Raw genomic sequence first — 144179 nt, 5'->3', positions numbered from 1 at the left:
GACAGAGAGAAAGAGAAAGGTCTTCCATCCGCCGGCTCACTCCCCACTTGGCTGCAATGACCAGAGCTGTGCTGATCCAAAGCCAGGATCCAGGGGCTTCCTCCTGGTCTTTCCATGTAAGTACAGGGTCCCAAGTACTTGAGCCATCTTCTACTGCTTTCTCAGGCCTTAGCACACAGCCAGATCATAAGTGAAGCAGCCAGGTCGCCAACCAGTGCCCATAAGAGATGCTGGCGCTTCAGGTAGCAGTTTTACCCACTATATCACAGTGCCTGCCCCACTCAGAGAATTCTGATAAATATGTTCTCTGTAGCTGTCCCAAGAATTCCCTTATTCCCTGTCTTCTGACCTATATTTGTGTTGCTCTGAATATGGCCTTATAAACCTTAATGTTTTTTCAATAGACATTTTCTTTAAATAATATGTGTAAGTTCATTAAAAAGATGAATGCATATTCAGTACACACAAAATTTGAAGAGAAATGGTTTTAGAAAAAAATGATAAATTTCCAAAGAGCCCAGAAAAAGTGGATCTAAAAGTAGGTAAAATGTCCTTAAGTATAGACAGTTCTCGGGGCTGGCACTATGGCACATCAGCTAAAGTCATCTTCTGAAATGCCAGCATCCCATATTGCTGCTCGTTCATGTCCATTTGCTCAAATTCCAACCCAATGCCTTGCTATTGGCCTTGGAAAAGCAGCAGAGGATGACCCAAGTGTTTTTGCTCCTGCCACCCATATGGGACACCCAGAAAAACCTGGCTGCTAGCTTTGGCCTGGCTCAGCCCTGGCCATTGTGGCCTTCTGAGGAGCGAATCAGCAAATGGAACTACTCTTTCTTTCTCTCTCTCTCTCTCTCTCTCTCTCTCTCTCTCTCTCTCTCTCTTTCTCTGTTGCTCCAGTTTTATATGTAACTCTGACTTTCAAATAAATAAATACATCTTTTTATAAAAAAATAAAGGAAGCTCTAAATCTTCTGAGTTCTAAATTTAGAAGATCTCTGAATTTAGAAGGCTCATCTAAATAGAGTCCTTGTCTTAGAAGTTGTCAAAAAGTAAATTTTACGCTCATTTCAAATACAATGTAGCTGTTCAACTTAGCACACACACATCTTGGCTTTTATAAAACAAAATTGACTTTCCTTAACCTTATTAAAATAAACTCTGCATCTAGAAATCATCAACAATTCCCCTGTTGTACTTTAATTTACAGTGCTATACTTATAGAATAATAATTTTCACTTATTTAAAGATGTGATGACAAAAGTAATGAGTTTAGCCTATCTTCTATTCAAAACTTTTCTTTCCCTTTGTATAAACACAATTATGAGAAATAATGCATTTTACCCTCAATCTTGTAGTACAAAGTTCAGATGCTAATCATTTCCCTTTTCTTTTCTTTTCTTTTTCTTTATTTTTTTTTTCCAAGAGTAGTGCTGTTTCATCATCTGAGGAGGTAAGATACCTTCCTTGACTGGGAAACGTAATAATCAGACATGTTGACATTTTAGTCAGTACTGTTTTTACGGAACCAAGATGAGTTTGGAAATATACACAGTGTAAATATTATCCTGATAATTTTAGCAGTCCAAATATATTTTTCTACAAGCTTCTATAGTATAACAGGAATAATCAGTGCTTATCTATAAGAAGTATCTGTGCCAGGTATGACTACAGTCCACATGATTTTAAGTTTTTTTTGGTAAAAGGCATACATTTCTAGAAGCTTGATTATTTAATTTATTTTTTTATTCCAAAAAAGTCATGTTTTATTATTGAATATAAATAAACATCTCACATGATTTATGAGTTTCATAAACAACAGTAAATAATTTGTGAGATAAATTTGGAGCAAATTTGGGAGAAAATTTGTTGTTGTTGTTGTTGTTGTTTTATTAAACTTTTATTTAATGAATATAAATTTCCAAAGTACAGCTTATGGGTTACAATGGCTCCCCCCTCCCGAAACTTCCCTCCCACCCACAACCCTCCCCTTTCCCGCTCCCTCTCCCCTTCCAATCACATCGTGATTCATTTTCAATTCTCTTTATATATAGAAGATCAGTTTAGTATATATTAGGTAACGATTTTACCAGTTTGCCCCCATATAGCAACACAAAGTGAAAAAAAATACTGTTGGAGTACTAGTTATAGCATTAAATAAGAGTGTACAGCACATTAAAGACAGAGATCCTACATAATATTTTTTTAAAAAATTTATTAATTTTCTATTCCATTTCCAATTTAACACCAGGGTTTGTTTTTCTTTTTTTTTTTTCATTTCCAATTATCTTTATATACAGAAGATCGATTCAGTATATAATTAGTAAAGATCTCATCAGTTTGTACCCATGCAGAAACACAAAGTGTAAAAATACTGTTTCAGTACTAGTTATAGCATCACTGCACATTAGACAACACATTAAGGACAGATCCCACATGTCTACGGCCATACCACCCTGAACGCGTCCGATCTCATCTGATTATTTAATTTATTTTAAAATATTTATGTATTTGAGAGGCAGGGTAACAGACATAAAAAGAGGAAGAGACAAAGAGAGATGTCTTCTGTCCACTGGATGTTAGCACTTCAGGTGAAGGCTTAATCTACTATGCCAGAGCATTGGTCAATAGAGGATTAATTCAGATAGAAATTCATACATCCACTCAGAAGATGCTAATTTTTATTTCAGAACTTAAATATATTTAGGTCATAAATAACTGGAATAACCTAAGGAATAGTTGAAATGTATTTTTTTGCAAAATAAGAACATTTTATTGCTTTTTATTGTTTTTCCATTTTCTTATATTTTATTTGTAATATGATTTCTGTATAAAATAATTTCTTTGTAATTTCTTTCAGGTTCCTGTATTCTCATTGTTTATTTTTTTCATTATTTATTTTATTTTAACCTAGAAAACTCTCTCACTTAAGGTATAAAAGCTTCATGATTTCATTTATATAAATTTGGAAGCATAGTTATGTCATGGTAAGCCAAGAGTGAAATAGGGTGATTCCACCCCTGTTGAAACTAGGAATGTTCCCCTCTCTGTAATATTTCAGAATTAGAAAAATGGTGGCTTGCAGGTAATAGAATGTAAATCCCATTTAAAGTGATTGCTTATAATCAGAGGGCCACATGTATTTTAAAATCAGAAAAATCTTCAGGAAAAAGTTTTATCATTTTTATCTTCTATAAAGGATTTTCTTATAAAAGAGTGAAAGCCTAGTGAAAGGTAAAATACACAATCTTAGAGACGATATATAAAGCCTTAACAACTTAAACATTCTAAGTTTTTAACGAAATTACTCTAAAACACATACACTGCCATTTAATACTTTGGAATTTCCTTCGTGTATTTTAGACACAGCATCCCTGCTTGGGAAGACATATACAATATTCATCATATCCAATTTCTTGCAAATGACTTTCCAAATACACCAGATGTAATTGCCTTTTATTTTTCGCCTTATGCTGCTACTCTCAATCCATAAGGCATGATCTCAGAGGTAAGCTGATTGGTGAAATTGTTTACTTTCTGGAAATGCCAAAGCTCACCATAAAAAAGAAGAAAACAAAAACAAGCCGTCAAACCAAATGCAGCCCAGGTTTGAGAAATGTGGCCTGCTGTGGCTCTCGTGATTTGTATTTATCTGATTAATCATTCCCAAGAGCAAGCTGTGTCCTGCCATGGTTAAGAGCCTGGGCTCTGTTTATATCCTGCCCCTAACTACTTCTAGTTTCATGATATTTTGAATTTTCCATAAATCCTCTAAACCTCATTTTTATTATTAATAAAATAGGCATTTTTATAATATGTAATCACTACAAAGATTTGATGCAACTGTTAAAAGACTGATTATTGTGGGCAGGTGTTTTGGCACAGTAGGTTAATCTTCCACCTGTGGCACTGGCATCCCATACGGCATCAGTTCAAGTACTGGCTGCTCCTCTTCCAATCCACCACTCTGTTATGGCCTGGGAAAGCAGTAGAAGATGGCCCAAGTGTGTGGGCCACTGCACCCACATGGAGCACCTGGAGGAAGCTCCTGGCTTCGGATCAGCTCAGCTCCGGCCATTACATCCATCTGTGGAGTGAACCAGTAGATGGAAGACCTTTCTTTCTGTCTCTCCTTCTCTCTATCTGTAACTCTACCTCTCAAATAAATAAATAAAATCTTTAAAAAAAAAAAAATAGGCCGGCGCCGTGACTTAACAGGCTAATCCTCCGCCTTGCGGCGAGAGCACACCAGGTTCTAGTCTCGGTTGGGGCGCCGGGTTCTATCCTGGTTGCCCCTCTTCCAGGACAGCTCTCTGCTATGGCCCGGGAAGGCAGTGGAGGATGGCCCAAGTGCTTGGGCCCTGCACCCCATGGGAGACCAGGAGAAGCACCCGGCTCCTGGCTTTGGATCAGCGCGATGCGCCGTCCGCAGTGGACATTGGAGGGTGAACCAACGGCAAAAACGAAGACCTTTCTCTCTGTCTCTCTCTCTCTCACTATCCACTCTGCCTGTCAAAAAAAAAAAAAAAAATAGGGCCAGTGCCATGGATCACTTGACTAATCCTCCACCTGTGGCGCCGGCATCCCATATGGGCACTGGGTTCTAGTCCCGGCTGCTCCTCTTCCAGTCCAGCTCTCTGCTGTGACCCAGGAGGGCAGCGGAGGATGGCCCAAGTGCTGGGGCCCTGCCCCCGCATGGGAGACCAGGAGCAAGCACCTGGCTCCTGGCTTTGGATCGGCACAGCGCGCCAGCCGTAGCAGCCATTTTGGGGGTGAACTAACGGAAAAAAGGAAGACCTTTCTCTCTGTCTCTCTCTCTCACTGTCTAGTTCTGTCAAATAAAAATAAATAAATAATTAATTAAATAAATAAATAAATAAATAAATAAGAGATTATTCAACACACGGACCATAATTCTATGTATTTCCAACTGTAGACTATACTATCACTACATTTATCCCTCAGGTTATTTAAAAGTTTTCCTCCTGAAATGTATCATTTTGCAAAACTTTCAGTTTGCTTTTTTTTATTTTTTACAACACTTTAAAACATTTTGATTAAAATGACTACATTTATGAAGTATAGTAAGGCATTTCAGTAACTGTATACAATATGTGCCTATCAAATCAGAGTAAATTGCATAGAAATTCTATACAATTTTTGATAACATTTTACATTAGTTTTGATTGTTAAATATTTTAAGTTATTTTTTTCTTTTTAAGATTTAATAAATTAACACTTTGCCATATTCATATATAGATCATATACACACATATAGTTTCTTGAAAACAAGGAGATCAATATCACAAAAATTGGAATTCATTTCCCTTTCTTTATCATTATTTTATGACTTACACTTTAGAGATTCTTTCTATTGTCACCGCACTCTACTGTGTGACATTAAGAACTTATTCCTTCTATTTCGGTCTGATTTGAAGTCTCCTATCCAGCCTTCTGCTATCAACTCTCTCATCTCTCCCAGTCTGCATTAACCACTATTCTACATTAAGATTGAGTTTTTGAGCTTCCACATAAGAAAGAATAAGTAGTATTTTGAGAATAAGTAGTATTTTTCTTCCTATGTCCAGCTTATTTCACTAAATACAATACTCTCTAGTTTCGTATATTTTGCTACACATAGCCTGATATTAGTTGCTGATAGATTAATATAAATATAAAGCCAGATATCACATAGTATTTCTTTGCCAATACAATTTTTTTTAGCTATACCCAGCAGTAGTTCATTTTATTTATTTATTTATTTTGATTTTTTTATTTAGTAAAAATAAATTTCAAAAGTACAGTTTATGCATTACAATGGCTTTCCGCCCCCCATAATTTCCCTCAATCTCGCACCCCTCCCATCTCCCTGTCCCTCTCCCATTCCATTCACATCAAGGTTCATTTTCAATTCTCTTTATATACAGAAGATCAATTTAGTATATATTAAGTAAAGATTGCATCAGTTTGCAACCACACAGAAACACAAAGTGTAAAATACTGTTTCAGTACTAGTTATAGCATTAATTCACATTGGACAACACATTAAGGACAGATCCCACATGAGAAATAAGTACACAGTGACTCCTGTTGTTGACTTAACAATTGGACACTCTTGTTTATGGTGTCAGAAATCTCCCTAGGCTCTAGTCATGAGTTGCCAAGACTATGGAAGCCTGTAGGGTTCGTTGACTTCGATCTTATTCCGACAGGGTCATAGTCAAAGTGGAAGTTCTCTCCTCCCTTCAGAGAAAGGTACCTCCTTCTTTGATGGCCCCGTTCTTACCACTGGGATCTCACTCACAGAGATCTTTCACTTAGGTCTTCTTCTTCTTTTTTTTTTTTCCAGAGTGTCTTGGCTTTCCATGCCTAAAATACTCCCATGGGCTCTTCAGCCAGATCCAAATGCCTTAAGGGCTGATTCTGAGGCCACAGTGCTATTTAGGACATCAGCCATTCCATGAGTCTACTGTGTATCCCACTTCCCATGATGGATCGTTCTCTCTCTTTTTGATTCTATCAGTTAGTATTAGCAGACACTCGTCTTGTTTGTGTGATCTCTTTGACTCTTAGACTTATCAGTGTGATCAATTGTGAACTGAAATTGATCACTTGGACTAGTGAGATGGCAGTGGGACATGCCACCTTGATAGGATTGTATTGGAATCCCCTGGCACGTTTCTAACTCCACCATTTGGGGCAAATCCAATTGAGCATGTCCCAAATTGTACATCTCCTCCCTCTCTTATTCCCACTCTTATATTTAACAGGGATCACTTTTCAGTTAAAATTTAAACACCTAAGAATAGTTGTGTGTTATCCAAAACCAATCCCTGGAGTAAGGACAGTCTATTCAACAAATGGTGCTGGGAAAATTGGATTTCCAAATGCAGAAGCATGAAGCAATACCCCTACCTTTCACCTTACACAAAAATTCACTCAACATGGATTAAAGACTTAAATCTATGAGCCGACACCACCAAATTATTTGAGAGCATTGGAGAAACTCTGCAAGATATAGGTACAGGCAAAGACTTCTTGGAAAACACCCCAGAAACACAGGCAGTCAAAACCAAAATTAACATTTGGGATTGCATCAAATTCAAAAGTTTCTGTACTGCAAAAGAAACAGTCAGGAAAGTAAAGAGGCAACAGACAGAATGGGAAAATATATGTGCAAACTATGCAACAGATAAAGGGTTGATAACCAGAATCTACAAAGAAATCAAGAAACTCCACAACATCAAAACAAACAACTCACTTAAGAGATGGGCCAAGGACCTCAATAGACATTTTTCAAAAGAGGAAATCCAAACAGCCCACAGACACATGAAAAAATGTTCCAGATCACTAGCAATCAGGGAAATGCAAATCAAAACCACAATGAGGTTCCATCTCACCCTGGTTAGAATGGCTCACATGCAGAAATCAACCAACAATAGATGCTGGAGAGGATGTGGGGAAAAAAGGACACTAACCCACTGTTGATGGGAATGCAAACTGGTTAAGCCACTATGGAAGTCAGTCTGGAGATTCCTCAGAAACCTGAATATAACCCTACCATTCAACCCAGTCATACCACTTCTTGGAATTTACCCAAAGGAAATTAAATTGGCAAACAAAAAAGCTGTCTGCACATTAATGTTTATTGCAGCTCAATTCACAATAGCTAAGACCTGGAACCAACCCAAATGCCCATCAACAGTAGACTGGATAAAGAAATTATGGGACATGTACTCTATGGAATACTATACAGCAGTCAAAAACAATGAAACCCGGTCATTTGCAACAAGATGGAGGAATCTGGAAAACATTATGCTGAGTGAATTAAGCCAGTCCCAAAGGGACAAATATCATATGTACTCCCTGATCAGCAACAACTAACTGAGCACCAAAGGAAAAACCCGTTGAAGTGAAATGGACACTATGAGAAACAGGGACATGATCAGCCCTTGTCCTGACTGTAGATGTACAATGTAAGACTTTATCCATTTTAGTATTTTTTTGTGCCAGTACTAGTTTTTAAATCATTTTATTAATGTAAAAAGAACAGCTTTTACGAGTACAGTTCTAAGAAGATAACCATACTTCCCTCCTTTCCTCTCTCCCTCCTTCAATCACCCTGATCCCTTCCTTTCTTTTTTTTTTCCATTAATTTTTCAAAAACACAATTTCAGTGCACTCTATATTGACAGGCTTAATGCACCACTAACCATAATATTCAACAAGTAAAAAAAAAATTGATTACAGTTCCATAGGAGTATAAACAAGGGATAAAAACAGCAATCAAATAAAAATATGTCAGTTTAATTCCTATACATTTTTGTATTCTGTATTAACTTCCACATATCATAAAAATAGATGTTATTTGTTTTTTGGAGACTGGCTTATCACAGTAAGTCCAATGGTTTCCAGTTTTATCCATTTTGTTGAGAAAAACAGGATTTTATACTTTGTCATAGCTGAGTAGTATTCCACATTGTGTATGAACATACACCACATTTTCTTTATCCAGGCATCAGTTGATGGACATCTGGGTTGATACCATAACTTAGCTGTTGTGAATTAAGATGCTATCAACATGGGAGTTCAAATAACTCTTTCATATGATGATATCATTTCTTTCAGGTAAATTTCCAGTCGAGGGATGGCTGGTCATATCGTACATGTATTTGGAGATTTCTGAGGATCTCCATACTGTCTTCCATAATGATTGCACTAGTTTACATCCCCATCAAGAGTGAATGAGAGTACATTTTTCCCCATATCCTCGCCAGCATTTTATTTGTTGATTTCTTTATGACAGCTATTCTAACCAGGGTGAGGTAAAACTTTATGGGGTTTTGATTTGCATTTGCTTGATGGTTAGTGATCCCGAGCATTTTTTCATGTGTCAGTTGGCCATTTGATTTCCATCCTTTGAAAAATGCTGGTTCATGCTGATGTAGGCAGACAGGGTAAAACTGATTAGAGCTGTAAGACCATGCCCCCTTTATGATCTCATGCCCCTCCGTGAACCCACCTGTATGTCCATCTGCCAATCAGACTATGTAACCACTCCCCTTGGCTGTGGATTAAAGGCCTGGACCACAGTGGGTCTGTGGCTTGTTGCCCTTGTTTTCCCATGGGCGCTTGGGTGTGTGGCCTTCAGTTCACCCACTCCCTGCTTTCCTGTTTGCATGCTTGCTCCACGTGGCTTGCTCCTGGCCTGCTCTCTGCTTGATATGGACCCAACTTATCTTCTAGACCACTCCTTCTCCCCTAAATAAAGCTCTCACTCTCCTGCACATTTATCTCACTGAATAAAAAGCTTAAAAACTTATGATGCCTGCTCTGTGTGAGCCAGTATTCAGAATTCTTCTCTGAATTAGTGCCATGCATGCACAGGGTTATTAATATTGAAAATTATTAATAAGCTGTCCGATATCATAAACTGCACCTAGGATGGGACCCTTAATAATGAGAGGATACCCCAAGGTCTTGCATTCCACTCCCTCAGCCATCTGTGCTCTGTACTCACTCTGCAAGCCCTGCCTGGGCTGCAGCTAGGGGAAGAGGCGGGTTTTGACTCCTGCAGGGGGCACAGGGTCTGGTTCTGAGAGTGCATGCTCCTCCAACCTTGGCTAGTTGTGCTTTCTCCCTGCTGGTCTTGCTCCAGCCCCAAGTGACCTAGGTGCCATGGTTTGTGCATCCCTTGGGGAGGGGCACGAGCTGAGGCAGCCGAGATGGGGTCTGAAGCCTGAGTTCCCTCCTGCCATTTTCCTGGGTGCTGGGCCACTCCTATATCGGCGGCCAGCAGAGTCACTACTGTGCTAATGTGCTGGTGCTACCGGCCCTGGCCACCAACACAGCCCAGCGGCTATCAGGAATGCCTGACACTGCCGGAGAAACTGCTGCTGCTCTGGCTCTGGCTGGTGTTTCCACTCAAAAGGACACTCGGTTTAACCCCTTTTAGTAAACAACAGTGTACAAGCAGTTTCTTTGAGGCTTAGCACTGGTAGTTTTCCATAAACCCTTGGACTGGTTTCTTTTTTCGCTGTTTCCTACTTTGAAAATGCGCTGTTAGTGCGAATGGAATTCGGGCAGAGACAGGAGCAGGATTTCGCAGACGACTAGTTTTTGGGAGTTTGGGAGAGCATGATGTGTACAAAAGTTTCCAAATTGTTTATAATGTGTTTTAAAGACAATTTATGTATTTTTCAGGTTTGAAACTTCAGAAAGTTTTAAATGAGACTGAGAATTCTGCGTTGCCTCAGGGTTTTTGATTTTCATCGTCTTGTTCACTCCCTGAATGTCTGTACCAGTCACTGCCTACTCAAAGTATGGAGATGGGGACACAATCTGGTCTCCCACATGGGTGCTATCACCACTGACTCCCAGGATGCACCTCAGCAGGAAGTCAGAGTCAGGAGCTTCCGGCATAAGGAGACCTTGAGGAAGTTCCTGGCGCTTGGTTTCCTATTGGTTCAGCTCCGATCCTTGGGGCCATTTGGGGAGTGAGCCAGCAGATGGAAGACCTTTCTCCCTGTCCCTCTCTTTCACTGCCTGTAATTCTACCTCTCAAATAAATAAATAAATAAATATTTTTAAAAAAAGGAAAATGAAAACTATTTAATAATGGGAATAAGATATTTTTAAAAAGTTACTTAATTTTTTGAAAAATACATATCTTTCCCAAAAGATAACTCATACCACTCTCCTATAAAACTTAAAATATAAATGTAAAAGTTTAATAATAAAGTAGGCATCAGAAATTTCTTCATGAAAATAAGAAAGATATTAGAAGTCCCACCAGCCAGTGTGTATTAAATAGCATCCCTCTGCCTTGTACATCATTATTCTGTTACAATGACGAATGAGGTCAACTCAGAGGAATTGATCTCACTTCCAATCATGATGTGAACAAAGCCTTAAACTGTTTATTAATAGTTATCAGTAGATAACATACATTTCATAAATTATTTTCAACTGATTTTAGTGAGAAAGACATTATTTAGCGAGTCCAGTGCTGTGGCATAAAGGGTAAAGACGCTGCCTGCAGTGCTGGCATGCCATATGGGCACCAGTTCTAGTCCCAGCAGCTCCATTTCTGATCCAGCTCTCTGCTATGGACTGGAAAAGCAGTAGAAGACAGCCAAAGTCCTTGGGCCCCTGCACCTGCGTAAGAGACCTGGAAGAAGCTTAAGGCTCCTGGCTTCAGATTGGCACACTTCTGGCCTTTGCAGCCATCTGGGGAGTGAAACAGGTGGTGAACCAGCAGATGGAAGACTCTCTCTCTCTCTCTCTCTCTCTCTCTCTGCCTTTGTCTTCTGTAACTCTGCCTTTCAATCAAATAAATAAATCTTTAAAAAAACATTAATTAGAGGCTTCACACTAGACTACACATGGTTATATTATCTTTTAAACTTATTATATATTTGTATTATACACATTTTTGGAATGCCATATATTGTGTTCAGTAAATATTACAAAAGCTGTGAGTTTTAAAAACAAACTATGATTTAGTTATTTTGGAAATGTCAAATTTCTCTCTCTCTCTCTCTCTGTCTCTCTCTTTCCCCTTCATTCTTCTTTCTACCCTTTCTGCTTCTTCTCTCTTGTATTGCTTAAATGTTTCATTTAAACAACCCTATTAGACAGTGCTCTGCTAGATCTATGTTCTCATTTCCTGTTGGACAACAGCAAACTAAGATTCCAGTAGCTGAGAGGTGCCCTCTTCCCCTGCAGAACATGGTTGGGGGTGCTGTGTGGGTTCTGTCTCGGTCACCCTTCCACCAACCCTCCTCATTTCAGGCAATCTTCTGGCCCACTGCCCACTCCTGCGGAGTATTTCTCTGTGAGATAATCCCTGCATATGTGTGTACATGTGTTCATTCTCTAGCCTTTCGATACATTTTTTAATTAGTACTTTCTGTACCTTCTATGTGTGTGCACTTAGAATGCTTGTCTCTTAGCAAAGAAAGAGCCTGGAATGTAAGTTAATACACCCTACATCTACATCATAACACTGAAGGATATTGATTCAAAAATCCTTCACTTTTCTGACAAATTAGTACAACACTACTCATTATGTCATTTTACTAAAAGGCAATATTGGCACTGCTATAATTCTCCAGTCAGCTTGAAGGGCACGTAGCTAGGATAGCTTTCTGGATGGTCCTAATGAGCCTGGGACACACCAGGGTAATTACCTGCGTGGCAATTACAAGGCCCTTTAAAAGGACTATGGGCTGGGGAAAAAGGCCTGGGGATCCTGCCGCCTGCCAGCAGTCAGGTTGTAGGTTCCTTCCCAGGAGGCATTTTGTGCCATGCCCTTATAAAATCCTGCATGGATAGAGCAGGCAGACTCCCCACCAGGTACAGCATCACCCATACATTAGCTCTAGTGGACATTTTAGAATGCCCTCCAGGTGTTTACTGTTCAAGTTTGACTACAATGTGTCATGATGAAGATGTTTCTGGTCGTTTCTATTAGGAGTTTCATGTGCTTAATGTATTGAGCCATCCCTTTCTTTCTCGAACTTGGGAAACCTCTCTGCAATTATTTCACTAAATAGCCTTCTAAACCATTATATATTTTGCCATCTTCAAAAACTCAAGAGACCTATATGATGGGTCATTGAATGATATCTTATTGGTCCTTAGCACTGTTTTAATTTTTCTAATTTATTTCCTTTTTTTTATATGACGGAAAATTTTCTAAAAGTTTGTCTTCTAGCTTGGATATCCTTGCTTGTGCCTAACCAAGTTTATTGTTAAAACTTTCCACACCCGGTTCAATAGGCTAATCCTCCGCCTGCGGCGCCGGCACACCGGGTTCTAGTCCTGGTTGGGGCACCAGATTCTGTCCCAGTTGCTCCTCTTCCAGTCAAGTTCTCTGCTGTGGCCTGGGAGTTCGGTGGAGGATGTCCCAAGTCCTTGGGCCTGCACCCGCATGGGAGACCAAGAGGAAGCACCTGGCTCCTGACTTCAGATTGGCACGGTGCACCGGCCGCAGCATGCCGGCCATAGTGGCCATTTTGGGGGTGAACCAACGGAAAAGGAAGACCTTTCTCTCTGTCTCTCTCTCTCACTGTGCACTCTGCCTGTCAAAACAAACAACAACAACAAAAAAACTTTCCACAACAGTTTTTTTTTTATTTTGTTTATTTGAGTAGAGTTTTTTTATTTTATTTATTGAGTAGAGTTACATACAGTGAGAGAGAGAGACAGAGAGAAAGGTCTTCCATCTGATGGTTCACCCCCCAAATGGCCATTACGGCAGGAGCTATGCCAATCCGAAGCCAGGATCCAGGTGCCTCTTCCTGGTCTCCCATGAGCGTGCAGGGGCCCAAGCACTTGGGCCATCCTCCACTTCCTTCCCGAGCCATATCAGAGAGCTGGACTAGAAGAGGAGCAACAGGGACTAGAACCTGGTGCCCATATGGGATGTGGGCACCACAGGCAGAGGATTAACCTAGTGCACCACAGCGCCAGCCCCCCACAACAGTTTTTATTTGATCAATTGATTTGTTCATTAGTAGCATTTTATTTGATTTCTCTTAAAATCTCAATTTCAGGGGAAATTTTTTCATGCATATCATTTATGGATTTCTTTAACTGTGAATTTTCTTCTGATTGCTTTTGAGTAATCCTATGATTAATAATTTGAATTCCATTTTAGGCATTTCATCAATCTCATGCACATTCTAAAAATGAAGTGTTGTTTGTTCCTTGGAGGGGATCGAGTTGACTTCTTTAATCTTTCTTTTTGAATTTCATTGTTTATTTTAGGCATTTGCAGAGTTACTTGTTGGTTTTTTATATCTGATGGCTTTTATCTTTGAGCTATGACTATGTGGATAGAGGAATGTGTGCTCTTTCGGTGAATACCCAGAGATGTGTGCTGGGTTGACCACGGAACTATGGTCAGTGCTCTGATGTGAGTAACTGACCAGGGAGACAATATGGATATCTTAGAAGACCTCTTATTACAAGAAGGGAGGATATGATCACCTCTGTTGGCGTAATCACTCCCTCACCTCCTCACTTCAAAGGTGATAAGTGCCCAGGTATTAGTTGTCAGTGGATGCAATACTCATCTGTGCTTCTACATATACTGCACAAAGGAACTGTGCAGTTCTCAGTGTGACCATGGATCCCACTGCAGTGACTCTCCCCAGGCAATCAGGGAGCTCTGAGCATGTGGAACCCCACACAGTGATTGCCCAGAGACCCAGCTACACCCTGTGCCCTCTCTCACTGTCACATGCTTCCACAGTCTCTGCACTCACGGTTGGCACAGTAACAGGATGCAGAGGATCAAACTGCCTACTAGCCTGTCCCATCCACAGTGAGGGTAAGATGCTCCCAGAGTCTGCTGTTTGTTGGTGCTCTGCCTATATGACTTGAGCCTCAGAGCTTGTGGTATGCTGAGAGGAAAGGGGCATCATGCAGTCATATGTGGGTGCCCAACCCTCTGTCAATCCTCCTCACTTGTTGCCAGGTGTGTGCAACTGCTGTGCTATGCTAGTCTCTGCTGACAAGATGGAGGCTCCTGGTGGGGAAGATCTAACCTCAATGTGGGCAGGTACTACTCAAGTGGGTCAGAAGCCTTGGGAAAAAAACAGCAAAGAAAAGGCAAATATGTTTGTTGCAGGACAGGGATAAACTCTTCCTTTGTAGTCCTTGGGTCCAAGAACTTCTGGATTCCATGTTTTTGAACTTGTGGACTTGAACATCAAGCCTAGGGATTCCCAAGACTTTGGTTTTGTTATTATGACATAGAGTCAATGTTTTCCTTGTTCTGAGAGGCCAAGGGCTGTGTCACCCTATTGAAACCCCAGGAACCCAGCTTGCAGAAGATGGCCTGTATTGGGAGTTGGGTTCCACAACTGCATGTACCATTCCCTTTGATTTCCCCGCTCCTGTGACTATATAGGTACTCTGTATCTTTGAAGAACCTTAAGGCAATTGTTTTGAGGGAATAGTTTAAGAAGTACTCCATATGATATTGACATACTCCCATTGAAAATTATATTTATTATAATTATAATTATTCCATTAGTAATAGTGGAAAAAAATATAAATATCAGACTAATGTCAATAATTCTAGTGACATTATATTTAAATTATGCCTAGTTTCTTCTTCCATTTAGCTTAAAATTATCCTGGATCAAAGTTTGATCCAATTTGCACACCAAACCTAATCTCTAGTGCAACATGTGTGGAGTACAGAGCTATTTCTGTATGTATGGCATTTAAAACAAAATCTTGAGGCGAGTGTTATGGCAATGCACATAAAGCTGCTGCCACACTATCAGCATCCCATATGATTACTGGTTTGAATTTATGATGCGCCACTTTTGCTCCAGCTCCTTGTAATGAACCTGGGAAAGCAGCAGAAAATGGTCCAAGGTCCTGGGCCCTGCCATTGCTCAGGGAGACACAGATGATTCTCCAGGCTCCCGGTTTCTGTCTGGCTCAGCCCTGGATTTTATAGCCATTTGAGAAATGAACTGGCAGGTGGAAGGTCTCTCTCTCTCTCTCTCTCTCTCTTACTCTGTCAAATAAATAATAATAAATCTTAGAAAACTAAACTAAACCTTGTTTTCATTATTTTGGAAATGCCACATCACTTCCTTAGCTTCCTGTTTCTTCTCATTTTCCCTCCTTTATAGCTTCACAAGTTCATTTTAGCCACATTATTGGGCATTGTTCTAAGATCTTCATGAGATTCATGTTCTAATGATCCAACAGCAAAGCAATATTCAAGACAAAGTACACAAGAATGAAGCTATTGATGCATCACTGTTGGAGATCATTAGAGGGCTTATGTTCCCAGTGCCTCTAACTGTGTGGAGTAGCCTTGGGGGTGATTTATTGACTGCAGAGACTGAGATAAGATGAGAGAGCCTTAGATATTTAGGACATGCACTGTGGCAACTGAAAGAAGATGTAATTGAAATGTTACTGTAGAGAGGTAAAATGATCTATCTGTTTGAGGACCATGTATTTTAAGATATGAAATAGGACAGATTAAAGTGAATCGATTGTTTAAAAGACTCTGAGATTATGTTGCTTCATTGTCACTCTAACTGGGAAGCTTGGTTAAAGGAATGGTGATGTCAATATAGCCATTAAACATGAGAATAGAAATAAATACTGGACACTAATACATGAACTTGAAATTTATTATTTTCAGCAAAATTATTTCTACTATTCAGAAAGAGAAGCAAAATCAGATGGACAGTTTTAAATTGCAAATATCTAATCAGTTCATTAGGAAAGCAAATCTCAGCACAGATAAACAGTTTGCCAAATGTAGTTTTTCTTCTGTTCTACATTTTCCCTCATTTTTAGGTACTTCTGCCCAAACACGGTGATAGTTATGATGTGCCAGGAAAGGATAAAGACGTGCAGAAATCAGATGTTCCAATAAACCTGTGCAAAAGAAGAGAATATCGTATTATCTCTAGAAGTTATAATCTTGCAAATATATTTGCACACGGACATGGTACACAAAGTCACTTAAAGATAATAATAATTAGAAAAACCCAGTGTGCTACATAGTATCTGACTTGGTGTAGACAAATTATTGCTAAGTAACTACCTGAGGAAATATAACTAAACTGATCATTCAGCTTCCTCAGTTGAATTTACTTTCATTTTATTTTGCTGTCACCAACTGACTCAGTCTGCCCTTACCATAGAAGCCTATTGCATTCATGTTTCTTTCCAAGAAATAGTACTACAATGTACACTTCCTTTATCAAATATCTCCAGCTATCCTATATTGTCTATAGGATCCAGTTCAGCCTCTTCCCTGTCATCAGGAGAGAAGGAAATGCAATTGGCATTTAACCTTTATGAATACTTGGAAATAATTGAAATCTAATGATCAGTTTTGGAGTATGAGACAGTCTTCTCTTAAGTTTCAGAAGCATTGACTATTTTGAACTGAAATATTCAATCTTTCATAGAGTCAGGAATATTTTTTAAGTCAGAGAAGAGTTATTTAATTGTATTTTTTGAATCTATGAATGGATTAATTCTGTGTGCTTCTAAATGCCTTCTTATGTAGGATGTTTCTGAGATTCCTCTGTATTTATGATGTTCAATTTATCCATTTTCATTGTGGTGGGTATTTCAGGGTATAAATATGCAAAGTTTTATATGTTTCGCGATGCTGAATATTTATTACAATCTTCTGGTATTTCAAATCCTACTGGTGTGAATTATTTTTAATTTTTTTTGATGTAGAGAAGAGAGTTCATGTATTTCATAGGTACAATTCTAAGAAGATATGTATGTCCCTCCCTCCCTCAATCCCCTTTATTTTTTTGTCATAGTTACATGGATAGTTTTTTATATCTTCTAGTTGATGTAATGTTATTCTTTCTATCCTTACAAATCACTAGAATTTTTGTGGTCAAGGCTTCTTAGCCTTATAGTGGGGAAATTATGAAAATGCAGATCCAGATTCTGTAGGTCTGAAGGTAGCTTCACAATCTCAAATTTCTCCCATGGTTTTAGGTATTCCTTGTGCAACTACTCCAAAGATTAACTTTTGGGAGCAGGTTTTAAATAGGTTTCAGAGACAAATGTACTGGTAAGATACTATGAAATCACATCTTACCAATTCTAATAAAAGTCTTACGTATTCTACAAACAGGGCAGAATTTATTGAAATGTCAATCTTGTGGACGATACAGCTGAGGTGGAGAGAAGATTGGGAAACTTTCAGAAAGTCGTAAAACCAGTCAAGGCAGGGGCAGGACCATTCTCAGGTATTCTCTCTGAGCCAGATCTGAACCACAACAGTGCAGAAGCATTCACGCAAGAGGATTCACAATAATAAATACACTTCAGTAGAGCACCACCAGGCTACACTGTGGTAAACCATGACTCCCCACTGTTGAAGACGTCTTTGTATTTTCTTCTTTTAACTATTAGTACTGAGATCTGGGAAGCAAACCTTATCATTAATAAACTTACTGCCAACATCAGTCATCTTCACGAGAATCAGGGTACACAGCGAATGCGGGATTATATCCAATATTATAACCTCTTGGTTGTAAAACTCTTGGATTTTGATCTAGGGTTTCAACTCCCTGCAAATAAAAAAAATTATAAAGAATTCAGAAACATGGTGTGATTAGTTTATAGTACATTTCCATTAGAAGTATAGATTGCAAATTTTGTTAGCACATTCTGTATTATACAGAAAGCTTTGTTTTCAAAGTTTTTTTTTTATATTTTCACTCTATTATAAGCAGAATTGAAATAGTACAAATTCTAAAGCACTTAGCATTTATATTTTTGATGTTTCTTAAAAATTGTGTGGTTTTAAAAATACATATTGGCCTACTAGTTTCAGTCAACCATTTCAAATGCATTCAACTCTTCTTTAAAATATTATCTCAAGACTACTAATGTATTCCTCATTACATATCACAAAAGAGAAATGTTTACTGTAACCAAATTAAGTGAATTTGCCCCATGTCAGTATGTCTTAAAATGAATTTCTTTTCTCTTCAAGCACTAGCACATTACTAAGTGGAAAAGTTGGCTGCTTGGATGCTCACCGAACTAGCCTGAGTTTTCTTTATGACTGAGGCTTCTGACCCCAGCCACCTCCTAATGAACATCCTGGGAATGGTGGTAATGGCTCGGCTAATGGGGGCCCTGCCACCCGTGTGAGAAAGCTGGCTGAGTGCAGATCTCCATAGAGTGACTGGGCAGTGACTGGTGCAGACATTCAAAGAGTGAACAACACGATGAAGTCTCTCTGTCTCTCTCAGAAAAAAAATAAATTAAATACTTGTGCTGTTCTTTGAACCTAAATATCTTTTGTTTCTCTCTCTGATGTTTATATTTGGGGCCATTTTTTCTGATCCTATAACATAGCTATTTTGCAACAACATGAGTGGAAGGGTATACATATCATTAAAAATACTAAATAACAAATTTTGTATCTGATTTACCATCAGTGTTAATCAGAGGACATCTTCTGGCTGGTTTCAAGAATATCATCTAAATTGCTACACAAAACACTTAGGCCTTTTATCAGGATATTATGATTAAATGAAATCAAAGTGTTCTTTGTCACTCATGACATACATACATGTCAAAGATGGTCATTGACACTTCTTATAGAATAGTTGCTCAGAGATAATCCATTTGGACTGTTCAACATTATCAGATAAATATTAAAACTCTATTTGTTACTGTACCTAATGCCATTTCGGCACATATAAAGAAAAGATTAAGAATTCAGCACATATATGGTTACCATGTTTCATTGTAAATGAAGGTGTCATATCTGTCCCAGTGGTTCATAAGCATCCTTGGAGAAAAAAAAGAAAACAGGAAGATGATTAACGTTGACATTTTATAATTCTCAATTCAATTTAAAGTTACACTATTTGCCACAACTCTCAACAAAGTCTTGGGAAGATTACATACTAAATATGTTACTTTTGCTTCATTACAACTTTAAAATGAATGAAGAGTAGATTATTCCGTGTAAGTGATTTCTGTATACAAGTATAAAATCACTCTGACCCACTTGATATTTTATAGAAGTTCAAACACAAGTTTTCACTCTGAAAAGTTTCTTGTGATGATTTTACTTTTAAATATTTAAATTGCTAACTGAAAGTAGTATTGTAATTTCCTCTGTTTTTGAATTTTAATTATAAAGATTTTTTTTACATATTTTAAAAGCAAGATGAGAGAAATGGAGAGATTTTTCATCTGCTGATACCCTCCCCAAATTGTTTCAACAGCCAGGTCTGGGTCAGGCTGAAGCCAAAGCCAGGAACTCCATTATCATCTCCAAGATGAATGTCAGAGACCCAGGTACCCAGGTCATCCTCTGCTGTCACCCAGGCCTGGTAGCCGGAAGCAGGTTCAGAGATCAAGCATCCCAACTCCAAATTGCAGTCAGGAACAGGATATCTCTGTCCCCACTCTCAGTTTAATCCACTGTACCTCAATAGTGTCCCCAATCCTTACATCTTTAATGTTTTCCACTGCTGTTCTTTTATAATAACTATGATATAGTAAGCTGTGCTCTCAAAACCAGTATGTGTTTGAATCACTAGTAGAACTTAGGGGATCAATGAAGTGTTATTATTATTTTCCTGCAAATTTCCCAGTAACAAGATGCAAAGTAGAAGGGAAGATTAGGAGAAGGAAAAAAAAAAAAAAAACAGCATGGCAAGAGGGTGTGCATTTTACTTATTGATGCTCCATAGTGGTTGATAATACAAGCTAGTTCCTATTGGCAGCTAGTGGATCTAGATCTGTTTTTGGTAAGCTTAAACAGAAGACAGCTTAATTTAAGAAGAAATCATTGTTCATATACTATTTTGAAGAACTGGGTTGTGCATAAAGTGACATGAGAAGTCTAGTTTTGACATCACCCAAGACTGGGGTTCCATTTTTACTGTACCTAGTTCTATGATTAGATACCTAAAAACCAATACCTTGGAATTTTTTTATTTCAGAATTGTTTTAAATTTACAAAACAATTGTTGAGAGCTAATAATAAAAAGAGTACTCATTCACACTTCAACCACTGTCCCATACTAATATATAATATTACTATCTTTGTCATAAGTAATAAACCACATCCAGCTTCCTGTGCCTTTTTAGAGTCAAAAATCTGAGCCACTGTGGGTTGTTACTGATGATTAGCCCTAAGTCCTTTAATGAGATTATATGTTTAATTAAAGGAAAATGCCTATGTAAAAAATTGTAAGTGACAAAGCCAGATTCAGGAAAATATAAAAATAAGCCAAAGTACACGGGAACTTAGGGCAGCTACATAGAATATGCTCAAAATTACTCACGGTGGAAACAGTATTGTGGCATTGTGGGTAAGGTCAGTACCTGCAACACCAGCATCCCAAATGGGTACCTGTACAAGTCTTTGATAGCCCACTTCCTAGCCAGCTCCCTGCTAATGTTCCAGGCAAAGCAGTGGAAAATGGTCCAAATGTTTGGCCCCCTGCACCCATGTGGGAGACCCTGGTGAAGCTCCTGATTTTGTTCTGACCAGCCCTGGCTGTGGCATCCATATGGGGAAGGAACCTGTGGACAGAAGATTTCTCTCTGTTTCTTTTCTCTATTTCTCTGTAAATCTGACTTTCAAATAAATAAATAAAGCTTTAAAAAAATTCCCTGAAGTACTTACAGTCTTGGAAGCCAAGAGAGCCACAATAAAGGCAAAGGCCAGGAGCTTCATGTTGGGCTGAGTCCTGTGAAAGCTCCTCCCAGAACCCAGTGACACAGTTATTCCTGCATTCACACAGCAAACATTAATTGATGAAACTATGTGACAACGTATTGTAAAACATCCCAGAGATTAAACAGACAAAGCACACACGGACTGATTTCACAGAATTTCAAGAACAGGGGCAGATAGATGTGATGATAAGTAAAGATGAGTGTTCTAAAGTGCTGTGAAGTCACAGGAAGATACAACATAACACAGCAAGAGAACACAAGAAGTGAGAGGCTTGCGTGGGATAACAGAGGATGAGTAAGGAGAGGTGTCAGGTGATGGAACAATGAGAGAAAGGAGAAATAACAACGAGAGAGAGGATACCACATTGATGGTGCCAAGGTTTCAGCATGCAATGAAGTTGAAAATGGACTCAGATTTGTCACTGATATTTTTGTGAGATCCTAAGAAACTTATATATTTGTTGTATTTATTTGAAGTACAGAGAGAAAGAAACAGCAGAGAAGTATCTCCCAGGCAGTGATTCTCCAAATGTTCCCAACAGCTCTGCCACCAATCAGCAATCAATCTGAATCTCCCATGTTGGTGACAGAACACAGGTACTTGATCAGTAACCTGTCGGGTTACAGGGTAGGCATTAGTGTGGACTTGGAATCAAGGGCACAGGCTGGACTGGAACCCTGGCATTCCAACATGAGATTGAGCATTTCAACCCCTATGCCAAAATACCTGCTCCCTGATTAAATGAGATTTAGACAATAACATTAGGGATGGTAATGAAGATATAGTCTGTCAAGATACTTAAGATGGAAAAACCAACTACAGGGATTTGAGGTATAATAAAGTTAGTAAAGGGCTGGTATTGTCAGTCAGTTAAGCTGCTGCCTGTGATGCACACATCTCTCTGTGGGAATTGTTTCAAGTCCCAACTGCTGTTCCATGATCCCACCTCAAGCTCATGCAGCAGGGAAAGCAGTAGATGATGGCTCAAGTGCTTTGACACTTGTCAACCAGGTGAGTGACCTGGATAGAGTTCCTGGGACCTCGATTCAACCTTGTCTGGCCCAGATTTTGTGACAATCTGAAGAATGAACCAACAGATGGAAGATCTCTGTCCCTCTTTATATAGAACTCTGCTTTTCAAATATAAATCTTTGGGAAAAAAAGTTAGTGGAAAAAAGCCAGTTTTATGTCAACAACAATCATATTGTCAGTAGAAAAAATCAGTTCAAAGGAGACACAAGGAAAATAATTGTGCCTATGATCACATACTGAATTGCATTTATTTGTAGAAAAATGAATGTCTCAAGAGGCTTGTAAGAAAGCAATACACTAGGTGGCCTGTGCTGTGGTATAGCAAGTGAGGCCACCACCTGCAGTTCTAGCATCACATATGGGCACCAGTTTGAGGCTTGCCTCTCCACTCTCAATCCAGCTCTCTGCTAATGCATAGAAAAGCAGTAGAACACGGCCCAAGTCCTTGGGTCCCTGCAACCATGTGGGAGACCCAGAAGAAACTCCTTTCTCCTGGCTTCAAATTGGCTCAGCTCCTGCAGTTGTGGTCATTTGTTGAGTGAACCACCAGCTGAAAGATTCTCTCTCTCTCTCTCTCTCTCTCTCTCTCTCTCTCCCTCTATCAATCTATCTATCTCTGCCTTTCACATAAATAAAGCTTTAAAATAAAAAGAAATCAATCTATTACTAGATAGATACATAGAGTAGCCTTAAAATAAGAATGATGCAAAATGGGAAGCGGGATACACAGCAGACTCATAGAGCAGCTGATGTCCTAAACAGCACTCTGGCCTCAGAATCAGCCCTTAAGGCATTTGTATCCACCTAAAAAGCCTATGAGAGTTTCTCAGCCATGGAAAGGGAAGACACTGTGGAAAAAAAAAATGACCTGAATGAAAGATCTCTGTGAGTGAGTTCCCAGCAGAAAGAACGGGCTATCCAAGAAGGAGGTACCTTTCTCTGAAGGGAGGAGAAAACTTGCACTTTGACCGTGGCCTTGTGTAAATAAGGTCAGAATTTGTGAACTCAAGAGGCTTCCATAACCTTGACAGCTCATGACAAGAACTTCGGGTGACTACTGACATCATAAATAAGAGTGTCAATTGTTAAATCAACAACGGGAGTCACTGTGCATCTACTCCCTATGTAGGATCTCTGTCCTTAATTTGTTGTACAATGTGAATTAACAGTATATCCATTACTCAAACAGTACTTTATACTTTGTGTATCTGTGTGGGGGCAAACTGTTGAAATCTTTACTTAGTATATACTAAGTTGATCTTCTGCATATAAAGATAATTGCAAATGAATCTTGATGAAGAAATGTATGGGAGGAGTGGGAGCTGGGATGGTTGCAAGTGGGAGGGAGGTTATTTGGGGAAAAGCCGCTATAATCCAAAAGTTGTACTTTGGAAATATATATTTATTAAATAAAAATTGAAAAAGAAGAGGATAGATAGTAGCTGAATGTAGATATGCATGTGTTTATTAGGGAACTTCATAAAAGTTGTGGATAGGGAGGGTTGTGGGTGGGAGGGAAGTTGGGGGGGGGGAAGCCACTGTAATCCAAAAGTGGTACTTTGAAAATTTATATTTATTAAATAAAAGTTAAAAAATAAAAGTTGCAGATAGTATGGTTAAATGATAAGTTTTTTGAAGTGAAAATATTTCAACTCCATGCATTGATGGGTCTTCAATGAGTTCATGCAAAAGTTTTATTATAAAAAATAAGCCATGGAATCCAAAATTACATGACACAATGAACTTCCTTTAATTATTTTTCCAAAGAACTAAATGAAATAGTCTCAAATATAAGGCATTTAAGAAAATATTTCCCAAGGAACACAATGGTCAAATACAAAATTGGTAAACATTTTCTTTCCTGGAAAACCTCAATTGGAATGAAGACCAATGAAATAAAATGAACTTTAATGTTTTAAGAGATAGAAATCTGTTGTACAGTATTGATTTTTCTACATAACAATAATGGATTAATGATAAACATGATTATGAAAGGTAATGGGAATTATTTACTGTTGGGAATAAGATAAATTTTTAAAAGTTATTTAAACTTTTGAAAAATACATATCTTTGCCAAAAGATAGTTTATGCTAATGTTCTATAAAACGTAAAATTTTAACCTAAAAGTTCAATAGTAAAGTAAGTATCTGATATGTCTTAATGAAAATAAGAAGGTTCTTGGAAGTCCCACCAGCCAGTGTGCATCGAAAATAATCTCTCTACTTTGGACATCATTTACTCTGTACAGCGATGACTGGGGTCAGTTCAGGAACTGAACGCACCTTTCAATCATGATGTGAACCATGCCTTAAACTTTTATGAAAAGTTATCAGTAGATAAAATACATTTTCATAAATTATTTTCAACTGATTTTATTGAAAAAAGATTATTTACAGGGGCCAGTGCTTTGGGGTAAAGGGTAAAGACGCTGCCTGCAGTGCTGGCATGCCATATGGGCGCCAGTTCTAATCCCAGCTGCTCCACTTCTGATCCAGCTCTCTGCTATGGACTGGGAAAGCAGTAGAAGACAGCCAAAGTCCTTGGGCCTCTGCACCTGCCTAAGAGACCTGGAAGAAGCTTAAGGCCCCTGGCTTCAGATTGGCACATTTCTGGCCTTTACAGCCACTTGGGCAGTGAAACCAGTGGTGAACCAGCAGATGGAAGACTCTCTCTCTCTCTCTCTCTCTCTCTCTCTCTCTGCCTCTGCCTTTCTGTAACTCTGCCTTTCAAACAAATAAATAAATATCTAAAAAAAAAAAAAAAAACATTAGTTAGAGGCATCACACTAGACTACACATGGTTATATTACCTTTTACACATGATGAGACTCAGGAATCAGAGGAGGTGCAGCTATGATGAGTTTCTCTAGAGATGATGAGTTTCTCTAGAGTTCTGGTGTATTTAAACACACTGATATTCCCATTGTTATCCTAGATAATGTCAAGTATGAGGTCATCTCCTGGAAACTGAAAATATGCCCCAAATGTATCAAAAAGTCCTTGGGATAAAATGAACCAAGGGATTTTACAATAGAAGAATGTGAAGAAAAAGCAAGCAGGAAACAAAGATCTCATCAAATATTGATCCCACTGTTAGTCTAGGCATCCTTCACAGTGACAAAAGGAAGTTCATGCTGGAGTATAGGAAACCTAGTAATGAACGATAAATATGTTTCCATCAACCCTCATCAGCTCTATTTCAACAAAGTGCATGGCCAAGCAGGAACAGCTCTATGCCAAAATAAAATTTACTCTTTTTATCAATATTCAATCTGTGCTCTGATAAACAGTGATAACTGGCATAACCAAATTGGGTTCATTATTCCTTTAAACTGTTTTTCCTGCAAACTATTATCTAAACTATACTATTACCTTCTTCCATGAACTAGAATATTTTCTGCTGTTAGTCACTTACAAATGTTTAGTAATGTTCATTAATCTTTTGGGCATCTCATCATAAAAGAATTCTTTTATTTGAAGTCAAATTACACTAGAGGCTTGATATTTCTATATCACACCAGTAAATGAGTTCTCTTCTTTTATAATTTAGTTTACCTTCTTTCAGTCTTTTTTTTTTTTTTATTTTTGACAGGCAGAGTGGACAGTGAGAGAGAGACAGAGAGAAAGGTCTTCCTTTTTTGCCGTTGGTTCACCCTCCAATGGCCGCCACGGTAGCGCGCTGCAGCCGGCTCACCGCGCTGTTCCGATGGCAGGAGCCAGGTGCTTCTCCTGGTCTCCCATGGGGTGCAGGGCCCAAGCACTTGGGCCATCCTCCACTGCACTCCCTGGCCACGGCAGAGAGCTGGCCTGGAAGAGGGGCAACCGGGACAGGATCGGTGCCCCAACCGGGACTAGTACCTGGTGTGCCTGCGCCGCAAGGCGGAGGATTAGCCTGTTGAGCCACGGTGCCGGCTTCTTTCAGTCTTTAGTGGGGCTTGTTTCTCAATGAAAGCTACAAGTTAACATTATCATAATTGATAGGGGAAAATAGTTTTCAATGAATTTTTATGTAAATAAGTATAAGCATCTGCTTCCTATTGTTTAGAGAGTACAATGTCATCAGAACATAATATCGACAAGTCCTGTGTACAATATATTTCATTTACACAGCTTATTAAATTGTTACTCAGAGTGAGGCACTGGAGCCATCAGAACAAGCATTTCTGCCTTAAGAAATGCAAATTGAGTCCCTTTTCTTACATCCTTTGAATCAGAATTTCGAGGGTGCATCAGCAGTTATTCCAGGATAGATTTGTGCACTGTTCAATTAGAAAAATCAAATAATGGCTTAAAATGCATTATTTGTCTTTAGACTAAATGTCATCTAAAGAATTTACCTTCTAATTTTGTTTCAGTTGCTTTAAGGAAATAAGTGCTTGGTGAAGCTTCTCTGCCATATCTGATGAGCCTTATTAGAAACTTATGATAATTCTCTGGACAATATACATAGCAATGTCAATTTTTCATCTGTGCAAAGAGTTCAACTCTAATTTGCTCTCTATTGTCACATGATATCTAAGCATCTCTGACACACAGGCTCACAAACAAAATAAACTTATTTGATATTTGTTTTATCCACATTTTTGAAAAGCCATGTAATATGTTCAGGAAATATTGCCAATGATGTGAGTTTTAAAAACAAGCCATGATTTAGTTACTTTTGGAAATGTCAATTTTCTCTCCCTCCCTTTCTCTTGGTTTCTTTCTCACTCTCTCTCTCACCCACTTTCTTCTTCCCTCTCTGCTTTTTCTTCTCTCATTAATTACTTAAATGTTTCATTTAAACAACCTTATTAGACAATGCTCTGCTAGATCTATGGTTCTCATAGCCTACTGAACAATGGCCTCTCACAGTCTAAAGATACTACAAAAAGCAGCAAACTACCTGACAAGAAAAATCGACAAAACAATCAAACTTTACACACACACACACACACACATATATATATATGAACACTAAAATGTAAATATTATTCAGATTATAATGTTCTTTTGTGAAAAGGAAGTGTGAGGATTATGTATGGCAGGTGTAAACAGGATGAGTGAACCACAGAGATGGGAATTAACTTTTTGTTTTAAATGTGATCTCATCATCTAGGAACAGTGGACCGTTTTAGAATACTGAAGTCCCAGAATGGGGCTTGATATTATATAAGCAGATAAAATAAATATTTTGCTTTATAAAACCAAACACCAAGGACAGTAAAAGGTTGTGGTCTTTCATTTACAAGGAAAACATCAATAAAAACCTGCTGCTACCTCAGAATTACGACATTAAATAGTAGATTAATGATATGACCAAAAAATGTATGTCTGTATGATTTTTTAATTTAAGAGGTAGATGAACACACACACACACACACACAGGGAGAGAGAGAGAGAGAGAGAGAGTCTCCATTGCTAGTCTACTCCTCAGATCCTTATAATGACAAAGATTAGCACAGGACTCAGCCAAACATGAAGCACCTGTCTAGGTGCCGTAGAACTCCCAGGAGGCTTCACACCTGTAGAGGCACCGACCCAACTGTAAAGGAGGCCAGCAGCTGGGAGGTGCTCTCTTCCACTGCAGAACATAGTTGGAGGTATTAAGTGGGTTCTATCTCTGTCTTATTGTTTGAAAGAGAGTGTTGCAGACAGAAGAGAGAGACAGAAAGAAATGTCTTCATCATGAAAGGATGCTGTATATTAATCATGTCTTTCTGCATCTATTGAGATAATCATGTTTTGTTGTTCATTAGTTTGTTAGTGTGATGTATCTCATTGATTGATTTGTGAATGTAGAAGCATTCCTGGAAACCAGGAATAAATGCCACTTAGTCCAGGTGAATGGTCTTTCTGAGGTGTTGCTGGATTCCATTAGTGCGGACCGTGCACTGCTGCGATGGTGGTGTGACAGTGTACTTCCACAGGGAGCACCAGAGACAAGTTTCGGGGAGCACATTTGCTTTATTAACGACCATGCACACTTTTTAAAAGACAGGCAGAGGGGGCAAAGGACAGGCAGAAGGGGCATAACTAATTCAGGACAACACTAATTCTATAGGGTAGAATCGATAATAGCGCTGCTATGCTTCTCCAATCAGCTTGAAGGTCAGGTAGCTAGGGTAACTTTCCTGATGGTCCTAATGGGCCTGAGCCACGTCCAGGAGTTTTTTACCTGACTGGCAATTACAGGGCCCTTTTGTAGGGAGCTGGAAAATGTGCCTGGTGCTCCCGCTGCTGTCTGCCAGCACTCAGGCTGTGGGGTGCACCCGGAGGCATGGTGGGCTGTGCCCTCTCAACCTCCTGCATGGACAGGGCAGGCAGACTCCCCACCAGGTACAGGATCACCCAGGGTGCTTTAGGATGTTTAGGGTCAAAATCTCAGCCAGCGAGGTAGCCGTTTGCTTGGTGGATTTGACCCTGTTTACTCTGCACAGAAAAAAACACATCAATAAACTGCAACCCACAATAACCACCACTGCAATAATCAACGCATAAGGATAGAGCCAAAATTTCACAAATCCCCACCAGTAATTGACCAGTCCCAGTCCACCAGTCCCACACTAGTCCCTGTGTAAAGGCGATAAGTGCCAGAATAGAAATAGGAGTGGCATTAAGCTTTGGGTAATTGAATAGTGGGTGAGAAAACTCCTCATCCCAAGGGCGCCTGATACGGGCTGATAAGTTATGATATCAAGTTTCCCAGTCCAACACAGGCACATTGGTGACACAAACAGCTGTGAAGGGAACATCACACTGGGGGTGCACAGTAGGCCAAGGGAAACTGGTGATGGCCACAACAGCTACCATAGTGACTAGTCCAAGGGCCCTCTTAGTCTGCTCTACCAGCTGCCTGGCCACATCCTTGAGGGGCTGGTTCCAGGGTGTAGTCCAGTCACTGCACATTTGGATGGGAAGTCAAATCTGCTGGTTCATCCTGGGACCTAGCCTGGTCACAGATACCCTGGAAGTTTGACATCAGCACTGCACAGATCAGCACCACCAGCAGCGGGCCCATTGGATTGAGAGTTGGGGACAGGCATTGGGCTTGGTTCACCAGACCCTTGAGGTACCCCCATGTCATTTGATGTTGGGAGTGGGCAGATCGCCTCCTCTTCCAGTGTCTCTTTGCAAGCAAGCATTTTGATGCCCCAGTGCCCATTGAAACGTTTGCCCTCTTTGTTATTCTGAGACCTCCAATCCTTTGCCTAGTTGTGGTCCTTGCTATAGCAGGGGCACACTGAACAAGGAGTGAAAGAGGAAGAAGAAGCAGTCTAAGAAACAGGCTGTGGGGTGTGGCTCAGAAAAACTGCCACAGGGCAATGTCATCACAAATGGCCCTGTGTTTCAGAGCCCCAGCATGTCAGGGGTCCAATTGCTCCCACAGGGTCCTGAACCCATACCACAGCAGTCAGAGCCTGTGAAAGCATCTCTGTGCATTAATTGCCTGGGTGAGCTTCTTGGTTTGGAAGAGTTGGAAGAGTGATCCCAATATCCTGACATGCTAGAATCCACTTGTCTAATGACTTCATATGCACCGGGCCAATCGCAGCACAGCACACTTCATTTAAGCCTTCCCATACCAGGTCACAATCAGGGCCCTCTTGGCATCTCCATGAGCGACCTAGCCCTGTGCAGCTTGCTCCACTGTACACTGTACTGGTAAAGAATTCAGTAAGATCCTCAGAGGCCTCTGACGTAGTCCTTGGAGACTGACTCCTACTGGCAGTTTATGCCAAGCACAGAGGGCGCAAGGCTTTACCTGTTCAAAGAATTGTTAGGGGGGCTGCCCAGGGGCCCTCCCTCTGAAGACAGAGCTGCCTGGCAGGGGGGTCCCAGTTCGCAAGTTGGGGCTGCCTGCTGTTCTCATTCATCCTAATAAAATGCTCTTCATTTGAGAAAATGCTTGGGCTCCAGATAGGCCTGCCCTACGTCCTTCCAATCCTGGGGCCAGTTAAGGAGAACATCTATAGTCGCCAGCAATTTCTGAGTGTAGGGGGAACGAGGACCATGCTTATGTACTGCCTCATGCAGATCCTTAAGAGTGGAATGACCATGGGGATGCCACTCCCAGGGGCACTGAGGGGTTGGCAGCATATTGACCAGGAAGGCCTCAGGTGAACTGAACTGAGAGGGAAGTTCAGATTTTGGAGGGGTGGGGCTGGTGCCTGAGAAGTGGGGAGGAGTCAGAGTCCTGCAGGGAGACAACAGCAGAAGCAACCCCAGGCAGAAAGCAGCCCCAATGAACCTGAGTGGCATGGGGTGGGTGCATAGAAGGTGCATGGCCAGGAAGAGGAGGAGGCGCCACTGGCCAGGGCAGGGCTCGTGGTTTGGGCTGGTCCAGTGGGATCTGAGCCTGTCTATCTGTGGGCCACAGAGCCTGGGAGGTGAGCCTGAGATGATATGGGAGGGGCACACACATCAAAACAAAGGGCCCTCCCTGTTTCCCAGGAGGAGGAGCTGATGGCCAAGTTAACAGAAGCCAAGGATGTGGGGGAGAGAGGAGGGAGCAGAAGCCACAGTTACTTCTCCCCATTAGGTCCCCTGTCAGGCCCAGGACCTCTGAGTTTTTATCTTTGGTTTGATAGGGAGGCTCCAAGTCACAACCATTATCTGAGTCAGGGGATGGGGAGTCTGCCATTCAAACTGCTAGATGCTTGTAGCATCTGAGGTCCAACAGGGAGATCTAGCTGGTGGCATGGAAGTTGGGAAAATGACAGTAGGGGGCACTAAGCATTGCAAGATGGCAGGAACTATAAGGCAGAATTTTTTTTTTAATTTTTATTTATTTTTTGACAGGCAGAGTGGACAGTGAGAGAGAGAGACAGAGAGAAAGGTCTTCCTTTTCTGTTGGTTCACCCTCCAATGGCTGCTGCGGCTGATGCACTGCACTGATCTGAAGGCAGGAGCCAGGTGCTTCTCCTGGTCTCCCATGGGGTGCAGGGCCCAAGGACTTGGGCCACCCTCCACTGCCCTCCCGGGCCACAGCAGAGAGCTGTAGTGGAAGAGGAGCAACCAGGACAGAATCCGGCGCCCCGACCGGGACTAGAACCCTGAGGTGCCAGTGCCGCAGGCAGAGGATTAGCCTAGTGAGCCGCGGCGCCGGCCTATAAGGCAGAAATTTAGGGGAACAGGTATGTTGGTGTCCACCTTCTGCCATCATCAGGTGGCTTGTAAAGCCTCCTGTCAGATGAGTGGACCGAAAATGCACGCTGCTTCAAGCCACAAACACCTGCACACAGTGGTTTCCCAAAATATTTCAGCTTCTCCCCATGTTAGCTTAAGGTCATGAGTTTCTAGCAACACCTTTAAGCCATTAGGCCTGGGTTCCTTACGCAGGGTATGGCCTCTAGTGAGGGGCGAAAGGAAGCAACTAACCAGGAAAGCGAAGGAACGGCTAGGGGGGTAGAATCACAGACACACCAATTCAACGGGGGCCACGGAGGGCAAAAGAAAATCCATATGAGGAGCCGATGATTCTGGCAGGGTCCAGAATGGGGTGAAACATACCCTCCTCACCCAGGAGAGAGGGGTAGGGGAGCCAACGCATGGCAGGGGTCACTGGGATGGGAGGGATGGATGTAACCTCTTCACCTAGCAGAGAGGAAATGCAGGTTCAGCTAACAGGTGATGCCTCCTCATCTATCAGGAGGGCCCCACCCGTAACTACCTTATGCATTCAGGTCCCTGTTCAGGCGCCAGTTGTGGGCTCAAATTGTGAGGCCCATGCACTGCCAGGATGGTAGGGCAATGGCTTTTTCTTCAAGATGCACCGGAGCCAAGTTTTGGTGAATACGCATACTTTATTAATGAGCAAGCATACCTTTTAAAGGGCAGGCAGAGGGGACAAAGGGCAGGCAGAAGGGGCGTAACTAATTCAGGTCAACACTAATTCTATAGGATAGAAGCGAAATTGGTGCTGCTATGCTTCTCCAATCAGCTTGAAGGTCACATAGTTAGGATAGCTCTCCAGGTGGTCCTAATGAGCCTGGGCCATACTAGGGAGCTGTTTACCTGATTGGTAATCACAGGGCCCTTTAACAGGGAAGGGGGGTGGGGTAGGTGCCTGGGGCTCCCACTGCCTGACAGAGGTATGGTTGTGGGGTCCTTCCTGGGAGGCATGGTGTGCCCTGCCCTCTCAACCTCCAGACTGGACAGGGCAGGCAGACTCCCACCAGGTACAGGACCACCCACCCATTAGCTCTAGTGGCATTTTAGAATCTCTTCTTTATGCTTGACTGTTGAAAGTTTGACTATAATGTGTCATGGTGAAGATGGTTCAGGTCGTTTCTGTTAGGAGAGCAAAGGAAAGTATACAGTCAAACCAAAGAAAAGAACAGGAAATTAGAAATCTAAAAATATTGTTGGGAATCTACAGGATACTATTAAAAACACTTCATTCGGGTTCTAGGAGTTTCTGAAGGCATGGAGAGAGAGAAAGGATAAGAAGGCCTTTTTAGTGAGATACTAGTAGAAAGCATCCCGGGTTTGGAGAAGGACAGAGACATCCAAGTACAGGAAGCACATAGAATCCTCAATAAACATGACCAAAAGAGATCCTCACCATGACACATTCTAATCAAACTCACTACAGTGAAACATAACAAAAAGATTCTAAAATGTGCAAGAGAGAAACTTCAGATTATTCTTAGATGATCTCCCATTAGAATCACAGCAGATTTCTCATCAGAAACTCTATAGGCTAGGAGGGAATGGTGATAGATAGCTGAAGTACTAAGAGAAAAAAACTACCAGCCCATAATATTATATCCTGCAAAGCTCTCATTTGGGAATGAAGGTGAAATAAAGACCTTTCATAGCAAACAGAAATTAAAAGAATTTGTCACCACTCGTCCAGCCCTGCAAAAGATGCTTAAAGACGTGTTACACAAAGAAACACAGAAACACAGCCATCAATATGAAAGAAGGTAAAGGAAGAAAATCTCTCAGTAAATGATCACAGGAAGTTCAAAGCATATATTAAAAAACATCTTTGGGAAAATGGCAGGGCAAAGTCACTGCTTATCAATAGTCATATTGAATGTAATTGGCCTCAACGCTCCAATTAAAAGAAACAGACTGGCTGAATGGATTAAAAACAAAACCAATCTATTTGCTGCTTACAAGAAACACATCTTTCCAGCAAGGATGCATGCAGACTGAAAGTGAAAGGACGGAAAAAGTTATTCCATGCCAACAGAAACCAAAAAAGAGCAGGCGTAGCCATCTTAATATCAGACAAAATAAATGAAAATGAACCTTGATGAAGAATGGGTTGGGAGAGGGAGTGGGAGATAGGATGGTTGCAAGTGGGAGGGAATTTATGGGGGTAAAAAGCTTCTATAATCCAAAAGGTGTACTTTGTAAATTTGTATTTATTAAATACAAGTTTAAAATATATATTCAATATAAAATACTATAGTTAAAGATAAAGTAGTAAACAAGAATTGTGGGAAATATTTAGAATTTTAAAAATGTAAGCATTATTCATATTATAATGTTCTGGGTTTTTTTTTAACTTTTATTTAATGAATATAAATTTCTAAAGTACAGCTTATGGATTACAATGGCTTCCCCCCCCCCAATAACTTCCCTCCCACCAGCAACCCTCCCCTTTCCCACTCCCTCTCCCCTTCCATCCACATCAAGATTCATTTTCAATTCTCTTTATATACAGAAGATCAGTTTAGTACATATTAAGTAAAGATTTCAACAGTTTGCACCCACATAGCAACACAAAGTGAAAAATACTGTTGGAGTACTAGTTATAGCATTAAATCACAATGTACAGCACATTAAGGACAGAGATCCTACATGATATTTTTTAAAAATTGATTAATTTTCTATGCAATGTCCAATTTAAAACCAAGTTTTTTTTTTTCATTTTCAATTATCTTTATATACAGAAGATCGATTCAGTATATACTAAGTAAAGATTTCAATAGTTTGCACCCACACAGAAACACAAAGTGTAAAAATACTGTTTTAGTACTAGTTATAGCATTACTTCACATTGGACAACACATTAAGGACAGATCCCACAGGAGACATAAGTACACAGTGACTCCTGTTGTTGATTTAAAAATTTGACACTCTTGTTTATGGCGTCAAAAATCTCCCTAGGCTCTAGTCATGAGTTGCCAAAGCTATGGAAGCCTTTAGAGTTCGTTGACTTCGATCTTATTCTGACAGGGTCATAGTCAAAGTGGAAGTTCTCTCCTCCCTTCAGAAAAAGGTACCTCCTTCTTTGATGGCCCCGTTCTTTCCACTGGGATCTCACTCACAGAGATCTTTCACTTAGGTCTTCTTCTTCTTTTTTTTTTTTTTTTTTTTTTCCAGAGTGTCTTAGCTTTCCATGCCTAAAATACTCTCATGGGCTCTTCAGCCAGATTGGAATGCCTTAAGGGCTGATTCTGAGGCCAGAGTGCTGTTTAGGACATCTGCCATTCTATGAGTCAGCTGTGTATCCTGCTTCCCATGTTGGATCGTTCTCTCCCTTTTTGATTCTATCAGTTAGTATTAGCAGACACTAGTCTTGTTTGTGTGACCCCTTTGACTCTTAGACCTATCAGTGTGATCAATTGTGAACTGAAGATGATCACTTGGACTAGTGAGATGGCATTGGTACATGCCACCTTGATGGGACTGTATTGGAATCCCCTGGCACTCTTCTAACTCCACCATTTGGGGCAAGTCCGATTGAGTATGTCCCAAATTGTACATATCCTCCCTCTCTTATTCCCACTCTTATATTTAACAGGGATCACTTTTCAGTTAAAATTTAAACACCTAAGAATAAATATGTGTTAATTACAGAGTTAAAACAATAGTACTAAAACAAAAAAAAATATTATAATGGATATAGTATTGCATTGTACATCAACAGTCAGGACAAGAGCTGATCAAGTCCCTGTTTCTCATAGTGTCCATTTCACTTCAACAGGTTTCCCCTTTGGTGCTCAGTAAGTTGTTGCTGATCAGGGAGAACATATGATATTTGTCACTTTGGGACTGGCTTATTTCACTCAGCAAAATGTTTTCCAGATTCCTCCATCTTGTTGCAAATGACCAGATTTCATTGTTTTTGACTGCTGTATAGTATTCTATAGAGTACATGTCCCATAATTTCTTTATCCAGTCTACTGTTGATGGGCATTTGGGTTGGTTCCAGGTCTTAGCTATTGTGAATTGAGCTGCAATAAACATTAATGTGCAGACTGCTTTTTTGTTTGCCAATTTAATTTCCTTTGGGCAAATTCCAAGGAGTGGGATGGCTGGGTTTTATGGTAGGGTTATATTCAGGTTTTCTGGAGTAATTTTGGAAGGGCAAAGCAAGGAATCATTTCTTCTAGTAGGAGTTTGGACACATCTCTTGCCTTCTCTGTTTGGTTTGGGATAATTCTATCCATCCTGTGAAGTTATAAATAAAGACTAATAGATATATGTAAATATTTTCTGAGGGCACATTAGTAAAGTCTATTTGCCAGTCTTCACCTGGACATTTTCTTTCTCTTTGTACAGGAATGAGTAAATGGAAGGGGGTGCGGGGGGAGTTGACTTAATATGACCACCAGGCCTATTTTGTCAACAGAGGAGACAGGTGCCAGTGCTGCAGCTCACTAGGCTAATCCTCTGCCTGCGGCGCCGGCACCCTGGGTTCTAGTCCCTGTTGGGGAGCCGGATTCTGTCCTGGTTGCTCCTCTTCCAGTCCAGCTCTCTGCTGTGGCCCAAGAAGGCAGTGGAGGATGTCCCAAGTACTTGGGCCCTGCACCTGCATGCTTCCAGGAGGAAGCACCTGGCTCCTGGCTTTGAATCGGTGCAGCACGCTGGCCATAGTGGCCATTTGGGGGGTGAGCCAATGGAAGGAAGACCTTTCTCTCTGTCTCTCTCTCTCTCTCTCTCTCACTGTCTAACTCTGCATGTCCAAAAAAAAAAAAAAAGGAAAGAAAAGATAACACAAAGGAGACAGGACTGAACTACTTCCTTTAGGACACTAGGCAGGACTTTTCCTCCAAATACCTGATAAAATACTTGTATTAAGAACTTCTGTTCCCAAGTGGGTAGAGTCACATATTTTCTTAAATATTTTTCTTTGAGGGACCACTGGAAGAATGACCTTATGATTTAAAGTCCACCATGAATTGGCACCTTTAGTATAACTTCTTGTTTTTTCCCTTCTATCCCGGGCTCAGTATGGTAAGAATTTCTAGTTATCTCCACAGGCTGAGATAGTAAAGCCATTTCTAGAACTTCCTGTGCATCAAGCCTTATTGCTATCTTTTTTGCTGGTGTATTTCCTTTACTTGCATGACTGTCTTTTTCTGGTGTCCAGACAGTTACTTCCAGAGGTTCCAGTAATGTGTGAAGGAGAGTTTGCATCTTGTTTCCATAATAATGACAGAATTCTTTGCAGTCAGTAGCCTTCTTTCTCTACAAACTGCATATGCATATAACTCTGGGAAAGCATATTTGGAGTCTGCATAAACACTAGCTCCTTGACCTTTGCTTGGTTGTAAGATTCTGGTCAAAGCAATACCATCCTTTGAGCCAAAGTGTTAAATGGAAATTCTTGAACTTCTATCACCTGAGGAAGATCCACTATGGCATAACCTGCCTCTCTAGTACCTTCTTTTGTAAAGCTACTGCTATCTGTACATGACTTAAAATCTGGATTTTCCAGAAATTCATCTCACAGTCAGGTCTACATGAATACACCAGCTCTATGATCCCTATAAAAGAGTAAGTTAATTCTTTTTTACTCTCAGATGGCAATAGAGTATCTGGATTGAGGACTGGGCATACCAAGAGAGTTACCTGGGGTGAGACTAACAAAGGAGTCTGATATTTTGTAAAGAATCATCCTGTTAGCCATTAATGCCAATAATTTCAAAAACTCTCTTCACCTGCGATGTACTTTGAACTTCAAGTAACTGACTTCATCAACTCTGTGGTTTCCTTCACCAAAAATGCTGCAACAAGTTCCAGAGTTGTGGTGTAGTGATTAAAGCAGCAGTCTACAATGCTGGCATCCCTATGTGGCAGCAGTTTATGTTGCAGCTGCTGCACCTCAATCAAGCTCCCTGCTAATGGCCTGGGGAAAGCAGCAGCAGATGACTCAAGTGTTTAGGCCCCTACCACCCATATGAGAAACCCAGAATATGCTCCAGACTGCTGGCTTTAGCCTGGCCCAATGCTGGCCATTTCAGCTGTCCGGCAGTGAACCAGCAGAAGGAAGGTCTCTCTCTCTCTCTCTCTCTCTCTCTCTCTCTCTCTCTCTGTGTGTGTGTGTGTGTGTGTACCTCTCTCTGTAACACTTTCAAATAAATAAATAAAGCATTTTTAAAATCTGCTGAGGCAGCAACTGCCAAAAAGCATGCATGCCATCATCCAGCCACTGAATTTAGTTGTTTCAAAAAGTAGGCTGTGGAAGTGGACTCTATTTCTTTGTCAGTGCATCTAGAGCTATCCCCTGTTTATCCACTAGAATCAGAGTGAGTGGCTTGTCCAAATTTGTGATTCCCAGTGCTGAGGCTTCTGTTAACAGCACTTTAATTTTCTGGAAGTCTCTGTTGCTCTTCTATGCAGCAAAATGGCTCTATGTGAAGACTCTGAAACCTCATGTAAAGGTTTGGCTATCTACCCAAATCCTGAATTCCATATTCTACAAATTCCTGCTATTCCCAGGAACATCCTTAATTATTTCTTTGTCTCTGGTGGCCTCATGCATAATACAGCCTCTTTTCTCTTAAGTAAGAGCATTCTTCCCTGGATTTAGAATATATACTAGGTAGTTTGCCTCTTGTTTAGAAACCTGAGCTTTAGTTGGGGAACCTCTGTTTCCATATTTCCCTGAAACTTTAAGACATGAATGATATTTTTAAATATTTATTATTTATTTAAAAGGCAGAGTTACAGAGAGGCAGAGGTAGAGGCAGTGGGAGAGAGAGAGAGAGAAAAGCGAGAGAGAAAGAGATTGTCTATCCACTGGTTCACTGTAGAAATGGCCGATAGCTGGAGCTTGGTTGATCCAAAGCCAGGAGGAAGGACCTTCTTCTGAGTCTCCCATGTGCCTGCAAGGGCCCAAGTTCTTGGTCATTTCTACTGATTCCCCAGGCTACACATTGCAGCCAGCAGGCATTGTGCACATATGTGATCCAGAAATTTACCATAGGGAAATATGCACATTCCTCACTGACTTTGAGTCTGGCTTGGAAGGTTGACATGGGGCTTGGCACCCACATACGATTGTGAGATGTCCCTTTCCTCTCAATATATCACAGGCTCCGAGGCACAAACCACCTAGCTGGAGCACCTACAAACATCGGGTTCCAGGAGTGTTTCAGCCTCTCTGTGGACATGGCAGGCTGGTAGGTGGATTGGATCCTATGCACCCCATGACCATGTGAGCTCTTACTGCTGAGACTGTGGAACTATGTGACTGCATTACTGGGTGCAGGGTATAGCTGGGTCTCTGGACATTCGCTGTGTGTGGCTCCACATGCTCAGAGCTCCCTAATTGCTTGGTGTGGATCTTTGCAGTGGGATCCATGATCACACTGAGGACTGCACAGATCCTTTGTGCAGTTCATGCAAAAACACATATGAGTATTGCATCCACTGAGAACTAACACCTGGACACTGATTGCCTTGGAAGAGAGGATGCAAAGGAGTGATTATCCTAACAGAGCTGACCATATCCTCCCTCTGTTAACAAGAGATCTAACACTCCCTAATTGGATGTTACCCTGGTTACTGTCCCCACTCTGGAGCACTGACCAGCGTTCCCTGACCACACCCAGCACACACCTCTGGAAGTTCATTGAAAGTAGAAATTCCACTAAACCACAGATACATAGTTCAAAGACAAAAGCCATCAGAGGAAAAAAACAAGTATCTCCATAAATGCCTGAAAATAAACACTGAAATTTAAGAAACAGGATTAAAGAAGTCGACATGACCTCTCCCCAAAAGGAACACAACAACACTTCAATATTAGAATTTGAAGATAAGATTAATGAAATCCATGAAATGGAATTCAAAATACTTATCATAGGATTATTCAAAGCAATGAGAAGAAAATCCATGAATTAAAGAAATCCAGACATAATATGAATGAAAAATGTTCCCCTGAAACTGAGATAGCAAGAGAAACAAATTGAAATATTAGAAATGAATAATTAAGTAGATCTAATAAAAATTGTAGTGGAAGCCAGCGCCGCGGCTCTGTAGGCTAATCCTCCGTCTTGCGGCACCGGCACACCAGGTTCTAGTCCTGGTCAGGGCACCGATCCTGTCCCAGTTGCCCCTCTTCCAGGCCAGCTCTCTGCTGCGGCCAGGGAGTGCAGTGGAGGATGGCCCAAGTTCTTGGGCCCTGCACCCCATGGGAGACCAGGAGAAGCACCTGGCTCCTGCCATCGGAACAGCGCGGTGCGCCTACCGCGGCGGCCATTGGAGGGTGAACCAATGGCAAAAAGGAAGACCTTTCTCTGTCTCCCTCTACTGTCCACTCTGCCTGTCAAAAAAAAAAAAAAATTGTAGTGGAAAGCCTTAACATCAAACTTGGTGAGGCAAAAGAAAGAATATCCGAGCTAGAAGACAAACCTTTGGAAATTTTTCAATCAGATCAAAAATAAATAAATAAAAGAAGGAGGAGAAGGAGAAGAAGGGGAAGAAATAATCAGAAAAATTCAAAACAGTGTTGGAGACCAATGTGATACTATCAAATGACCCAATTTATAGGTCCTAGGAGTTTCTAAGGTCTCAAAATAGAAGATGGATTAGAGGGCCTATTTGGTGAAATAATTACAGAAAATGTTCCCAATTTGGAGAAAGAAAGGGATGTTCCAGTACAGGAAGCACATAGAACTCCTAATAGACATGACCAGAAAACATCTTCATCATGATGCATTGCAGTCAAACGTTCAACAGCAAAGCATAAAGAAAAGATTCTAAAATGTACACAGGAGCTTATCAAATCCAATAACACATCAGAAAAATCATTCATCCAGACCAAGAGGAATTTATCCTTGATATTACAAGGATGGTTCAGCATTTGCAAATCTATAAATGTGATATATCACATTAACAACTGAAGAAAAATTATGATTTTCTCAATATATGTAGAGAAAGCATTTGATAAAATATTAAAACTTTTCATGATTAAAAAGAAAATTACATATAGGAGGAACATTCCTCAAAACAATCAAGGCAATCTGTGACAAACCCACAGTCAGCAACTTATTGAATGGGGAAAAGCTGGAAGCATTCCCCCAAAGATCCAGAACCACACAAAGATGTCCACTCTCACCATTGCTATTCAAAATAGTCCTGGAAGTTTTAGCCAGAACCATTTGGAAAGAAAAAGAAATCAAAAGGATGCAAATTGAAAAGGAGGAAGACAGACTACCCCTATATGCAGATGACATGATACTACACATAGAGGAACCAAAAGACTCCACTAAGAGATTATTGGAACTCATAAAAGACTTTGGTACAGTGTCAGGATATTAAATTAATAGAAAAAAATCAATCACATTTATATAATAGAATATAATGGCTGAGAAAGAACTTCTAAGATCAGTTCTATTCAGAATAGCTACAAAAAGTTAAATATGTCATTATAAATTCCACCAAGGAAGTCAAATATCTCTATTATGAAAATTATAAAACATTGAAGAAAGAGAAGACACCAAAAAATGGAAAAACCTTCCATGTTCATGGACTGGAAGAATAAATATCATCAAAATGTCCATACTACCAAAAGTAATATACAGATTTAATGCCATCCCAATAAAAATACCAAGGACTTTTTTCTGAGATATAGAAAAGCCATTGGCTAAATTCACAATGTCAACATAAGAGACTCTGAATAGCTAAGCAAGCTTATACAATAAAAGCAAAGCCAGAGGCATACCAATAATTTTAAGACACGTATTACAGGGCAGTTATAATCTATAAAAGCCTTGTACAGGCAAAATAAAATAGATTGTAGACAGACCAATGGAACAGAATAGAAACTCCAGAAATGAATCCATGCATCTAAAGCAAACTTATCTTTGACAAAGGAGATTAAATCCAAACTTTGAGCAAGTTCAGTCTCTTCAATGTGTGGCACTGGGAAAACTGTATCTCCACCTGAAGAAATATGAAACAAACCCCTACCTTACAACTTACACAAGAATCTACTCAAAATGGATCAAAGACTACCCAATACCATCAAATTAGTGGATAGCATTGGAGAAACTCTTCAAGACATTGAAATAGGCAAAGACTTCCTGGAAAAGTCCCTAAAAGCACAGGCATTCAAATGCAAAAATGACAAATGAGATTGCATCAATTTGCAAAGCTTTGGCACTGTAAAAAAAAAAAATTCAGCAAAGTGAAGAGGTAACCAACAGAATGGAAGAAAATATTCGCAAATTGATAAAGGATTGCTTGCTTTATAGAGTCTACCCTATGAGTCAGCTATCCTTCTCAGGAATTTACCCAAATGAAAAGAAATCAGATTATGAAAGAGTGACCTGTACTTTCATGTTTATTACAGTTCAATTCACAACAGTTAAGACATGGAATCACCCAAATGTCCATCAACTGATGACTACATATAGAAATATGGTGTATATACACTATGGAATACTACACAGTGGTAAAATAAAAAATGAAATAGTGTTGCTTGCAACAAAATAGATGCAACTAATAACCATTATAATTAGTGAAATAAGCCAGTCCCAAAAAGACAAATACCATATGTTCCCCCTAATCCATGGTAACTAATAGAGCACCTAAAAAAGTAATTTATAGGAGTGAAATTGACATCTGAGGTTCAATGATTTTTAACAGCCCTTGTCTGAACTGTTGAAGAAAAGTGTTTTTTTCTTCATACTATTTGTCCCATCTGGACCTTTAGGGCTCAACCAGGCCAAAGCCAGGAGCCAGGAACTTCATCTTGGTCTCCCATGTGGGTGGCAGGGACCCATCTGAATTACTTCTTTTAACAGTTCTTGGAAGACCAATCTCCTGGTCATTGATTCTTTCAGCTTTTGTGGGTCTGAAAAAGGTTATATTGCTCTCATTTTAGAAATATATTTTCAATGATTATGAAATTTGTTAAACAAATTGTTTTCTTTTCAGTATTTAAAATATTTTGTCTTACATTTTTATGGTATCAAGTCAGCTATTATTTAAAATTTTGCTACTCTTGGGGCCAGCACTGTGGCGTAGTGGTAAAGCTGCCATCTATAGTGCCGGCATCCCATTATGGGCTCCAGTGCGAGTCCCAGCTGCTCCACTTCCAATCCAACTCTCTGTTATGCACTAGGAAAGCAGTGGAAGATGGCCCAAGTGCTTGGGCCCCTGCACCCACGTGGGAGACCCAGAAGAAGCTCCTGGCTCCTGGCTTCGGATCAGCACAGCTCCAGCCGTTGCAGCCATCTGGGAAGTGAGTCCAGCAGATGAAACTCTCTCTCTCTCTCTCTCTCTCTCTCTCTCACTCTCTCTCTCTACCTCTCTGTAACTCTGCCTTTCCAATAAATAAATAAATCTTAAAAATAAATTTTTAATTAAATAAAAATAAAATAAATAAATCAAAGAAAAATGGGAATAGGAGAGAGAGGAGGAAGAAGGGTGGGAGTGTGGGTGGAAGGGTGGGTAAGGTAGAAAGAATAACTATGTTCCTAAAGTTGTATTTATGAAATGCATGAGGCTTGTATACCTTAAGTAAAAGGTTACTGGAAAAAAATAAAACTAATCACTAAGAAAAATTACGTCCAATCCAGCTCTCTGCTATAGCCTGGGAAAGCAGTAGAAGATGGCCCAACTCTTTGGGCCCCTGCACCCCCGTGGGAGACCCGGAAGAAGCTCAGCTCCAGCCATTGTGTCCAATTGGGCAGTGAACCAAAGGAGGGAAGACCTCTCTCTCTTTCTCTCTCTCTCTCTTTCTTTCTCTCTCTTACTCTGACTTTATTTATTTGAATAAATAAATAAATAAATCTTTAAAAAATAAAATAAAGTTTCGCTACTCTGTACATCACATATTTTTCTCTCTCTAACTCTGACTTTATTTATTTGAATAAATAAATAAATAAATCTTTAAAAATAAAATAAAGTTTTGCTACTCTGTACATCACATATTTTTTTTTAGCTATTGTGAATTCTTCTTTTAAGCACTATTCCTAAGCAATTTGATTGTGATACATTTGATGTAGTTACTTAACGGTTTTGCACTAGTGTTTTTTAAGTATCTTGATCTGCAGTAGTTTTCCTAATATTTGATGTTTTCAAATATTCTCAACCTATTTCTTATCTTCACCAAAGCTATGTTTTTAACACACTTGGATTTGTGTCGCTTTGGTATCTACTTATATCAATTAATTTTGTCTCCATTTTGAATTATATATCAAATATAGAATATATTATATAAGCTAGTATTGGTAATAATAATATTATATATATATACACACATATGTGTGTGTGTTTTATGCCTACTATTTTTGTTGGCATGGCAGACATCATATTTTTACCTTTGTTTAGGTGCTGAATTTTATTTCTTACCCCAAATACCATTGAGTTATATTGTAGGTCAAAATGAGCTAATTTTAAAAGTTTGCATTTTGAAGCTTTGTTTTCAAGTTTTATTAGACAATTCAGAGCACAGTATTCTTTCATTTAAAGCTAAATTTCATCTGCTACGGAAGTACTTTTCTAAGTATTCTAACAATGCCTCTTGTATTACAAGATATTTCCACTCTGATGTGTTAACATGGTCTGTTCCAAGCCCTGTTTGAGTTCCAGGAACTATTCATCCTGCTCCTTTCTGAGATTCTTTCCCAATTCTCATGAAATTTTTCACATTCATTTTATTTTTCTTCAAAATGTACCAGTCAGACTAGAACAAAGTTTTGGAGACCTCCAGAATTCTATGTGCTATTCTCTCTTGATATTGGAATTTTCTTGTCTTTAGTATTCTGAGTTAATCTTATTTAAGGGTTTATTTATTGGAAATGCAGAAAGAGAGAGAGAGAGAGCACTTCCATCCACTGGTTCAAATCCTCAAATGGCTACTATAGCCATGGCTGGGCCATGCTGAAGCCATGAGTCAGGTACTCCATCCAGGTATACCATGTGGGTGGCAATAACTCGAGTTCTTTAGTATCAACTGCCACAGGAGCAGGGACCTGGATCAGAAACAGAGTACCTGGGACTCGAACCAGCACTGTAATATGGGATGTGGGCATCCTCAGCAATAACTTAACCCACTGTGTCACAACATCTACCTACTCTGTGTTAATTCTATCCCCTTGCCTCTGCTAATATCAACTATACCTCCTCAACTCAAGGGAATTTCCTACTTGTTTTGAGACTTCAAACTTCTTTCCTGATATTTTAAAAATGCATTCCTGATAATAAACGCAAACAATTATACAGCTCCTTTCCATTCTGCAATATCTGAAAAATGTTGCATCATGTATTTGGTCATTCTTTTAGTTGTTAAAAGCAGGAGGATAAATCCATTCTCTGATATGTGATCAGGACCACAAGCAAAGTTTGAAAATAAAAGTCTTTAAAAGTCTTTACCTTAGCCTAAAAATATTGTGTCATCTGACATTATTTGCTTTTATGATCTCAGGTCTACCAAATTTATTCAGTAATTATTCAGTAATTCAATAATTATTTGTTAAATCAAGTAGAGTTACATATTAGCATCTATCTACAAGTCATTTTCATATGAAGATACTTTTAAAAGTTTGTTGAAACAGAATTAAAAGATAAATTTGTTTTGGCACAAAAATGTTTTGAAATCATGCATATGAACGTCTTCCAAAAGTTCGTGGAAAATTCTTATTTAGAAAAATATATGCACGGATTTCACAAAAAAATTTGCACTGATGAAAACTTATCTTTTAATTCCACTTAACAAAATCTTCTTGAAGCACTTTCTATATTCTTTTTATGAGATATAAAAAATTGTCACACAATATAAGAGATTGTGTTTGTATGAGATTTGTGGCACATTGTCACAGCTGTCTTCAGATTTCAACATGATCTTAAAGAATTTATTATGCATTCCCTATGAGCATGTTAGGAAACATCATTCTTAGTCAAGTAGAAAGTAAAGAAACACAAAAACATGGAAATGCATAGTATATCCAGGAAAGAGTAAAATTGAAACAAAAAGAATAGAAAGTAATGGTGCCAAAATATCTGTGTGAAATTTTTAATAACAGCAGAGAGGGAAACAAAATTTATCTTGGATCAAATATTAGTTCATGGCACAGGTGAGCCTACACACAAAATACAGATAACCATTATGTATCATAACCTCCCATTTCCTGTTATCATGTTCTAAATCAAACTATGTTAAAGTACTCCTTGGAATTTGTATTAAAGAAATTCAGAAACAAAATTTCTAATCATCACGACTTCTTAGAATTCAGGTGACTTTTCAGGTATCTTAAACCACAGAATTACCATATCACGGAGGAGCAAGGTTTAAATAGCCTTAGAATAATTCCCTGCAGATCATCTGCTGTCTTGTCCTCTGGTCTTCCATTTGGAAAACAAGGTAATACTTCATATGCTCTTTCTCTTATATCATGTGCGTGTGAAAAAAATATTTCGAAACCTGTTAGTACTCTTTTGCACAAAAAAATCAAAAAATATTAAAGGTGCCAAACTGAAATATAAATTTCTTGAGAGACTTTTATTAATTATTGTAAAATTGTGATTCATCTGCTTTCAATTTTTAAGCATAACTGATATTTAATCATTGAATATTTTAGTATCATACTGTCTCATGAACTGCTGAAGTTTTATCTTGAAACCAGGCCCAAGAAAATCAGGTTTCTAGAAATGTAGCAACTGCTTTTTTTGTGTGTGGGTGCTGGACTTCTTTCTTCATCTGGAAATTGGAGATAAAAATGCTTGCAAAATTACATTATGTAGCATTTATGAAGATTACAGAAAATATTATGTCTCCCAAATCGTTTGTCACATAGCAGGTGCTTAATAACTACAATTATTTTTAGCTACCTCCACCATCATATTAAACATACATCTTATTAAAAACTATCATTTGCCCACTGTTTTAGCTTCTTTTATCTAAATGCATTTCTAATTCTAAGCAGAAGTTACTGGAAAACAGTTACATAGAATATATTTAATTCAGATAATTAATTAACATCTTACAATTTAAACAAAACATCTTCTATGTGAAATATATTCTGTACATATTATATGTAACAAATATTATTTTCATCTCAAGATTGTAAATTAATATATTATCAACTACCATTATTTGTTTCATGAGTGAGATATTTTATATGCTAGAATTCAGAAAATATTATTAAAATCTATACAAAACAAATATTAAGATAGGTAATGCATGTGTATATTCACCTTAATTACAAAGTGGGGATCACAAATGCATTTTACTATTGTTTGGGTAAAAACTTAAAAATATCCTTTAGAAACAAATTTTAAAAACAAACTTTGAATATGTTGAAGAAAAGAAGTGCAATATATCAACAATGTGTGAGTAGAATTCATTTCTATTTTTATTGTTATTTAGCCATGCCGATGGGGAAGGAAGAGTTGATTTACAAGCGGTCAGAAAATATTGTGGATTTGTTTATAGCTATAGACTTAAAGGTATATCTCCCTGGAAGGGATTTTAGAGATATGTAAAGTCACATTTGTTAGATATGTTAATTGAGAGGAAGTTTTCAGTGGTTTTGCTTAAGCTTCATCTACCAAATCAGCATGAAGCTAGGCAGGGCAGGACCCCTGATTTTAACCTGGTGTTATTTCAAATGATTATTTATTTATTTATTTGATAGGTAGAGTTATAGACAGTGTGAGAGAGAGAGAGAGAGAAAGAGAGAGAGAGAGAGAGAAAGGTCTTCCATCCAATGGTTCACCCCCCAAATGGCCACAAGGGAGCCAGATGCTTCTTCCTGGTCTCCCATGCGGGTGCAGGGCCCGAGACTTGGGCCATCCTCCACTGCCTACCCGGGCCACAGCAGAGAGCTAAACTGGAAGAGGAGCAACCGGGACAGAATCCGGCTCCCATATTTGATGCCGGTGCCGCAGGCGGAGGATTAATCTAGTGCACCACCGTGCCAGTCCCCTACCTGGTGTTATTTCTATGTTCCAATTCTCTCTTAGGGAGCAAGACTGCAAGTCCCCCTCCCCAATTCTATATATATATTAAATTGCTACAATGTCATAATTTGATACATGTATTCAATGAGTGATGATCAAATCAGGTTACATGTTTTCATTTACCTGAATTCTAATTTCTGATTTTAAAAGGAGTTCCTGTTATATTTTGCTTTTTCTATATCATTCTCCACAAGATACTTGTCAGTGGAGATTAAGCAAATGAACTAACTAAATCTGAATGAACCTTCCACATTTTAGCAACCAAAGCTGTAAATTATGTCCTGTTCCAGGGAAAAAAAAAACATGTCTCTTTCAGAATAAACCATACTTTCATGTTCATGTTCATGAACTTGCCAAAAGTATCTGCTTCCATTAATTTCCTTTGCCATTTCCTCATCATCTGGAAAAATATAATAATAGATAAGCACATGGAAAAATGTATAATTTTTGGAACATTAAATCTAATCTTGACTTTCTATATATGTGTTTATTACAGGACTAAATAGCCATGAGGTTCTTCGTCTTCACCTGCCTTTTGGCTGTTGCTCTGGCCAAACATGTAAGCATAACGGGACACACCATGGTATCAATCCCTGTTTAAATCTATAAGAAGAGTAGCCTTTTACTCTGTGCAGGAGGTTGCAGGCACTGGCAGCAGTAAAGAGACTACATTCTGGCTTTTTCATCTGTGATCAATGTCAGCTGTGACTACTTACATAGCATTTGGAATTGAACAACGTTTCTGAAGGGTCTTCACTGAACTGTTGGAGAAGCCATAGATACAGGAGAAAGGACATGGATTTTCCTTCCAGATGGATTGGCGTAAACTTTGGAATTTGCTGAAAAAGCTATTTCCACTTCCAAGCATGTCCTGAAAGTATAAGAAAGCTCTGCTCCTATAACTGGGATTCCAAAGCCAGGGTCAATGAAATAGCAGAATTTTAATATTCTTGAGAAAAAGCAGCTCAGAAAGACAACAGCAACAACAAAAAACAGAAAATAAGGAGAGATGACTTTGTAAATTATTAACCAAATAACCTAGTGAGGATTTAGTAATAATATTTATGTCGCAAAATTTTGAGTATGTAATAATAATAGGCAAAGTGCCTCAGAAACCATGTATGTATTTACACAGACACACAAAAACAGCATCTATAATTTTAATATTTCAGTAGTATTACCTCCCTCAATCCCAGGAGGAATTCACACACCACCACCCTCCCACCCCAACATCTCACTCTACCCATAAAGTCACCTTTCACTTAGAGTGCTCAGAAGTCTATGCTATAACACACATCCTTGTATGTAAGTAGGGACAGGCATTGGTGACTTCTTGGATTTGTATCCAATTTAAGAAAATGCCATTTCTAACACAAGCAAGTTAGTTTGAACAGAAAATCAAAGCACCGTGCTTTAGTAACATCACACAGGCTCAATGATTTCTTCCTCTTTCACTCTTCTACTGGGTATCCCTATCTTTTTGTTGAGTAGTTGACCTCAACAGTTTCTTTGAAGATAACTGATTATACAGCTGAAAATAGAGAGGTATCATTAGCAAATGTTAGACTAAGATACCCAAAAGTACTTGTGCCACAGTTTTCCAGTGAGAGCAATGCCATTCATTGATTGTATTTGAAACTGAGGTAATTGTTAAAGGAGACCCTATTCCACTAAATTTTCCCAAGAAACTGTTTTTGGTTTTTTTTGTTTTGTTTGTTTGTTTGTTTGTTTTTTAATTTTGAGTGTTGTCATTAAGCAGTAGAGACAGAGATTCACGCTGGGATTTTAAGTAACTCATAAAAGTTAAATTTGTGGATTTGTTGTTGTTGTTGTTGTTGATACAGGGGATAAAGCAGCGCTCTGCCAGTGAGGTAAGGCACTCTATTCTGTAAACAGTTCCTCGCACCTAATAGTATATATGTACTATGTTAGTCTATTTGTATGATCAGTACCACCAGCACTGCAGAATCATGGAAAATTTGAAATGCAATATTTGCTTAAAATATTTTTGGAGAATAAACTAGGATATGTGTCACAACATTAGATTTGTGCTTTTTTCCACTTGCTTCTCCAATAGTCATGCAATAATTATGATATTGGTACCCTGCATCTTGTGATGTAAAGTGAGGAACCAGTTACATCTAGTTTGTCAGGGACTCATGCCCATCAGCATCTATATTGCGCGCCAATTTATAAGTGTCTTCTTGCTCAAAGTTCCTCAAACGTCACCAACAGAATTGTTCTCCTGCTATATACTTGATGTAAAAATCAAATAGAGTAAAAAAAAAAAGGAAACTGCTGAGGACAAATAAAATTGCTCCTTCCCCCTTTCATATTAATGTGCAAAGATGTAACTAGGTTGTCAAATAAGTAAATTGAGAGTCCAGAATAAATTATTTGATTAGAATATAATGAATTACTTACCTATAAAAAGTAGAAATTTTGGTCTAATTTACTTTTCAATTGAACCAAAGGTTAATTTTATCTTGAAATATTGTATAATAAATATTGATTGATACTTCTCTGGATAGTGAGATAGTCATGAATATATAATAAAAACATGTATTAATTTTTTCCTAAGGAGATTGTCAGCATCTATCAAGAAGTAAGTCATAATTTATTATATTACCTACATTTTAAAATCATTTGTCAGTTTTCATGGCCATAATACACTTCTTATTTTTTTCAGAAATATAAGCAGGATAGTAATGCGGCCATCCGAACAAATCAGGTAAAATGCACTTATTGATGTCTTTGAGTCTGATTAATGATGTGTCTTATCCACCAATTATGTTATTTTCACATTTGAAAACATGAGTATTTTTTTCTATTTCCAAATGCAAAATGTTTTCATAGTCTTCACTGCTTTGAAATTATGTTGAAAAGATTCCATGAAAACATGTGTGCTCCACTTAGAAATCACATTTTCAAAAGTCGTTTCTTCGAAAGTTCTCTCTTCATGTTCTCAACTGTGGACTTTTTAGATCACTGTTCTTTCATTTCTAAGGTTTATTTTATGCCTAAAAACCTTGAGTAGGAATTATGGAGTGTTACAAGGCACTCTTAAATCAAGACTTTAATTTACTCTGATTTTGTTCTGAAGTTGAAATTAGCCTAGATGAAAAGTTTGTTAATTGTCCAAAACATTTCATAAACAGAATAAAAGCAGGCACTTTTCCCAATTCAATGAATAATCCAATTGAAGGTATTAATTTGTATATGAAAAAATTAACCTGCTAAATACTTCTCCAGTTAGTTCCTACAAGTAAAGACCTAGTCATTTTATGAATGTAATTACTCTGGCTAATATTTAATATTTCTGCCAAAATTCCCTCTTTTGAATTGAAATGTTTTTATAGAAACTTTATGTAATCTTAATGACAGGCTTGATGGTCTATTATAAATGCTTCAATATACATTAAAATACCTGCATAGTTATAATTTATATTTTAAGAGAGAATGAGAGAGAGAGAAAGAGAGAGAGGCAGAATCTTCCTTCTGTCCACTGGTTCATTCCCCAGATGGCCATAATGACCAGGGCTGGGCTAGGCTGAAGCCAGGCCAGGAGTTTTTTCCAGGTCTCCCACGTGGGTGGCAGGGGCTGAAGCTCTGGAGCCAGCCTCTCCTGCTTTTCCCAGGTGTATTAACAGGGAGCTGGATTGGAAGTTGAGCAGCCAAGACTTGAACTGCAGCCCATATGGGATGCAGGCTCTTCAGATGGCAGCTTAACCTTATTTGCCACAGCACCAGCCCCTAGTTATTCTATTATATTTTTAAAGAATAATTATCCAGGTACAGACTTAATTACCTATTGTCTGGTCCATCATTCATTTAAGACACACTCAATAACAAAGAACAATGCGTCAGACAATACTCTATGCTCTGGAATACAACAGTGAATACACTTGACAATATGCGTCATTAAGGAGCCTCACATGTCAGTTTATCACTGGGAAATTTTAACATACTTCTTACAAACACACACAATGAAAATGAATTCATTCTCAGTAAAGAAGTTTTTTCTACATTCAACACAGCATACAAATAATGCTATAGGGATAATATATCCAATTCCTTTTATCGGGAAACCCCAAATAAAATATAAGATGGTGAGATCTTTTTAGTCATCTGAACTAAACTTAATTGACACTATTTATAAATAATATTTATTGTTAGTAGGTTCCTATGGGACATCTACTATCTCTTAATTAATCAGAAAATGTTTTTGTAATATTATAATTCAAATGTTAATTCCATACTTCTTGTATTATTTTACCCCCCTAAGTTCCTCTTATTGTCATAATAGAGATACCAACATTTAAATAAAATAATGTTTATCCCTTTTATTTGACTGACAAAGTGGTTAATAATAAGTACCTATGGGTACTTTTTTCACTTTGTGTTGCTATATGGGGGCAAACTGTTGAAATCGTTACCTAATATATACTAAACTGATCTTCTGTATATAAAGAGAATTGAAAATGAATCTTGATGTGATTGGAAGGGGAGAGGGAGCGGGAAAGGGGAGGGTTGTGGGTGGGAGGGAAGTTATGGGAGGGGGGAAGCCATTGTAACCCATAAGCTGTACTTTGGAAATTTATATTCATTAAATAAAAGTTTAATAAAAAAAATAAGTACCTATGCAACCTGATTTTACTGCATTTATTTAAATATTTCTTTTGATGTTTTATACAAATGATAAAGTAAGTAATACTGAAATAATTCCCTAAAGCAACTGGTGATATTTAAAGAATAATGCTGCATATTTGATTTCTTCTTGTCAATAAATTATGATTTTATTTTTATTTTTATTTCTCAAGGAAACTCCTACCGTTTCATCTAGTGAGGTAAGATTATTTCCTTTCAAGTCAAAGAACTATTGTATTCAAAAAAATATCAGCCTCGTTATAATGTTATACCATAGCTAGACAGTTCCTAACAAACACATTTCTAAACTTTCAAGAAGAAAAAGAGGAAAACCATAACCATGTTTTAAAATAATTTTGGTATGACTGAAATTGAGTATAATCATAAGAGGGCATTATTTAAGGTCCCTTGTTCTCCATGAAAATACAGCTGTGACTCTACAGAAACTGAATTTGACATTGAAAGTTGTGCCAAATCCAGAGGTTACCAATTGCCTTCACTGTTTTAGAAACCCCTTTAACACTGCTTAGAGGAGTAGTTCTCAAATGGCTGTCTCCTTGATAAGTAGTATCAGCAGCATCTGTAAGATTACTAGAAATGGTAGATCAACTTCATGTGAAACTCTGGGCTGGAGCTAAGCAAACTGTATTTTAGCAAGGTCTCTCAATGACATTGATGCACATCAAACTTTGAGAAACACTTTTAAGAAGGACAAACAAAGAATTGGTTTAGGAAACACATAGGTAACAAATACCTGGAAGAGCCAGGATGCGAGGCTGTCTTAATAGAGTGGGCAGTAGCAACATGGATCATGGCCCAAAATCCTGTGGCCAGGGCTATCACGTAAGCTCTTCATAGGCCCTGCATTAGGTGTTTGCTTTTGCCTGTCTCTGCCTCTTTGCCTGTCAATCTCAGTCTTAAACTGAGAGCCTTGGGACATGTCCAAGAACAGCCAAAATGTGAGGGCATCATGATGGAGCAGCAACACTGGCCAGGATCCTGTGGCCAGTGGTGCCACCTAACCTCTTCACTGTCCTTGCCTTAGGGGTTTGCTTCTCTTTCTCTGAGAGTAAGTCTGTCTCAAACTGAGAGCCTTGGAACACTTTGTCATTTCAACAAGGAACATGCAAGTTTAGCTCATCACATATTTAGTGGATCCATATTGATTATTTTTGGTCATTTGCCTATATCCTACAAATATATAAAATTGTCTAAGTAATGTAGAATTGACAAAACATTCAAGAAAAAGCATGTTTAGCCATTCTAATGCTGGAAGAGAAAGAAGGAGCGATATTACAAATATCTTAAGATTTAATCCTTAATAAATGACAGTACTAGTGGGTTGAACTCTGGATATTTCATTAATTTCCCCTAACCATACACTAAAATTATTTAGACACTAAACCATTCAACTAAAACTATTTCTCATCTTGTTTCTTTAGGAATCTGTCGAAGTACAAACTGAAGTAAGTAATTATCACTCAATAAAATTATACCATTAGTTTCATTTTTATTTGATATTTCTCTAACATGTGCTTTGGTTTTTGACAGAAAGATGAGCATATTGAGGAAGAAAATGTCTATCTAAAACAGTTGGTAAGTTTTAATACAACTTATTTGTAATAATAGAATAAAATTTTAGAATTCTCCCTTCTTCCAAATAATCACTTTTCATATCTTCTCAGGACAGTCTTCATATTTAACATCAAATTGGTGATTAGATTTAATTTTCCTAGTGTTGTTAGTGGGATACATAAAAATTACCTTAACAAGTAGTTCTAGAGTTAACTCTTAAGAAAAATGAGCAATACAAGTAAATTTGGAAGACTTACAGACTTCAGAAACATATATTGGTATTTAAGTGGTATACTTGAGATATCACTGTATTGTTACATAATAACATAGTTGATCAATCTGCTTCTATTTGATGTGATAACAAGGATGGATAAATTAAGGCCAAAAACTGTTAATTCTTGTCATTCTAAAGCACAGATTGTCATGTAACACTTCTTCGGTGGGCTAGAGCAAAATGCAGAGCAAGGAAAGGAGGTGGGCTTTGAAGTCAGTGGCCTTTGCTTTCAACATCAGCTCCCAAAGTATTACTCAACTTCTGCAAGCTGTATTTTCCTCAACTGAAAATGAGGTTGACAATATTTACTGCTGTGGATTTTATGAGTATAATGTTTGAGGATATAAGTATATTATATAACAACATTTTAAAAATACCTAAAAATATAGTAATTATTATCACATTTATACACCTAGAAGAAATCCATTTTCTTTTGTAACAAAAATAGATCTTCTTCTTAAGGATTTCAAATCAGATCTCTATAATAAGACTATTTTATGTTGAAAACACTCAATTGTCTAAAAGAAATCCTTTCTTACATGTTGTCCAAATACTTTTAATAGCAATGTGCTTTCAAACCACGCTTGTTATACTCAAGTGTCCATCCAACACTTATTCCAGGAAATTCTAAAGACAATTCTAAAGATAATCCACATACTTACTACTTATCACCTATTAATTGGAAACACTACAAAAGTAGAGACATTTTTAAGTGATTCCAACTTTAATTTCAACAATAATTGATAGTCCAGTACACATAGTCAAATCAAAAGAGGAACATACTAGAGTATTTATTCAGCTGGAAATATGTCCATTCATTTCTCAATTCACTTAAAAATTCAAGGTTAGTACCCTCTGAGAGGTGAAGTAACCAGGTGGGCAAGGGAATGCTTGCATGAACTGAATTGTCTCTGACTCCAGTATCAGCTGCTTTAACTAGATATGGGGAAAAATAACAAAATGAGACAATTTTCGTTAGTTTTCCACTTCCTTTCTTTTTCTTTTAAAGATTTTATTTATTAGAGAGTCAGAGTTACAGACAGAGAGAGGGAGAGACAGAAAGGCCTTTCATCTGCTGGTTTACTCCCCAAATGGCCACAATGGCCGGAGCGGAGTCCATCCCAAGCCACGAGCCAGGAGTTTCTTCCAGGTTTCCCATGCATGTACAGAGGCTCAAGCACCTGGGACTGCCTTCCCAGGCCACAAGCAGAGAGCTGGGTCAGAAGAGGAGCAGCCAGACATGCTGATGCTCATATGGCATGCCAGTGCTGAAGGCAGTGGCCTAGCCTACTATGCCACTGTGTAGGACCCTCCGCTTCCTTTCTTACACATTCTTGCCTATTATACTAAATAGAAAGGTTTGCTTCATTGGGAATTCTAAATTCACCAACCAGTTTCTTTTGGAGGTAGGCACTGAGCTCTTAAGAAATACTTGGTATGCCCCCCATGCAGGTATCAGAGTTCCTTGTTTCAAGTCCCAGCTCTGAGTTCAGCTTTCTCCTAATGTACAACCTGGGAAGCGCAGGTGATGGCTCAAATACTTGGGTTCTTGCCGTCCATGTGAGAGACCCGTATCGAGTTCTGCCTTCTGGCTTCTTGTCCAGCTACAGTTACCATTTGGGGAATGAACAATCAGCTGACAGTGCTCTCTCTCTCCTGTATCTTTCTCTCTCTCTCCCTCTCATCCTCTCTTTCAAATAAACAAGATCTTTTGAAAAATAAACAATAACATTTAATTCTGAAATTTACCTTAGAAATGCACACACTGCTCCAGTCTTTTGAACAATTTGACATAATTTTAACCATTTGATTTTATCCAGTTATGCTTTGATCCTGGAGAAAATTTAATACTTATGTAAATAATGATACGTTTTTTTCCTCCCAGAACAAAATCAAGCAAATTTTTCAGAAATTTTACATTCCACAATATCCTGAAGTTTATCAACAGCAGGTTGTTATGAACCCATGGAAACACGTTAAAACAACTACTTACCCTGTTCCCATCCCGGTAAGTTCTTCATTTCTGTTGTTTTTGTTTTTGGAAATAAAAAAGTTAATAAAATCAACCAGACGGAAACTATTCTGGTCATTTTGAATGTATAAAGTAAAACAGGTTTAAATAAAATTAGAACAGACATCAAACCATATAGCCAAAAAGCTATTGGAAAAACTTAGTAATTATAAATAAAATTAAGTTGAATTTAAATCCCAGTTTCTCACTTGTATTTCTCTTCATTCTGACAGAAAGTCTTAAAGGTAGGTAAGATGGAAAAAACCTACATTTTTCAAAAGGAATTGAAATTTCAACAAATTAAATCGCTTACCAATGTTTTCCTTCATATCATATTTCCTCTTTTAAGACATTTTGCTAAGGGAACATTTTTGAACACAGACTAAGTGGCAGAGCAGCAAATTGAACATGAGAAACAATTACTTCATTATAAACACAGTGAGCTTTGGAGTCAGAATTCTGGGGCTTGATGCCAGATCTAACAAAAGCAGACTACATAACTACGTAACCTTGGACAAGTAACCTCCCTTTTCTATAATTTTCGCTTCTCAAAAGTGGATGGTTCTCCCAGGTGACTCTTAGAAATTAAAGATACCATCAGCATTGTTAGAGAAAATAAGATTTAATGCTGTTGGTTTGAATACTAAATGCATAAGGAACATCTTGAAAATCAAAATCTATTTTATGTGAAATTGAAATCTAAAGTTTTATTATGTTCAGAAATAGCAGAGTTGGAAAGTAAGTCTGTAGATGAACTAGTGGCTCTCAGCTATTCACAAACAATCAAGTAAACCAGTACCTTGTCATAAACAGAATGAGAAAGGCAGCTAATTCTCTTTTTATGAATTTTTTTTACTGCAGTATAAGAGATTATAGAAGGGAAGTATACATTTTATTCCATTTCAGTTTGAATTTGCTGTAAATAACATTTCAGTTAAGAGCAACTTCTGCAGCAGTCTGAGAAAAGTCTGCAGCTCCAATTATAGATTCCAAAGTCAGTCTTCAAACCAGTCTAAAATTTAGCATTCTTGACAATAGTAATCTGGAATATCTTATAATTAAATATGAATCCAGAACGCATGACAGAGGTGAAACTGGTAAGCAAAAGTCTGAATTGTGTGGTAACTAAACAAGCTACTTGCAAAAGCAATCCCTTAACATCTGAGTGACAGTTTCTGCTAAATGAGCATCTAAATATAATATCATCTCAAAATAATTACAACTTAAGTAGATAAGATGTGTGAATGTGCAGGAGTGTCTTTTGGGGAAGGGGAGCAAAACAAAGAAGCTATATAAAGTGTTACGTCAATATCACAAGGAAAAGAGAAGAAAAACATTCCAGTGATCAGTTTTACAGATGGAGCAATAGTTTCTTCTCCTTTAGATTCTACCAGACATAATCACCTTCTTCTTTGTTTTGCTTTATAGATGGCATCAATCATTTTTTTTATTTTATTTATTTATTTTATTTATTTTTTTAATTTTTGACAGGCAGAGTGGACAGTGAGAGAGAGACAGAGAGAAAGGTCTTCCTTTTGCCGTTGGTTCACCCTCCAATGGCCGCCGCAGTAGCGCGCTGCTGCCAGCGCACTGCGCTGATCCGATGGCAGGAGCCAGGTGCTTCTCCTGGTCTCCCATGGGGTGCAGGACCCAAGAACTTGGGCCATCCTCCACTGCACTCCCTGGCCACAGCAGAGAGCTGGCCTGGAAGAGGGGCAACCGGGACAGGATCGGTGCCCCGACCGGGACTAGAACCCGGTGTGCCGGCGCCGCAAGGCGGAGGATTAGCCTGTTGAGCTGTGGCGCCGGCCCAATCATTTCATTTAATAAAATATTTTTGCTCAATTAAAAGTCAATTTCAGTGACTAGCAGGTGGCTTATATACTAGTAGTTTGTCAAATTTGAAATTTAAGTCATTATTATTAAAGAAATTGCTTTAATGGTTCAAAACTTCTCTTTGCTAAAAAACACCTGCTCAGTATTATTCTTATAAAAATTTTCTAAACTAAGAACATTTCCTTGCCTTTAGAAGCATATAATTATATGTGTTTAAATTTTAGTAATCTTCAGCACATTTTTATAACTTTCAGCACATTTTCACATTTAGAATTCTGCATTTTAAAATGTGGCAACTTTAATATCTACAATCCAACACCTGAGCAAACTCTTGAGTATAATAAATATATTCAGTTAGTTAGAATAATCATTTCTTTTATGCACACAATCATACATATATGTATTAAAATTGCAGGAAACCACAAGATTTTTCTCAGAAAGTCCAATTCAATCAAATTCTCTTCAGGAAAGGACAAATATTGAGCTTTTTACTGGGACACAAAATTGAAACTTTAATTGAGTTTCTATTTAGGAAAATAGTACCATTTGTCCAGTGATGTAATGCATGTTCCCACAGAGAAAATCTTGGTACTTAATACCAGTTATTAAATTCTATACAACACTGTTTTTATTCTAAATTTTAAATTTTAATACATAAAGTTAGGGTTGCAGAATTAGAGAAAGCTAAAATAGAAAGTGCAGAAATTATTCGAATCATTTGTGGGAAAAATCACAATTATAACATTTGAAGTTAGCAATATTAGAAATCTGTACAAGCAAATCCTAGCAAAAACATTTAATATTAGTTACTCCAGAGTTTATAGATGCACTGTTAACTGCCAAATATTGTATTACCAATGTTACAAAATATAAGCCTTAAGATACCCTGAATATTACCTAACCATTGCCTATTTTTGATCCTTCCTACTTTACTTATAAAAAAACAAAAATATCATAGTAGAAAGTAACATTTGAATAAATATGTAATTTAAATGGATTATTTGTCTCTTTTTCTAAGGAAACTACCAGGATCCCCCAAGAGGTAAGTAATAATTATGAAATGCAAATAAAATTATGAAAACTTTTTGTTTCATCTAAGTTATAAAATCATTGTTATTCCATTAGCATGAAATATATTCATGACTCAAATGATGAGTTAAATTTATTATTTTTATGAGGAATGGAGATCTTATAATTTAGTGATTTCCATTTTTATAAATTCCCACAATTTTTAATTTATTGTTATTACAGTTGAATATGTAAACAAGTATTTACCAAAATTTTTATCTGAACTTTTCCAATATAAATTTTATATAAAGCTTATAAAAACACAGACATGAATAAATATATTCATACAGACCCTTCTATTTAAACTAAATGTAGTAAATGCTGCATTGTTTTAAATGTTTCTTAGTATGCTAACTAAATCAAACTTGAGAGTTTATTATGATTCTATGTCTGAATAAAAACAAGTGAATAAAATAAGTGAAATCAAACTCCATCTGGAGATTACATTCTACTGAAATAACGATTTTGTGTTTCCACTATTTGGGGAAACTGAGGTACAATATAAACATTGGAAGTAATCTTAGTCTTCTTCTCTTGATGGAAGACAAATTTCTCTTGCTACCAAGAGTGAATTCTGGGGAGCCAATAAATTGAGAACAATGTGTTAAATTCTTGTTATTTTCTTTCTTCAAGGAAATTTTCAAGAAAATTGTTGAGATGGTAAGGATGTTATTTATAAACAGCTCTATTTCATTTAAACTATTAACAGGAAGAAGAGGCATGATGGGAAATGTCTATTTTTAGTAAACTAGAAAAAGATCACTTTAGTTTCATAAAAGTACAATTTTGGCCCTTCAATTGTATTTCCCTTAATTCTTCACTCTACCAATTAATACACTTCCATTTTTACCTAATTATAACAACTTATATATTACATTGCTCTCTAAGAGGAGATTTATTTTTTAATTTTTGAAGAAAATAATTCTCTTTGCTGGCTTTACTTTTGCCATCCATAGTGATACTCATGTTTGTAACATGAAAGATCCATCATCCTACTGCTGGCTTTTTAATTCTGAAAATTTCTATTTGCATTTTTATTATTTTTATTGGTTTTGATCTCTAAGAAATGCATCTAGTGAAGTAAAGCACACCTCCAAAGAATGAAACAACCAATCCATCCAGAGAGAGCATGATTTTCTGCTTTTTTGCTTTTTTTAGCAAACAAATAACTGCCAATTATTAATGAAGTCACATTAAAATATACAATAGAATAACAGAAAAAATTATTTAATAATAAGCATTAATAAGCTTACTATACAAGCATTCTATCATTGTATCAATGGCATATCACAGCCATGAATGCGCTCAACAATCATTCCCTGGCAGTTGAAAAAATAACTTTCCATCAAAGGATCTGAAAATTATGCTGTAAGGAGTTTCCCACTTTAATCCCATCTTTATGTCTTACAAAGAGCTTTATTTAGCAGACTTTCAATTGTCTAAATAAAGTTTTAACTAATTTATTTCTATATAGTTATCTTTTGAACACTGGAAGAGACTAAATGTGGAATGATTATTAATAATTTTATGTCTTTTCAGATCAAATTCAACCAGCTTCACCAGTTTGTCACCCCCCAGTATGTCCAGGCTCTTCAGCATCGGGTAGCTATGACCCCTTGGCATCACGTAACCCCCTTCCACTCTTTTCCTGTTTTGGTATGTTTGCTCTGTTTTAAATAATATCATTATAATTATTTTGTGTGAAAAATGGGATATAAAGAAAGTAATCTCAAATTTTGGATTAGAGATTAAATCAAACTTAAATGAAAATGTCGAGACCAGTAATAAAAAACAAATCCACGTTTCCAACACAACAGTATGCAATCATATCAAAAGTGATAAAGAATTGCATTCATATAGAATTTTAATTTTCTAAACATTTATGTGTATATTTACCTATACAGATAGATATGTATTTCTTCTGATTGCTTTAGTAAGTCAATTAATTGGATAGATTGTGATGATTTTATTTAATAACAGAATCTGAAAGGTAAAGTAGAATAAGTTTCTCAAAATATACTTCATAGTGCATCTGTTTAATAAAAGTTTTTTGACCTACGATGCTTTTTTCCTGGTATGAGGAATAAATGGCAGAGCAGAGAACTGAACACAAAAAACTGTCAGTTTGGTTTAAATATTAGTGATTTGGCATCAGCAATGCCAGAATTGGATACCAGACCTGACAGTTCTCTGGAAGATACTTTCTACTTTAATTTTTAAAAAGATTTATTTGTTTCTTGAGATGCAGAGTTACAAACAGAGAGAGGGAAGGACTGAGAAAGAGAGATTTTTCATTTACTGGGTCACTCTTCAAATGGCCACAACAGCCAGAGCTTAGCCCACATGCTCCCACGCAGGTGCAGGGGCCCAAGCACTTGGGCCATCATCCACTGATTTCTTAGGCCATAAGCAGAGAGCTGGATCAGAAGAGGAGCAGCTGGGACACAAACCGGTGTTCAAATGGAATGCTGGCACCACAGGCTGAGGCTTAACCTAATACACTGCAACACCAGCCCATCTACTTTAATTTTTAAAATGCAGTTGCATTTCCTAATATAGGAGGTAGCATTTAAGGAAGTTTATCATCACAGAAAACAAAACTAATAATTCAGCTTTGAAAGCTAGATGCCTGACAAATCTAAATATTTCAATACAGATGTAAATACTTAGTTATTAAAATGCATCATAATTTGTTTTTCTTTTAAGAATTTCTAAGATTCTTGAAGTAACCACTGCTTCTTGAGCTTAGGTAAGTCCCCTCAGGTTTGGAGATTAAGCAAAAATTTAAATAGGGTCCTCAACTAAGAATACAGTATGAACGAATTTTAACACTTAAGCAATTTAGTTATATTTTATTTAAATCGTAGTTTGACTTTGCTATGAACTCTTTGATTAACAAATTAAAGTTATGTTGTAATTTGCAGGTATATTCTTTTTGTAAGTATTTTAAAGAAAATTTCTTTGTGCTAAGAATGCATTCAGCCAGAAATGAGAACTGAGTAAAACGCATCAGAAGTACAAGTGGTCACATTGTTTCACACTAAAGTGTCCTCTCATCTTCCCCCAATGCTTCTGCTTGTGGGAAATATATATATGTATATATATATATTTAAATTTCAGTCAAGATTACATTTGCCTCCACAACAGATAGAGTCTGGTGGAGGATTAACTGGGAGCCACAGTATAGATACGCCTGACATGGTCCCTTCCTTTTTTCTCTTGTACTTGCATTGTACTTGTGGCATGAAAGTTTTCTCCCTTCTGAAATTTCATCTCCCTCAACCTATCCCACTTAGTTCTATCCACATCTTTTGTATTTAAATTAAAGATCAGGGGCAGGCACTTGGCACAGTGGTTAAGACTGCACTTGGGACAGCCCACCCACATCCCATATCCCAGTGCCTGGTGAGTCCCAGCTCCTCTGCTCTGATCCAGCTTCCTCAAATACATATCCTGGAAGATGATGGCTCAATTACTTGAATTTCTGCCACCCTTGTGGGAGACCCAGATGGAGCTTTGGCTCCTGGCTTAATCCTGGCTCGCTACATTCATCCTCACATAAACCTGCGGAGTTGTTAGCATTATCACCCAATATATTGATGGGACAATCAATTAAGTATGTAAATTACCTACACTCACAGTGGATGTGGTCAGTGGAAGAGCCAGGGTTACAACCCAGATGTCCAGCCTTAGGTCCCTTCCCCAGAAATATCTCCACGGCAGATACAATCTGACACCGCTGACCAGTTAAAGATGAGTGTGAGAGGGCAATACTCACCATCTGAAGGGCCTTGTTTCCAGAACTTGACTATTTTTGTTTGGTTCTCTTGGTATGTAAAGGCATCAGGCAACTTTTCAAATAGCAAAAAGAATTTTCTGAATGATAATGTTCACTTTAATATAAAAAATTATTTGATGTTTTACAGTTGTTTATCATTAGTCCCACAATATGAGAGACTTGGTAGGATAGAAATGAGATATTGACTCAACCTTCCTTCACTTCACTTCTACAAAGAGAAACATACTTACAGAATGTTTACTAGTGCAGAGTTAAAATTGTGGGCATGATACAGAGGTAGAAGGAAAGTCACTTGATAGATCAGATTATGGTCTTAACTTTAGGGAAACCAGAAATACTCATAACAAGGCAATATCAGAAGAACAATCTAAGGAAAAGTAACTGAAATGGATAGAATGATTATAAAGTAAAACTATAACTAGAAAGATTTCTTATAAATTAGTTATGAAGGATTTACTTTTAAAGAAAGAAAATTTTCCAGTAATGATTTTGCTAGGCATAATTATTTGACAAATCCATAATCCAATTAAGTTTCAAAGTATAATGAGGAATAAGAGCATATTTTATGCCTATTAATATTTTATGCCTATTAAAATGCTTCTTCAATACCTTGCTGAAATATATAAATGTTTCTCATTTAATGGAAACATTAGAGTGTAGAAATTGGCTTTTGTCTGCTAATCACTCAGTCATTTATTAAAAAACATTCATCAACTATATTGGCCCTAGAAAATATTAATAAGAAATAAATATAAATAATAACATTCTATTCAGAGCCTTGTGTTTGTTGTTTACGTATATATTATATACAAATATGTCTACCTAGTAAATGTATATATGTATTCTGGAATGTATATTGTTTAGATAATCTAATATTTTTTCTTTATTCACAGGCTTAACTGGAAAAATCATTCCTATATAGTTTTCTCATCTATCACATTACCTCCTACTATCAACATCTTTTGGCGTGTTTGTGAAAAGACACCAATGTTGCGGCAAAAAGGAAGAGTGTGAGGAATATTTTCTGTGGTGTTGCTGTATTTTTGGTTTATGTTGGATATGCCAGGTCTTGATTGTGGTATCATATTAACTGTATTGATGACTTGATGTCTTTTCTATTTCTGAGATAAATAACTATGTATCTCTTAACAAAACATTAAAATTTGAAGTGCATTTTTATTTGTGTGGTCTTTTCTTCCCCCGTTCCTCATGCTAAAAGACCAGGCCACTGTTGCTAGAATGACCAGTAAGATGATAACTAATTTTAACTACACTTAGACAGCCCTGAAATAAGTTACATGTTTGGATTCCTTAATGCCAAATGTGTCTCTCATTCCTGTTATCTTCAAATACTGCACATTTATCTGTATGTTTATTTATTTATTATGGGCTTCAACTATGATTGCATTTTCAACACCATTTTGCCCTCATGCAAACAACTCTCCAATTTGTTCCACTCCCATTAGTCTATCTCAAACAACTTCCACTAGAGTTCATAGGTCTGCAGTCACAGTTACTTACCTGGCTGGATGGTAGCTCACCATGTCACTCCGTAAGAAGTGAGTCCCTGTGAACTGAAACCTTTGAAGTTCTGGTGCCATAGGTTTACGCTTCTTTCAACAAGCACTCTGTGTGATACAACCAGGCACTTTTCTAAACATTGCTTTATAGCAGAAGAAGAATAAAGACCTCGGGTTCATCATACTTACATTTTAACCTTTTGGAGGAAGATAACAAACAAGAAAAGATTCAATACATATGTCGCATTATGACAGCTTCACTAAAAAAGAAAAAGGCATGGGGCAAGCAGTGAGCCAAGCAGTTAAGATACCAGTTTAAACACCTACAACTATATCAGAGTACCTGGGTTCAACAACCTTCTCTGGCTCCTGACTCCACTTTACAGCTCGTGCAGTTCCTGGGAGGCAGTGGTGACGGCTCCAGAAACTGGGATTCCTGCTGGCTTGAGTTTCTGGCTCCCAGTTTCAGCTCAGTTCAATCCTAGCCACAGTGGGCATTTGAAGAGTGAACCAGTGGAGTCTCTGTCTCTGTGCCTCTGAACTAAATAAATTAAAAATATTTTAAATAGAACTTCAAAGCCCCCCCCCTTTTTAATTTTATTTATTTATTTGAGAGGTAGAGTTACAGATAGTGAGAAGGAAATACAGAGAGAGAGGTCTTCCTTCCATTGGTTCACTCCCCAAATGGCCGCAACAGCCGGAGCTATGCCGATCCGAAGCCAGGAGCCAAGTGCTTCTTCCTGGTCTCCCCTGCGGTGCAGGGGCCCAATCACTTGGGCCATCTTCTACTGCTTTCCCAGGCCTCAGCAAGAGCTGGATTGGAAGAGCAGCCGCCAGAACTAGAGCCGGCACCCATATGGGATGCTGGCACAGCAGGCGGAGGATTACCCTAGTGCGCCGCGCGGCTCTGGCCCCTCAAAGCCCTTTTTAAAAAGAAGAAAGCAGAGCAATGAAAAGATGTTTTGGAATGCACAGTCATGGAAGACAATACAGGCAAGTTGAAGTTTGAGCAATGAATTGAAAATAGTGCTCAAGGGAGATGGAGGAATAATCACAATTCCAATAGAAGAAACAGTACAAGCAAATTCATGGAGGCAGATGCATGCTTACAGTATGGAGAAACTGACAAAGAGCTGGGCATGTGTGAGAAGACTTTGGGATGGAAAGAACTGAACAAAAGTACATCAGGCAGGAAGATGGGAGATGTGGAGATTATCATGGTTTACAATACGTGTTATCTAAATCTGGAAATCTCTAAAACCTACTTTTACTCTTATTTTAGCCAGGCCACTCAATTCTAAAAGATAAAATCTTCCAAACATGCATCTGTCCCCTCTATAAGTTTAGGTTTCCCAACATGTTCCACATACTCAAAACTGCTTATAAAATATGTTCTTGTTGAAATTAGAGATGGCTATCTCCTTTTCTTTCCTTCAAAAACTATTGGTAGCTTCATTGGTTTCCTCAAGGCTTTAGTGACCTCTGCACTCATTACCCGAAAAGAATCTCTTTCTACGTTACAGAGAACATCAAAACCATCTGGCATATCCTGCACCAACCTCCCAGACCGACCCTTGTTTTACTTGATGCAATCTGAACACTGAGTCTTACCTTTGAACTTCAAAGATATGCTGGTCTAGCCTGTAGTCACTCTCTACCAAAGCAATTCCTTTTTTTTTTTTTTTTTGTAAGAGTGACTGTGGTGAAATAGTAATAGGGATTATAACACCTAAAATTCACCAGTATATGCAGTGTTACATGATAAAAATCCATAGTAATACCACTTTGAGTCTCATCCAATCCATTCTGACTTCTCTTTGTAGCTCTCAGAAGAAAGCTGACTACTTGAGAGCCTATCTTACTGCTTCTCTAGCCATTGTTACCACAAGCCTTGCTGGTAGATTCAAAAGCTCCTGATGGTGCTTGAGGGAGCATCTCCTAAAGGATAGTAAAAGAAAATTGTAACATTAGCTCTAAACCCCAAATCCCTATTAATTTTAACTGTATAAACCTTGCCTTTTCTGCTATTCTGTGAAGAAAAGCCTTGTTTTTGTCACATCCTGACCACCTGTCCACTTACAGCGTAGCGTGTCACATGTAAGTGCCAGAATAGACATTTTTTGTTCTAATATGGAGCTTCCCTTTGGCTTTGGTCTCATGGTTCAGTGGACATTAATGCTTTGGTAACCATCAGAAACGTATGCCTAATGTGCATTGTCTTAAATAATTCTTGCGGTTATTAATAATCATCCCACCAAGGCATTTGTAGCTTGCTCCCAAGGGCACTGTGACAATTGGTCCTGTTGATAAACTTTTCTTCTTAGTAATTCTTATTATTCTCTTCCTTGGACTACTTTTGTGTGTGTTGTATTGGTTCCTTTTATTATAACATAGATGTTCTCTAGGGTTTTGACCTCAGCATCTTTCTTTGTTGGCTATATATATTTTCCTGTCATTTTACCTATTTAATTCTTAATTATACCTGTAGTCTGATGATAGCCAAATCTTTAGATATAATTATGAATTTCAGCCACTCAATTTGGACTAAAATACCTAACAATTTCCTGGACATCTATATTTTTATATTTCCTAAACTAAATGCAATCAGTTTGCTCATCTTTTCATTTGAAAATTTGAAATTCTTACACACAGGACATATCTGTGGAAACTCACACATTTTCAAATCTATTTTTTAACATATGCTTGTTCAAAAGTGGAAATGGGTTTCAAATATTTGGATCTCCTCCTAAGAGTCATCAAACTCTAACTTTTCTAGTTACTTTAGGTTAGCAGTGAGATATTTTTCCACTAATTCAAATGGTTTTTGGAAAGTAAAATCAGCACAGGTAATACAAAACTTTGGCAAGGATCATATCCCTGTGGCACCATCCTTAAAATGGCAGTAGCTCACTATTGTGTATTTTCTTTTAATGAAATTCTTTCTCCTTTTCTAAGACATAAAATTGGGTAATGGACAGCAAATAATTTTATCCTTTTTTCAAAATAGCAGGACATTGCCTTACCTATCTGTTTTTTAGAACTATCCATTTGTGACATATAGGATATAAAATAAACAAAAATACCATTTTTGTGTTCATTTTTCTTGTTTCTATCAAGCATAATTCTCACATTTCCTATGGTATCTAATTAAAATAAGATACTCAATAATGTCTCTTTTTAATGTTACAAACTAAAATAGGAATCTCCTTGTATTTGAAATCGGTTTTTAAGTTTATTTCATAGAACATTTTACTACTTCAGAGTTTCAATTTCCAAATATCTTGCAAACTCTTTGATTTTTGTTTATTAATAAATTTTATTTAAGAAATGAAAACTTCATGAATTTAATATATACAAATTTGGAAACATGGTTTTTATATTATTTTCTATCAAAAAGGTCACATGAGTTATATCATTCCAGTAGCTTGAATAATGCTTTATAAATCTTTTTTGAATAAATAGGTGAATAAAGAAAGGAAATAAAAAAGATGGAAGAAAAAAATTCAGAAAGGAACATAATAAAATATTTCCAAATTGGCTAACACAAGATGCATTTTTTAAATATCCCAGTAGTTAGCATGTTATGATAGACATACATAGCCACAATACTTCGAAATGTCTTACAAAAATTTTTAATTGATTTATTTAGTTCCTTCTTTCAAACATACATATTCTTCTCTGCATTAGCCAGAAAGGCAGAGAAGAGACCATTTATCATGGGGCTATCTTAATATGCTTTAGAAATTGTTCCTTAAAGCACAAGATATAAAATCAAGTATCATTTCATTTTGAACTCAAACTTATAGACCCATGTGAATATCATATTATTGGGTTTACAATATAGAACCTAAATAAAAATTAACAAAAATATTGTAATACTTTGTTCCTATCGTACTCAATTATCAAACCAATGGATTATAAATTCATATATTAGTTTGCCTAAAGATTCAGTGAAAATAGTTATTTTTCTACCATACATAAGTGTCTCAACATAGGCTCACTTGAAGGACACTAAGTCCTCCAAGACTCAAAATAAGTAAATTTAATTCCACATGCTACAGTTTACCCTTCTAAGTGATATATAACAAAATTATGACCTTGAGGATCTCTGTTTCCTTGGAGATAAATACATCAAATCAAACCCAGTGAGATAAATTTCTTAATTTGATCTAAAATTGGCAGGATTTATTGTATCAAGATATTGAATGGCCTTAGTGAATGTGAAAAGGTCAACACATTTCAGAAACATATTGCCTCTTAAGCCTTCAAGAATGTTCTTCCAGATCTTGAAACCTTGTCTTGAACAAAAGTTGGACCTTTGTGTGTAAATTAGCATAGTGACTATTTCAAATGTTTTCTCACTATAGCTGTCAGAATAAACTATGATACATACAAAATTACATGTCCTTAATAATAATTACCTGTAAAGACCAAACATAAGCCTTTGTTTATTGTCTAGCCACATCTCAGTCAGTATTAACAATTATTGAACAAATAAACTACTGGAAAAAAGAGTTGATGCTGCTCTTGCTGTGACACAACAGAAATTATTTTTATGATCTAAATGTCTGTTAAACAATGTATTTTAAAGTTTTTAATTAATAAACTAATATGAGAATCTGAGAAATAAAGACAGAGAGATTACCTACTGGCTATACACTCCCCGAAATGCCTGTAACACCTTGGGGTGGAAATTCAACCCGAGTCTTCCACGTAGGTGGCAGCAACTCAACTACTTAAATCATCACCAGCTGCCTCTAAGACTGTACATTAGCAGGAAACTGGTGTCGGGAAGTAGGTATCGAACCCAGGTACTTTTATAAAGGAAGCTGGCATCTTTACTGACATCTTCACCACTAGAGTAATTGCCTACCCCACATTGTTATTATTCACAATTTTAACAACAAGATGAAGTTAAAAATTTGCATACACATTATCATTGATAGGAGAACTTTTGGAAGTTTATTTATTATTCAAAGTTTAAAGTCATACTTCCAAAGCATTTTATTTTCATATATAAAATATTTTTCTCTGTTTTTATTATCATTTTCTGAATTAAAACCAGTTGTCTTCATTCTGCATAGTGTTACATACCAATTAAATTACTTTCAGTTAACATTTAAAGTTTTATCATTTATTTTAATTAACATTTGAATTAGATACAAGGAATGAAGCATTTTACTTTTTTTAAATATGATTGTGTTCTTTGAAGAATATATTACAAGAATTATTTTATCAATTTAAGGATTAGAGTATTTTAGCAAAAGATTTTTTTCTTCCAATTTCCAAGTACAAAATACTTCTATATTACACAGATTTTATTTTCAGGAAAAATTCAGGATAAATCATTTTTTCATTTTCTTACATTGTTTTGATTAAGAAAAAAGTGACAACCTCACTTTTGTGTAACATATCCATCATAATGCATTTAAATTTGAATGGTATTGTAAACCAGAGAAAAGAAGTACACAAATATCACATTGAACAGAAATAGGAAACAAATCAAAGATTACCAGACTGTACAAATTTGTTTCACTAAAATATTTTGAAGCATTACACAATATCCAACAATACAATCTTCAAATATACTCTTCAGTATTTGACTATCTTGCATCTAAGTTCATCAGAGATATTGATCTATTTGTAATCACTTATTTGTAACTTACTATTTATAATTCCATTAGTTGATACATTTTCTCTTCCACTTTGTAAATATTTTTTCAATTTGTTTTTTGCCATCATCCTTAACCCACTGTATGTGAATAAACTTTCATAATCTCCTGCCCATTTATTCCCAAACTCTATGAAATGACAACTCCATTATCTTCTTCCTATGTCCTATGACCTTTTCCACAAGGCTGCCAAGGTGATGTTTCTTAAAAGTCTTTTTTATTCTACATTTAAAACTCATTTAAGTTTCCCACTGACATCTCTAATACATATTTTTGTTTGTTTATAATTTTTTTATTTTCTAATGGTGAACAAAATTTCATGTATTATATATATATTATATATCATATATATTATATATATTTATATATATTTATATATATTATATATTATATTATATATTATATATATTATATATTATATATATTAATAATATTATATATATACACATGTAGAGTGTAGTGATACCTTCCACACTATTCTCCCTCCCACCCATGCTCCCATCCTCATTCCTCCTTCCTTATTCTTTTTATAAATGTTTACAATGATCTACCTTCAGTTTATTTTATACTCATAAGATTAACTGTACACTAAGAATTCAACAAATAGTAAGAAGAAAAAAAACACTCTTCCACAATATTCAAGTCAGAGGCTGTAAACAATTATCAAATCTCAAAATGTCAATTTTGCTAATATACATTACATTTTTTACACTCTATTAATCACCAGAGATCAAGGAAAATATATGGTATTTGTCTTTTACGGACTGGCTTATGTCACTAATTATAATGGTTTCTAGGCACATCTATATTATGTCCAAAGACAGGATTTCATGCTTTTTAAGGCTGAATAGTATTCCATGGTATATATGTGTGTGTGTGTAATATAGATAGATAGATAGATAGATAGATAGATAGATAGATAGATTACATTTTCTTTATTTTTCTTTATCCATGGGAAGTTGTGCTGATTCCATATTTTATTCATTGTGAATTGAGCTGAAATAAATATGGGAGTACAAATAACTCTTTCATATGCTGATTTCATTTCCCTTTGGATAAATTCCCAGGAGTGAGATGACTGGGTCATATGGTAAATCTATTTTCAGATTTCTGAGCTATCTCCATACTATCTTCCACAATTGAAGTAGTAGTTTACTTTCCCTCCAATAGTGGATTAAGGTACCCTTTTACCCCCACATCCTCACCAGCATTTGTTTTTTAATTTTTGTATGAGCACCATTCTAAGTACAGTGACATGAAACTTCATTGTGGCTTCGATTTGGATTTCCCTGATGGCCTTAATAGCTAGTGATCCCGAGAACTTTTTCTTGTGTCTGTTGGCCATTTGAATTTTCTCTTGAAAAATGCCTGTTCAAGTCCTTTGTCCATTTCTCAAGTGGATTATTTCCTTTGTTGTGGTTGAGTTTATTTAACTTTTTATAGATTCTGGATATTAATCCTATATCAGTTGTATAATTTGCAAATAATTTCTCCTATTCTTTCAGTAGCCTCTTCATTTTGCTGAGTGTTTCATTTGCAGTGCAGAATCTTTTCAACTTGAAGGAATCCCATTTGTCTAGTTTTATTTTGATTGCCTGTGCTTCTGGGGTCTTTTCCAAGAAGTCTTGGCCTATGTCAACATTGTGCTGAGTTTCCCCAATGTTCTCCTCCAGTAATCTGAAGGTATCAGGTCATAGATTTAAATCCGAGATCCATTTTGAATCAATTTTCTATAAGGTCTAAAGTAGAGGTCTTGTTTCATATACCAGCAAATGGAGATTCAATTTTTCCAGCATCCCTTGTTGAAGATACTGTCCTTGCTCCAGGGATTAATTTTAGCTCCTTTGTCAAAGATAGTGTGTTGTAGGAGTGTGAATTGATTTCTGGAGTCTCTATTCTGTTCCATTGGTCTACCTGTGTACTCTTATGCCACCACCAGGATTTTTTTTATTATAACTTTCATGTAATACGTCTTGAAATGTAGTACTGTGATGCCTCAGGCTTTTATTGATTGCTATAGCTATCCAGGGTCTTTTATATTTCCATTTGAACATCAGCATCATTTTTTCTAGATCTGAGAATGTCATTGGTATTTTGATTCATTGGTATTGCATTGAATCTGCAAATTGTTTACAGTAAGTTAGACATTTTGATGATATTAATTCTTTCAATCTACAAACACGAATATTTTTTGCTTTTTTTGTGTCTTCTAACTGTTTCATTAATGTTTTGTAATTTTCATCATAGAGAACTTACACCTCCCTGGTTAAATTTGTCCCAAGTTATTTAATTTTTATGTATCTATTGTGAATGGAATTGATCTTGGAAGTTTTTCTCAGTCTTGGCATTGTCTATATATACAGGGTATTGATTTTTGTGCATTAATTTTGTGTCCTGCAGCTTTATCAAGCTCTCTTATTGGAACTATTGGAACTTATGTGTTCCAATAGTCTCTTAGTGGAGTCTGCTCATTCCCTTACATATAGAATCATGTTATCTGCAAAAAAAGGGATAACTTGACTTCCTCCTTTTCAATTTATATCCTTTTGATTTCTTTTTTCTTGCCTAATGGCTCTGGCCAAAACTTCCAGTAATATATTGAACAGCAATAGTGACAGTGGGGGCATCCTTGTCTTGTTCTGGATCTTAGTGGAAATGCAACCAACTTTTCCCCAATCAGTAAGTTGCTGGCTGTATGTTGTCATAAATTGTCTTGATTTTGTTGAGAAAAGTTCTTTCTATACTCAATTTGCTTTAGGTTTTTATCATGAAAGGACATCATATTTTATCAAATACTTCCTCTGTATGTATTGAGAAAATCATATCAATTTTTTTCTTCAACTTGTTAATGTGATATATCATATTTATTGAAATTTGTTTGTGGAACATTCCCTGCATAACAGAGATAAATCCTACTTGGTCTGGGTGAATGATCATCTGATGTTGTGGAGAATCCCACAGCAATCTAAAACAGAGTTAAGGATCACCGCTTACCTGTAAAGGAGATGAACTGTGGAAACACAGTAAAACATTGAGTTAAGAAGTTATCACTAGCCACAAAATAAAAGTAAAGTGGAGTTATAAGTCAGGAGCTGAGGCAATGCCTAACGGCTGTTAGGGAGACGCTCCTAATCATACCAAGCAGACATCCCTGGTCAGTCAGATAACAGTGTGCTGTGGACAGACAGTACCCTCCTACCCACGCTGACTGGACCGTTCAAATGTAAGTAAGTTGGGAACAGTATTGACTGGACCGTTCAAACATAAGTAAAAACCAATAAAAATTGCACGAGTTGTATGATGGCAAACTGGAGGGCTGCCAAAAAAGGAGGATGAAAGTGGAGCCCTGGCGTTGCTCTCCATCCTTTCGGGGATCATGGCCTGGTGCGTGTAAACCACTGGGAGCGGAAGAAAGAAGAGCTGAGCTGTCACTGAGCTGTCACTGAGCTGTCACTGAGCTGTCACTGACGAGATCCTGACCCATTTCTGACCTGTACAAGCCACAGCTCTCGGAGCTGCACCTGTTCCTGAGCGGCCCTAGCCACTGTTCCTGGGCGGCCTTAGCCACTGTTCCTGAGCAGCTTTAGCTGCATGAGCTGTCCCATTCCGGTATTGTTCCCGTCTAATAAAAGATGCTGTAACACTTTCAGACTTGCAGCCGAGTAAAGGGCCTGGTGTGTGTGAACCTCTGGATCTCTACACATGCGGAGCTGAAGAGGCAATCCGCTACTCTGCACAGAGCAGGTATCAGCACAAGCTGACCTGCAGAGCTGTCCCTGAGCTGTAATACCCCACTGTCTGTGTGTGTGTATGTGTGTGTGGCCCAGTGCTAGTGAACCTCTGGATCTCTTTGCATTTGGAGTCGAAGAGCCAGCCCGCTAGTTTTTGCTACGCGGCACAAGGCGACGATGGGATCAAGAGGCCAGTGGAGCTGCTGTGTTGCTGCCGCCTCACCTAGAGTCCTTATCAGCCTGCTGCCAGAGTTGACCGCAGAGCTGGACCAGGCCTTTCAGCAGGGGACCTCTCCAACTTCTCACCTTGCCATCCGACTGGAACCTTGAGCTTACTGCCCAGAGTGATAACCTTCCCACGACTTCCTGCCTGTAAGTGACTGGTCCAAGTTCTGTCCCTGCTGAGACATTGAACACTGGACACTGGACACTCCCCGCAGGGGAAACACGTTAGTGACAGTGATGTAAGCCTAGATATGTAGCAAACCAATGTTATGTATTGAATCTTTCGCTGTGCTTGTATTGTTCATTGTGATAGTACTTAAGATTATCTTGATAGTGTTTGTTGTGACTTGTGGTATAATAATATTGATTGCCTGGCAGATAAATGATATTGTTAAGATTTGGTAGATGTATTAAGTTAAGTAGTTAAGTAGTTAAATAGTTAAGTCACATTAAATAGTAGTATTAAGTTTAGGGATAAGTGTGTTAAATAGTATAGATTGATAAGTATATTGATACTGGTAAGTGAATTGACCCCAATGAGCATGCTGATGAGTAGTGTGATATAAAACCCCTGGTGTGTCCCCGGTGTGTGAACAATAAAATTGGAAAAGACAGTCTTGTGTCCATGTGTTCCTTTCTTCCCCGTGACTGACAAGTCATACATCGCACTTGCTACTGTTGAGCTACATACGTGACAGCAGGCGCTAGTGACAGATGAGCTGTTGGATACCATTAGACAGTATTTTGTTGAAGATCTTTGCATCTAAATTCATCAGGAATAATGACCTATAGTTCTCTTTCTTTGTTTTATCCTCTTCTCATTTGGGAATTAGGGTGACACTAGCTCATTGGGAGAATTCCCTCCCTCTCAATTTTTTTGAAGTGTTTGAGATAAATTGTAATTGTTCTTGTTTAAAGTCTGGTAGAAGTCAGCAGTGAAGCCTTCCGGTCTCAGGCTTTTCTTCATTTGGAGGATCTTTATTACTGATTCAATCTCTGTCTTGATTATTGGTCGGTTTAAGTTTTCTATGTCGTCATGACTCAGTTGGGTAGATTGAATGTGTCCAGGAATCTATCCATTTCTTCTATATTTTACAATTTGTTGCACACTACTATTTGTAGTAATTCTTGATGGTTCTTTTTATTGCTGTGGTATCCATTGTTACATCTCCTTTTTCATTTTTTATTTTATTGATTTGGATATTCTCCCTCTTTCTGGTTAGTTGGGCCAATAGTCTATAAATTTTATTTCTTCAAAAATGCAGCTCTTCCTTTAACTGACATTTTGTATTTTTGTTTCAATTTTGTTTATTTCTTCTCTAAATTTAATTATTACTTTTCTCAAACTAATTTGGATTTTGGTTTGTTTTTCTCTTTGTAGGTCCATAAGGTACATTTATTTGATGCCTGTCCAACTTCTTGAGATAGGCACAAATTCATATAACTTTCCCTGTTAACACTGTTAACACTGCTGTATCCCGTAAGTTTTTAGGTGCTGTATTGTCATCTTCATTTGTTTACAGGAATTTTTTGAATTCCTTTTTGATTTCTTCCAGTACCCACTGTTCATTCAGGAGCATATTGTTCAGTCTCCATTTATTTCCATATTGTTTTAGATTTTATTTATTTATTTATTGAGAGGTAGAGTTACAGACAGTGAGAGGGAGAGACAGAGAGAAAAGTCTTCCTTCCACTGGTTCACCCTCAAAATGGCCATAACGGTCAGAGCTGCACCAATCCAAAACCAGGAGCCAGGAGCCTCTTCCAGGTCTCCCATGCTGGTGCAGGAGCCCAAGGACTTGGGCCATCTTCCACTGCTTTCCCAGGCAGTGGATTCTACTTTCTTGCTAATGCACACACAAGGAGGCCACAGGTGATGACTCAAGTACTTGGGTCCTTGTCTCCCAATGCGGTAAGTGTGGAGTGAGTTCCTGTCTCTTGACTTCAACCTGGTCCAGCTTTGACTGTTGTGGATATATGTGGAGTAAGCCTACATGGGACAACTTTCAGTTTGTCTGCCTCTCCATGTTGCTCTGCCTTTCAAATAAAATTTTAAAATAAAATTCAGTTAAAATTGATTATCAGCTAACTATGTACTAACTTCTAAATTACTATGTTTCATTTCAGTAGAATTTATTTTGTAGAGCCACCTATTGTAAGCTTCTTAAATAAAATGACTATTATTATTTATTATCTAAAGATACTATCTTTTCTTAGTATTTATATTATTTTCACAATGAGTATTTTCCTTGTGCTGAATCTATATCATAATAATAACTAAAGTGCATGTAGAAATTTATGTATATTTATAATACCCAGTGAAAAAACTTTAAGCATTGCATTCATGGAACTTTCAGTTATGAACTTATAGTGCCCCCTTGAGGTGAACTATTGTTCTCTCTCAATTTCATTATCTTAACTGGAAAAAAAATGATTTGGCCTAAAATATCTACAAAAGTCTGTTTAAGTATGATTTATATCCAGTAGAACTTACCAGTTCATAATAAAAACTCTGATCCCATGGATTTCTACTGTTTATTTTCCCTATTACATTACATAATTTGGTTAAATTTATCATACTGGAAAAGAAACACAAAATAAGAAATTATTTCCAAATGTCTTTTTTGCCACCTGTTTTCACGCTAAAAAACTTTGATCTTGCAGAATTTTGACATTTTCTGTCCATGTTAGACGATCTCACAAATTATTATTATTAAATGATATACTAAATAGATTAATTTTAATTAGAAAAAAGATTCAGAAGTTCTCCTCCAAAATAATAATGATAGGTCCCCAGATATATATGACTTAAGAGAAGTAAAATGTGAAAACATACAGGCTTTAATTGAGAATCAGTTAATGTGAGTCAAGAGTTATCTGCAGGAGCCAAAGTTAAATATTCACTCCAATACCTTGGCGTTAGTAAATTTGTTCTCCCACACACTGTTCAAGAGCAGGTAGGAAAGCAGCTTGGAAATAATAGCATGAAGAGAACTTAAGCTGTCATTAAAGGGATACCTAAGTCAGCAATGCCTAGTGATAGAAAACAACAATAAAATTTCCATCAAACATTAAAGGTTTTTCATTGAGTGAAGATTGATAAAAATAAAGATATGAGTCATATACTATTGTACCTGAGCGAGTATGAACAAAGGAGCTCCACACATTGATAAAATTTGATGGTCCTTTATTTGCCGGCGGTGGAGAGTGGGCTCATGCCCTAAAGAACTCTCGACCCTGAAGCCTAAAGCAACAGGGTTTATAAAGGCAAAAACCACAAAATCAGGAGGGGAATTCATGGTTGCTAGGAGCGGGGGGAATACATGGTTACCAGGGTCAAGCCGACCTAAAACCTATGCGAAACTAGTATCAATTATAATCTTGACAATACAAGTTACAACCTTATAATCCTGACATTAATCCAGGTATTGGTTTTAATTATATGTAGGACATAGACAAATTACATTTTTATCATTAACCCAGGTGCAACCTTTCTACTTTCAAGCTTGAACAATTATGCTAGGGGGTTCCTATGCTCTGCCAAGTGTGATGTAGTGGACTGCTATTGTTCTACTGTTTTAGATCATAGCTTCAGATCAGAGTCTCACGGGGGGGGGGGGGGGGTCTTTCCCAGAATGGAGTCTTAAGTGCTCCAAAATGGAGTCCCTACTGTCAAGGTGCTACTTCATTCCCCCCTTTTTCTTTTGAGACTAATCAAATCCTTGATTTAGTCACATCATATGGATCAGGAAGGATATTCACAGTAGAGTAATAGGTAACAGATTAATAGAAGATTGGCACTGGCTGATGCTGGCATCTGGGAAGTACTTAGCTCACCCAGAACCAAGACTTCTGTGCTGAGGGCAGCAGTGCCTGCCACACTGAACCCAACCAGGACCTGAACTAACCTGGGGCCTTTTGGTGACAACTGGAATGGGAGGTGCTAAGAGCTGATGTTTGCTTTGGTGGACCCAGCCCCCCTATTGCTAGTTTTGGGTACAGAATATCACAGTGGGAAGAGTTGGGATCAGGTCTCAGAGTAAATCTTTTGTTCACAGCTTACAGTCTGTATGTATAAGACATTCTGTTAAAGCCTGAGAGGTCCACAGACACTTAGCCCAACCAGAGAGCCTCAGTCCTTCCCCACTTTAAATCCACACCCTACAATTGTAGGGACCCAGGGCGTCAATCTCATCTTGGCTACTTCCTGCTGACAGGGGGTCGTTGTCCTGGGGCCCTTTAGGGTGTGGAGTTGGGAGTGGCAGTCGAAACAGGGTTTCAACAGGAGGTGGTCTCTCGAGGAGGCTGCAGTGGCAGCTTGTAGAAACTGCTTCCATCCAAGGTTTCATGTGCATGGCCATCAAGAGTTGTACTGCTTTAAATCTGGAGAAAACAAATCTAACAAGCAGATTAAATACACAGGGTCTAAGATAAAGGACAGGGTCATTATTAATTACATGGGGTACAGGAAGACACATCATAAAGGAGGTGTGGACCTCCTTAGGGCAGGCACCTTGTTGACTCCCAGTTCCTAGCTGGCCTGGGAGCAGAGCAAGACTGAATAGGAGGTCAGTATGGAATAGGCAGAATCTCTGAAAGCAAATCTATAACTTTGTCTACAGTGTTACTGACCCTGGGCTGTCCCCCTGATGGCAGTGGTTACTTTGGAAGCTGAGCAGAGTAAAGGGCTTTTCAGCTTAGAGCCAACAAGGTCTGCGGCACTGACCTAGGAGTCCTTCGACTCCAGGGCAGTTCCGTTTCTAGTGACCCAGCTCTTAGCTGGCAGAGCTGCTGGAGCTCTTTAGAGGCTGGCTTCTGTCATGACTGCTGTCTGTCCAAAGCCCTGGCTTTCCACATCAAAAACCAATGCCATTGAGGGTGGACTGGCCTGTTGGGTCTCCTTGATGGCAGATCGCTGTGTACAGCTGTTATTAATTGGCTGTCACCTGTCCTTACATTGCTCCTGTTGTCCAGCTCACTCCTCCTTTTTCCTGTCCTTGTTAAAGTAGACCACAGAGGCTTTAGGATGTTAGCCAAGGGGGTGCTCAATCCGATCACTAAGCTTTGGTGGCCTGGGCTAGAAATGTGTTGTCACAGGCATGTATAAGATCAAACATGAAGACCACTTCATCCAAACCATTTTTAACCAATTAGCATTTCTACGTTAGTTTGGTTTGAAAAGGGAGGTTTTGCCTGTTTACTGTATTCATGGCAAAATAAATCTAGCAGTTTATTTTGTGGCCAGGCACAATGAAAAATGTTAGCCATTACTTTTATAAGTTTTGAAGATCAAACTGTATGTCCTGATGGAGAATTTAAAATAGAATCAGTTTATCATCTTGAAGAGAATACAGGCTTTTTAGATTACTTACTGTTAATAATTTAATATTAGTAAGTAATTTTAATTGTTAAATAACAACTTATGAAAGTATTTACCAAAAAGTTTAAAGTCTTTTTTTAATTATAAAAGTACCTGTAGTTGAAAATATTTTTTAACACAAGTGTAACTTATTTGACAAGCCAAACCAAGCATAAACATGTTAATGACTTTAAAAATTTTTGATTTTTCTGAAACACGAAGTTTAAAACACCTGAGACAGAGATTTATTTAGGTAATGTGAACCAAAAATGTATTTTGGGTTAACCTAGTAGTTTAAATTTATGAGCAATTTTAGTTATTAATAAATTATTTATGTAGACATACAATATGTACACACATATAACATGTAGCATACATTACAGGATAGAACAATAAAGCAGTCTTAGTAACAGCTTTTTAAGATCTTTAACTGTTTTTTTATTACCAATTAATTAGAATTGCTTTTTGTTTTTAGTAACCTGAATTAGCCATACTTTTTTAGTTGGAACCTGTTAAACTTTGGCTTTATCTATTTGTAGAGCCATACTAAAGTACTGAATATAATAAAGGTAGGAAAAAGAAGTCCTTTGAAACCTAAAAGAGGACACATTTAAACACACAACCAACAATGTTTTAATTTTTATGAGTAGTAACTGTGACTGACAAAAGGCTTTAAGTGATCATGGTTAAAATTATAAAACTTACTAGACAACAAGAAGAGGCACTTGTTTACTTCACACACTATTTTAGAAAGTACCTGTAAGATTTTATTAAACATTTATTTCTTTTTAGTTTTCTGGGCCTCCTTTTATTAAGATAGCCATCGTGACTGATAACACAGCAAAATTATTAGACTTTTGTAACTTTTGCACATTTGTATGAGTAGACCAGATTTTATTGTTACAAAGTGAACATTTGAATGTTTTAGAATGAGTATATATTTGACCAAACCATAATTTTTTAATAAAAACACAGCTGTTTTTAAACTATCAGAATTAAAAGAGAGACAGAGAACACCAATAGGATACAAAATTGATGTTTCTTTGTCAATAAAATGGGAAATAAAATCCTTAAATACAAGTTAGCCCATGGACTCATCCCATAACTTGGAACAATTGTAACAGAGTCAGAACATCACTAAGCATCAAGAAAAATGCAAATTCAAATCATAATGAGATACAACCTGTGTGGATGGCTGTTATCAAAAAGGCAAAAGTGGGTCTGGGGCTGTGGCGTAGCGGGTAAAGCCGCTGCCTGTGGTGCCAGCATCCCACATGGGTGCCAGTTCAAGTCCCGGCTGCTCCACTTCTGATCCAGCTCTCTGCTATGGCCTGGGAAAGCAATAGAAAATGGCCCAAGTCCTTGAGCCCCTGCACCTGCATGGGAGACCCGGAAGAAGCTCCTGGCTCCTGGCTTCAGATAGGCTCAGTTCTGGCCATTGCGGCCGATTGGGGAGTGAACCAGCGAATGGAAAACCTCTCTCTCTCTCTCTTTCTCTCTTTGCCTTTCCTCTCTCTCTGTGTAACTTGGACTTTCAAGTAAAATAAATAAATCCTTTTTAAAAAAGGCAAAAGTAAGTGTTGATGATCGCTTCTAGGCCTTTTGGCTAATATCAAGTGTAGTAAGTGTTGATGAGGATGTCCAGGCAATGAAATGTGTATATACTTCTGGTAGAACTATATGTTGGCATAGCCATTATGAAAAATAGTATGGAAATTCCTCATAAACATAAAAACTACCACATAACCCATGAATTTTACATCTGGGTATATATCAAAAGAAAATGAGATCACTGGAGGAGATACCATACTCTCATGTCCAATGCACCATTATTCACAATAGCCCTGTGCCTGTTGATAGATGAATGGCTAAAAAAATTGATAAACACATAGAATGAAATGCTATTCAGTCCATAAAATATAAAGAAGGAAACCATCTTATGTGTTACAATATAGATGGACATGGAAGACATCTTGATAAATGAAACAAGCTAAGAGCAGAAAAATAAATATTACAAAAATATTGTGTAATGTTTTAAAAAGTTGAACTCATAAAAACAAAGAGTAGAAGTATTATAACTAAGACTCAGAAATGAGAAAATGGAAAGATGTTGATATAAAGGTACAAAGTTGCCTTATAAAATGAAAAGATTTTTCAGGGCCGGCGGTGTGGCACAGTGGGTTAATCCTCCGCCTATGGCATCGGCATCCCAGATGAGTGCTGGTTCTAGTCCTGGCTGCTCCCTTTCCTATCCAGCTCTCTGCTACGGCCTGGAAAAGCAGTAGAAAATAGCTCAAACACTTGGACCCCTGCACCCTCATGTGAGACTGGGAAGAAGCACCTGGCTCCTGGCTTCGGATCGGCTCAGTTCTGGCCATTGCAGACATTTGGGGAGTGAACCAGTGGATGAAGACTTTTCTCTCTGCCTCTCCCTCTCACTGTCTGTAAATCTATCTCTCAAATAAATAAATAAATTTTTTAAAAATAAAATAAAATGAAAACTTTTCAGGAGCTGGTGCTGCAGCAATAGTGGGTAAAGCCACCGCCTGCAGTGCCAGCATCCCATATGGGCGCCAGTTTCAGACCCGACTGCTCAACTTTCAACCCAGCTCTCTGTATGGCATGAGAAAGCAGTAGAAGATGGCCCAAGTCCTTGGGCCCCTGCACCCATGTGGGAGACCCAGAAGTCCTGGCTCCAGGCTTCAGATTAGTGCAGCTCCAGCTGTTGCTGCCAATTAGGAAGTGAACCAGTGAATGAAAGACCTCTCTCTCTGCCTCTCCTTCTCTCTGAGTGTAACTCTGACTTTCAAAGAAATAAATAAATCTTTTAAAAACAAATAAATAAACAAACTGAAAAGTTTTAGCAACCCAATCTACAATGTGGTGGCTGTATATAATAACAATAATAATGTTTGATATAATAATAATTCAAATTTGTTGAGTAGGTTTTAAATATTCCCACTGTACACACACACAAAATGTACAAATGTTAATTTGGTTGTGGTGATCATTTCACACACACTGCTCCCTCTTTTCTACATCCTGGGCACTTTCTTAACCCTTGCTCTGAAAGCTATAGCAAACTGCTTCTCAAGAGACAATTTATTTAGATAACTTTACATTCCCACTGTCTGCATTACTTTCCACTGAGAAATAAATTGTTAAGAGGATAGATTTTTATCTGTTTTCATCAGAAAAAAGAATAATAAGTATGTAAGCAACTGCTGCTAGAGGCTGATTGTTTGAAAATATCCCAAATGCTACTCTATTCAGGCAGCTGAGTTATAAAGGAAAATGTTCCCCATGCAATTGTGCCCTCTGTTAAGTTATTTTCATAATTTGTTTGGCATTCAATCTTTTATTGAAACTTTCCTTAATAGAGCTAGAGTAGCTGTCTTCTCTCTTTTACTTCAAAAACTGTCTGGTGACTTCATTATCCTACTTAGTCTTCAGTGTGCCCCTTCTCCACTCACTGATAGGAAACAATTTCCCCTTATCCTTTGCAAAAAATATGGAGAGAAACCATCAACCTCCACGTCAGATTCTTACTCATAAAAGTCAACCTATTAGGATCACCAACTTTCCCTCCGATTTCAAAAGATAAGCTGATTGTCTTCTCTTCTTTAAAGCTAACTTCTTTTTTCTAATCCCTATATAATCTAACTATAATAATGCTGACAAAAGTAAGAATGACATTTTAAATCCCAAGATTCACTGACCAATTTTACTCTGCAGGTGACCCAACAATTTGTCACAGACTCGCCATTGTTGGATTTGTTTCATTAATATGAATTGGTAGTGAAGGGCCATCTTGTCACTGGAGGAGATTTAAACCCATAAAATAGGGAAACCCCTTTTACAAACTGGCCGTGAACTGTATCCTTATTACATCACATTTATGAGCTATCAACATCTCTTTGTTGTATTTAGTAAGGGAAACACCTTGACATTTTCAAGGGCATAACATTTGTTCTTGGAGAGTAATGAATCACTCCTCCTTTGCTGAAAAACAGCAATACTTGTTCTGGTACATCAGTTTTCTGAAGTCATTGGTCTTGGAATATAAGATTATAGATAAAATAAGAATGCCACTCCTGTATCTAGTGTTGGCAGTTCTCATTTCTTAATATCAAACATAATCCACTCACTTCCTATCTTCTTGAATCTTAAGTCAATAAATTGAATAATGTCTACAACTTAGTGTCCCAACATGAACTACAGGGTGTGTTAGGTTTCAGTTTGGTTTACAGATACCTTAATTTACACAAAAGCAGTATATTCTGAATTTCTATTTTTATGTATTATATATGTAAATTTATGAATAAAATTACATGTATTTATCTTGTACGTGGTATTTTGATGTATACATGCATTCTGTGCTGGCTACATCTAACTAATTAACATATTCATTATCTCACAACATTACCTTTTTTGTGATGAGAACTGTTAAAATCTATTCTCTTAGCAATTTTTAAGTAAATAGAACTTGTTATTAACTATAATCACTATGCTATATGATATATCTCTGAACTTATACTTTTGTATGACAGGAATTGTGTAGCCTTTGACCAACCTCTTCCCAATTTTCTACTCATCCCAGATCACTAGTAACCACTGTTCTTCTCCCTGCTTCTATTACTTTGACTTTTTTCGATTCTATATACAAATAAGATCATATTATTTGTCTTTCTTTATTGGCTTATTTCACATGGCATAATGCCCCCCTGATTCATCCAAGTTGATGCTAATAGACAGGATTTATTTCTTTACTGAGTCTGAAAAATATTTCATTGTGTATATTACACCATATGTTATTTGGTGCATACTTATGCACTGATGAACACTTAGACAGATGGCAGTATTTTAGTTATTTTTGAATAGTGAACACAAAAGCAAGACATCTCATTGAGATAGTGCTTTCATTTCCTTAGGATACATGTATCCAGAAGTGAGAATACTGTATTAAATGGTAGTTGTAATTTTAATTTACTGAGGAAACTGTATATTACTTTCCATATTACTAACTTACATTCCTACCAAAAGTGTGCAAGGGTTTGCTTTTCTTCACATCCTTGCCAATACTGTCATCTCCTGAATTTTTAATAACATCCATCCTAACAAGAATCAGGTGACATTTTCACTTATACAGAAGTTGGTACCATTTGAATTTGAATTCTAAATTTCTTATATTCTCCATAATCATATATTGCTTTTTATCTACTCAGTGAAGTGAACTCAGTGTTTATGATAGTGTTTAATATCTGTGATTGGATAGAACATGGTAATTAACTCAGAAAGGGAGGAAGGGAAGAAAAAGAAGAAGAAAAATTGGAAGGAATAAAATATAATCAAACATGCCAAAATGCATTTCAAAGATGCCCATCTTAGCAGTACATATTTCATTGGTTATTTAGGAGACTGCACATCCACAGTACTTAAAACTCAAATGCCAAAACAGTTACTTTATTCATCTAGTTTTCACAGTCATTTGTATGTAGTCATTTATTTAAGGTGCAGAAAAAATGGTTAATTTCCAATGGGAAAATGAACCACTAACTTATTGTGATGAAAATCTGAAAGCTTATTAATTATCTTATAGTCTAATATATATCTATATAATTTGTTATAATTAACTCAGTGTTTTAGTTTATTTTCATCTTATTTGAATGGCAGTGAGAGAGAAAAAGACAGACAGAGGGAGAGAGATCTTCCATTTGCTTGGTTATTCTCCAAATACCCACAACAGCCAAGACTGGGCCAGGCTGAAGCCAGGAATTTGGAACTCAATCTGGGTCGTCATGTGAGTGACAGGGATCCAAGTACTTGAGGCATTATCAACTGCCTCCCAAGATGTGCGTTATCATGAAAGTGGAGTGAGAGTGGAGTAGCCAGGACTTGAACTAGCCACCTCAATTTAACCACTGTGCCTCATGCTTTCCCTAATTAATTAATACGTATATACTCAAGGCAAATTTGGGATTTTTATATTTATATCTTTATATGTATTTATAATCAACTCTTGGCCAACACCAATGTTTTTACAAATTTATTGCTTTAAAATTTGACATGTTATTCTGTTATCTTACCCCCATGTCTAAGTTCTGCCTCCTCTTTTCATTTCATTTTTTCCATTTAACTCTTCCCTTTATTGTGTACAATTAAAAATGCAACCAATAGTCTTTCTTGTTTTATCTGTACATTATGTATAATTTGTTGTTTATAAAGGAAGGAAAATTTTATGCTTTCAAATTGTTTTTCCAAAGCCAGCCAATATTACCTTGGGAAGCAAGAGAAATCATTTTATTGAGATATCTTCCTTACTCTAAATATACCAGAGAAAAGCAACACTATGACTGTATATTTTCTTGCCTCATAACATGGTTGAAAATTTTGTGCTGTCCCTGTATGTTAGAAACATCATTGTGAAACATTAAATAATTCATATTCTGAACATCATACCACATTCTTCACACAAATAAATGTAGGAAATCATCATATTAGAAGCAAGAAAAGTAATATGTAAACCATTGTCACTTATTCCTATGTTTTATGATTAACATTTTTAGTAGAAAAAGAATATTTCCATTTTCAGGTATAATATGCTTCTGTAGTATTTTATCATTCTTGATGAAAAATTTCAGAGAAATACAGTTATTATTTCTCTCACATTTTTCAATAAGATAAACTATGAGACTCTCAGAAGTTCTGTAATGATTAAACGTTTCCTCACAATGTATTTTTACTTTGATGTGTGTGATTTAAGTATAGCTCATATGACACGGCACTTGGTTCTGACTTCGCTATTATAAAACTGGATTATAGAACTATAGCAAATAGTGCCGTATTCTGTTTTAAAAAAAATAAAATGTTTGGGTGTATTTAAAAATCACCTGTAATTATATTTTTACAATAGACATACACAAAATGTCCTACAACTTGTTTAATTTTTTGAAATTTACTTGTTAAATAGAGAGCCAGAGAAAGAGACAGAGTAACTGAATTTCCATATGTTTGTTCACTCCCCAAATTCCCACAATGACCAGGACTGGACTGGGCCAAAGCTGGGAGCTGGAAATGCAATTCAAGTCTCCCATGTGGGTGTCAGAAACCCAATTATTTGAGCCATCACCTGCTGCCTCCCAGAACCCACACTATCAGGAAGCAGTTATTATACCCAGGTACTCCATTGCACATCTTAACTACTAGGCTAAATACCCACCTTGTCATAAAACTTGTGTTTGGTTATTTTGTAGTCTGTTACTTTTTCCTTTAAACATTCTTTCAGTCTGTTCTTTAATTATCATTCTTAATGCATTTTTCTATAAATGAATCATTTTAGCATTATTCTTCTACATGGTCACCCTCTCTGTTGTTTTGCCCCACCCCCTGCTCCTAAATTTTCTCTATGTCAATATCAGGATATCAATCTAAAATGCAATTCTTCCCATCTCACATGTTGGCTTAAAACCTTCTGTGCTGTCTTCAGTCTGCATAACCATAGAAGCTATTTAATCCTATTAGCTTTAACCCCAGTACTACCCACTGCCTCGCACTGTACACTTATGTAGAACTCTGCTCGTTCACTATGATCCATTTTTCTCATTTTTTCATTTGAGCAGGCCTCCAAAACTTTCCATTTCCTCTTATTATTTCTGTAATCCCCCTCATTTTTCAGACATACCATGACATTTACTTTGAGCTATACACATATGTTTTCATTTACACAATCTAGATGACACAAGGGGTCTTCAAATAGTTCATAGAAAATCCATACTATGAAAAAAATATGCATTATTTTCACATTTTTATACCTAAATAAATTCACATGTCAATTCTATTTTCACACAAACCTCTTGCAGTCTTTGAACATATATAATGTAGATGTCTTTGTGATATTTTGACTTTAGAGAAATTTCCCATCTTTTATCAATTCATCAAAATGAAGCCCCTTGAAATACAGGCATGTCTTTGTTCTCCTTGCATCACTAGGTTGTTAATATTTTAGCATGTAGAATGTCAGTGGGGTTTGAAAAAGAAACAAATGAGCTACTACTTGATCACTTCACTTTATTAGGAGTCAAACAAAGCAAAGTTTCCATTCATTACCTTTATCTTTGTTCTTGTGGTGGACACATCTACCAGTGTGTGAGAAAGTATGAAGGATAAATATTGATCTCATGTGTTTTGTAGATTATGCTTGTATTTACCTGTATAGTTATTAAATGTTAATATACATATATTTTCCTCAAGTAAGCTTACAAAATTTCATTCAGAATATTAAATATATTTTCACATGCACAGATATATTTGGCTTAAAATAGTCAAAGTCAGAAAAGATTACTCAGTACACTGGGCAGTGAGAGTGCTGAGCCACTAGAGAGCGCTTGAAATGCAAAAATCCCTGGAATAAGAGTCAGGATTTCTTGACTTAAACCCAACTGTGTCTGCCAACCTGTGGCAGATTTCTCTGGACCTCTCTTCCAGTAACATTAGAACACCTTTTCCCTCTGCGTTCCTGGAATCTCGTTACTGGGAAACACATGATTATAGTGGCAAAAATCCAAATACTCACCTCTGAGTTTAGTATGACAAAGGAGTTACGAAACCATATTTTGTCATCTTATTAAGGTAGGGAAAATAAGGGGATTTATTTGAAGATAAAATAAGTAATAAACAAAAAAAGTCTATATAGTACAAGATGGTATATCATGTTTTTCTAAAAGAATGCTTCCATGGTAATGTTTTCTATACTATTTCTACCAACATAAAGGATAAATATTTCAAGAGTAGATTGTGAATAAATGTGTATTTACTTCTTGAGGTAAACTAGCAGCTTTTAGAAGAAGAGAAAAGTAGGAAAACATTAATGCTTAACATGTTTGAGAGAAAAGTTACAAGTAACCTTGTGCTGTAGTTATAGATAGAATTACTACAGATAATTGAGTGATTTGTACATTAAATCACAATTAATTATTGGTCAACTTAGACAAGTAGTTGTTTCTTGCAGGGGTGATCAATTGGAAAAGAGCTGGAGTAAGGTTTTTGGGATGATGGAAATGTTACCTATTTCTACCTGGTACTGATAAACCCATTCATCTAAAATATGTTTGCACTGCACATAACTACACTTCACTCTTTTCTAAAGCTACAAGTTAATAAAAATAAAAATTGTAATGAAAATTATTCAAGATTTATTCTCCCTTCTCAATATTATTACTATCCTTACTATACGTCTTAAATTAGTGTGTATCCTCCACAGGCATTATAACAGTATACTTGTATTACACACATATGTAGCTATCACAATGGATAGCAAATGTGTGGGTTTAATTTTTTCTTTCTTGCAAGGCAGAGAGAGAGAGAGAGACAGAGAGAGAGAGAGATGGACATATATAACAAGAAGACAGTGAAAGCTTCTGTTCACTGGTTCAGTCCCCAAATGTTCAGAATTGCAATAGTGGGACTGGGGTAAGGCCAATGCTGGGTGCCAGGAATTCATTCCAGGTCTCTCACATGAGTAGCAGGAATCCAGTTACTTAACCCATCACTGTTGCCTCCAAGAGTCTGCATTATGGAGTCTGGGGCCAGAGCCAAGTATTGAATTCAGGCACTTTGATGTAGGACACAGGAATTTTAACCATTAAACTAAATACCTGGATCAAATGTATGGGTTTATTTCTTTGTAAATTTTAATTTATTTATTTGAGAGTCAGAGAGATAAAGAGAGAGCTCCCATTCCCTGGTTCAGTCCCCAGATGACTGCAACAATGACAGTACATTGCATTTATAGAATTAAGGAATACAAAAAAATATAAATTATTTAAATCTTCCTTTTGAAAGGTATGGTGAGATAAATTTATCATAATTTATTCTTAATGGCTCACTTGTTTAATGTATTTTTCCTATCAAGGACTACTTCTTTCAAATATAGAAATTAATGAAAATTTCCTATTTATTTCCAATGAGTCAATATTCAGTAATCAAGTATTAACACCCTTAATGATAATTGACATTTTCTGAATTATTTCTAGTTCTTATTAACCTGTGTCAAGTTTTGCTTCCATTTTCATATGACTATTGGCCTTTTTGTTTCTCTATTGAAGGCCCATCTTTCAATTTCCTAAACATTACAAAAGCTCCTTTTGGCATTGTTTTCCTTCTGGACTACCTGTCTCTTATTTTTAAAGACATTCCTATTTATTAGCAGTTGTCTTAATGAAACTTAAATATAATCCAAATAGTGTAAGGCACAATACATAATATTGAAATAATATAGAACTTCCTGTATTATTAGTATTTCCTTTCTCTTTTTTTTTTTAAGACTTATTTATTTATTCGAAAGTCAGAGTGACACAGAGAGAGGAGAGGCAGATAGAGAGAGGTCTTCCATCTGCTGGTTCACTACCCAACTGGCGGCAACAGCCAGAGCAGCGCTGATTCAAAGCCAGGAGCCAGGAGCTTTTTTCAGGTCTCCCACCTGGTTGCAGGGACCCAAGGGCATGGGCCATCTTCTACTGCTTCCCAGCACATAGAGAGCTGGATCAGAAATGGAGCAGCTGGGACTTGAACTGGCGCCCATAAGGGATGCCGGCACTGCAGGCGATGGCTTTACCCGCTATGCCACAGTGCCGGCCCTCCTTTCTCCTTTTTTTTTTTTTTTTAATAGCCTACTAAATTTAGCTCTTCTAAGCTTATCTCCAGCTGTAGGTAGCAGTGTCATTGTTTTTCCATTCTCATATTTTTCTGCTTATTGCTTTTATCTGTATTTCTACATCTTTCTCTGATCAAAGGCCTTTAAAGTTCCCTATCACCCATCATACTAAATTATTTCCCATTTGTCATGGAGGAAAAAAGGAGTCCTTGCAGTTGTCAATTCAAATTCAAATCAAGCTGCTCAGATATGAATTATATCATGTTATAATCACTTGTAGCTTTCAATTTTGGATCAGAGATAAATCTTGTATGTTTTTAAAAAATATGTATATATTTGAGAGATAGAGATGGATAGTCAATCAGAGCTTATATCCACTAGTTCACTCTCCAAATGCACACAACTACCAGGATAAGACCAGGGTGAAGCCAGGAACCAGAACACAATCTAGGTACCCATGTTGGTACAAAGAACTCAATTATTTGATCTTTCTCTGCCACCTCCCAGGGTCTGAATTAGCGGGAACCTGAAGTCAGTGGAAAAAGTCAGGTATCAAATCCAGACAGTGCAATGTGAGATGCACGCAGATTCACTGCTAGGCTAAATGCCCATCCTCAAGTCTTTTTTTTCTTCAAAATGACATGAATTCTTATAGAAAAATTTAATGTTACAGAATTGGAAGCTTTTAAAGATGTATGATAAAGTGAGAACATAATTCTTAAAACATGTATAACACTATTATGTCTTTTTTAAATTTTATTTAAGGTATACAAATTTCATATATCTCATATATACTGATTCAGGAACATAATGATACTTCCCACCTCCCCCCCCCCTCACTCCCCAGACCCCCACATTTCCTCCCTGTCTCCACTGTTAACTTTTCCAATATTTATTTTCAGTGTACTTCATACTTATAAGATTAAGATTAACCTTACAGTAAGTAAAGAGTTCAACACATAGTATGAAGAAAAAAAAAACTGTTCCTCAACAGTCAAGACAAGGGCTATAAACGATCAACAAATCTCAACATGTCAATTTCACTCCTATACATTACCTTTTAGGTACTCCATTAGTTACCACAGATGAGGGAAAATATATGGTATTTGTCTTTTTGGGACGGACTTATTTCACTAAGTATAGTGGTTTCCAGTTACATCCATTTTGTTGCAAAATGTATTTGTTGCAAAATTGTATTACACTATGCCAGTCTTCTTCTTCTTCCTTCTCCTCCTCCACCTCTTCTTCTTTTTCTTCTTTTGAAATTTATTTATTTATTTGAAAGGCAGAGTTACAGAAAGAGGTAGATATGGGAATATAGAGAGAAAGAGATCTTCCATCCTCTATGTTCACTCCCCATATGGCCTCTAAGGCTGAAACCAGGAGCCTGGAGATTCCTCTTGGTCTCCCACATGGGGGCAGGGGCCCAAGAACTTGAGGCGTCTTTTGCTAATTTTCCCAGTGCATTAGCAGGTAGTTGCATCAGAAGTGGAGCAGCCAGGTTTCAAAACAGCATCCATCTCGGGATGCCAGGAGTGAAGGCAGCAGTTTCACCCACTACACCACAACACTGGCTCCTGTATCAGGTTTCTCTTCAGCACTTTTTTTTTTTTATAAAAGATTTACTTATTTATTTGAAAGTCAGATATACAGAAAGAGGAGAGGCAGAGAGAGAGAGAGACAGAGAGGTCTCCCATCCACTGGCTCGCTCCCCAATTGGCCGCAATGGCTGGAGCTGAGCTGATCTGAAGCCAGGATCCAGGAGCTTCTTCTGGTCTCCAACGCGGGTGCAGGAGCCCAAGGATTTGGGCCATCTTCTAATGCTTTCCCAGGCCGTAACAGAGAGCTGGATTGGAAGTGGAGCAGCCAGGACTCGAACCAGTGCCCATATGGGATGCCAGCACTGCAGGTGGCAGTTTTACCCATCATGCCACAGTGCCTATCCCTCTTTTCAGCACTTTTATATACTTCTTTTTTGTTAAAATCTTTAATCTGTTGTTTACGTCCTACAACAGAAATTGAAGAGCTTTGCATACATTTTTGAATAATAAAGGTCTCATATGAGTTACTACCAGGTCTCATACCTCACTTAACCAGGCTGCCTCTCTACAGTGGCTGCTTTCATGAGTTTTGTTAGTCTTTGTTTCCTTGTGGGTTTTTTGTTTGTTAATTTTTTTGTTTTAAATTTTTATTAAGATAAAGAGAACACATTTCATATATATCATAGGTACAATTCTAACAAGATAACCATACTTCTCTTCCTCCTGTCTCCCTTCCTCAATCCCCCTCCTTCCTTCCTTTTTTTTTTTTCTTTCTTAATTGAACTCCTTTTGGTTAATTTATTTCTGCCCTTTAATCATTATCTGGAGGAAGAATTTAGCATCAGAAAAGGCTAAGTCCTGGTGAAGACCCCACAGATACAGGCTTTATGTTTGGTCTGCCCTTTAATGTCCTCAACATTGACTTCAGGCTGTTGGCTGTCACAACACACTGTCAATATTACAATTTAAGTGTCTAATTAGCACTGCAAACTTACCTTTAACAGAACCAAGCTTTTAATATTTCTCACAAACCAGCTCTTCTGGCCATCGTCACAGCTGCAGGAAATGGTAACTGCACCATTCCAGGGGATCATGATTGAGCCAAACCCTGGAGTAAGTATTAACCTTTTTTTTTTTTTTCTCTCACATCTCCCTTGCAGTCTCAAGTTCCAATTGATCTAATTTTCAAAATATGTGTATAGAATACGACAATTTCTCACAACCCACCCGCAACTGAAATCCTATTTCTGGATTGTTGAATTGCCGACATTGTAGTCATATTTCTTCCCTTAGCCCATTGGCGCTGCTTTTAGCTGTTATCCAGAGTGATTTCAGTTGGCACCAGAATCCAGTGAGTAAAATGTTTGAAGTTTTCACAAGGTGAAAGAGACCTGTACTATTGGTCCCATTGGCCATTTCCACCCAGTCCACTATTTTCTGAGCATATGGTACTACCCAGTATTTCCCTAACTTACCAGGCATGTTCATATCTCAGGGCCTTGCATAGGAGTTCCTCTTGAACTCTCTACAAATTTTCCATTGTTATTTTTTTGAAATTTTACTCTCCTGATCAGAGAGCATTTCCTGGTTACTCTAACGATGAACACTACACCTCTCTGAATACTTTAAATCCTCTTTTTCCAGCTCAGCTTTCTTTTTATCATGTATCACTATCAAAACAACTATACATTACTTGCCACATGTTCATTTCTCAGTTTCCCAGTTAAAACACAACCTCTAAGGGGCAGGTATGTGATGCAATGACTAAGTCTCTGCTTGGGATGCCCTCAATCCATATATGAATGCCTGGTTCCAGTCCCTGCTACTACACTTCTGACCCACATTCTTACCTACATGTACACTGGAAAACAGTGGATGATGACTCAAGTGCTTGGTTCCTTGACACCCACCTGGGATACCAGGCCTAGTCCAGTCTCCTGGCTTCTGCCTGGCCCATCTGTGGCCATTGTGGGCATCTGAAGCTCTCTCCCTCTCTCTGTCTCGTTTTGTCTCTCTGCATTTCAAATAAGATGAAAATAAATAAATTTAAAATAAACTCCATGAAATGCAGATTTTTTTGCCTTCATTCCTCTTTCATTCTACAGATGCCAATGTTGTAAGAGGAGAGGTGGTTAAACATATAAGAAAACTCTTAGAGGATAAAAAAAAGAACAAATGGGCTTACATCTCATAGAAAAGCAACTCAACAGCGACTAGAGAGTTGCAGAAATGGACTATGACTGTGTTTCCCAGTTTCTCAGAAACTAAAAGCAATAAGTAAAAGGTAAAACAGTTCTTACTAAAGAAAAGCAACACTGATTTTCAAGGGATATCAAAGTTTTGATGAACACTGACCAAGTACAAGGCCAACCCGAGTGACAGGTATGCAAATAAGAGAAGCGCGGAAGATTTATTTATTCTCACCTTTCTAAAACAGTCCAGCTTTCAATAACTGCAGACACCTTGAAATTAGAATTTTCTTCTGAGGTCTCAAATTTGCAGCCCTTAGACAAAATGCAGCTTTACTTAGGTTCTGTAGAAACACATATTTTTAAACTGTTTTAAGTTCTTGACAATGTATAAAAATATTTCAAATAAACATTGGAAAACAGGGTAAGTGACAACAAAGGGGTATATATTATACTTGTCGAAATCAACTGGACCACAGGTATTTTAGACAGCCTTTAGAACAGTGCTCGGGACAAGTACATGTCATATTGGCTTGCTCCTGTTTGAATCCCAGCTCTGCTCTCAATCCTGCTTCCTGCTGATGCACACCCTGGGAGGCAGCTGTGATGGCTCAAGTACTTGGGGCCCTGTCACCCAACTGGCAGACCCAGATTGAGTTCCTGGCTCCTGACTGGCCTGGCCCACCCTGACTGTTGAAGCTGCTGGGAGAGTCTCTTCTCTCTTCTCCTTCCCTTCCCTTCTTCTCTCCCCCTCTCCCTTCGCTTCCAATTTTTTTTTTTTTTTTAAGAAAAAGAATGACTGGAGCTAATTTTTAACTTTGTCTACAGATTAGGCTTGCTCTTTTAGAAAGGCTGAGATATGTGTTTCCCTTAAGCCTGAATTTATTTCAAGCACTAATGCTACCAGCAAACTCACTATGGCCATTTTATTTTGTAAATTCTGAATAAATGGATTCTAAGTAGACACTCATTCACTTTACATAAATTGTTGCTAACTATTACAACTTTATAAGCTGGATTGAATATGCTTGATTATTTTCTGGACGTGGAAACCTCTGAAAGAAGTTAAGAAACTAAATATTTATGAAAGTTATTAATGTTAAGTAGGAGAGTTATGCTTCTCATTCTATCACATAAACTGCATATGGCTAACTGTATTGGTTATGTTGACAACTCATTTTTCATGGATTTGGGGGATAAATTCTTTCATATATTAGTAAAGTTGTACTGAACATATTTAAAATGCCATTTTAGATATTTATTCAAAATATTTTAGAATAGAGGATAACTAAGCTACCTTCAGGAAAAACAAATACTGGACCAGACAACTCGTCCCTGGCAGAGGTGAGCTGTGCAAAGTGCACAAATAGGGAACATAGATAATCACTCTACAGTGTGGCGTCCTGGTTTCATGTTATCATGTTCTAAATCAATCTGAGTGGAAGGACTCCTTGGAATAAGTGGTACAAAATGGATGGAACAACAATTTCTAATCATCATGATTTCCTAGAATTGAAATTCGTTTTAGGTATTTTAAACCACAGAATTTCCGTGGGTTTAGCATTTAAAAAGTGCTGCAATCACCTCTTTCAGGTCTCCCTCTGCGTGGACTTCTTGTCTTCCACTTGGGAAACAAGGTAATATTTTCACTTATCCCTTTGTTATCCTGTATGCCTAGTAATAGTGTTCTACAAAAGAAAATTTAAAAGCATTATTGCCACTATGCCTTGAGATGCTTTAAGAAATTATCTTCTAACATAAACTACTAATTTACCTCATTTTGAGTGCTGCTAGATAGAACTAACACAGACACATGAAATTGCTTATTACACTGCTCTGTGTTATGAGTGCCAAAGTCTTATTTTAAGGAAAAATCATAAAAATTAGGGTTTTGGAAATACAAGGCACTGTGAATTTGATATGTGACCTCTTAGATCATTTTCTCTGTCTGATATTCAGACACCAAAATACTTGCTGAACTAGAGATAATATTTATAACAGACTTAGTACAATGTCTGGGATAGAGAATGTGCTTAGTAACTGTGCCTATTTCTATGCTTGTCATTTACCTGCATGCTAAAAGTGCTCTTCACTCGCAGGTAACATTTGTCTGTGTTGAAATTTCTTTCTTCCATGGAAAATATCTAAAGAAATTTATTGTAAACACATATATAATAAATTTATTTCGCATACTAAGAGGAAACCGTATGTCATTTAAAATATTTTCATCAGGTGTATGTTGTGGTGCAACTGGTTAAGTCATGTCTTAGGACAAATGCATCCCATATTAGAGTGGCTGGTGTGAATACCAGATAATCTACACTTCTGATCCAGCTTCCTGCTAATGTTCCTGGGAGGAAGCACACAATAGTCCAAGCACTTGGGTTCCTGCCACCAAAGTGGGAAACCCAAATGGAGTCCTGGCCCCCACCCTCAGCCTGGCTTGGCCTGGCGCCTGCTGTTTCAATCATTTGGAAAGTGAACATGCAGATGGAATCTCTTTCTCATCACTCTCTACATATATCTATATCTATACCTGTATCTATATCTATATCTATATTATCTATTTATACCAATAAAGATAGATAGATATACTGATATATATAAAGAGATCTATATTGATATATACCTATACCTGTATATATTCCTCTCTCTGTGTCACTGTCTGCCTTTCAAAAAATAAATCTTTTAAAAATAATAAAAAACCAAACATATTTCTTTAAGTACTTTTTAAATTAATATAAATGCATCAATATTTTATCCTATGGATATATCCTATATATCTCATATTTTAATAGAATGAAAAATTAATACCAAATTTAGGCACTTCAGATCTCCCAATCCAGCAGTGCCTGTGTGTGTACATTGTCCAAAATTGTCTAAAAATTTTTCTATATTTTAGGAATCAAGATTTCATATCATGTTCTGTTAATAAAATTTCTTCTTATAAAGAACTTCATGATCATAACAATGTTTTTCCAATGGATCAACTTTTTTCAATTTTTATTTTCCTTCCTTTATTATCTAGGACAAAAATAAATGAATAAATAACTAATGAAGGCACATAATTTTAAATGTAATAAAAATACTACCTGATGTGCTGCATACCTATTTTACAGGACGCAGTAAACATGAAGTTCTTCATCTTCACCTGCCTTCTGGCTGTTGCTCTGGCAAAGTCTGTAAGTATAGAGAACTTTCATAAGGATTTATTCTCATTGGAATATAAGAAGGGAAAATCTTTTATGCAGGCGATGGTGGAGGTAGGCAGCAAGAAAACAATTAAAAGTGCACACTTTAGAGCCCATTGTCGAAGACAGCACTGGCCCTGACTTCCACACGATTTGAAGGTGGACACACTTTACAAAGTAAGTTGTAGGCTTGGGGAGATGTTTAGCTACAGGTTAAAGGGCATATGCTTCCTTCTATTTCAGTTATAATTTACCAGAGAACTGTCTAAAACTCCTAAAATATCTCTTTGAAAGTGCAGGAAAGCCACAGATTTAAAAAAATAGATTCTGAAACCATTTATCAGCTGGCCAAGTTTCATCATTATTTAAAAAAAAAAAAAAGATTTATTTATTTATTTGAAAGGCCGGTTACAGAGAGGTAGAGGCAGAAAGAGAGAGAGAGAGAGAGAGAGAGAGAGAGGTCTTCCATTCGCTGGTTTACTCCCCAGATGGCCTCAACAGCCAGAGCTGTGCGTATCCGATGCCAAGAGCCAGGAGCCTCCTCCAGGTCTCCCATGAGGGTGCAGAGGCCCAAGGACTTGGGCCATCCTCTACTGCTTTCGCAGGCCAGAGCTGGATTGGAAGTGGAGCAGCCAGGACTTGAACCGGCGCCCATATGGGATGCTGGCACTGCAGACAGCGGCTTTACCTGCTACGCCACAACGCTGGTCCCTCACCATTCTTGATTGTAGTACTTCAGAATCTAGAATGACACAAAACAAGAGAAACTATAAATTGCTTGCCAAATAACCAAATGCAAAACAATTCCTTACTTTCTCAAAAAATCACATTGTTCTAGTAAAATAAAATGATATACCACAAACAAGATGGAACTAGATTCTTCTTGTGAAATACTTTCAAAACACACCCTTGCCCATGCATGAACCATTCACTCCTTTAAAAAATTATTTTAATCTTCAAATTTGTGCCACTTTTAAGAAACATTTGCCTAATCTTTTAATTGTGATAACTAATATCAACTAATAACATAAAATGTGATATTGTAGTATTAGTTCCTTTTAATATTATGTGGTATATGTATGCAGATATCATATTACATTTTAAATTATGATAGGATTAATACATAAAAACTAGGAACCCAACTTCTTCCTAAAAGTAGAAAATGTGTTAAGCTATAACCTAAATTTATCTAAAGTATAATATGATTTGCTTATAAATTAACTTCATTCAATAAAGTTCTCAATAACACATAACTTAAATTTCCTTAAGACCAAGAAACAAAGCAAAACAAAAGAGACAATTGCACATTTTAAATTTCATAAAAATGAAATTTATATTGTTCTTTTTTTTTTCTTTTTCCTGTAGAAGATTGAGCAATCTTCAAGTGAGGTAAGGTCCTCTAACGGAAAGATGAAACCCTTTTATTTTTTATACACAGCATACGTCCTCAACTAAGCATCACATTCATTTACTGAGAGGGAGAGGGAGAGAGAGAGAGAAGGCTCTCTACATTTCCATAGAAAGGATGCATGATCATCTGAGTCCATATTAATTGGTGATTTCTAAGTGATTTCATGGGCAACATGCACAGAAGATGCCCAAAGATATCTTCAGTGTCAACCAAGGATTTTCTAATTTGCCTTGTGTATTTGTTTCATCTCTTAAATCAGAAGGAAAAAAATTCAGAAAAAAAAAACAAAAGGAAATTGGAGATTGTGCAGAGGAAATAGAAAATCTTTTCTTTCTTTCTTTGCAGTTAATGTTTAGGAAATTTTTGTTTCAGTTGTTCATAAACAAAATGCAATATAGAATGAGTTTTTCCTCTGGATTATGAAAAGTTAATTATGCAGAGAGTGAAATTTCGCTCAACTTTGTCCTGTATTTGAGCACAAATAACTGTTTTATGTGCCCAAGGGGAAATAGGTATATCAGTATAAAGATAATACAGTAAAATAAGCTTTTTTTCTTTCCTAAGGAAACTGTCGCTATCTCCCAAGAAGTAACTCCAAACTTAGTAAGTTAAATGTATTTTTTTCACTTTACATTGTAAAAATAAGCTTTTTTATTTTATAGCAATTTAAAGAGAATAAGAATGTAGTCATTTCTCCCAGTGAGGTAAAAATTTAATTATTCTAATCTATTTGCCACTGATGAGATATGAAATATCCTTCCCCATCAAGTTAATCTTTTTCACTCACTCAGTAATGAGTATTTTAACTATCCTAGTGAAAATGATGATCATTTCATGGTTTTACCAAAAAGCTTTGGGCCAGTGTTTAGGGGTCCCAGAAATAGATGAGTTAGCTGTATCACTTCTTAGCCTTTTGGCTAAGATCAAGTGTAGATTAGTTAACTGTGTGTTATGCACATTATTAAAGCAGAAAATTTTTGAAAGAATTTTTTCTTAATGTTGTCACCAACTCTACACTGTTTTGCTCATAAAATCGAGTTTTCTTTGTCATAAACTTATATTAAAAATATTATTGCAACTCAGTAAGTGACATGTTCCTTTTTATTTGTTTTCTTTTTAGGAAAACATTTGTTCCACATCCTGTGAGGTATATACAGATTTCACACTTATAGAACATCATCATGTAAAACTGTTGTCTTGCTTTGAGCCAAAATGAAATTAATCTAAATCTGTAAAAATATAGCACTAGGGCCATATTCCACTGCTTTCACAAGCCATAAGCAGAGAGCTGTATCAGAAGAGGAGGAGCCAGGACACAATGTGGTGCCCATAGGGGATGCACACACTGCAGATGGAGGTTTAGGCTATTACACAACAGCACCAGCCCCAAATTATCTTTTCTATTTAGATTACTGTGTTTTTTTTCTTGAAATTGACTCTATGAAATTTAAGTCAATACATTCATAATAGAAACATTATGTATTTATCAAAAAAAGAAGTCAGTTGGCCAGGATTTTTTTTTGTAATTCACAATATGTTAAATAATGGCAAGTGAACCAGAAAGTTTACGACTCAATATCTAAGTGACTCTGTGTCTTTATTTATTCATTCATTCATTAGGCAAACCTGCACTGATAAAGATTATCCTAGACTCTGGGAGTCAGTGAACATTGGATACAAAACCCCCCCCTGTTAATGTTCACATTCTAGTTTATACTGGTTGCTTGTTTATTACCAAAAGGGAAAACTGAATACAATTCACCAAAACTTTATATTGAAAATGGATCTATTATTATGATCTGCTTTTGGAAGGGAGATTCTCCCACTTTTGTTCAGGAGCAAATATTTTATATTTAATAGTTTATGTATTTTGTGTAGCACCAATGTCTAATTATTTTTGTTTTTTATTTAAGGAACCCATAAAGAATATCAATGAAGTGGTGAGAAATTCTTGTTTATTTGAACAATTTTTGATTCATACTTTCAACATGTAATATAATATTAGTGCAACATGCAAAATATCTGTTATTTCCTCTTTTAATAAACTAGAAAGAGATTTATACTTGATTTAAAAAATATTCTCCCCTCCCAATTAAATATTATACACCTAAATCAGTGTATATCCTCTTGAGACACTTGAATTCAAAGTGATTTTGATCTTTGTCACTGGCTTCTCAAAAGGGATTTATAATAAACAGTCAAGAAACTTAATTATTTCTTTTTATTTCAATCCTTTAGCTTATGATACTAATTATCATGTAGGTAAAATACGACCTATCTGAAATAACTTTTATCATTAAGGAAATAAGGCTGATGATCTGTTGTGGGGACCAGATTATGATTATTAATTATAATTTTTCAAAGAATCTTCTAGAAGCTCATCTAGTGATACTTTCTAGGGAAAGATGCTTTCTTTTTATCATCAGAAAGTACATTTATCAAAAAAGGCAGATTTTAGCAATTAGATTGTACATGAAGTTGTTATCCAAATTTAACATCATTGTGGGGCTATGGAAGTGGACTGTTTATACAGTGTCCATTGATTTCCTGATATTATCAGTTCTTTTTGAAAGTGTATATTAGATATTAGATATCTGACTCCAGACAAAGCTGCTTGTTAAATCAAATCAATGTCAACTCAAGTGTCTTCCACTTGCTTTGATACAGTTTTATGCTGAGGAACTTCTCAATATTGCTTAGATCAGTGGTGCTCAAAGTATTGTCCCTCAAAACTAGCAACAATTACTTTGTTTGAGTGTTCTGATACACTTTAAAATTTGACAACTTCTTGTATAAGGGAGAGAGTAAAGGATTAAATTAGTAGTTATACAGGTCGCTGGTACAAGAAACATTTACTGTCATAGAAATATGCAAGCAACACACATCTTGAGAACAGGTACCTGGAAAAGACGTGGCCCCGAGACTTGTGGTCTTGGACAGGGCCTGAAGTCTTCTTAATCAGTGGAATTAGCAAACATACCTTACCATCTCTCAGTATTCAATGGCCACTTAAAAATAACATCTGTGTCCTCTAGAAAGAGAATGAAGGACTTAATCTGCTACATGACATGCCAGGCCTGTGTTGCAATACTTTGTGTAATTTGTCTACCTTCTGCAGGTATTTGATATTGTATGAATAATGTAGAATTGGTGAAAATGTTGAAATAGAACATAGCTGAGTTGTGCGCTGCTGTTTTCGAACAGAGTGATGCCTCTGATGTTGAATGTTTTGATTTATTTTAGTTTCTTAAATTTCTAATAAATGATGTCATTTCTCAATAACAGTGGCTTGGGCCTTGAATATATATTTAATTGTTCCCCAAATCACTAGTACTTACTCTAAGACTAAGTCACACATGTAATGTTAATTTTTTTTTTCCTAAGGAATATGTTGAAGTTCCCACAGAGGTAAGTAATTCTCATTCAAATAAAATGAAATCATTATAACTTATAGTATTTTCTTTTTGTGAATTTTTATAGCAAGTTATTTTTTCCTGACCACAAAAGAAAAGCATTACTTAAAACAACTGGCACATTTCTCATACAAATAATTTCAAGTGAACTGTCATTATAGCAGTTTCTTCTCCCAAATGGTCACACAATTGATTCTATATCAATGAGAACAATTTTTAGGAAGTCATATATTTTTTACTTTTCATTTTTCTCATTTCTAGCCAATATTTTGCCAAATAGATGTGGATTTATAGTCTAAGAAAATTTAGCACTAAACAATTATCCACATGGTTTTGGAGGATGTATAAATCTCAGAAAGTTTGTTCCAAGTGTAAATGATCTATGTTGGCTACCAGAGTAGTTAAGCACTGTTATTCACTCAACTTCTCTGACAGTATCACCATAGGCAGGTTTCTCAAGAGTAAAGGTTTCCAGTCATAGGAGGTTGTGGAAGCCACCCTCTGTGTGAAGGGAAAGAGCATGGCTTTTGGAGTCAGGAAACTTGTGTTTTAACTCTCCTGTTATACAAGCTATATAGAAGCTACAGGTTCCTCAACTAAGTTGACCCTGAAGGCTTATAGTAGATGATACACATTTAAATTATATTTAATTAAGTAGGAGAGAACAATGGAACATAGGAAGCAGGATACACAGCAAACTCACAGAATGGCATATGTCCTAAACAGCACTCTGGCCTCAGAATCAGTCCTTAAGGCATTTGGATCTGCTGAAGAGCCCATGAGAGTATTTTAGGCAGGGAAACCAAGACACTTTAGCAAAAAAAAAAAAAAAGAAAAAAGAAGAAGAAGAAGACCTAAATAAAAGATCTATGCGAGTGAGATCCCAGTGGAAAGAATGGGGCCAGCAAAGAAGGAGGTACCTTTCGCTGAAGGGAGGAGAAGGAGGAGAAAACTTCCACTTTGACTGAGGCCTTGTCTAAATAAGATTGGAGTTGGCGAACTCAAGAGGCTTCCATAGCCTTGGCAGATCCTGACAAGAGCCTCGGGTGATTACTGACACCATAAACAAGAGTGTCAATTGTTAAATCAACAACAGGAGTCACTATGCACTTACTCCCCATGTAGGATCTTTGTCGTTAATGTGTTGTACTATGTGAATTAACAATATAACTAGAACTCAAACAGTACTTTACACTTTGTGTTTCTGTGTAGGTGCAAACTGTTGAAATCTTTACTTAGTATATACTAAATTGATCTTCTGTATATAAAGATAATTGAAAATGAATCTTGATGTGAATGGGATGGGAGAGGGTGCAGGAGAAGGGAGGGTTGTGGGTGGGAGGGAGGTTATGGGGGGGGAAGCCACTGTAATTCAAAAGATGTACTTTGGAAATTTATATTTATTAAGTAAAAGCTTTAAAAAAGTGCTATGCAATAGACAGATGCATCTAAAAGACATGGAAATTAGTTTTATCATAGCTTTACACAGAACAGATATTTATTTTTAAATCTTTGTAACATATATCTTTCTTAGAACTCATAAAACTGGAACACCTTAAATACAATTTCTCTCTCTAGGAAATTCTCATTGCTAAACTGATCTTTCTCTTGTTTTGTCAAAATAATTTCAATAGACTCTCAGCATAACTGTGGATCCAGCCAAAAATTATCCCCAGAAAACTCTAAAGACTCACTGACTTTCTACACACACATTTGTTTTCTTTATGAAATGAAAATTCTTATAAGGAAATATATCACTGTCATTTTATATTAGACCTCTAACAGAATTTTCTACAGCCAGATCAAAGGCTTTGAAACTCTGCACACTGCCTGAAATATTTTAACATTCATTCTCCTTCACAATAAATAATGCACAAAGATTAAGAAATCGATCAGGGTGTAAACTCCTGTACCCAGTTTGAAGGCAATTAGACTTCTGTTCTCTCCAATGCCAAAGACCAGACTGACTTCTAACACACATGCAAAAGGAATGACAAACTAAGACATACATTCTGTCATTCAAAACTTTTTCTTTTTTCTTTATTTCACATACATTTTTATAGATACTCTTCCCGGGAGGCCTTATTTATAAGATAATTTCTTTAATTATGTAATTGATTACAAATGTAGACACAGTATGTTTTATGTGTGGATGCTATCCTTTCCTGGATTACTTTGCAACATTTACAAATTATCTCATTAAAGGACTACTTTATTTAGTTCTGCCACATCTGCTTTGGCCCACTGGAGAGCCAAATATTGGATTAAATTCTATCATTTTCTTTTTCTGTAGATAAAAGATAAGGAATTTTATCAGAAGGTGAACCTCCTCCAGTATCTCCTGGCTCTTTACCAATATCCCACTGTCATGGACCCATGGACTCAGGCTGAGATAAAGGCCATCCCCTTTATTCACACTATGGTGAGTTCCATGTTTTAAGGGATTGAGGGGAATAGGATGAAAATATTTAAAATAACCAGAGGCAAAATTCCTTTAAAATTCTTACTACATTTTACTACTAAGACAATACTCTTCTAACTAACAAGATGCTGTACCATATATTGAATAGTCTCTAGTAACTTTTTAAAGCAATGAGTCAAGATGAATAAAATCTTGGGGAACTGGGACTGCAGCTTTCTAAGAAAAATTGGAGGAGGACAGAGCAAAAAATGTATATATCCAAGGATTCTAATGTAAATTTGTACTAGGAGATGCTACCAAGAATTTAATACTACTTCCATTTTTTTTTAAAAGTTACCTACTAATATTGCTATCATCCCAGGAGACAAGGTGTGTATCTGAAATTTATAAGCTGAATGATAGGAGCTCATTGTCAACCTGGAATCAGGACTCTGGTACATCCAGAACCATACAAAGTACTCCTCTCCAAATATCCTCCAGCATATCACAGGTGACCAAAGACACCCTCAGTACAACCCCATATAGAAGCTGCCTGTGTTCCCACTTATTCCATTTCTTAGAAATGACTAAAAGATCAATAAAAGAGAAAGAAATGTAAAGAAAAATACCAGTTTTATTAAAATGCATTTTGTTTTTAAGGAATCTGCCATCTTTCCTCAGAAAGTAAGTAAAAAACACGTATATTTCTGTATTTTTATATTACTTTTTACTTTGTTATGACTATTTCCTTCTATATTTGTAACAAATGTTATTTATTTTGTAGCAATATAAGCAGGAAAAGGATGCCACTAAGCATACCAGTCAGGTAAAATTTATTTATGTGTTCATTGATAAGATACATCTTAAAATATTTACACTCTTGATTTTTTTTTTTTATCAATCTCACCACTGGTTAATATCTTTTTCAATCATTGAGTGAAAGAGGTGACGTTTTCATGGGTTTACATACCACAAGAGGATGTGAAAAGGATCCCTAGAAACCACAGTTGCAGAATATTTGTGAACCACATTGTCAAAGTCAGTGGAATAATATCAATAGAATTTCTTGGTAGTGGTCCATCACCTTTCTGCCATCATGGTTCCATGATTGCCATGGACTGCTTGGATTATATTATATCCTCTTGAATTAGAGGACACTTGCATCTTTATTCTGTCCCATGAATAAAACCCCTCACTACAAATCTAACAGACACAAAAACTTAATTGCAATGCTTTTGAGCAAAACCAAAAGTAGAGCAGAACTGCAGACTGTATACAATATCAAATCGTATCTGCATAACAGGATTTGTGCATAGGTTATTACTTTACATTTGTCATTGCTAATATAGTCATTATTAAAATACACTTCAAAGATATTCTGTATACAAAAGTAAGACAGCTTTAGTATGGCAAAGAGTCCTCCATTCACATGAGCAGCCCTTTGGGACTTACACATTTTTTAGCATCTGGACAGTGATGCTGCACCCAACACAAACACCAAACTTCCCGTCATATCAGTCCTCTTCTTTCATCCACCCCAGTGATTCAGTAATCTCAGCTATTATTTTCACAGTTGCTAAATAGTCTAATGGAAAAAAAATCCAGATCTTAATTTGAGACTGATGGACAGGTTAGCAAATAGGAAAATTTTGCTATTTTGTGAATAGCTACCTTTTTCCAAAGAGAATTATCTGAGTTTTACTGATATCTTTAAGCACATAAAAATAAAAAAAAAATCTGAGACTTATCCATACTATCAGAAGAACAAAGACATTTTTTACTTTTCCAATAATATGTAGACATGAAAGCAGTAAGTATGTGAGTATATACAACATATGTATGTATATATAATGTAAATGTATATATACAATTCTTAAATTACATATTTCATTTTAAACTATTTTCTGTGATGATTTAGTACTGATTATCATACAAAATTTGAGAACACAGATTCTGAGAAATAATGGAAACAGCTACTTTTGCTATAATTTGGTGAATAATCAGTTAAAGCTTTAATATTGCATGATTGAACTAATCAAACTAAATTTGTCAATTCTCATAAAAAGTAAAGACCTAATCACTTAGTGGTTTTCACTTTTTTAAAAATTTTTTTCAGTTAATCCAACTGTGTTCATCTTTGTTTAGTTACTTACTTATAGATAAATATTTACTTTCTGTCAATTACAAAAAATTGATATTCTTCCACATAGTTTATTGCACACATATATGAATATATTAAGAGACTAAATCCCTAAAGGTAGAATTTCTGGGTAAGAGGATTTGTACATTAATGTTCTTAAATTATATGTTTATAACAAACTCTGATATAATAACTGAATGTATGAAACACATATGGAATCTATATAGCATAATAGTATCCTCATGAAACTATATTTGATTCATAGTTTTTAAAATGTTTTTAAACATTTTTAAAATATTCATTTTAAAATGAATATTAAAATAATATTGTATTACTCTTGAAACACTTTCAGCACAATAGGGTGAGACTTTAGGTTATGAGAGCTACAGTTTCTTGGCACTCTTTAACTGCTGTTATGTCATTTAACTTGAATTATTTTAGTTAAGAACTTGCATATTAGAACACACTTACACAAAGCCCAAATTTCACATGGTTATTTCTTTTTTAAAAAGAATTTTTTATTATTTTTCAACTTGGTATCTTATTACAATCAGTCTTTTTCATCTGTCATACTAACGCCCTTGTTGTATAAGAGAAAGATCTGTAATTCCACAAATATTAATAAGATACAGCTAAAGATTCAGCCATATTCATTCCCAAATTTTAATTCTTATTACTTTTATTTCTCAAGGAATCTTCTAGTAGATAATCTAGAGACGGAAACTATATTTTTAGACTCAAGCAACCCAACTATGTTCTTTTGCTGCTGGCCAATTATTTTAAGTAAATTAATCTTTTCTATTTTTTATCAGAAACACATCAAAACATCCAGTGGAAATAAATAAAAAGCCTCCTAATAAACAGATATAGAATCAAAGTCATTACAGAGATGTGAATTGAACTCTCTACATAGCCCAGAGTAGCTGTTATAGCCCACGCACTTAGACAATGTGTAGCTGAACTCTTGTTCATTTCTTGTTTAAAGATGTATTTATTTTTTGGAAGAGTCAAGCACAGAGAGGGAGGGACATAGAGAGAGAAAGATCTATCTGCTGTTTCACTCCCCAGATAGCCGAAATGGCCTGGGCTTAGCCAGGCAGAAACCAGAAACCAGGAGCTTCATCCAGGTCTCCCATAGGGACCTAAGCACTTTGGGCTGTCCTCTACTGCTTTTCCCTGGGGCATTAGAAGGAAAATGGATGGGAAGTGGAGCAACCAGAACACAAACCAGGGCCCATGTGGGATGCCAGCATTGCAGGCAGCAGCTTTACCAACCATGCCACAATCCTGGCTCTTCTTCTTCTTCTCCTTCTCCTTCTCCTTCTCCTTCTCCTTCTCCTTCTCCTTCTCCTTCTCCTTCTCCTTCTCCTTCTCCTTCTCCTTCTCCTTCTCCTCCCCCTCCTCCTCCTCCTCCTCCTCCTCCTCCTCCTCCTCCTTCTTTTGTTTGTTTGTTTGTTTGTTTTTTGATTCTTTTATTTATTTGAAAAGTAGAGGTAGGGAGAGGCAGAGGCGGGGTGGGGGGGGTCTTCCATGCACTGGTTCATTCCCCAATTGGCCGCAATGGCCATAGCTGTGCCGATCCGAAGCCAAGAGCCAGGAGCTTCCTCCATGTCTCCTACACAGGTGCAGGTGCCCAAGAACCTGAGCCATCTTCTGCTGCTTTCCCATGCCATAGCAGAGAGCTGGATGGGAAGAGAAGCAGCCAGGACTCAAACCGGCGCCCATATGGGAATCCAGCACTCCTCTTGTTCATTTCTAAAACAAACTATTGTCAAGTCAGGATCCTCTTCACTGCCTTTACTGTCATACCCAGGACCCATCCTCGTATTGTTTGAGGGTCGGATACTGGAGCAGTTGCAAATTGTATAAATTACAGGTACACTGTTGGAATAGATAGCCACATGGAGAAACACAGCTGGAAATTATCCTGGAAGAAGGAAAAGTGAGAATTCTGAGTCCTGTGGCTTGGGGCATAGCCCAAAGTCTTCCTCTTGAGTGTGGTGGAAATCAAGCTTTATCTTTTCTTTCCATCTCTAAGTGTGGGCCAATGTTAAACCTATGATCCTCTAAGAAAGGGCTCGGGGTGGCAAACACACGTGAGCAGGTTGGATTAGATTCTCTCTGTCTCTCTCTCGTGTTTTTCAAGTGCTTACAGCCCATGTGACACTACATGGACAGTGCAGATAGAAAATTTGAAATAAATCATATTTTCTGTCAAGTACCATTATGTTGTCACAGAGGTCTGATAATGAATATTTAAACTCATTTAATTCATAATAAGTTTCTATAATGTAGCACTTTACTTTTTACTAGTAGCAGCTTGGCCCTGAGTTATTAAAATAATCAGCCATAACTCTCTAATATAGTGATATAGAAAAAATTATTGTATGTTATCCAAATGAAGCTGATTTTCCTTTTCTCTCCCTAAGGAATCAGCTGAAGCATTCACTCAGGTAAGAAATTTTCTTTAGATGAACTTAATTAAATATTACCCCAGAACATTTCCTCTTGTGTTTTATAACAGCTTGTTCTTGTTTCTAACAGAAAACTGAGCTGACTGAAGAAGCAAAGGCTTTTCTAAAATACTTGGTAAATTTCCCATAAAAACATTTATAACATTGTGAATTTTACTTGTACACTACTGAACTGCAATTCTCTTGATAAGAAAAGCCTGTGTTTTATAAATTATATTTATAGAAGTCTTCCTTATAGTTTGTCTATATAAATGGTTCAAAATGGGACATGGAGAAGGGGAATATTTATTCATCATTAAAGTGTGGCAGGCACTATGCAAAATGCTTTCTCTGTACCAATCCATTTACTTCTACATCAATATTAACACTAAGACTAACTGGCTCAGTGTCTCGGATTCCACTAAATCAAATTACACATCCTATATGGCTCTAAGGACCAGGGTTTTTCTACTAGAAATAGAAAAGAAACCACAACCTGAGAAACTTAGATCAAGACATCACCCTCTTGCCTTCTTAAATGCACCCACCTTTTCATTTATTTATTTCACTTAAGCTTTTTAGTCTTGGGTTCTGAATTAACCAAAGGATTCTCTTCATACTGCAGTTTATTCTGAATGTGAACATAGAGTTAGTTTTGCATAAATAAATTTCATTTAGGTCCATTTGGTGTCATTGAGAATTTATCTAAAGTAATTTTAATTCATTTGCTTATGTCCAGCTCTACCCTGATACATGGATTATTGGAATAATAACGTATTTTTTCTAGGATGAAATGAAACAATATTATCAGAAGTTCACTTTTCCCCAATACCTAAAAAATGCTCATCATTTCCAGAAAACTATGAACCCTTGGAATCACGTTAAGACAATTGTGTACCAAAGTGTGCCCACTCTAGTGAGTACTCTCTTTTTACTGTTAATTTAAAAATTAGTTCCTTACGTGGTAAAATTATATACAAAAATATAGAGAAATAAGATCCCAATAAGCTCTCAACCATAAGCCAAAGCAAATGTAAAAAAACCTTTATAGGCTGCAAATTAAATTATAAATTATATAATACAAACATAATTATCATAGGTGAAAATAATAATTTAACTGCTTGCTTATCATATTTCAGATGACTCCTAAAGCAATTTTTAGAGATGGGTCAAACTAGAGAATATTATCTATATTTTCCAAAAGTATAACATTATGCAAGATACTTAGATCAAGATCTATATAACATTTATCCTTCATTTCATTAAGAAAAAGAGAAATTTGACTTACAAAACATTTTCTCTAACGTGAGGAATAAGTGTAACAACAGGAAATTGAATCCAACAAATCGATATCTGAATACAAAAATATATATTTGGAATCAGATGGCAATATAATAAAGCTTTTGACTTTAAGCAAGTCACATAATTTCCCAGTGCATTGTTTAACTGATCTGTCTTTCTAGAAATTTAGATGGCATAGAAAGATATCTTCCTTATATTAGAGAAAATGAGAATTTAGTAGTTATGGATTGCACACAAGATGCCTAAATAATTCCTAAATATTTCCATAGACATGTGAACATTATTTTTGCTTGTTCCTTAATATAAACTTTTTAAAATGTGTTTTTTCTTTCTTTTATTAAAGAGATACTTATAAAATTCTTGAAATAACTGCTTCTACCTTATCTTGGTAAGTGCCTTTGAGACTAAAATTTAAGCAATGGCATAAAAGGAATTTTTATGTGAATAATGTGATCTTAAATATTAAGTAATATAGTTTCAAGTTTGGAGAAATAACATTTTACATTGAAATGTATTAAATTGTGCTTGTATCTTTTGGCTCACCAACTATCTGTATAATTTGCATATATATGCTTTATAAACACTTTTAAAATAAACTGATAAATTTTCTCAAGTGATACATTCAGATACAAGCAATGCTTCTGAGTGGAAATCACAACACTCACACACATGTTTTCCTTTTACCTTAAAGTTAAGCCAAGAAGCTCAGCCTAAGTATTTTGGTTTGAGGAAAGGTACACTTGTGTAAGGTCTGACGCATTTCTTATACAACTCCAACGGCTTTGAAATAAAGTCCTTACATCATTTTCTCTGAAAAAAAAAATCACCAAACATTTTACTTTCCTTCTTTTTCTTATTTCTCTCTGACCTTTTTTAAATATTAATTAATTAATTAATTAATTTGAACAGCAGAGTTACAGAGAGGCAGAGGCAGAGAGAGATGTCTTCCATCCACTGGCTCACTCCCCAATAGCCACAATGGCCAGAGCTGCGCCAATCTGAAGCAGGAGCCAGGAGCTACTTCCGGGTCTCCCATGTGGGTGCAGGGGCCCAAGCACTTGGTCCATCTTCCACTGCTTTCCCAGGCCACAGCTCTCTTTGACATTTTAATGAATGGCTTTAGAACCATGATGGAGTTTCAAGGATTTCTCTTCTGTCTGTAGTCACCTTTTCTGCTAAATTTTTATTTATTTATTTAATTGAGAGGGAGAGAGCTCCCAGGCACTGGTTTACTCCCCAACTGCCAGCAGCAGCAAGGGGGGCTGAATCTGGGAGCCACGAACTCAAATAAGATCTCCAAGATGGGTGGCAGGACTCTACGTCCGCAGTCACTGAAGCCGGAGTCAGGAGCCAGAGTTAGGAACTGAACCCAGCCACTCTGATGTGGGATGTGGCAACTTAATATGTGCCTTATGTCCCAAGTCAAATGTCCTTCATCTTTTTATCTTATTGTTATTATTATTTTATTCACTGATTTCCTATCAACTTCACATCATCAGCTGAAAACGTTGCGGGTTTTTGCCCACCGCTCGCTCCTGCAGCTTCTTTCCATGCACTCTGGCAGCAAATGTGCTGATTTTTGTGGCCAGTTTCTCCCTGGGGAAATGACAGTTCAGTGATCAGGGAAGCTGGATGGGAGCAGCCCCAGGAAAGAAGACTGCAGGCTCTTGCCTGATGCTGTAGAAAGTTGTTTTTTGTTTTGTTTTTGTTTTAAGATTTATTTATTTACTTGAAAGTCAGACTTACAGAAAGGCAGAGGCAGAGAGAAAGAGAAAATCTTCCATCTGTTGGTTCACTCCCCAAATGGCTGTAACAGCCAGAGCTGGGCCGATCCAAAGCCAGGAGCTAGGAGCTTCTTCTGGGTCTCCCACATGGGAGCAGGAGCCCAAGGACTTGGGCCATCCTCCACTGCTTTCCCAGGCCATAGCAGAGAGCTGGATCGGAAGAGGAGCAGCTGGGACTCAAACCTGCGCACATAAGGGATGCCAGCACTATAGGCGGTGGCCTTACCCGCTATGCCCCTTTATTTTTCTTATATTGTCCTTTCAGTATTTAGGTTGTTTCCTATCCTGGAATTCTGTCTCACTCAATTTATCTTCTCTATTCTTTTTAAATGGCCTGAGCACACATTTGCAAAATAAAAATGTAGGCTTCACAAAAATGACTAATAATAGTAATAATAATAACTCATTAAAGGCGTATAATTCTTAACTCTTTACCTATATTAGCTAATTTAATGCTCAAAAGAAACCCATGAGGTAGCTAACACTACTTGGTTTAAGGAATCTGAAGCCCAAATTAGATTAAAGAAATTTTCATGATAACCCTGAGGCTACAGAAGAACCACAAATCTAGTAGAGATCTCCAGCACTAGGCCTCAGTTACTCCACGACTAATGTCAAGCTACAGCCAAAGCCAGCTTGGAGGATTTCTGAGAGGATGTTTTTGACTTGAGTGCATTGTTACAGTCTTGTCTTTGATCATTTCTCTTTGGTTCTCACAATGGAAAACAATCTGATTACATCACAAAGTAATCTCAAGAGGGACATATCATAATCTTAATTGCTAGGGTTAATAGTCAAAAATAATTCTATTATATAAATAGTAGTATTTCATTTACTATAATTATTCACATATTTATTGTACATTTCAAAAGATTATGTCCCATGATGAGAGAGACTTGAGAAATTCAGAATGAAGATATGAATTTACCCTTACTAATCTCTGCTAGACCAGGATGTAGAAATGGCAATGTGATCTGTGAAATGCTGAGTCAGAGATGAGAGAAGGAAATGGCAGTGCAACGATATGGGCAGGTGATAGGTCAAGAAGAAAACTACCAGGTAAAGTGTATTTTGTAAGAAAATTACAAAAGAAACAGAAAAGTTAAAAAATGTGCAATGGAATTTTGAAAAAAATATTTTAACTTATTTCTTGAACTATGCACAGTTATTTTGCACAATAAAATTGAGTAACATCTAGATTCCAGTTAGAACAAATGGTTTCAAATATACTAAGCAGTAATATTTTATATTTCCATTAAGCTATGTGGAAAATAAAATAATTAAAATTTCCTTCAAGATTGTCTAGAAATGTAAATTTGTATCACTCAATAAATTTACAGAAATACTATTTTTGTACCCCATATTGAAGAAGCTGGCAATCTGTCAGCTCTCATTCACCAAATTGTTCAACTTTACCTTACCAATAATCAATCTCCCTTTCTACTTTGTAGACTTTACTGGGTCCGTCAAGCACCATAATTATGAAAATCATATGCAGTGCCTGATATTACCCAGGGCACTAAAAAATAGAAACTAATGATAGTTATAATTAACAACATTCTGCCTGTCAAGAATGAATGGACATGTGTGTGTGTTGTGTGTGTTCTATATACAGACAAGCTTTATATTTTGGAATATAAACCCAGCATTGTCTATTTTTTTTTAGATGTGACTGGGAAATCTGTCCTCTACCGTTCTCTTCTGTACCATATTGCTTCATAGTACCAGCATTGCATGGACAGGCTAATTGATAAGGCGGAAATTTTGAGCCGAAGATTCTGAAGAAAGTGTCCTGAATTGCTTATGCTCTTCCTGTTAGTTCATATTAAATATGCTGGATCTGCATTGTGGTTTCACATGAACTGGGTTTATTATTTAACATGGCTTCATCACTCTTTCTGAATTATGGAAACGTTTTTCTTTTCTCAAGGAAATAAAATTTCAAGTGCATTCTTTGGTGTGGAATCATCACTTACACTGTGTGAGTTGATCCAGGAAGCTGTTGGTGTTACTTTAAGCAGCACTGGGGCTGCGTTATGGCACAGAGCTGCTGCTTCCTGACACCGGCATCCCTTAGCAGAGTGCCAGTTAGAGTGCCAGCTTCTCTGCTTCTGATCCTCCCCGCTCCTGCCCTAGGAAGGCAGAAGGAGATGGCCCAAGTATTGGGTCCCTGTCGCCCACAGGTCAGACCTAGATGGGGTCCTTGCTCCCATGGCAGCCACTTGGGGAGCGAAGCAAGGAATGAAAGATTCTCTCTCTCTCTCTCTCTGTCTCTCTCTGTCTCTCTGTCTCTCTCTCTCACCCCCTTCCCCTCACCCTCTCCCTCTCCCTCTCACTTTTAAATGAATACAAATTAAAAAATCTTTAAATATATATGTATATATCCCCTTAACAATTAACTTTAACCATCTTGGCCACCACCAAAATAACTTTGTGCAGTTTGGGGGCACTTCCCTTTTACTTCTTAAATTTATAACTTATAACACTGCAAATTACATTCTTCATCCACAGCTGGTTCTCAATGTTATTCAGCCTTTATTCTTCCATTTCTCTGATTTATTCTTCTGTATAATTGGACACAGAATTTACCTCAGAAATCACCAGAGTCCTCAATCTTTCTGCCCACAAAGTCACACTTAAATAGAGATACAGAAATTAAAACCATAAGGTTTTAACCCCATTAGTGTGGTCCCAAATGAAAAAACAGTAAAAGCAAACAATTGGGTGTATGCATGAGCTATAACAGACATTTTGGGGGTCTAAGCATATCCAAAGAAGATGGAAGACTTAGGAAAATTAAAATAAAATTATCAGGGAAGAAAAAAATAAAGGAAGATTATTTAAGCTTAGAAATTTGGTTGTGATAGGGAGACCGTTTTTGCAGGGGAGTAACATTACATAATGTATGTCTTTGACAAAGATTTAAGTTTGAAGGCTTTCCCTCTGACGTCATAAAATGGTCCACTCCTTTAACCCTCCTATTTTCCCTTTTAATATACAATCCCTGTTAGCTTCACTTCCTTTCTTATGGAGCTTGAATACTGAAGGGTTTTCAGGCCATAATAGGTGACATGTATTTTTAAAAGGCAGAGCAGATAGAGGCCAAGAGAATTTTCCTTTGTCTTTATAGAATTCCTAAGCCCTTGACACCCAGATTCTGTTACATCATCTCTATTCTCTACTGGCCTCGCCTCCCTACTTACACAGCCCAGACTTCACCCTCAATCATTTTAACTGTTATCGTGATAGTTCATATAATTCCTTTGTCCTTTGACACTTAACTAACCCTTCCTAGAAAACACCCAATGATGTAATGCTTCGGATCTGATTTCTGCTGCCACTCTACATCAGCTGCTGAATCTTAAAGTAAGTTCATGTTCTCTGAACTTTGTTGGTCACCAAGGACATCAAGCCTTGTTGTTGACATTAGAGTTAGCTGTCTGCCTCAACTTTTCTTGAGATCCAAATTCTTCTTACCAGAAAACCTTACCGCTTCGCACACAATATTGACTCCATGGAGCACAAACCATTTTTCTCCTGATATGCCACTTCAAAAACCTCATATAAATCTGAACATAATTTTTCTCTTCAAGTCACAAAGGGTATGTGATTTTCCTGTAATTCATATCTAACAGCTCTTCTGATCCATATATTTTAATTTTCTCTGTAGGCTAGCCTTTTCAATGATGTACTTTGTGACAAAGGTAATAATGACTATAATACTGAAACACACTGAGCAGCTATATGAAGAGTTAATGTGTGTATTTGTCTCAGTAACCTTACCACTATTAAGCCTAGCCATGTATCACTGATATAACTAATAATATTACACCTTGAGGATGAGAAAATTGTGACAGAAATAAGCTTCCATCAGGAATACTAAGTGATTTGGTCCTATTGATTAAGCTTTACTTCCTGGTAATTCTTACAATTCTTTTTAACATTTATTCCCAAAATTTTCCTATACTTTTCATCTTTCACCTACACAATCATTTTGATGTGTAAGACTCTGAGCACAGCCACTTCTTTTCCAACTTTACACACTACTAAAGATTTTATCCACTCTAATCATGTAAATTGGTAAATATATTGAAATCAGTTGCTAATTCTCTCAATTCATCTCTAAATCCTCTCCCTCAGTTTATAAACATACATCCAACTGCCTCTTGAATATGTCTCTAAGTTCGTTAGGAGGGTGTCATTTTACTTGATCCCTGATACTCAAAACATTATCTAATATTCAGATGAATTCCCCTATTATTCTACATATTCAGCTCTACTAGCTTAGTATAATACATTTCACTAAAATAGTATTTTTCATATCTCCTTTTGCCACTGATGAACTTATCAGACTCCAGTTTCTATTTCTTTCTCTGTGGTATAGATGGTCGGTTAAAGATTTTTCCTATAGTTGAAGGAGGTTCACAGAATATTAAAACATAAAAACACATTAGAAAAACCTGGTCATGGGTACATATTTATGGCAACATATCTAGTAATTTATCTTTGCAGAATTTTTCATTTGTAAATTAAATCTCTTGACTTTTATGAATCATATAACCAGCAGTCATGGACAAAAGGTACCCTATTGCCATTACTACAAAATAACAGGATATGGGGGCCGGTACTGTGGCATAGAGAGTTAAAGCCCCAGCCGGCAGCTCTGGCATCCCATATGGGCACTGGTTCCAGTCCTAGCTGCTCCTTTTCCGACCTGCACCCACATGGGAGACCTGGAAGAAGCTCCTGGCTCCTGACTTCAGATCAGCTTGGATCTGGCCCTTGCAGTCATTTGGGGAGTGAACCAATGGAATGGAAGACCTCTCTCTCTCTCTCTCTCTCTCTCTCTCTCTCTCTCTCTCTCTCTCTCTTTCTCTGCCTCTCCTCTCCCTGTGTAATTCTAACTTTCAAATAAATAAAATTATTCTTTAAAAAAAATGGGATATGTTCTGGTCCAACAGTCTTCTAAAATCATCTACTGTTAGTGGAATATAAAGTTTGTCCCCAACCAAAGAAGACTACTTCATATGATTTCATATGCTTATCATTCATTCTTTTTTTTAAGATTTGTTTATTTATTTGAAAGGCAGAGTTACAGAGAGGCAGAGGCAGAGGCAGAGAGAGAGAGAGAGAGAGAGAGAGAGAGAGAGAGAATCTTCCATCCGCTGGTTCACTCCCCAAAATGGCCACAGCAGCAAGAGCTGGGGCCATCTGAAGCCAGGAGCCAGGAGCTTCTTCCTGATCTCCCACACGGGTGCAGGGGCCCAAGGATTTGGGCAATCTTCCACTGCCTTCCCAGGCCATAGCAGACAGTTGGATCAGAAAATGACCAGCCAGGACTTGAACTGGTGCCCATGTGGGGGTGCCAGCACTGCAGGTGGCAGCTTTATGGGTTATGCAATAGCACTGTCCCCTACCACTCATTATTTTCCCAACTGTTAAAGATAGCCAACAGATTTCCTACCTTGTTGAACCACAAAATGATGAACTTAGTAACACTCATGATTTTTAGTGTTCCATGTTGAATACAGATGAATTAAATTTAAGTTAAAATTTTCAATTTCATTTGCGAAAATGTAGAGTTTTTTTTTTAAACTTTTATTTAATGAATATAAATTTCCAGTGTACAGCTTATGGATTACAATGGCTTCCCCCTCCCATAACTTCCCTCCCACCCGCAACCCTCCCCTCTCCCGCTCCCTCTCCCCTTTCATTTGCATCAAGATTCATTTTCAATTCTCTTTATATACAGAAGATCAATTTAGTATAAAGGTTTCAACAGTTTGCACTCACATAGACACACAAAGTGAAACATACTGTTTGAGTACTAGTTATAGCATCAAATCAAAATGTACAGCACATTAAGGACAGAGATCCCACATGAGGTGCAAGTGCACAGTGACTCCTGTTGTTGACCCAACAAATTGACACTCTATGGTGCAAGTAACCACCCTAGGCTGTCGTCATGAGTTGCCAAGGCTATGGAAGCCTTCCAAGTTTGCCGACTCTGATCATATTTAGACAAGGTCATAAAAGACAGGGTGAGGATAGTAACCAATGATCCTAAGAGTGGCATTAACCAGGTTTGAACAATTATACAGCATTAAGTGGGGAAGAGGACCATCAGTACACACAGGTTGGGAGTAGAGCCATTGGTGGTAGAGTAGAGGTTATGATTACAAAGGAATGAGGCCCAAGTACGCTAGACAGGGTCTAGAACAAAGGACAGAGTTAAAGCCTAAATGCCTTACATTAATTTTTCCCTAGCTTCCTTTTATTTACTGGCTTGCATGTCCTATGTATCTTCAGATCCTAAAATAGGTATCAATTGCCATTGCTTGAATGACAAAGAGAAGGAAGGAGGCGGGCAGGAAGGGAGCTGAAAGTGGGGAGAAATGCATGAAGAAAGAAAAGAAAAATATGAGGGGGAAATGGAAGAGAAAAGGCAAAATTATAGGAGTGTAAAACTAAGTGATTGCTAGAAGTTGGGACAGGGAAGGCACTGACTACAGTGGGGTCACATGAAGGAAACTTTAGGGTAAAGAACTCTAAAGTACAGTAAAGTCGTGGTAGATGTGGAACCATGCATTTGTGAAATTCTATTGAATGTTTACTCATTAAGTGGGAATATTCCTAACTGCAATTGAATAAAGGAAATAAATTAGGATGTTGAGGAAACCAAATATAGAATGTAGATTGTGACAGATGAATACAACAGTGTTACAAATATATAGTGTACCCTCAGCTAAGAAGGTAGAGAGAAAACAGAGCTGACTTAAGAAACTGGAAAACATTTACTTGACTGGATACTGTGGGGCCAAAGACAATGAAACAAAATGCAATTTTGTGTGTGTACACACACATACACACACACAGAATTTGTCTTGAGACATTATCTTTAACCTATGTTATTTAAAAAGTGGGTTGTTTAATTTCCAAATACATCAAATTTTCATTTTCATCTTCTTGAAAAGCAGAAAGAGAAAGAAAGGAAGAGAGGGGATCTTCCTTCATTTAATTCACTCCCCAAGTGTCCACAACAGGCAGGGCTGGGCCAGGCCAAAGCCAGGAGTTCGGAACCCCAACAAGGTCTCCTATGTGGGTAGCAAGGTCCCAAGCACTTGAACCATCATCCTCTGCCTCACAGGATGCATTATCAGCAGCTGGATTGGAAGTGATGTAGCCAGGGTCTGAATCGGCACTCTGATATTGGATCCAGACATCTCAAATGGCAGCTTAATAAGCTGTGCCTCATTGCCTAAATATTTGGTAATATTTAGGTATTTTTCTATTATTACTATTTAAATATATGACTAAACACATAATTTTTATTTTCTCTTTTAAATGTGTTTAGGTTCATTTATGTTCCTAAATATTGTTTATTTTGATTATCACTGTGGGATGCTGAAATATTGTGTATTTTGCTATTACTCAGTGGAATATTCTGTGAATATCAGTTACATCAGATTGGTTAAATGTAGTATTCAAACCCGTTTTTCCCTTTTTAGTCCCTTAGTTTTGCTTAGGAGCACATTTTTCCTTGACTTCTGCAGGTTATTTATCATGGACATACAAGTACGTATAGACAGGATTCTTCTTTCATCACTTGTCAGATCAGCACGCACTTTTCTTCTTCCTTGATTTCTGACTAGTTTGTTGGGATACTTACCTTTATTGTTCCGTAGGTAATCTTCGATTCTCTTGTTGCATTCAAGACTTCCTCTGTATCTTTGTTTCCCAATAGTTTAATAATTTAATAGCCAAGTGTATGTTTGTGTATGGGGGGTGGGTGGGAGGTGTATGGATGTGTGTGAATGGGTGTGGGATGTGTGTTGGGGGGGGTAGGATTTATTCCTCTTTGTTTTCTCTGATCATCTTGTATCTGTGCTTTAGATTTGTTAATTGTGGAAAGTTCCTGGCCATTATGTTTTCTGATACTTTTTTTGTCCTGTTATCTTTTCTACTCCTGAGATTATAATTATACATAAAGCAGAACATTTGTTATTTTTTTCAACTTATATTTTAATTGGTAATTTCTATTATACATCTGCAGGTTTTCTGAATAAAAGAAATAATTAAGGCCGGCACCACAGCTCAATAGGCTAATCCTCTGCCTGCGGCGCCAGCACACTGGGTTCTAGTCCCTGTCGGGGTGCCGGATTCTGTCCCGGTTGCTCCTCTTCCAGTCCAGCTCTCAGCTGTGGCCCGGGAGTTCAGAGGATGATGGCCCAAGTGCTTAGGATCTGCACCCGCATGGGAGACCAGGAGAAGCACTTGGCTCCTGGCTTTGGATCAGCGCAGTGTGCCAGCCGCAGCGCGCCCACCACAGTGGCCATTGGAGGGTGAACCAATGGCAAAGGAAGACCTTTCTCTCTCTCTCTCTCTCTCTCTCTCTCTCTCACTGTCCACTCTGCCTGTCAAAAAAAAAAAAAAAAGAATTAAGAGATATACTATATATCTCCTGAAAAAAACTTATAATATTGATATTCATAGGGTCAATCAAGATGAAGCTGCTCATTTGGGCCTGTATCCTGTGTGTTGCTTTTGCAAGGAAGGTGAGTATATGAACTCTTTACATTGCGGTAATAGAACACCCCTCAAGTTAATTGTTGGAAAGACAGCTACTGGATATTATTAACTATTGTCACTCTTATCACCCTGTCTCACTTTTAGAATATTATTCTATCACTTAGATTTTACCTGAATTAAACTATAACCTTTAAAATAGCAAGTGAATTCTCTACACTTTTTTTTTTTATTCTTTTCTTATTCTGTAGTGCATAATCAGGGCTAAATGCATAGAATATATTGAAACTTCATTGGAGAACAAGTACATATGTAAGGTGTTCCGAAAGTTCATGAGAAATGTACATTACAAAGAAAACTAATTTTTCAAAAATTTGGGGTACCAAAATAAGCTTTTCATTCAATTTTATTTTTCCATTAATTTCTCAAAATTTCCTTATATATAGTCACCTCTGTGAAGAGGTGGCTACAGACCACTTCTCACACAAAGATACACAAACACACACACACACACACATTCCCTGGCATGCACAACTGCACACACTTGTACACAGGCAAAGCAGGGAGATAGAAGAGAACAGCAAAAACAAATAAAGGGACAGGAGCTGACTGATGTTTCATATGGTAAATATTAATGTTCATGTAGAATATTACAAACCAAAATCTATCTAGCCAAAGTAAAGCTCCCTGAGGCTATTATAATATATATAATATACATAATATAGTATAGTATATATAATTTCAATATATAATGAGATTTATATCTATATATAATGATGATGAGAAATAATTCACAATGGTGATTTATATTTTAAAAACAAATTATAGGGGCCGGCGCGTGGCTTAACAGGCTAATCCTCCACATTGCGGCGCCGGCACACCGGGTTCTAGTCCCAGTCGGGGCTCCGGATTCTGTCCTGGTTGCCCCTCTTCCAGGCCAGATCTCCACTGTGGCCAGGGAGTGCAGTGGAGGATGGCCCAAGTGCTTGGGCCCTGCACCCCATGGGAGACCAGGAGAAGCACCTGGCTCCTGCCATCGGATCAGCGCGGTGCGCCAGCTGTAGCGCGCCAGCCGCGGCGGCCATTGGAGGGTGAACTAATGGCAAAAGAAGACCTTTCTCTCTGTCTCTCTCTCTCTCTCTCTCACTGTCCACTCTGCCTGTCAAAAATAAAAAAAAAGAAATTATAATTATCATAAGGCCTTGCAGATTTTCCAGATTCATTGGTAATATGGAAATGTGGGTAAAGATGTTTTCAAGGGGTCAGCACTGTGGCGTAGTAGGCAAGGCTTCCACCTGTGGTGCTAGCATCCCACATGGGCTAATTCAACTAAATATTCATAATCATGTTAAATATTTTTATTTGTTTTTCAGAGGCGTTTCCCCTTCATTCGTGAGGTAAAACATTTTTATTTATGTAAATGTATTTGTTGTTACTTTAAATTGCATTTTGTACTGAGAAACTCTGATTTCTTTACAATGTAACTGACGTAACTTAAAATATTAGCACCATTATTAATCTCTTCTGGTTTGATGGAAAATATTTAGATATAATGTAAAGTTATTCACACTAAACATATTTTACCATTAGGTCTGTATTTCTTTTCAATGTGCAGAACCATGCATAAGGGCAGTTACTCTGTGGCAAAATAAAACATTTGCTATGCCTAGTTTACTCTCATGCTTTTACAAAATTTTCTCATGATGGACTTAGTTTTCTTGAACAAATAAGGAAAGTGATGTATCCAAAGAGGCTTTGCCTGCACGCCAGATTACAGATGAAGAAATCATGAAATGGGACAGCCATGTATTCAGGTGGTGTTTTGAAGCCAGACACTTATCATAGAAGGGTGTGGCCCAAGGAGTTCTATGATTTCTGTGTAGTAAATATCCATAAATTATTTAGGAGAACAAAGCATTTATCATTAATAGCCACTCAATGTTTCCTAGTTCTCTGTCATTTTTGCCTCAGAATCCGATGACTGGAGTATGCTACAGTGTAAATGTACCTCTCCACAAACATGCAGTAGCTAGACGTGACATTCTAGCAAAGAAGGAACACAAGATATGGTCTGGGATGTGCACTCCATTAAACATACACAGAGAAGCAGGAATTTTGTGAAAATAAACTAAAAACTTGAAGCAGGGTGAAATATAATTTTGAATTCCTTATGAGTTAATATTATAATCATCATACTCTAGGGCTTGATAATCCAAATAAATAATTGACATTTGCCTCTGTGAATACACTGGAACACAGTGTGCGCACACGTCAGTTGTCACATCATATACCGTAGGGAGACTCTGGCAAAATGATGCATGAGAAAATGTATAACTCAGCAATTCAGGAAACCAACCTAAAATTGGAAGGAACAAAACAGGACATTTCAATTAGAAATCTTGGAAGATATACTATTCCAGACACAATAGCAAAGAAACCTGGCCTGTTTTACCTACTGTGTAGGATCTCAGTACCTAACACAGGGACAACATAAAGCAGTCACTTATTTTATACTTTTAAAAATAAACTATACAATTCAAAGCAAAGCATAAAATATGCCAATGCCCCAAAAGTACAATCTATGTTTATTGAGAAGTGATATATCAAAGCCCTGTTTGGTCACTAAGATTTTGTGATGAACACAAGTGATAATGTTATGTGAATATCTGGAAGTAAATACGTTTACAAGATATAAAATTAAATCACCGTACTTGACTCCCACATCTGAAAGCTTATGTATAGCTATGAACAAGAAATTTAAATAATATTGTGATAATACTGGAATTAATAAGACATTATAATCAATTGCTGCATATCTACTTTGCAAGACTGTGCAATAATGTATGTAGGACTAGGTATACGTTGTCACAGGAAAACTGAGAACAAAGCCAACATCTCAGTCTCTTAAGAAAGAAAACCCCAAGTTAGAGTGTGGTCAGTGATAGTCATTCTCAACATAAGCTGAGATCAGAAAGATGAAAATCAAAACCAATATTGTTTTCTTTGTTGTTTTAGAAATTTTTCTCATCCAGCGAAGAGGTAAAATAGTCTCATGTTTGTTTATATCTTAAGATATTTAAATGTATTTTACACTATTTTTTCTTTAAAATAGTATCCTCTATTGATCAATGTTAAAGCATTATGTTTTTTCTTGAAAATTAAGGAAGTAAATTGGGAACATGTTCACTTCTTTACCTAAGATAGGCTAGTTTAAATATCAGAATATAAATATAAGCATATCAATATTTATATACCCTTAATTATTTATTCAAATGAATATCATGCTTAGTGGAACTGTCTGCTTATTATGTTAAATGATTTAAAATAAATTTAATTATATAAAGTTTTACAACATAGAAAAGTATTGCAGATAAAGAAAGCAGGATTTTCTACCAAATACAAAACAAGTCTATGTTCATAAATGCTGTCTGCTACTGGAAAATTTACTTGAAAAACGTGTAAGGAAAATAACCTCATCTATTGACTAGCACTAACATAAACATGTAAGAAGTATTAAGTATGGTTTTCCATATTTAAAATGATACTTATGTTATAAAAATCAAAATTCCTTGAATTATAATTGAGTATGCAAAAAAACAAGAAATTCAGTATTCTGATACATAGACCAGAACTGGCTTACTTATAAAACTGACAAATTTATGACAGGGAATACCTGTATTTAAGACTTATAATAAACATAATTTTCTGTAAATTCTTACACAATTTTGTGATCTTGGGACGTTTTCCTCCTGACAGTCTTACATACATGTAAAAGACAAACAGAGCTGAGGGAAATATGAAGGCTCAACAAAAAAAATTGAAATTTGATGACCAATTAGTAATCAGTGTTAATAAGATAACTAACTTAGCATGCCTAACTCAACAAGGAAAATTACCACAGGAGTTCATGAAAAATAGAAGTAGAAGATTTTATTTGGGTGCAAAACAACTTTGAAGAAGGTCTGGAAAATGTGCATGGATTTCAAAATTGTTTGGTACAGAAGTAAACATCATTTAATTCCATTTTTCTACATACTTTGAAGTGTCTTCACAAATATGAAAAACCAATAGTGCAGCATTCGCAACTAGTCTACTAGATGGCCTTGAAGGAATAAAGGATTTGAGGAAGGGTGAGGTGGAGTTCAAAAGGACAAATCTAGAAAATTAGGCACTTGGAAGACATAGAATGAGTGGAGTCCTCAGTGGGGCACTTTGGAGACCCAGAGGGTCCTGAGAGATTTGGCAGGGTGGCAGCATCTGCAGAAAAGGAGGCGTGGAAGCGCCAATCCTATCATCCTATGCCAATCCTAAAAAGTATGTGAGTTCCTTATTCTTTGTGTCCCAGCCTAGGTTGGTATGTTTTGTAGATAACACTGTTATTTGCCTAAACACAAAATATTTCTCACTCAACAAGGATTTATCCAAATTTGTTAAGGAATCATTATTTCTCAGCTCAAAAATTTAGAAAGTTATATGACTCTTAAGAAAGAAAATAAATTGGAATTCTCATTTTGAAAAATCATTACAGTATATATGTAATGTATGTATGTATGCTAGTCATAATATGACTAACAAGTAGATAGGACAAACAATTTTAATCAAATGTTTTGCTTCTTCTTCAGGATTACGATGGCTATCGTTACCCACTTAATCCATCTCTGAATGTTCCTTTTGGTCTATGGAACAATAATTTGCCACCTGCTACTTCCTCTGCTGGTTATCCCCAAGTGAACACCGTCCCCAATTACCCTGGGCATGCTGCCTCTGGCTCCGAGGCACCTTCCTATCCCTGGATTCTCAGTGCTTCTGGGAAGCCCTATGCATACCAACAAGTCCCTGGTTATCCTTCAGCTAGAGGGTATAACGCTCAGGCTAATGCACCTGGGGCAGCCCCCCTTGGCCAACCTGGTGCTGTTCCTGCTGCACCTGCTGCTCCATCTAATGCCGCTGAGCCCCCTGCAGCCTTGCCTCCTCCACCAGAGCCTGCTGCAGCCCTACCTTCTCCACCGGAGCCTGCTGCAGGGATACCCCCTCCCTCAGAGCCTGCCGCATCTGTACCTCTTCCATCAGAACCTGCTATGGCTCAGCCTGCTGCACCTCAGCGTGTTGCAGCTCATCCTGCTGCAGCCAAACCAGCTGCAGCCGAACCTGCTTCATCCAAGCCGGCTGCAGCTGACCCCGCTGTACCCAGACCTGCTGGAGCCGACCCTTCTGCTGAGCCTCCTGCAAACAAACCTATCTCTGCCGCAGAGGCAGCCGCAGCTGAGCTTGCCGAAGCCGAGCCCCTTGCCCCTGAGCCTTTCCTATTTGACTCTACTGCAGATGAGCCTACTATAGATGAGCCTGCTGTAGATGAACCTCTTACAACTAACCCTCTCATCGTCCAGCCTCTTTCCCTGGAAGATCCTTAGCCTTCTCTCTCATCAGGTAGGTGGCCCATATCTCACCACAGTAATGCATGATTTATGGAAGGGAAGAAACCCAGCCTCTCCACAAACAAACGTATAACCCCTTAAAACTTTTTGAGCAGCTTTATTATTGAGACAAATTGACATCCAACAATCTACATATAATGAAAGGGCACACTTTGATAACTTTTGACATGGGTCTACACTCATTAAAAGAATTACCAGAATGATGAAAGTAACGACCACACCCCAAGATTTCTTCACTTTTACAGACCTCTCCATGAAGTTGTATAAAAGATCTTCAAACAATTCATACTATTTGTTGAACTCTTTTATTCAGTGTAGGGTTAACCTTATGATTATTAAGTAAACTGAAAGTAGAGCTCTATAAAATTTAAGAGTGGGATTGGGAGAGGGAGGAGGAAAAAGTATTGAAGTGTGTTCTATGTTCCAAAATCTGTGAAATACATGAAATACATGAAACTTGGGTAAATCAAATAAAAATTTTTAAAAAGTTCATGAGAATGTACATTATGAAAAAATTATGTCTACATTTCACTTTTTAGCCCAAAATAAACATATTTGAATACCTTTTTTCTACAAAATTTTTGAAGCTCTCTTATATATATCAAGAGTTTGAGGTACATATTATCTCATTATGTAGACATGCTCTGATTTTTTAAAGATTTATTTGAAAGGCAGAGAAAAACTGGGGGTTGCAGGGGAAGGGAGAGATCTTCCATCTGCTGGTTCACTCCTTAAATGCCCACATTAGCCAAATACAGGCCAGGCCAAAGACAGGAGCCAAGAACTCCATCTGGGTCTCCCACAAGGTGGCAGGGACTAATATGTGTGTTCTTCTCCAAAGCACATTAACAGAAAGCTGGATGGGAAACTCAGTAGCTGGGACTTGAACCAGGAACTCTGATATGGGATGTAGGCATCCCAAGCAGAAGCTTAACCTGCTGCATCACATCACCCACCCCAAGACATATCCTAATTATTTTTTCCTCATTCATCTATTGATGAACATTTTAGCTTAGAATGCCATTTATTTATTGCATACTGTACTGGCTTAGAGAGTGCACTAAATAAAAGTGATTAGATGGATATGTCTGCCTTATTCCTGTTAGTCAAGTGGTAAGCTTTATTCATATACACAAATGTACATATACACATGTAGATGTACAATAGCCAGGAAATATGTGTGAACCCTGGATCTTTATCCAAGCAGTAACCCAGGACAGTAGCCCAGGACACTTCCCTTGCTACCTGTCTCCTAGTGATCACTGTCCTGAACCTGATCTCTAGATCTTGAAAAACTCTTACCCCCCACATTTTTGTGTATTTGTTTCTTTGTTTCAACTAAGAGAGCAAATCCAGTTACTGTATCTTTATTTAGCTAAAACATGGTTCTCTATGTTTTTATAAAACATTCATTTTAAAAAAAAAAAAAACAAACTTGGGCCAGCACTGTGGCTCAGAGGGTTAAGCCATGGCCTGCAGCACAGGCATTCCATATGTGCTCAGGTTCAAGTCCCATCTGTTCCACTTCTAATTCAGCTCCCTGCTAATGTGCCTGGGAAAGCAGCAGAGGATGGCCCAATTTCTTAGGCCCCTAACACCCATGTGGAAGACCCAGAAGAAGCTCCTGGCTCCTGACTTCAGCCTGGCCCAGCCCTGGTCATTGCACCCATTTGGAGAGTGAACCAGCAGATGGAAGATTCATCTGTCTTCTCCTTCTTTTTCTCTGCAACTCTGCTTTTCAAAGAAGTAAATCTTTAAAAAGAGCTTAGTCTGCACTTAGTCCCTAAGTTTTACTAGGTATGGTGCAAGCAACTTTTGTTGTTTTATAAAGGAGGAAATGAAATTGTAAAAATCATAGAACGTATTCTGATTTATGCAGTACCCCACCACAGCCCAGATACTTGTAGGAGTTGTTTTCTAGAAGATACAAACTTTTTTTTTCAGTATACTCATGAAAGAATTGTTACATTGTTGTGTGCAACTGTGCAAGAGGTGTAAAAAGAGCTAGGCTCTGTTAACGCATTGCTCCATGTGCTACCATGCTCACTCAGTGGGTTTCTTTGGCACAAATATTTACTATCTTCCAGTGTCTACCTGTGGCTCATGGTTCACATGAGAGTAGGAGGGACATGTTAGAAAATGAGGATAAAATTACATCAGCTTGATAAGAAAGGGCCTTGAAAAGATTCCTAAATACCTTGAAGAATGTTATCCCATAGCCAAAGAATGTATTTAGGACTATCATTGAGAGGAATTCTGGTTCAGAAAGCTAAATTTGCTGACAAAGTAATTTGCTGATAAAGTATTGTCTTATTGATTATTCATTTGAGAGGGAGGGAGGGAGGGAGGGAAACAGGGAGAGAGAGAGAGAGAGAGAGAGATCTCATGTTTGGGTTCATACACCAAACACAGCTGCCAGGACTGAACTGGTCCAAAGCCAGTAACTCAATACAGTTCTCCCACGTGGGTGGCAGGAACTCAATCCTTTAAGCCATTGCTACTGCCCCACAGTGTCTGAATTGGCAGGAAGTAGCAACCAATGCCAGGAATTGAACCCAGGCGATTCAATGTAGTCTGTGGGCATTGTAAGAATTAAGCCAAGTGCCCATTTCCTAGAGTTTTGTAAATACAAAGAGATCAGCTGGACATAACAGCTTAGAGAAGAAAGACTGTATCGAAAATAGAAGTCCAATGCTATGAACTGAAGTATATTTTATTACATATAAAAAGATTTTTCTTAGATAAATGAAATTTTCTAAAGAGAAGAGTGCCATGCATTTGTCTCCATAAGTAGCCATACATGCATAGTGAGATTTAGAAATCAGACTAGATAGATCTCATCATCTGAAACTACCTTTGAATATATTTTTACTGCACGGAAATGATCAACGCTGTAGGCTGTGCCAAAAAACTGCTGAAATTATGAACTTCCGCCCTGTGTAAGCAATTTGGGCTACTTTTGGACAACTGGAAAGTTCTTCTTTAAATTGATCTGAATTAATTAGTACTTGAATATTCCCAAATATTACTGGTCAATAGAGGGAAGAAAATTCCCTGGTTGGAGGGGAAGCAGTGAACTGTGGATGGGCAGATGCGTTTTTAGTTGGACTTCTCAGAGGTCATTCTGTGTGCTGTCCATTCCACCACCTCGCTTACCCCACTTTGAGGACCACTGTTTTTTCTTATTTAAAAGCATTTTAATAGACATAGAACTGAATATAATTATGGAGTATATCTAATCAGGATAACTATATCTCCTCAAATATTTGACATTTCTTTATTGTGAAAAACATCAAATATCCTATCTTCTAGATTTTTCCTTTTTCTAGAGAAATACACAGTACCTGGACATTATCTGTAGTCAGCTCACTGTGCAACAGAACCCCAGAGCTTCTGACTCCTATCTAGCCACACCTTTAGTACCCATTGGTCAACCACTTGTGGTCCCCTCCATTCCATACCCAGGCTCTGGTAGCCATCATTTCACTATTAACTTCCATCTTTTTGTAGTCTCTATATAAACAAACAGTGTGGACCTGAACTCTCCATTCTCCGTCATATATCCTCCTCCAACATAAAGTACGCCCCGTGCAACAGCACACTCTTCTGGGAAGACACCCACTGACTAAAAAGCCACATTAGATTCATTTCGTGTTAGTCACCTGATCAAGGAGCTAAGCAGGACATTTGGCCCCCTTCATTGCAAGTTCTCATTCCTTTATCCTGTCCCAAAGTTCTTCCAATTTTAATGTTATAAATATTTACTGGATAGAAAAGGACACATCTTTATTTCACTGTCATCCAAATCAAAATTTCTACTGAAGTAGATACTAGCGATTATTGTTGTCACAGTGCCTCTTAACAATGATCATTGCCAAGAAAATTAAAACCTCAATTTTAGTTAAATACTGACCCATGCTGTATTCTTTTATATTTATTTTACTGTGTAAATTGAGAAGTTGATTAGTTAGTTCATTCAAGATATTGAAAATATTTAATAATTTCATATTTTCATTGTGCATTGGGATTTTAATATCTACCATTTTAATTATTTAATTCACAATAAGTAAAGAAAAAAATAGTTCTTCTTTAATAAAGTCTCACATTAAGGTGGAGAAGGAACTTTACTTCAGAACATTCAGTATCAGAAGACAATATTTGTCTGAATCAGTACCCAGACACATCAGTATAATATATATATATGCATGCAAGTAAAGTATAACATCAAATTAACTTTATATTTTAAGTGAATTATTACAAAAATGCATTAATAATTATTACAAAAATGGATAATTATTCTAAGAATGCCTAATTATTTCAAGAATGCATAACATCTATAAGACAAAGCATAACAAGCTTAATTCTCTTAAAGTAACATTAGAATCATAAAGAAAAAGCATTTTACTTTATATGCAAATAATTTGGTAATTTTATTATATAAAACTAATACTCATTTTTCTTTTTCAGATACTGCTGCAGAAACCAGTGAAATCTACAAAACTGTTTCTTTTTCTAATACTATTCCATCGTATTATATTAAAACTATCCATTTCACCACAGTGATTGCTTTTCAATGATTTTTCACTGGACTTCATTTATATCAAAGTTCACCTAAAGATTGATATTGTTGGCCAGCGCCATGGCTCAATAAGCTAATCCTCCTCCTGCGGTGCCAGCACCCCGGGTTCTTTTTTTTTTTTTTTTTTTTTTTTTTTTGAGAGGCAGAGTGGACAGTAAGAGAGAGAGAAAGGTCTTCCTTTCCATTGGTTAACCCTCCAGTGGCCACCATGCCGATCCAAAGGCAGGAGCCAGGTGCCTCTCCTGGTCTCCCATGCGGCTGCAGAGCCCAAGCACTTGGGCCATCCTCCACTGCACTACCAGGCCACAGCAGAGAGCTGGCCTAGAAGAGGGGCAACCAGGACAGAATCTAGAGCCCTGACCGGGACTAGAACCCAGTGTGCCAGCGCCACAGGCAGAGGATTAGCCTATTGAGCCGTGGCACCGGCCCACCCCGGGGTTCTATTCCCGGTCAGGGCACCAGATTCTGTCCCGGTTGCTGCTCTTCCTGTCCAGCTCTCTGCTGTGGCCTGGGAATGCAGTGGAGGATGGCCCAGGTCCTTGGGCCCTGCACCCGCATGGGAGACCAGGAGAAGCACCTGGCTCCTGGCTTCGGATCAGCGAGATGCACCAGCCGCAGGGGCCATTGGAGGGTGAACCAACGAAAAAGGAAGACCTTTCTCTCTGTCTCTCTCTCACTGTCCATTCTGCCTGTCAAAAAACAAACAAACAAACAAGCAAACAAACAAAAAAGATTGATATTGTGATTTTCTTCTAACTCACAACATAAAAGCCTACTTCATAAATATATAAATAACCATTGTAAGACATCGAAATCCACTGTGATAATCAACACTTTTCTCCTGAACATTATCTAGAAAAATGCAACATAAATACAAGTAAATTTTGTTTTTAATTATTGTCTTGAAGGTTTGCAAGTGGCAAAAGGCTGTTGATGGGAAGGTAACCTTCATTCCATGGCTGTCTCTTCACTCTCTTAAACCCAAAATATTTTATATACTTCTTAAAAATGCATTTGATACCAATTTATAACACACTTGTCAGTGCTGGGAGCTGTTTTAAACACTTTAAAAATATTAACTCATTAAGCCTTTATTAAAACTTTATGGGATCTCTTCAATTGTCAACCATAATTTCAAGCAGTAAGAAATGGAGTGACAGTCAAGACAAATGATTTGCATAAGATGTCACGATGAAAACATGTCAGAGGCTGGATAAAAAAGCATAACAAGAAAATACAGACTTTTTTTCAAACTTTAAAAAAGTTAGAAGAAGGAAATCAACATGAAGTTAAGCAGGTTTTTGGACAAGTATTAGTTTCTTCCAACTATTTCAGTAAATATCTACAGAGTTGGTGGCCTGAAACAACTGTAATTTGTGCTCACAATTCTGGAGGCTGGAATTCCAAAACCAATTTTAGTGCCTTAAATCAACAATGTCAGTGGTGTTGTGCTCCCTCCATAGGCTTGTGGGCAGCCTTGCTTCCAGCTTCTCCCTGTGGCTGTGATAGTCCCTGACTACTTCCCACCTTTCCTATTTAATAGGCAATCACTTAATCTAAACACAATACAGGGAAACTGGAAAGAACTAGATTTGTGAGTAAACAGCCAATCTCAGCACATCTCACCATACTACCTAATATACATTGATATCACTCTTCTTTCTCAAACATAGAAAACTTACTTTCTTTCGGTTAAGACAAATTCAGGATTCTGATGTCTACCATATCAGAATGTGACTCCTCCTGTTCCTGAAAACTGAGTTCAGAAGACAAGCCACCTGCTCAGACCTTGTTTATTGTTAATTGTTTTAAACTGTATACGCAAGGGACCAGAGTTGTGGCATAGTAGGTTAAGCCACTGCCTGTCTGGCTGCTCCACTTCCAAACCAGCTCCATACCAATGGCCTGAGAAAAGCAGCAGAAAATAGCCCAAGTGTTTGGGCCACTGCCACCCAAGTGGGAGACCAGAAAGGTGTTCCTGGCTCCTGGCTTTGGATTGGCCCAGTTCTGGCCATTGCTGTCATTTGGGGCGGGAACCAGCAGATGGAAGATCGCTCTGTCTCTCCCTCTCTGTCTCACAAATAAATAAATAAAATATACATATAATAAAAAGAGGGAAGAGAGAAAAGTTGCATAACATTTCGCAATTAATCCTCTTTATTCTATGGCTGACTGAAACTCTAGATCTTTAATCCATTTTGAGATTATTTTTCACTAGGTGAGAAACAGGGGTCTGGTTTCATTCTTCCACATGTGGATACCCAATATTTGTTAAATAATTGCAATGTGCAATGCCATCAAATAATCACTGCCTCATTGGAGTGTCTTTTTTTTCTTGCATCTTGTGCCTTCAAGATCCACAATATCATATATGAACTACCATGTCACTCAAAGTGTTCATATCTTTACTGAGATCCATACCATTCTTAATAAACATAAAATAAAATTTTGGATATTAGTCAAATTCTATGATGGCTATACTATACAACTTTGTTTTATAGAAGGGTGATGATGGCAGCTTGCAAAAAATATCTTTCAGAAGGAAGACCATGAAATGTGGCTTGCAAGGCCTGACCTGCTGATTGCTAAGGGGTAAATGGTAAAGGTCCTGTTTCACCAAGTGAAAATGGACAGAGAATAGGTAACTCATGAAAAAGATGATCAATTTGGTTTCTTGGGTGGAGTTTTGTTTATTTCATGTTTTAAGAGAAGGTAAAGAACACTATTTGGTTATGTAAATGTTGAAATGGCAAACATGACAGAAAAAACAATGAGAAATATCAGATAGCAAAAGATAAGAATAAAGAGGCCCACGCTATGGCTTAGTAGGTTAAGTCTCCAGCTGCAGCCCTGGGCAACTCATATGGGCACCGATTCGTGTCCCAGCTGCTCCACTTCTGATCCAGGTCCCTTCTGATGGCCTGGGAAAACAGTGGAAGATGGCTCAAGTACTTGATCCCTTGCACCTGTGTGAGCAAAATAGAAGACTCCCCTGTCTCCTGGCTTCAAATCAGCCCAGCTCCAGATGCTGTGACTGTTTGAGGAGAGAACAAGAAAATAGAAAACCCATCTCCCTATAACTCTGACTCTAAAGCAAATAAATCTTAAAAAAAAATACCTAATGTAATAATGTAGATTGAAAACTAGAGATAAAGATCTGATTTTATTCATCTAAACTGTATTGAGCACTTTCTAAGATCACATTAGAGGGAACATTGGAATGCATGTCAATAAATCCTAAAAGAGTTGAAACACATCAATAAAAATCCCTCTTCTATCATTTTAGGCAATAATAAACAATGGAATGCCTTAATTTTTGCTTATTCATCAGATGATAATTGAACATCTATTACACATCAAATATATGATATGCAAGTTTAAAAGATCAACACCTGTAAGAATTTACTGTATCAGTGAGAAAAATATAGACAATCATTATATAATTTTGTGAGCAGACAGGTGGCATGATCACATGGCTATTAGAAATAAATCATATAGAATTGGTAGAAGTGGATACTTCTAAAAGAGGAAATAAACTCCAAATAGGAGAGGTGGGAAACTGTCAGTTTGGTTTACCTCCAAAATATGCCCCTATGTCCTAACACTTCTGACCTTCTCTGCTGCCTGGGGCCCAGTTCCAGCTATTGCCATCCCTCATAGGACTAACAGACTAGTCTCTTAACTGGCCTGCCTGCTTCCACCTCAGCTCCACACCCCTACCTCCCCACTCACATACATTATCCAGTGACCAGCCACAGACACTGAACCACAAATTATCCAGTAATATAATTTCTCTCTTCAAAAGCCCCCAATGGTTTCTCTTCTGACTTAGATTATATGCTGATGCTCACCCTATTTAAGATTTACCTGGTCTTACTAATGATTGTTCCAACTTCACTTCCTACCACACTTTCTATCTTGCTCCACATTCCAGGTGGAATGCCTTGATTTCTTTGTTCACATATGTTCTGTTTGCTGCTATCTAAAATTGTTGCCCTGATTTCTGAATGACTGGGGTGTTTTTCTACTTTGGGGTCTCAAATAAATGCTCTATTTCAGAGTATCTTCCCTGAATTTTGCATGTAAATCAGTCTCTCCTCTCTAACCAATTTGCTTTTTGTTCTATTATTGGCTTCTTCTATCATAGAAGTCATTAATATCTATATTTAGATTTTATTTACTTGTATATTTATCTTTACTGCTGCCTTCACTCAATATCCACAAAAATATAAATTTCTTAGAGATAAGAATTTCTATGTCTTAACCACCATGGGTCTAACGCAGTGCCTGAGACACATTAGATAACAGTAAAATTTTTTGATGGAGTGGAAGAAAAAATAAAATAAATTAAGCCATGGAAGAAGGAAAGATTTTTACAAACATTCCATATATTTTTTAGTTTGAAGTAATTTCTGGAAACATCACTGATGTACGCAATTGCCCCATTCTACATTAGAATAGAATGATAATGTTATGCTATATTATTGTTATAATAATAATAATGTTATGTAGCCACAAGTGCATATTTTACAAAAATGAGAAACTATGTTTTTAAAAAATCAAGTACCAGGCCGGCACCGCGGCTCACTAGGCTAATCCTCCGCCTTGCGGCGCCGGCACACCAGGTTCTAGTCCCGGTCGGGGCGTCGGTTCTGTCCCGGCTGCCCCTCTTCCAGGCCAGCTCTCTGCTGTGGCCAGGGAGTGCAGTGGAGGATGGCTCAAGTGCTTGGGCCCTGCACCCCATGGGAGACCAGGATAGGCACCTGGCTCCTGCCATCGGATCAGCGCGGTGCGCCGGCCGCAGCAGCCATTAGGGGGTGAACCAACGGCAAAAGGAAGACCTTTCTCTCTGTCTCTCTCTCTCTCACTGTCCACTCTGCCTGTCCAAAAAAAAAAAATCAAGTACCAGAGTGGTTATGGTGCCTGAATCCATATCGGAGTTCCTCAGCTCTCCTGGCCCCATCTTTTGACTCTGGCTTCGTGCTAATGCAGACCCTGGGAGGCAGCCACAATGGCTCAGGTAATCACGTTTCTGTCACCATGTTGGAGACCAGGATTGAGTTCCAAGCTCCCATCTTCCACCTGGCTCAGCCCCAGCCTCTGGATATTTGGGAGTGAATAGTGAATGGTACCTTTCTCTCTCCCTTCCTGTGTGTGTGCATGTGTGTGTGTGTGTGTGTCCTCTTGCATATTTCTGCTTCTCAATTTTTTTCTTAAATCAAGTACATGTGATTTGTGTTCTGTGAATGTCTGCCATATTTTGTTTTCTACTTACTTTTCACAAGTTTGTTCAAGGGAATTTTGTGGTGAGGCATTTTGGTGTCATGGGTTAAGCTGCCTCTTAGGAAGCCCACAATCCATATCAGAGTGCCTGGTTCAGATCCCAGCTACTCCATGCCTCAGATACAGCTTTCTGCTAATGCACCAGAAAATGATAGCCAAAATACTTGGGTCCCTGCCACACACTTAGGAGACCCAGATAGAATTCTTGGCCCCTGGCTTCAGCCTGCCTTAGCCCTCACTGTTGTGGGCATTTGGGAGATAAACCTGCAGATATGACTTTTATCTTTCTCTCTCATCTGCTCTGTCACCCTGCCTTTCAGATAAATAAATCAATCTTTGAAAAAGACAGAGACCTATGTACTAAGTGACCATGGTGACAAAGATGGATACCAGGTACAGAATTAAAACCATGGACTTTTGCCCACGCAAGTTGAAGATTCAGCTATACCCATGTGCCATCAGCAGATATCAAAGCTGAGCCCTCAGTACAACACCATTCCCTCAGGGGACCCACCAGCCTAGCTGATGACAGGTTGACTATGCTAAACTACATTTATTATGCAAGGAGCAGCATTTGTCCCCACAGAAATAAGCTTATATTCTGTTTATAAACTTGCATTCCCACCCTTCCATAATACTTTACCAATATCATCATTCACAATCTTACAAAATGTCTCATTTTCCTTATAAATGTTCAACACAATGTTGTTTCTTTTCTAGTAACTCATTTCACAGGAAAAGAACAGCAATAATGTACTCACAACCATAGGTCTTACTATGCAGCCCAGATCCAGAAGTAGATGGACTGATTGATAGGAGTTTTGGAATGGTTATCAATTATAGTACCAGTTGAGAGACTAGCAACTCTGAACAAATGAGCATCTACCTAATAAGTTGCAATATACCCTTTGATTCAATGATCACTAGATGGTGCTCTTTCCACCATGACCATGTTCCTGGCATAATAGGATGTGAATAGCTTTTCTTACTATTATACTTAATAACATAGTCATAGAATTTTTGCTTCCCATCTCTACAATTTTGAGCTCTGTTGATTTGTAGGTCCTGTCTTAAGTGGGAAGAATGCATCTTTGAGGATCCAAAATGTTCCAGCTGAATTGGAAATTGAGGGGGCTCTAGGTCATTGGACACCTCCAATCACTGAACAGACAAAAAAAAAATCCCACAGATTACATCCAGACAGTAGTGTTAAAAAGAACTTTGTCTATAAATAGAGAAGATGGGTGGAGACAGGGAGCAGATATTTGGCTCTCCTATGCCAATGGAAGTCAGTGAAAAACCAGATTACCTAAAAATTAAAAGTAATGAGCATTCTAAAATTTCAGTAATACAAGTTTGGGTCATTCCTCCAACCCAAGTAAAGAGCCCCAATCACTTAAATTTTGATTGGAAGCAAAAAATAATAAGAAAAAAAACATGAAATTGGTGGTATTGTCATTTATATGCAGGATAGTTACATATTCTTACATGGAATCTAAGAAAATGATTTGATTATTTCTTGTATAAAAATTGAAATAAATGTGAAAGGAATACTCCATGCCATCCAAGAGGTTGATTTTGTCAGTAAGCTGTTGTATCAGCTCAGAACCATCATCTGTCTCTTGTTTACAATAGTAAGGTTGAAAATCTGCAAGCCACACTGGATTTCTCCTTCCTCCAGTTGTCCATTAAACTTTCTCAAAAAGAGGTCCAGAAGGAGGAGATACTGGAAACGCTTTTCCTGTTTCTTCCTATTTTTGTCAGCTTTTCTCAGCAATATGTCTTCATCCCAGAGCAACAGAGCTTTGCAGAGCATCAGTTGACTCCTTCATGCAGTTTTCTCGATATACCTCAGAAAACTTTATCTGTCTCTGAGACAGCAACACTAGCCAGCCAGTGCCTCATCATCAGAAATCTGAGACGAGTCCAATTAGATTCCACAATTAACGAACTCTACCGGACCATCCTGTTCTTTCAGTTCACCCTAAGAGTGTCAGCATCACCTAAGGGTGACAGCTCCATCTTGCAGTTGTTCCTTTGCCTTCTCAGTTCTCCAGCACTGGGTTAATAGTTGCACTATGTTCTCTCTTCTCAAATAATTGCGGTTTATCTTCTGATGCGACCATGAGGGATATGTATTTATAGCAATTCTAACGAAAAATATTTTCTGTATTTTTCTCACCCAAATGTCTCCTAAATGTGCTCTATTCAGGCTTTCTCTATGTTACCTCATTAAACCTTTCTGAACAATTACTGATGACATTCATGATACTAATTTTAGTGACCTTCAATTTATTTCATTTATTTAAAGCATTTGTCTCATTTGTTCATTCTCAACTCCTTAAAATACATTCTTCAGCAAGCATCCAAAATAGCACACTAACATACTGTCATGGAGCTCCTCCTGTCTCCTGAATATCTCAGTCTCAGTCACATTTGCCGATTCCTGAGCATCTCCCCAACTTAAAAAAAAAAAGATGCATTTATTTACTTACTTAATTATTTATTTTGAAATTCTGAGTTACATACAGAGAGAAGGAGAAAGTGTGTGTGTGTGAGAGAGAGAGAGAGAATCTCCCATCAGCTGGTTTTCTCCACAGATTGCCACAATGGCCAACAATGGCTAGATACCAGGAAACAGGAGTTTCATCCAAGCCTCCTACATGGGTGTAGAGGCTCAAACACTTGGGGCATCTAACTCTACATTACCCAGGCCATTAGCAGGGAGTTGGATCAGAAGCAGAGCAAGCAGAACATGAACCAGTGCCCATATGGGATGCTGGCGCCACAGGTGGCAGCTTTACACATTAAATAACAACAGGGAACCCTCTCCCCAGTTTCTTAATGTTGCAGTGTCCCAGGCATCTGTTTTTAGACATTTTCCTTCTCTGTCTATATTTATTTCCTTGTTGATATCATCCCATCACATTCTATAAAGATTAGAGCAATTTGAAAAGCTCATGGAAAAGTGGAATGAGGGGCAGGAACATGGTACAGAGCAGTTAATCACTGCTTGGAATGCTCACATCCCACACGGGAGTGCCTGTTTCAAGTCCCAGATACTTGGCTTTGATCCAATTTCCTGTCAATGTACCTGGGTAGCAACTGATGATGACTTAAATACTTGGATTCCAGCACACAAGTGGGAGACCTGGATGGAGTCCCTGGCACCTAACAATTTTCTGAGTTTCCCTGGGAAATCATTAGGCATCAATCTTACAGTGCTAATTTGGCTCCTTTTACCATATTTTTGTCCCCTAATATTAAAAAGTATTTAAATGGCCACTTTTCTTCAAATATTAATGTAGAAAAGACTACATTGACAAGGTCAAGTTCCCAGGAACCTCAGTTGAGATAGACCTGATGGCTGATATCATCACTTACAAAAGTGCCTTGAACTTGATAGAGCTTATGTTACAAAATAAAGTTTATATTTTTATTTTTAATTTCGTCTTTCCATTACTGTTTTGAAGACCCTTCACACCTATTTCAAACAGTATCCCTCTTCTTTGCATTATTATAGTTTCTGATTGTGCAACTTTCTTCAACAAAGGATCAAAGGAAAATGGAAATAATAATTTTAAATGAAAAGAATTAATACCTGTAATGATTGTAAAAGGTAAAAGTTTCCTGCAAAAATCTCACCCTAAAAAGTTTCTGAATTATAGTAAAATTAAGAGAATTCAGTCTTTCTCTATATAAATCAGGGGTTCTTGAGAGCAAAACACAGAGGAAATATTGTGATTAGCATATTTTAATTATGGCTAAAATCGTCAAATAATTATAAAGAAGAAAGTTAATCCAGTCTGACAAATGCAATGGAAAAGTAGAATGATTCATATGAGGAAAGAGAGTCAAGTAGTAAGATACTTCAAGTAGTTCATGGAAAAAATGGAATCATAAAATAAGTTTATTTTGATGCAAAACTTTAAAATCTTTGCATAGCTTTTCATAATATGCATTTCCATGAATTTATTGAAGACACTTCATAATGATTCTAAAAATCCCTTCACTTCCCTCCAATAGTGTTAACAAATATTCATAGGCAAAAAACAATTTCACACAAAAATATAAGAAAAATACCACATAATATCTAATTTAAACTTCTCCCACACTGTTTTTAAGTTCTGTTTCTATCTCTATCATAAATTCCTCCTGAAGAAAGAAACCCAAACCTTCAACAGTGACTCCAGGAGGAATCTCCAAAGCAACCTTCATACCTCAGCCCTGGAGGAAGGAAAGTCCTGTGGTATGAGAAAAGTCTATCCACAACTGCTTGCAATGTAATTTCAATTGCTTATGGCACTCCGAAGCCCAATTTTACATGGGCCCAAAAGACTTCACTCCTTTAACCTATATGCAGAAGTCACTTTCCCAGATATTTAATTATCTTAATCTCCCTAAGATGTCCTTCCTATAAATCCTTTTCATGCTGCAAGTTACAATTCCAGACAAAGTAATCTAAATACTTGGCCTTTATTTGCCTAAATTAGAGGGAAATTCTTCAAACCATGGGAGAGTTGCTGCTTAACAATTCAGCCAGTCAGGAAAATGCCAATATACAAAGGATGATTTTCAACGATACCAGCTACAGGAATAATTATAAATGATTTAAAACTCCTTAGGGCCCCAGACTCACAGAATATTTTTCCTTTAAACCCAGTATATGCTAACTCTTCTGGAGGGAGGAGGTGAAGAAGGAAAAGAGGGGAAGGAAAGCGTAAGAGAGAGATTGTGAGAGAGCAAGAGAGAGATCAAGACAAAGAGAGAGAGAAAGATTGCAAAACAGTGAGAGAGACTGAGAGAGAGATTGAGAGAGAAGGAGAGAGAGATCAAGAGAGACAGACAGAGAGAAAGAGAGCCATGTGTTCAGTTACAGGTCCTCATAAAACCCTGCCAGGTAGCAGGCAGGAAGCAGGAGCAGTGAATCCCATTAGGGTAGGTGTGGAGCTGACAACGGTGGTGGGGCCATGTGATCACCTGGCTTCTAGCATGGCGGTACGGGCTAGAGCCTAGGATGGTGTCTGGGGTGTAGGTCACACCATAAATAAGATTGCACCATTTTACTAACACTATTCCTTTCTAAACCTGAAAATCATCTAGAAGGCACCTCGACAGGATGAGTGATATTTTATGAAACTCTTCTTTCGGAATGCATCTATCTCTAAACTCCAGCAATCCTAAGCACCCTTAGCATCCATTCATTTAAGTAAATATCTAGACATAAGTTTCTTTTTCTTTTTCCTTTTTTTTTTTATTTGAAAGAGTTACAAAGAAAGGTAGACAGATCTTCCATCTGCTGGTCACTCCCAAAATGGTTGGGGCTGGAAAAGGCAGAACCCAGGAACCAGGAGCTTCATCCAAGTCTCTGATGTGGGTGCAGGGACCCAAGAACTTGGGCCATCTTCCACTGCTTTCCCAGGTGCATTAGCTGAGAACTGGATTGGAAGTGGAGCAGCAGGGACTCAAACCAGTGTCCATATGGGATGCCAGCATAGCAGGAAGAGGTTTAATCCACTACAACAGAGCCCTGGCCTCATGCATTAGTTTTCAAGAGAGAACTTAATCAGACTCAGAGTTCTATTATTAAATACTGCATTTGAACAATGTTAAAAACCTCAAGCAAAAGTGACAACACACTGGCACTACTGAGCAGATAATAAACAAAACAAATGAAAAAACAATCTAATCCTTGAAATTGCCAAACCAGCTTAACAACTGGAAAAATGCTCTTCAACTAAGCCTCTGAGTATGCACACAGGTGGCTGACTTTTTAAGGTACAGTGTACATCCTAGGCTCTAGCCCCTGCTGTCATGGCTGGAAGCCAGGTGACCACATGGCCAAACCACCAGTGTCAGCTTCATCCTCACTCTAATGGGATTCGCTGCTCCTACTTTCTGCCCGCTCTCCAACAAAGTTTTAAGAGGGCCTGTTTCTGAACATGTGGCTCTCTTTCTCTCCATCTCTCTGTCTCTTTCTGTCTCTCTCTCTCTCTCTCTCTGTCTCTCTCTGTCTCTCGGTCTCTCTTGCTCTCACGATCTCTCTCTCTCTGTGTCTTGATCTCTCTCGCTCTCTCTCTTGATCTCTCTCTTACACTCTCCTTCTCCCTCTTTTCCTGCTTCACTCCTTCCCTCTGGTCTGTCAGGTTTCCCCCAATTTAAAAAAAAAAAATGTACTGTACCAGTAATAGCTTTGTCATGAGACGCTTCAAGGAAGATACTGATTTTATCTGGAGTGGTTCACTTTTGACATTTCCTCCTGTTTTTGTTTTCTTTGGCTTTTCTCTGATTGGCAAACAAGGTACCCCTGTTCTTTTTTTTTTTTTTTTTTTTTTTTTTTTTTTTTTTGTGAATGTCTTTATAGACTTATGTTGTCAAACTTATTTTCTTTGTACTAAATCCCTGGTATATGCAGTAGGTGGATTTGTCCTTTGCTGCCATAAATGACCTTAGAAACCTAAAGCCTGCATAGTGGAATTCCTAATGTCTGCATAGAAATTAAGGAATCACTTGGTCTGCTTCTGGGATGGTGTTCAATTCCTTGTAGCATTTAATATTTTATGAAAATCAAAAAAAGATGGAATTCTAAGTAATTTGCACTTCAAGAGGTACCCTATGTTGCTTTATCTTTCAAATGGACTTATGGATTAGCATTAAATAATAGAAAGCAAAAAAAGGCACCTGTCTATGATATAGTAGATTCCATAATTAAATTTAAATAGGTACAGAGCTCTTTAGAAGGAAGCAGTATAAATACTTTCTGATCTTTATACCTCCTTACCTCACTTACAGAAAAAATTCCAAATATGCATCCATATGTATGATAACCAAAGAACAGTAGAACCACCCACCCCCCGCCCCAGCATAATTTGTCCCTTAGACTTAGAATCTGTGGTCTTTAAGTTTTCTTCAACAAAATCCTGTTGATTAAGATTAACTGAGTTACCTGACAACTATTTGGAAATGTGTGTTCTTTGCAGTTGATCTAGGAGGTCTATAAAATTTACAATGTTGTGCAATAAATTGTAGCTTATAGTTTTTAAGAAAATAACACTAAATATGTGTATCTGAAAGAGAGAGTGCCCTCATGTGGTAATTATAAGCAGAGCTTGAACACATGGACAAAACACGCCCTATTTGATGACTGAATGTTACAACATCATGGGGCTGATCCTGCGCCTGTTGCAGCCACTGAAATTGATTTAAACTTTAATATATCTCAGTATAACATTCTAAGTTACATAGAATCAGTCGTGATCAGAATTTAAGAAAAAATTCTGAGTTCCTCTGATCAACCATGGAAACATTTACATAAGACACCCAAAGATAATCAGATTCTAAGCTCACTTGTTCAAGTCTGATTTCATGTTTCATTCAGTTATTTTCTTTACATTATAATATTTCTATGTGAGAGACTTGATTTCCAAAAACAAGCAGATTAAATACCCTGTCTTTCCTTCTCTTGTGTCACACACACACACACACACACGTGCACACAGGCCTCATTTTATTTATGAAATCCCTCAGCTCATTCTTATTAAGAACATATAGTGATATTTATTCTACCATCACCCATTGAAGCACCTAACTGAAAACGGAGTCTTACAATTGTGAACTTGACACTTGTTTGTCCATATTTCATGGACCTGAGGATTTCTTATACTAAAGTAAAATTATTGACAAAGTACATATAGCCTGTATTCATTAAGGGAAAACCACAAGTAACTGATAATGTTTCAGAGTGGGGCTATAATAGGAAATCATAATGGACTGATGGCAACAGATACTGTTAGATCAGTGGAGCACAAAGAAGTGCTGAGACAACAATAGAAGAGTTAGAGAACTCAAAACTGTATTCAAAGAAAGATTGTTACTGATCACCGCACAAGTCACCTGATAAGAAAATTGAGATCCTTGCAATTCAGGATATCAGGGGTTGAAAAGTTGAGAAGAATGAAGTGGGGATATTAGCAATAATAGTAATAATGGTGAGTATAGCTTTATTTAATGAGTACCCACTATAAATTGGACAGTACAAAGTACTTCCTAGAATATGTTTTAATTCTCATAATAATTCTACAAAGTATATTTTATTAGTCTAATTTTGTAGAACAGAAAACTCAGATCTGAGATGGTTATGAGGCTCACTTGAAGTACTACAGGTAATACAGCAATAGCCAGGTACTACAGGTAATAGGCAGGCTAGGTTGGCCTGATGCCAATACAGTATATTGTCTCCACTGGACAGTAAGCAAGAAGAAAAAAGCTTTACTAGGATTAAGGCGAAAACCATTTGGTTGGAGTATAAGGAAATGTGACAGGTAGAAGCTGAAACAGAAATAATAAAATGTATTGAAATTCATGATTTAAAGTATTCAATTTTCTATAGAGTCAGAAAGTATGTATTTCAGTTGTCCATAGAGTCTTTCTCCAAGACTGCATAATTGAATGGCAGAACTGGAAAAGTCAATAGATAAATCCCTATCATATAACATCAATAATTTTCTTAAAGGTGTTGACTCATTTCTAGATGTTATGGGCAAGTAAAAGGCCGGTGTCAGAACACACAAAGGGTCCTGTGCTGTTGTGACACTACCAATCAGGTATATATTGCAGTGGTGTCCTGTCTCGACATTTGCCTTACTAAAGTCTGTCTAGTGCGATGCTGCCAGAGTAGTCTTGCAAAAATACAAATCTGACAGAGTAAAAAAAGGATAAGTTCAATTATGTCACAATAACAAAAATCCCAAAATCTCA

The 144179-nt window shown here is 37.4% G+C and overlaps 3 protein-coding genes and 1 pseudogene across 3 annotated transcripts; all 4 read left to right on the top strand.

Moving 5' to 3' along the window:
• The first annotated feature begins 47914 nt into the window (after positions 1–47914).
• Positions 47915–73766, top strand: LOC133765346 (alpha-S2-casein-like A). Its single transcript, XM_062198931.1, has 13 exons — positions 47915–47965; positions 49251–49277; positions 49988–50011; positions 50096–50137; positions 52227–52253; positions 53496–53519; positions 53605–53649; positions 55788–55910; positions 58768–58791; positions 59451–59477; positions 60357–60473; positions 73459–73552; positions 73636–73766. The coding sequence occupies exons 1-13, from the start codon at positions 47915–47917 to the stop codon at positions 73764–73766; spliced, it is 756 nt and encodes a 251-aa protein (XP_062054915.1).
• A 22869-nt stretch (positions 73767–96635) lies between these two features.
• On the top strand, positions 96636–109691 carry LOC133765345 (alpha-S2-casein). Its single transcript, XM_062198930.1, has 11 exons — positions 96636–96686; positions 98061–98084; positions 98671–98709; positions 99227–99253; positions 100020–100046; positions 101491–101514; positions 103813–103941; positions 104705–104746; positions 108605–108649; positions 109301–109429; positions 109653–109691. Exons 1-11 carry the CDS (start codon positions 96636–96638, stop codon positions 109689–109691), a joined length of 576 nt encoding a protein of 191 aa, XP_062054914.1.
• On the top strand, positions 99004–99121 carry LOC133766168 (U2 spliceosomal RNA; annotated as a pseudogene).
• A 10412-nt stretch (positions 109692–120103) lies between the features above and the next one.
• On the top strand, positions 120104–125536 carry LOC133765344 (proline-rich protein 27-like). The gene is made up of 3 exons (XM_062198929.1): positions 120104–120154; positions 121499–121522; positions 124748–125536. The coding sequence occupies exons 1-3, from the start codon at positions 120104–120106 to the stop codon at positions 125534–125536; spliced, it is 864 nt and encodes a 287-aa protein (XP_062054913.1).
• The last annotated feature ends 18643 nt before the right edge of the window (positions 125537–144179 follow it).

This window comes from Lepus europaeus, chromosome 8, assembly GCF_033115175.1.
Source record: "Lepus europaeus isolate LE1 chromosome 8, mLepTim1.pri, whole genome shotgun sequence".
Classification (NCBI taxonomy): Eukaryota; Metazoa; Chordata; class Mammalia; order Lagomorpha; family Leporidae; genus Lepus; species Lepus europaeus.
Note: the sequence above shows the minus strand (reverse complement) of the source record. Positions and strands in the feature narration are given on the sequence as shown.

Bases quoted from the DNA above. Each gene is read 5' to 3' on its own strand.
- LOC133765346 (XM_062198931.1), top strand. From the start codon at position 47,915: ATGAGGTTCTTCGTCTTCACCTGCCTTTTGGCTGTTGCTCTGGCCAAA. The intron at 55,911-58,767 runs GTAAGTTCTTCA...TCTTTTTCTAAG, and splicing joins CTTACCCTGTTCCCATCCCG to GAAACTACCAGGATCCCCCA. The intron at 59,478-60,356 runs GTAAGGATGTTA...ATGTCTTTTCAG, and splicing joins TCAAGAAAATTGTTGAGATG to ATCAAATTCAACCAGCTTCA.
- LOC133765345 (XM_062198930.1), top strand. From the start codon at position 96,636: ATGAAGTTCTTCATCTTCACCTGCCTTCTGGCTGTTGCTCTGGCAAAG. The intron at 96,687-98,060 runs GTAAGTATAGAG...TTTTTCCTGTAG, and splicing joins CTGTTGCTCTGGCAAAGTCT to AAGATTGAGCAATCTTCAAG. The intron at 98,710-99,226 runs GTAAGTTAAATG...TTTTCTTTTTAG, and splicing joins AAGAAGTAACTCCAAACTTA to GAAAACATTTGTTCCACATC.
- LOC133765344 (XM_062198929.1), top strand. From the start codon at position 120,104: ATGAAGCTGCTCATTTGGGCCTGTATCCTGTGTGTTGCTTTTGCAAGG. The intron at 120,155-121,498 runs GTGAGTATATGA...TTTGTTTTTCAG, and splicing joins GTGTTGCTTTTGCAAGGAAG to AGGCGTTTCCCCTTCATTCG. The intron at 121,523-124,747 runs GTAAAACATTTT...CTTCTTCTTCAG, and splicing joins GTTTCCCCTTCATTCGTGAG to GATTACGATGGCTATCGTTA.